General features: G+C 44.5%; 1 protein-coding gene across 3 annotated transcripts; it reads left to right on the top strand.

Annotated features, from left to right (window-relative positions):
• The first annotated feature begins 27,369 nt into the window (after positions 1-27,369).
• Positions 27,370-143,122, top strand: rc3h1a (ring finger and CCCH-type domains 1a). Of its 3 annotated transcripts, none has more exons than XM_060830064.1 (20): positions 27,370-27,457; positions 80,941-81,267; positions 84,367-84,487; positions 88,896-89,135; positions 90,244-90,419; positions 93,071-93,271; positions 94,552-94,684; positions 102,990-103,108; positions 112,305-112,417; positions 116,231-116,530; positions 120,341-120,561; positions 123,354-123,757; positions 127,512-127,685; positions 128,378-128,533; positions 131,115-131,337; positions 132,817-132,913; positions 133,477-133,615; positions 135,011-135,166; positions 141,335-141,447; positions 142,967-143,122. In XM_060830064.1, the coding sequence occupies exons 2-20, from the start codon at positions 81,037-81,039 to the stop codon at positions 143,106-143,108; spliced, it is 3,459 nt and encodes a 1,152-aa protein (XP_060686047.1). In that variant the 5' UTR covers positions 27,370-27,457; positions 80,941-81,036; the 3' UTR covers positions 143,109-143,122. The 3 variants fall into 3 exon arrangements, with proteins under 3 accessions (XP_060686047.1, XP_060686048.1, XP_060686046.1); XM_060830065.1 differs by lacking the exon at positions 27,370-27,457 and adding an exon at positions 42,869-43,001 and having other exon boundaries at positions 123,354-123,718; XM_060830063.1 differs by lacking the exon at positions 27,370-27,457 and adding an exon at positions 42,869-43,001.
• Positions 143,123-144,179: the final 1,057 nt, after the last annotated feature.

The raw sequence follows: 144,179 nt of genomic DNA, 5'->3' as shown, positions 1-144,179 counted from the left end.
TTCCACCTGAAACATATCAGCAGTCCAGGACAAGCCCTACGCATGTACCAGATCTGTTCAATTGACAATAGACAATAGACAATAGGTACAGTAGGCCATACTGCCCTTCGAGCCTGCACCACCATTCATTATGATCATGCCTGATCAACCTTAATCAGTATCCTGTTCCTGCCTTATCTTCATAACCCTTGATTCCACTATCCTTGAGAGCTCTATCCAACTCTTTCTTAAACGAATCCAGAGACTGGGCCTCCACTGCCCTCTGGGGCAGAGCATTCCACACAGCCACCACTCTCTGGGTGAAGAAGTTTCTCCTCATTTCTGTCCTAAATGGCCTACCCCTTATTTTTAAGTTGTGTCCTCTGGTTCGAGACTCACCCATCAGCGGAAACATGTTTCCTGCCTCCAGAGTGTCCAATCCTTTAATAATCTTATACAGATGAGGAGGAATGTGATGGACACCTGGAAGTACTCAAGGATGCCCTCATAAGAACAGGGGACAATGCTCAACTCATTGACTGCCAGTTCCAACGTGCCACAGCAAGAAACTGTAATGACCTCCTCAGGAGACAGACAAGGGCTGTACCCTTCGTTGTTCAGTACTTCCCAGGAGCTGAAAAACTACACCATGTTCTTCGCAACACATTATCAATGAGGATTAGCACCTTGCCAAGACATAGTGTCCCTACAGTGTGGATACAGGCCCTTCGGCCCAAGAAGTCCACACTGACCCTCCAAAGAGTAGCCCACCCAGACCCATTCCCCTATGCTCTACATTTACCCCTGACTAATGCACCTAACCTACACATCCCTGAACACCAAGGGCAATTTAGCATGACCAACTCACCGTATCTTTGGACTGTTTGAGGAAACCAGAACACCAGAGGAAACCCACGCAGACACAGGGAGAATGTGCAAACTCCACACAGACAGTCACCCGAGGCTGGAATCAAACCCAGGCCACTTCTATCCTTTAAACAACCACCAAACCTCAAACAGATCATTGTTCGCAGCAAACTGCCCAGCCTTCAGGATAACATTGACCATGACACTGCACAACTCTGTCATGGCAGCTGCTGCAAAATGTGTCAGAGTGTTGGCACGGATACCACCATCACACATGGGGACGCCTCCCACCATGTACGCACCAGATACTCATGTGAATTGGCCAACATGGTCTTTCTCATACGCTGCAGGCAAAAATGCCCTGAGGCATGGTACATTGGTGAGACTGAACAGCTGTTAGGACAACGGGTGGATGGACACTGTACAATAGATCACCAGATAGGAGTGTTCCCTCCCAGTCGGAGAACATTTCAACAATCCAGGACATTTGGCCTCGATTCTTCAGGTGACCATCCTCCAAGGCGGACGTCGGGATAAGCAATAGCCAAGTTTGGTGCCCATGGGGAGGGCCTCAACTGGGACCTTGGGTTCATGTCACACTACAGGTGACCCCACTGCAACACACACACACACACACACACACACACCTCTCTCATCCACAAGCTCTCTCTCATAAGCACACACATACACTCCCCACTCACACCCACACGCACACCCTCTCACAGGCTTATATCCCATCACACACTCACACATACTTGACCAAGTTTAAACACACTCTTTCACATGCACTCACACCCAAATGCACACATTCACATGCACACGCTCACTCTGTCTCTCCTGCGTGCGCACACATATAAGTTTATGGGGTGAATTTGTGTTTGCAGAATTACATTTTATTTGCTCAAAAACTGCATAAATCCATGCAAGATTCTGTAAGTCCCACATTAGGAAAGAGAACCAGTCTAACTCAACATTGGGATCCAGACAGATGGTAACCTCACACCTTTAATGCGTTGTCTGAGCTGAGGTGGCACCTATTATTCGAAAAGCTGAAGCTATCTTGAGAATATAACTTAAACGGAGTTCTGAGATTTACATATTAAAGAACCCAAACTAACATATCCCATTCTAAAAGATGACTTAATTTAAATTTATTTAATATATCATTATAGCACAATGACACTGTTACCCTTTTGCTATAAATTCTGTCCTGTTCCACAACCACCTGATGAAGAGGCGGCTCCTCAAAAGCTAGTGTGCTTCCAAGTAAACCTGATGGACTACAACCTGGTGTTGTGTGATTTTTAACCCTGTGGTAGAACAAAGAATGGTTTTTGCTGTCTCCCACTTCCCAATGGCAATGGCCCAATGTGATATCTGTATCAACACCTCTTGGCTGAACTCACGACTGGTCCCGTTCACCTATCACCCCCATCGCATGCTCCTTACTGAACGGGGCCTTCATTTTAACAATCTCACCCGTGTTTTCAAATCCCACCACCCTACCAATCCGTTCTCCCCTAACTCTGACCTCCTGAGCTCCTTTGAATATAATCGCTCAGCTATTAGGCCTTCGGCTGCCTCAGTCCCAGACTCTGGAATCCCCTCCTTATGCTTCTCCATCTTTCTCTTTCTCTTCCTTGTAGACTCTCCTTCAAAAACACCTTTCTCTTTGGCCAAGAATGTTTCGGTTGTTTGGACGATACTTTGTGAAACCGAAAATGAGTTTTGGCATCCACATATGTGCAGTTAAATACGGAAATTGGAAGGGAGGAGGGTTCCAATTTTCACCAATGCAGTTAGCTTGGGAACCAATCCTTTGACTGGAACTTCAACCTTTAACATGCTCTACGCACGTTCAGCTGACCCGAGTGCCTGTTTGGTGAGAGGCTATTCCTGAACTCAGTGCTGAACAGCACTGAGCAGTAGGGATTGTTGGTGTGTTGGTAGGAAGGATGTTTAGGTGAGTGAAGCTCTGACCCAATTTGGCCGGGCTGCTGCCTAGTGTATGGGAATGATGGGAAAGCTTATTTGCATTAGCATCTTCCTACAGTATCCCATTGTGCTGCCAACTTCTCTTCTTGCTCCCCACATCAGCTGAGATTGTTAGTGATGACCTTCTGTACAGCTACCTTCCAGCATTCTTTCAACCCTGCCGTCAGCGCCTCTCCCTCCCTCTAAATCTCCCTCCCCCCTCTATCCCAGCAACAACTGGCCCCATCTCCTTCCCCCCTCCAAAGCACTTGGGCATGTTGCCACTTCCTAAGCCTGCACCATCTTTCCTGACAGCTCCAAGCCTGATGGTTTGATCTGTCACCATTTTATTTTCAACCAGCTATGCTCTGAGAAACACTTGCATTCATATTGCGCCATTCACATCCTTGCTCCCACGACCCTCATGAAGCACTTTACTGCCAATCAATTACTATTGGAGGACATCATGGTTGTACATAAGTTATGTGACGGCCAGTTTGCTGGCACAGCAAGCTCCCACAAAGTAAAAACTGAGTAGATAATGGCATTCTCAATGATGCTGACTGGGGGTAAGTATTAACCAGCAATCTGGGGCAAGGGGGTGTGCTGCCCTGCTCTTCATCGAATAGTGCTGAAAATGTGATGCCGTAAAAGCGCAGCAGGTCAGGCAGCATCCAAAGAGCAGGAGAATCGACGTTTCGGGCATGAGCCCTTCTTCAGGAATGAGGAAAGTGTGTCCAGCAGGCTAAGATAAAAGGTAGGGAGGAGGGACTTGGGGGAGGGGCATTGGAAATGCGACAGGTGGAAGGAGGTCAAGGTGAGGGTGATAGGCCGGAGTGGGGGTGGGCGCGGAGAGGTCAGGAAGAAGATTGCAGGTTAGGAAGGTGATGCTGAGTTCGAGGGTTGGGACTGCAGCAAGGTGGGGGGGAGAGGAAATGAGGAAACTGGAGAAATCTAGGTTCATCCCTTGTGGTTGGAGGGTTTCTAGGCAGAAGATGAGGCGCTCTTCCTCCAGCCGTCGTGTTGCTGTGGTCTGGAGACGGAGGAGTCCAAGGACCTGCATGTCCTTGGTGGAGTGGGAGGGGGAGTTGAAGTGTTCAGCCACGGGGCGGTTGGGTTGGTTGGTCCGGGTGTCCCAGAGGTGTTCTCTGAAACGTTCCACAAGTAGGCGGCCTGTCTCCCCAATATAGAGGAGGCCACATCGGGCGCAGCGGATGCAGTAAATGATGTGTGTGGAGGTGCAGGTGAATTTGTGGTGGATATGGAAGGATCCCTTGGGGCCTTGGAGGGAAGTAAGGGAGAAGGTGGGCAGCACGGTGGCACAGTGGTTAGCATTGCTGCCTCACAGCGCCTGAGACCCGGGTTCAATTCCCGACTCAGGCAACTGACTGTGTGGAGTTTGCACGTTCTTCCCCATGTCTGTGTGGGTTTCCTCTGGGTGCTCCAGTTTCCTCCCACAGTCCAAAGATGTGCGGGTCAGATGAATTGGCCATGCTAAATTGCCCGTAGTGTTAGGTAAGGGGTAAATGTAGGGGTATGGGTGGTTTGCGCTTCGGCGGGTCGGTGTGGATGTGTTCCACACTGTAAGTAATCTAATCCCATGCAGGTGTGGGCTCAAGTTTTGTATTTCTTGCGGTTGCAGGAGAAGGTGCCAGGAGTGGAGGTTGGGTTGGTGGCGGGTGTGGACCTGACAAGGGAGTGGTCTTTTCGGAACGCTGATAGGGGAGGGGAGGGAAATATATCCGTGGTGGTGGGGTCCGTTTGGAGGTGGTCCATTGGTGGACCCCACCACCAGGGATATATTTTCCTTCCCTCCCCTATCAGTGTTCCGAAAAGACCACTCCCTCCGTGACTCCCTCGTCAGGTCCACCAACCCAACCTCCACTTCCAGCACCTTCCCCTGCAACCGCCTGTGGCTCAACACTTCAACTCCCTCTCCCACTCCACCCAGGACATGCAGGTCCTTGGACTCCTCCATCGCCAGACCATAGCAACACTACAGCTGGAGGAAGAGCGCCTCATCTTCCGCCTAGGAACCCTCCAACCACAAGGGATGAACTTAGATTTCTCCAGTTTCCTCATTTCTTCTCCCCCCACCTTGTCTCAGTCCCAACCCTCGAACTCAGCACCACCTTCCTAACCTGCAATCTTCTTCCTGACCTCTCCACCCCCACCCCCACTCCGGCCTATCACCCTCACCTTAACCTCCTTCCACCTCTCACAATTCCAACGCCCCTCCCCCAAGTCCCTCCTCCCTACCCTTTATCTTAGCCTGCTTGGCACACTCTCCTCATTCCTGAAGACGGGCTCATGCCCGAAACATCAATCCTCCTGCTCCTTGGATGCTGCCTGACCTGCTGCGCTGTTCCAGCAACACATTTTCTGCTATGATCTCCAGCATCTGCAGTCCTCACTTTCTCCTTCGTCAAATAGTGCCATTGAATCTTTTACAGTCTCCTGAGAGGGCAGATATTAGATCATTTCATCTGAAAGATGGCCCCTAAACAGTGCAGCAATCCTTCAGTACTGACCCTCTGACAATGTGGCACTCCTTCAGTACTGACCCTCTGACAGTGTAGCATTCCCTCTGTACTGACCCTCTGACAGTGCAGCACTCCATCAGTACTGACCCTCTGACAGTACAGCAAAGTCTCAGTACTGCCTCTCTGACAGTGCAGCACTCTTTCAGTACTGAGCTCTGACAATGCAGTACCGACCTGCTGACAGTGCAGCATTCCATCAGTACTGTTGAACTGTAATCTCGATGCTAGCTCCTACTGGCCCACTCCATGAATGCACTTTGAACTCTCATTGTCAGCACCTTACCCCCTCTCCATCTCAGCCAATCTCCGCCCTGTTCTCCAAGGGTCTGTGCCCAAAAAAGAATGTTTGCTCACAGCTTTGAAATGCTGCCCTGATAAACTGATCGCTCTGATAATGTGCCGCTCAGTGACATGCCCCATCTCCTCCAATCTCTGGTAAAAACCTAGCTGCAGAATACCGAACCCCAATCCCAGAAACCCCTGCTCCTGTGTTCACTGCTGGGACTCTCTTACCAATATTTTATACATTTCCCATAGAACATCCCTGCTGTTAAACTCTTATGCTTCAGCTAAGGAAGACAAGTATCCATATACCTTCATAACCACTTCATCCACCAGCTTCAATGCCTTAAGGTACCAGTGGTAAGGACAGGACTTACACGATTAATGGTAGGGCTCTGAGGAGTGTTGTACACAGAGAGATCCAGGAGTTCAGGTCATTACTTCTTTGCAATCTGTGTCACTGGTAGACAGGCTGATTAAGAAGCACCCTTGCCCTATTTGCTCAGACCCCTGTGTATAGGAGTTGGGACAGCATGTCAAAAGTTATACAGAATTTTGGAGAGGCCTCTTCTGGTGAGCTGTGTGCAATTCTGATCCCACTGAAGCATATGAGGTTTAGGGGTGACCTTACAGAGGTCTATAAAATCATGAGGAGTATAGATAAGGTGAATGGCAAGGACCTTTTCCCCCAGGTGGAAGAGTTCAAAACTAGGGGACAGCTTTTTAAAGTGAGAGAAGAAAGATTTAGAAAGGAAATGAGGGGCAACGTTTTTACACAGAGAGTGGTTTGTACGTGGAGTAAACTTCCTGAGCAAGTGGTGGATACAGATACAGTTACAACATTTAAAAGGCATTTGCATACATTCATTAATAGCAAGGGTCTAGAGGAATACGGGCCAAAAGCAGGCAAATGGGACTAGTTTAGTTTGGGAAACTCAGCACAAACAAGTTGGACCGAAGGGTCTGTTTCCATGCTGTATGACTCTATGACCATATGACAATGATCCTCAGTGCGTCCCAGGGTCCTACTGCCTATCATGTAACACGTTACCTTTTTTGTCTTGCCCAAGTGCATCTCCTCATATTTATCTGGATTTAATTTTGTTTTTACAGTATTCCTATTTCTTATGTTCCTTCAACATTGAGAAATGCACCAAAGTCCTTCCCACAATGGATTGATAGATTGAGGCGGGGAGGAATGGTGCCAGAGGAACAGTTTAGGAAACTTGAGGAGTTGCCCTAATATAATGAGCAGTTTAATCCCAAAGGGTGCATGTGGGGGAAGTGTTAAACCACACCGCACAGTGTCCAGAACCCCAGCCCTGGTCCACAGGATGTTAGAATACAATCCTCAGACTGAATGGCTAAACTTCACCTCCAACAAACCCTCCACTGACTAACACCAACGCCCTCATGTGGCTAATCAGCTCAGTGTAATTAATGCAGGTCACTGCAGGGATTTGAATCACTAAGCATTCTTTGCAAAATATATGTGCAGGTAATTAATTCTAGGTCCTTGCACATATTTCTGAGTGCAGATGTTTGAGTGTTTGTTTGAGTTTATGGATCATCCACATCGCTTTGCGTGTATCAATGTGTGCACAGCTCTATAACTCTCTCTTGAGTATCTGTGTATATCCCTGTGTATCTGTGTCTGTATTTGCATGTAGCTACGTTTGTCTTTGCGCATTTTTCTATATGTCTGCAGAACTGTGTGTATCAATCTGTGTCTGTAGCTGTGTGTACTCATGTATCTGTGTACATTTGTGTGTGTGTGTGTACATGTAACTGCATGTATCTGTGTCCATCTCTGGATATACTCATTTATGCAGGCATCTCTGTGTACCTGAGGTGATGGCCTGGGGGCATTATCACTGGGCTGCTAATACTGATGTCCAAGTAATGACCTGTTACTGTAGGTTCAAATCCTGCCATGGTGAAATTTGGATTCCATGCAAATCTAGAATTAAGAGTCTAATGATCATAAAATGATTGTTGGGGGAAAAGTGTATCTGGTTCTGCAAAGCTCTATGGGGAAGGAAATTGTTGTCTGGCTGACATGTGACTCCAGACCCACAGTAACATGGTTAACTCTTTACTATCCTCTGGGTAATAAATGTTGGCCCAGCATTTCATCTTGTTGATGAGTTTTGTAAAAAGTTCCCTTTATTTTCTGCATCTTTGATTGGAAAAGGATTGGTTTGAAACCTATGGAAAGAACTGTGCCCATTTATAAACAAGTTACTGAAACTCATTGTGTGTGGTGTTTGCACTGCTGCACTGTTCAAACAGTGGGGAATGTTGGCTTGTAGATGGCAGCGAGGGACGTATGCAGCAAAGGATGTGTGCAATTGTGACCAGTCATTGATACTAGAGGTCATCAGCCTGACAACTCTTGATCTTTCACAGGGCCTGACTGTTCACCATTCCCTTGCCAAGTTTGTCCTGCCTAAGTGCATTGCTGACTGATTCTTGTTTTGCTGAACAGACTCTGAATGTGGAATGATACAGGGAGAAGGCTGCAGACTGCTGAAAGGGCAGGGTATATCTCACTGTCTCTCTTCCTCTCTGCAGTAAAAATATCTGAAGCATGGAGAAGGCCTGTTATTTTCCATTACTAGTTGCCATGAGCTGTTGCCTTCAGCCAGTAACTAAGGGACTTTGTAATTAGTGTACCAGTGCCTCCTGCCCGCAAACCAAAAGGAACATGTCAATGAACCTGTGGTATGGTGCAATTGAACTTTGTTTCTCTGTATTGTTTTCTCTACCCATGAAAGCAATGTTTCATTTTGTTTTTCTGAGTCTGTATGCGTGATTAGGGGTTTTAAAAAGGGAATTTAAAAGAATTTTAACCTGTAGAGCCATATGTTGCTATGTCATAACTGTTCACTTCTGATAAATTTAGTTATTTGTAGCAAACAGTAGTTCTTTTTTAAGTACAGCAGCCTGCTCTGTGTTTTCTGTTAACTTTATTACATTATCCTGGTAAATCAGGGACTTTGCATGCTTTGACTTTGTTAATAGTTAAATTTTATAGTGACCCTAGGAATAGTGGGGCTTGAGAATCAGTGGATTAGAATAAGAGATCAGGGGTTCATGTGGAATGATTTTGAAATAGAAACAACAATGATTTCGGTATGATATACAGTCAAGACAAAGAAAGCACCAAGTTCTGTACTTGGCTCAGTGGTTAGCACTGCTGCCTCACAGCACCAGGGTCCCAGGTTGGATTCCAGCCCCAGGCAACTGTGTGGAGTTTGCACATTCTTCCAGTGTCTGCATGGGTTTCCTCCGGGTGCTCTGATTTCCTCCCACAATCCAAAGATGTGCAGGTCAGGTGAATTGGCCATGCTAAATTGCCCATAGTGTTCTGAGATGTGCTGGTTAGGTGCCTTAGTCAGGGGCTAATGTAGAGTAATAGGGTAGGGGAATGGGTCTGGGTTGGTTACTCTTCGGAGGGTGGACTTGTTGGGTAACTGTTAGGGATTCTATGAAATAAGAAACCACACTGGAAATTGCAAAGGTCTTCCTGCAGGTGGCAGAGTTGTCCTTAAAGTGGACTCAGAAAACTAAGGGAACTGATTTGCAGTTGAATGCCAATTTAATTGAGGTGGCATTGCCTGCTCAAGTCAAGATGGTGAAGTTATTTCAAATACTAGCATAACATTTGGCAGAAATAAAGGAGAAATCAAAGACTTCAGGTAGTGAAACATCGGAATCGGGTGAAACTCAGTTATGGTTAAAATAGCCTTGAGGAGAATTTAAAGTTATTTGAAATGAAACAGTTCTGGAGGGAGGTTTCAGACCCTGAAAGGGAACTGAATGACTCAAATTCAAATTGTAGTGGGAAAAGGAAGAGAGAGATGGGGGATATATGTTGAGAAAAGACATACAGATGCTGATGCAAGGTCTGATGAGCAGAATCCAAGTCATAGTCTAAAGTCGAGCAAGAAAGTATTAAAGTTTGCAAGGAAGTTTACAAGGTTTAGGAGAAGGAGGTAGAAACATCCTTCATGTCTTTTGTGAAAATGGCAAGTCAGATGAATGGCCAAAGGATATTGCCCATGCAGACTAGGTTGACAGGTAAAGCACAAGACATTTACGCTTCACTATCAGAGGTAGCGTCTAGGGGATTAGGACAATGAAAACAAAAAAAGAACTGTATGGGTTGTGTATAAATTAGTACCTTGGAATTTAAAGAAGTAATCTGGAAAACCTAGATTGAATTTGGAAGGGTTAAGCAAAGTAATTTTGACAGGTCAGAACAGTGACATTAGGAGTTGAAACTACAGATGAATCTATAAAAGATAATCTATTAACGAATTGTATCAGACCATTACTGAAAACGAGAGCGGGACTCCAGAAGCTATTCCTTTAAACATGATTACAGTTTGGGTAACATTACAAGCTTTAATGCATTTTTTTATCATTATGGACTGTCAATTAACTAACAGGTTCATGTCGAGCGTTTTCCAGGAGATTATGAACTGTTAAGGTATAAAACAATTGAAGACAACTGCAAATCAGTAACAAGGAGTTTTGGAGAAATAGCACCAGAAACAAAACCATGGGTAAGGCCAGTATCCATCAGACACAAAACCATGAGTAAGGCCAGTATCCATCAGACACAAAACCATGTGTAAGGCCAGTATCCATCAGACACAAAACCATGTGTAAGGCCAGTATCTATCAGACACAAAACCATGAGTAAGGCCAGTATCCATCAGACACAAAACCATGAGTAAGGCCAGTATCCATCAGACACAAAACCATGTGTAAGGCCAGTATCCATCAGACACAAAACCATGTGTAAGGCCAGTATCTATCAGACACAAAACCATGTGTAAGGCCAGTATCCATCAGACACAAAACCATGAGTAAGGCCAGTATCCATCAGAGACAAAACCATGTGTAAGGCCAGTATCTATCAGACACAAAACCATGTATAAGGCCAGTATCCATCAGACACAAAACCATGGGTAAGGCCAGTATCTATCAGAGACAAAACCATGTGTAAGGCCAGTATCCATCAGACACAAAACCATGAGTAAGGCCAGTATCTATCAGGGACAAAACCATGGGTAAGGCCAGTATCCATCAGACACAAAACCATGTGTAAGGCCAGTATCCATCAGACACAAAACCATGGGTAAGGCCAGTATCCATCAGACACAAAACCATGTGTAAGGCCAGTATCCATCAGACACAAAACCATGGGTAAGGCCAGTATCCATCAGAGACAAAACCATGTGTAAGGCCAGTATCTATCAGACACAAAACCATGGGTAAGGCCAGTATCCATCAGACACAAAACCATGTGTAAGGCCAGTATCTATCAGGGACAAAACCATGAGTAAGGCCAGTATCTATCAGGAACAAAACCATGGGTAAGGCCAGTATCCATCAGAGACAAAACCATGCATAAGGCCAGTATCCATCAGACACAAAACCCTGGGTAAGGCCAGTATCCATCAGAGACAAAAGCATGTGTAAGGCCAGTATCCACCAGACACAAAACGTTGAGTAAGGCTAGTATCCACCAGACACAAAACCATGTGTTCAGCCAGTATCCACAAGATAGCGACAAAGGAGTAGAGTTCGTCCTATGACTACCAAATATTCCCCAAATTAATCCACTGGATTTAGTCCATTTGTTTTGGTTCATGAAAGGAGGTGGAGTTTCTTCAGGCAGCAGATGGTGAATCTGTGGAACTCATTGGCACAGAAATCTGTGGAGGTCATTCCTCAAGTGTGTTTAAGACAGAGATAGATAGGTTCTTCATGAGTAAGGGGAAGGCATGTTACGGGGAGAAAGCAGGAGAATGCAGTTGAGGAACATATCAGCCATGATAAAATAGTGAAGAAACCTCGATGGGCTGAATGGCTTAGTTCTGCTCCTATATCTCAAAGTCTTGTCGTGGTTGTGGGAATGTTGGCCGAGCCAGGAGGTTGATTTGCAGGCGTTCTGTCCCCTGTCTAGGTGACATGTTCAGTGCTCTGGAGCCTCCTGTGAAGCGTCGTCTGGCATTGTGTCTTCGGGAATTGATTTGGTTCCGTTCCTGCTGCTTCCAGTTGACGATTCCGGTTGCTCAACAGAGGACAGCCAGAGAATCCCGAGAAACATGGCACTCACTTACAGGCTCAATCAACATACACATAGACTTAAAGCCAATATACCGGCCACTACAACGAACAACTGGAACCGGCAATCAGAAGCAGCAGGAGTGAAGCCAAATCAATTCCAGAAGGCACAGTACAGCAACATTTCACAGGAGGCTCCAAAGCACTGAAGATGTCACCATAGAAACCATACAGTGTGGAAGTAGGCCATTTGGCCCATCAACTCCACACCGACCCTCTGAAGAGCATTCCACCCAGACCCACTCCATCCCTATTACGCTGCATTTCCTATGGCTAATCTATCTAGCCTGCACAATCTTAGATACTATGGGCAATTTAGCAATCCACCTAACCTGCACATCTTTAGACTGTGGGAGAAAATCACCTTCCCAACTCAGCAAACATACCCACAATTATGGCAACTGGCACCCAAGCTATAAATCTTTACACAAACCTCAAAGTCTGATTTGGTTATTAAAGTGAATAGGTGGGAACCAGTAAATGTGTTATAATTGGGCTTCCAGAAGGCATTTGACAAGGTATCTTACAGAAGATCATGTCTAAGAACCTATGCTGTTGGAGGTAATATATTGGCATGATGGAGAACTGGCGAATGGGCAGGAAACAACTAGTGGGGATAAGGAGTTCTTTTTCAGGTTCGTGATCTGTAACCAATGGGATTTCACAGCAATTAGTGCTGGGACTGCAACTGTTTACAATATATTTCTTATAATCTTATGGTCTCTTGTTCATGAGATTACGGATTCATTAAAATCAATGGGGGAGATGTCCTTAAACCAAAAAGATGGATTCTCAAAGACTCACAGGAACTTGTAGGGTAGCACAGGAGCAATTGCAAGCTTCACAAGTGAAAATGAAAGAATTAGTGGATGAACGTCCAGCAACAAGAATATCTATGCATACTAAGTCCATCAGCACTCCTTTTCTTAGTAACATTCTCAGAAAACACCAAGTTCGTCAAACATAATTTCCCAACAACAAATGCATGCTTAAGCAGATAGTTGTCCAAGTGTCTATCTATTGGAGATGAAGTTTTGGTTTTGGTATCTTCACAAGAGAGCCTTTGAAAAGTGAGGAGGGTTAGTAAAGCAACTTGCCTGATAAAGGCTCCTGAAGCTAGGAAGAAGAATTGGACATTTTACACAAACATGTTGAAGACGTATCATCATAGGGGAATAGGATATGAAGGAATAAGGGTGTCAACTGGTAAGGGTCACTGAGGATGACAGAAACAATAAGAGTAAAGCTGAAGGAGTGATAGACTGTTCTCAAACTATACCTGCTTTAATTTTACTACCTAACATAGAAATACTGAGACAGTCAGGCACCATTCTTGTATTTAGACAGGAAAATAGAAGATCATAACAGCTGTAGGATAGTCAGTCTGTCAAACTCTCCTACAACTGAAGTAAAACTTCACTATTTCTGGATTCAAACTGTCTTTCAATAAAGGGTAACACTCCATTAGCTCTCCTAACAGCTTGCCATACCTGCATGTTAGCCTTCAATAACTTAGCGATAAGGACACACTTTTGTACATCAGCACTCTCACCATTTAAGAAAGACTCTTCACATCTGTTTCTCCTACCAAAGTGGATAACCTCACATCTTTCCACATTATGATCCATCTGCCAAGGTCTTGTCCATTCGCTAAGCCTGTCCAAGTTCTCCTGGAGACACATTACACCTTCCCCAGAACATACATTCACACATGGATTTATATCACCTGTAAATTTAGAAATATTACACTTAGTCCCCACATCCAAATCAATGTTGTATGCTGTAAATAGTTGAGGGCCATTCAGTGCTGATCTTTGTGATTACCAACTCGTCACATCCTGACCAACACTAGAATGACCCATTTATTCCTATTCTCTGCTTTTTATTTGCCAGCCAATCGTTAATCTATGCCAGTATATTACCTCCCATACCATGTGCTTTAGTCTTTCTAAGCAGCCTCCTGTGAGAGACTTTATCAAAAGCCTTCTGAAAATCCGAGCATACTAAGTCCATCAGCACTCCTTTTCTTAGTAACATTCTCAGAAAACACCAAGTTCATCAAACATAATTTCCCAACAACAAATACATGCCCAATCATATAATCATGTCCAAGTATCTATTTATCATGTCCTGAACAACAGATTTGAGTAAAGTCACCACAGCCCCAGAGGGCTGCTCTCTCATTAGAGAGAGGTGATTAATGGTGGTTTAACCTGAGGGTTACCACACCTCAGGCAAGGGACAAAGGTCAAAAAGGAAGGATCTGTGCAGGAATGGGACCCACCTGGTTGGCATCACAAACCAGCAATCCTGCCAACTGAGATAACCAACAGCCCTACTTCAGTTGAAAGGCTTGCTGACGTGCTTTTCCCTGTTTTCTCTCTCACCCACTTCTTAAAGAGTGAGGTGACATTTGCTTCCTTCTAATCTTCAGGAATAATTCTGGAATCTATAGAAGTTTAGAAGGTAATCACCAGTGTATCAATTGTCTCTAAAGCCACTTCCTTTCAACACTCTGGGATGTAGGTCTTATAAAACTATTGAGGTGGTGTAAGGTAAAGGGTAGAGATATACATTAGCTAGAAATGATGTAAATGGAGGAGAATCAGGATTGGTACAATAGTGACTGTGCTAAAGCTGCCTTTTTGAGCAAAGAGTTATGTGTTTGTTTTTAGGCAGTTTCTGGCTCTCTCGATTGGAGATCAGGGGGATTTTGAATGCTCCTGGAAATTATGTCTGCAGGGAGTGTGTTTTGGCAGCAAACTTTATCAGACTGTATGGATTAGTTGGAGCAGCAGTTAGAGGCATTGCGGGGTATGATGGAAGGCAGTTTCAGGAACTTGGAGACACTGCAAATACAGTCAGGTAGATGGTTGACCACGAGGAACAATAGGAAAAGTAGCCAGGTAGTGCAGGTGTCTCCTGTGGTAAAACAAAAAGGTGCAAACGACAAACTGACGCTGTGGGGCGTAAAACAGGAGGAAAACACATCTCTAGGTGGGCTCGTACCACCAACCTTTCAGTTAACAACAAACATGCTAACCGATTGCACCAGAGAGACTGATTCCTTGGATGCTGCCTGAACTGCTATGCTTTACCAGCACCACTCTAATCTAGAATCTGGTTTCCAGCATCTACAGTCCTTGTTTTTAACCCAGGTGTCTCCTGTGGCTATTCCCACCTCAAACAGGAATATCGTTTGGGATGCTGTAGGAAGTGGGGGTCGGGGTGGGTTTCTCGAGGGAGTTTAGCACTGGCAGCCAGCTTTCTGGTACTGAGATTGTAATGAGGGGTATGTCAGCATCCAAGCGATCGATTGCGATAGGGGACTTTCTATTCAAGTTCACAGACAAATGTGATTAGGATGCCTTTGCCTACCTGGTGCCAGGGTTAAGGATGTCTCGGAGAGGGTGCAGAATATTCTGAAAGGGGAGAGTGACCAGCAGGAGGTAGGTGTCCACATTGGTACCAAAGACACAGGTAGGGAAAGGGATGAGATTCTGCAGAGAGAATATGGAAAACCAGGCAGGAAATTAAAACAGTAGGTCCTTGAGGGTCATGGTATCTGGACTACCACAGTCCCATGAGCTAGAGAGAGTAGAAATAGGAGGCTGTAACAGATGAATGTGTAGCTGAGGAGCTTGTGCAAGGGGCAAGGATTCACATTTTTCGATCATTGGGATCTTTTCAGGGATAGAAATGACCTGTATAAGAGGGACGGTTTCAACCTGAATTGGATAGGGAACTAACATCCTTGTGTATAAATTTACTCGTGCTACTTAGAAGCAGTTAAACCAGTAAGGTGAACCAGAAAAGTAACAGTTAGAAAAGAGAAATGGCTGAGGCTGGTACAGAAGATAAGGGGAACAAATAAAATAGTCAAGAAAGTCAAGAGCTTGGCAGAGAATGAGGAAAAATGGATAAATTGAATTGCATCTACTCCAGTGTAAGAGGTCTGAAGTCAGGGCATGGTTGGGAACATGGGACTGAGATACCATAGAGAAACATAGCTTAAGGATGGATATGTCAGCTTAATGTTCCATGGTATAGAAGCTTTAGGAAGGGAGGCAAAAGAGAAGAGGTGGGGTGTGGCTTTTTTGTTTAGGAATAATATTACAGCTTTACTTAGGGCGGATATGCCTGTGGGTTCATCCAGGGAGGTTTTATGGGTGGAATGGAGAAATAAGGAAGGGATGATCCCTTTGTTGGATTGTATTATAGCAACCCCCCCACCTCCCCCCCCCCCAATAGTCTGCGGGAATTTGAAATGCAGATATCTTAAGAATAATAAGGTTGTAATGGTAGGAGATTTTAATTTAGATTAGATTACTTACAGTGTGGAAACAGGCCCTTCGGCCCAACAAGTCCACACCGATCCGCCGAAGCGCAACCCACCCATATCCCTACATTTACCCCTTACCTAACACTACGGGCAATTTAGCTTGGCCAATCCACCTGACCTGCACATCTTTGGACTGTGGGAGGAAACCGGAGCACCCGGAGGAAACCCACACAGACACGGGGAGAACGTGCAAACTCTACACAGTCAGTCGCCTGAGTCGGGAATTGAACCCGGGTCTCAGGCGCTGTGAGGCAGCAGTGCTAACCACTGTGCCACCGTGCCGTCCACATAGAGTCATAGACAATTGTCCCCACATAGAGTGGGATTGTCATAGTGTTAAGGAGTTGGAGGAGGAAGAATTTGTGAAGTGTGTATGGAAAAATTTTTTATTCAATATGTGGATGTACCTACTAGAGAAGGAGCAATACTTGACCTTCTGTTGGGAAATAAGCAGAGCAGGTGACTGAGATGCTATTGAGGGATCATTTTGGGGTGAGTGATCATAATTTTATTACCATAGAATCCCTACAGTGTGGAAGTAGGCCATTTGGCCCATCAAGTCCACACCGACCCTCTGAAGAGCATCCCACCCAGACCAACTCCATCCCTGTTTTCCTGCATTTCCCATTGCTAATCTACCTAGCCTGCACAGCCTTGGATACTATGGGCAATTTAGCAGGGCCAACTAATCCACCTAACCTGCAGATCTTTGGACCGTGGGAGAAAACCCACACAGACGCGGTGAGAATGTGCAAACTCCGCAGAGACAGTTGCCTGAGGCTGGAATCAAACCCGGGTCCCTGTGAGGCAGCAGTGCTAACTAATGAGTCACAGTACCATCCATCTTAGTTTTAAAATATTTATGGAAAAAGATAGAACTGATCAAAAAGTTGAAGTTCTAAATTGGAGTGAAGCTACCTTTGTTGGTATTAGACAGGAACAACCAAAACTTCATCCACACACGCCTCCACCACACACACACCCTTCTCCCCCAACACACACCCTCCTCCCATCCACACACTCCCCTCCTCCCCTACACACACACCCACACACCCACCCCCACACACGCACACCCCTCCCCCTCACACACACCCTATCTCTCACACACAGCCGCACACCCACTATACACACTCTCCCCCCACACATACACCCTCTTCCCCCCACACATACACTCTCTTCCCCCCCCCACACAAACCCTCCCCCTACACACACTCCCCACCACACACTTCCCCCAACACACACACTGCCTTCCCCGCACTACCCAACACACCCTCTTCCCCTACCACACACAGTTTCCCATCCACCAACACACACCCCCCCCCGCCCCACTCCTGCACAACCCTTCCTCCACACACATACAAACCCCTCCCCATCCTCCAAGTGTTTGATGGGGACATTGTAGAGGCAGCTTTTCTCAGTATCTCACCCGGTTCTATCCTGTTCCTTGGAGCGTTTGATGGAGGACAGTGTACAAAGAGCTTTAATTTCCCCTTTAGAAGAGTAGAGGCAGCTTCACTCTGCATCTGACTCAGTGCTGTCCCTGTCTTGGGAATGTGTTTGAAAGGGACAGCATCAAGGGAGCTTTGCTCTCAAGTTAAAACGGTAGAGAGAGCTTTGCATCTTTATCTAATCCCATGCTGCACCTGTCCTGGTATTGTTTTATGGAGTAGTGTAGATAGAGGTTTACTCTGTCTCTAACCATGTGCTGTATCTGTTGTGGATATGTTGATAGAAGAGGATTTTACATATATTCAACCTTCTGTACTGCGACTGTACCAGCTCTCAAAAGTGCCACTCAGCCAGTTCTATTCTTCAGCCCTATCCCCATGGCCTGGTAAATTCATCACCTTCTAATATATATCAAGCTCTCTTTTGAAATCTCCCAAGGAATCCACCTTTACTTTTCCAGGCAGCACATTCCAAATCCTAACAACTCTCTGAGTAAAGATAATTCTCCTTATCCAACTGCTAGCTGTCTTGCTGACAATCTTGAAATTGTAGCCCCCTAGTTACTGACATACCAATCAGTGGAAACAGAATATCTTGTTTAGCCTACCAAAAAACATTTGGGCGGCACGGTCACATAGTGGTTAGCACTGCTGCCTCATAGCACCAGAGACCTGGGTCCATTTCCCTCCTCAGGCAACTGTCTGTGTGGAGTTTGCACATTCTCCCTGTGTCTGCATGGGTTTGCTCCAGTTTCCTCCCACAGTCCAAAAATGTGCAGGTAGGTGAATTGGCCATGCTAAATTGTCTGTAGTGCTAGGTGAAGGGGTAAATGTATGGGGGGGGGAGGTGGATTGCTCTTCGAAGGGTCAGTGTGGACATGTTGGACCGAAGGGCATGTGTCCACACTGTAAGTAATCTAATCTAAAAAGTGTACATAATTTTGAACCCCTCAATAAGGTCACATCTTAATCTTCTCTACTCCAAGGAGAATAAGCCAAATTTTCTTGTGTGTAAAACCTCACATTTCTGGTATCATTTTAGTAAATCTCCCTTTGCACTCCACCAGGTCTTTAATATCCTTCCTTAGATGAGGTGCCCAGAACTGAACATCATACCGCAAATGAGGACCGACCAATGATTTGCAGAAGTGTAGCATTATCAACCCAAGGATCCTTCAAGCCTTCTTAATTCTTTCAACTTGCCACCCTTCAGAGAATCATGGATATGAACCCCGAGGTCCATCTCTTCCTGTACTCCCCTCAAAGTTGTACCATTGAGCCTATATTATCTCTCCACATTTCTTCAACCAACATGTCTCTGCCTTTAAATTCATCGGCCAGATATATGTCAGTGTCACTCTGAAGTCACTCATCGTCACAAAGAAACACTATGGTTGTTGGAAATATCCTATCAGCGAGTAGCATCGTGTGGTTATTGAGAATATTCTTGCACAGAGCAGCACTAACACAGTGTGGTTACTGAGAATATTCTAATGTAGAATAAACACTGGTTATCGGGAATATTCTTCAGGATCTTTGAAGCTGTCGTTGCTTGGCACTTTTGTGGCACAAACATTATTTGCCACTCATCAGCCCAAGCATTTTGATCTTGTGATGGAGGGAAGGTCATTGATGGAGCAGCTGAAGATGCATCGGATACTACCCTGAGAAACTCCTGCATCAAAGTGTTGGAGCTGAGACAATTGACTTGAAATACAACCTAATTTTCCATCATGCTAAGTATGATTCCTAACAGTGGAAAGTTTTCTCCCTGATTTTGCTTTACTTTGATCTTGCTGTTTAATGCTGCTTTGATATAAAATCCAGTAAATCACAACTTATTTCCAGGATTCAATTTCTTATTTGAAACTTCATGTTTGTACGAGGCAATGATAGAATCTGAAGCCAAGCAGTACTGTTAGAACTCAACCTGAGCATAAATGAGAAGGCTGCTGCGTAAAGGCTGGTTGATAATGCTGTCAGTGATGCCCTCCACTTCTTTCCTAATGATTGAGAGTAGACTGATAAGGCAACAATTGGCTGGGTTGGGACTTTCCTGTTTTTGTGCACAGGACATACCTAGGCAATTTTCCACATTACAATACAATACAGCACAGGAACAGGCTCTTCGGCCGACTAAGCCTGTACCAATTCCTACTCCTTATTTAGATCCATGACTTATTGTCCATATTCGGTTTCTATCCCTCCAGTCACCACTTGTTCATGTATCTATCGAGCCTGAAATGTTGCTAACCTATCTGCTTCCACCACCAACACTGGCAGTGCATTCCAGGCAACCACCACTCTCTGTGTGAAAACTTCTCCCCACACTTCTCCCTTAAACTTTTCCCCTCTCACCTTGAACCTGTGCCCTCTTGTAGCTGACATCTCCACCCTGGGAAAAAGCCTCTGACTATCCATCCAATCTATTGTCTCTCATAATTTTATGGAGTCGTAGAGTCATAGAGATGTACAGCACAGAAACAGACCCTTCCGTCCAACTTGTCCATGCCAACCAGATATTTAGTTCCACTTGTCAGCACCCGGCCCATATCACTCCATACCCTACCTATTCATATATCCATCCAAATGCCTCTTAAATGTTGTAATTGCACCAGCCTCCTCCACTTTTTGTGGACAGGTCACCCCTCAGCCTCTGTGTTTCCAGTGAAAACAATCTGAGCTTATCAAATCTCTTCTCATAACTAAAACCCTTCAGACCAGACTGGATAGATGCCTTTTTTTTCTATTTAATCTCCTTTTCTAATCAATCTGTCCAGTGACAGGTTGGACACTGGAGCAGATGGCATCCTGATCCAGGGGGAGGGACACTACCACTGTACCACAGGAGGGCTGCTGTTGTAGCTCTAATTGCAATAGTAGAGATGCAGCAGGTTCTCAAGCAAAGGTTCTTCAGCTCTATTGATGGAATAAATGGATCATCCATTTGGCACCTCTGCCTGAAACTATAATCCAGGGAATTCAAATCCCAAAACGTATCAGTATGTGAATTCGAATTCAGTTGAAATAATTTTAAACTCATTTTCTAGTGATGTCTGTCGCATTTAGATTAGATTAGATTACTTACAGTGTGGAAACAGGCCCTTCGGCCCAACGAGTCCACATCGTCCCGCCGAAGCGTAACCCACCCAGAGCCATTCTCCTACATTTACCCTTCACCTAACACTACGGGCAATGTAGCATGGCCAATTCACCTAACCTGCACACTTTTGGACTGTGGGAGGAAACCGGAGCACCCGGAGGAAACCCACGCAGACAAGGGGAGAATGTGCAAACTCCACACAGAAAGTCGCCTGAGGCGGGAATTGAACCCGGGTCTCTTGCGCTGCGAGGCAGCAGTGCTAACCACTGTACCACCATGCTGCCCCTCCCCTCTCCTTTTTGTGTCCCAAATTTTAATTTGGGAATAACTTCCCCCTCCACCCTCTAGCTCAGAAAACTTGAGCAGCAGACCTCGAACTTGCCCTGTCACTACTGGATAGAGCAGGCACCTGCTTAGTCACCCAGGCTGTCCGCCCACCTCATACAGGCTCCCAGCAAAGCCCTCCCATTTAATCCTTGGTCTCCCTGAGACCAGCCACTGAGCTGCTCCATCAAGAGGCTGTCTGAGCATTCTAGGGGCACAAGGAGAATGCAGAGTGCTCTGTTCTACACCTCCACTGCTGATGGTGACTGCACTCATCATGTGGAGAAACTGGAGTTCACATCCCAGTTCTTCTGTTCAAATAATTTTAGATTATAAGTACTGGAAATATAAAGTTGTCCTGCTGGTCATGAAACTTTGGAATCAAAATGTCAAAAAGAACAGCATTCATTGTGTCAGGCCTGATTAGAGAACACTAAAGGCATCTGGATGGGTATATGAATAGGAAGGGTTTGGAGAGATATAGGCCGGGTGCTGGCAGATGGGAATAGATTGGGTTGGGATATCTGGTTGGCATGGATGGGTTGGACCGAAGGGTCTGTTTCTGTGCTGTACATCTCTATGACTCTATAACTATAAGCCATCAAATAGCCTTTGGAAGTGACAGTAGTTTTATATACATAGATCTGACAGTAATGTGTAGTCTGTATAAGGTTGTGCTCTTCTCCTGATCTGAGTTTGGGTTTGATTTATTGTTGTCACATTTACCGAGATACGGTGAAAATATTGTTTTGCATGCTATGTAGGCAGATCTTGCCATGCAGAGTTCATCAGATAGCAGAACAGAGTGCAGAATACAGTGTCATTGCAGCAGAAAGGTACAGAGAGAGGGAGAGAGATCAGAATTAACATTTGAGGGGCCTGTTCAAAAGTCTGACAACAGCTGTTATTTAATCTGTTTGTATGTGTTTTCAAACTTTTATATCTTCCGTGCGATGGAAGAGGGTGGAGAGAGTATAACCAGGGTGGGAGAGCTTTTTTAAAATTACGTTGGTTGTTTTCCCAGGGCAATATAAATGGAGACAATGGATGGAAGGCTGGCTCCCATGATGGCTGGCTGTGCTTGCGACTGTGTAGTTTCTTGGGAAGAGCAGTTGCCGCATTTCATGGCAATGCACCCTGACAGGATATTTTCTGTGGTGCATCTATAAATGTAGGTAAATTTCCTTCGCCTCCTGAGGAAGTCGAGGTATTATTATGCTTTCTTGACTGGCATTTCCACATGGTGGACCAGGACAGATTGTTGATGATCATCTCTACCAACAATTTGATGCTTTCGACCATCTCCATCTCAGCACTACTGATGCAGATGGGGTGTGCCTTCCACTCTGCTTCCTGACGTCAGTGACCAGCTCCTTCATTTTGCTGAGGCTGTAGGCTAATTGGTGTAACTGAGTTTGGCAGCATTATTCATAAATTCATAAGATAAGAGACCCGGGTTCAATTCCCACCTCAGACGACTGACTGTGTGAAGTTTGCACATTCTCCCTGTGTCTGCGTGGGTTTCCTCCCGGTGCTCCGATTTCCTCCCACAGTCCAAAAATGTTCAGGTTAGGTGAATTGGTCATGTTAAATTGCCCATAGTTTTAGGTGAAGGGGTAAATGTAGGGGAATGGGTCTGGGAGGGTTACTCTTCGGCGGGTCAGTGTGGACTTGTTGGGCCGAAGGGCCTGTTTCCACACTGTAAGTAATCTATAAATATAAGAGCAGAATTAGGCCATTAGATCCATCGTGTCTGTACTGCCATTCGATCACGGCTGATACGCTCCTCACCCTCTATTTTCCTGCCTTCTCGCCACATCCCTCTAACCCATTACCAATTAAAAATCTGTCTCACGCCTCCTTAAAATCACTCAACTGTCCCAGCACCCATCACACTTTTGGGTAGTGAATTTCAAGGATTCATAACACTTAGGGAGAAGTAGTTTCTCCTCAACTCTGTTTTAAATGTGCTCCCCCTTTACCCTAAGACTGTGACCTCTCAGCCTAGAATGCCCAGAAGAGGAAGTGTCCACTCGCTGTCTATCTTATCCACATCTCTTATCATCTTGAATATGTCAATTTTATGTCCCCTCATTCTTCTAAATAACAGAGACTTTACGCCTAAACTATTCAATCACTCTTCATACGACAAACCCCTCATCTCTGGGATCCTCTGAATTGCCTCCAATGCCATTACATCTTTCCTCAATTAAGGGAACCAAAACTGCGCACAATTCTCCAGGTGTGGTCTCACCAATATGATGTAAAGTTGCAACAACACTCCCTTACCTTTATATTCTATTCCGTCAGCTATAAAAGCCAACATTCCTTTCACTTTCTTAATTATCTGCTGTACCTGCATCCTAGTTTTCTGTGATTCATGAACGAGTACAACTAGATCCATCTACACTGGAACACTCTAAAGTCTCTCCCCATGCCTTCAATCCAAACGCATGACCTTGCTCTTATCCACGTTAAACTCCATTTGCCACATTCTGGCCCACTCTCCCAATCTATCTACATTGAACTGAATTGAATTGAATTGAGTTGAATTTATTGCGACGTGTACTGAGGCACAGTGAAAAGCTATGTCTTGCAAGTGATAGAGGCAGATCACAGAGTTAAGTAGCATAGATAAGTAAATAACAGGTAAACAGCAGTAAAAACAAAAATACAGGTACAGGCGAATGTCTAGAGTTTGTGAGTCTATTACAGTAGGGTAGAAACTGTTACAAAACTGGCTGGTGTGTGTGTTCAGGCTTCTGTACCTTCTCCCCGATGGTAGAGGTTGTAGAAAAACATTGCCAGGGTGGGATGGATCTTTGAGAATGCTGGCAGCCTTTCCTTGATAGCAGGCCTGATGGATGGATTCTATAGACAGGAGGTTGGCCTTTGTGATTGTCCGACCAAGTTCACCATTCTCTGTAACCATCTCTAATCTTGAGTGGTACAGTTACATACCAGGTAGTGACACATCCAGACAGAATACTCTCAAGGCGCACCTATAAAAGTTGGCAAAGCTATTCACTGTCATGCCAAATTTCCTCAGCTGAGGAAGAAGAGACATTGTTGGACCTTTGTAACCAGTGTGTCCGCATGAAGATTCCAAGAAAACTTGTTGTGGATAACCACACCCAGGAGCTTAACACTCTCCATTTGTAAGGTTCTTATTTCCTCACTGCAATTTAATATCCCACCTATTTTTGTGCCATCTGCAAATTTGGTTATAGAGCCTTCTATCCCTGTATCCAAGTCATTAATGTAGATTGTAAATAGCTGTAAAACCCTGTGACATCCCACTCATTACATTTTGCCATCTAGAAAAAAAACATTTATCCCAACTTTCGCTTCTGTCCATCAGCCAGTCATCTATCCAGCTAATAAATTCCCCTAATCCCAAAGGATCCAACCTTGGCACCTTATCAAACACCTTCCGGAAATCCAAAGAAATTACACCTACAGAATCCCCATTATCCACTTTGCTTGTTACATCTTTGAAGAACTCTAGCAAATTACTCAAACATGACTTCCCCTTCATAAAGCCATGCTGACTCTAATGGATAGCGTTTTGAATTTGCAAATGTTCTGACTTTCCAAACACCTTCAGTAAGGCGTTTGATAAGGTGGGCTGATGGAGAAAGTGAATTCGCATGGGGTCCAGAGTGTACTAGCTAGAGAGAGAGAGAACAGGCTGGGCAACAGGACACAGAGAGTAGTAGTGGAAGGGAGTCTCTCAAAATGGAGACCTGTGACCAGTGGTGTCCCACAGGGATCCATGCTGGGACCACTCTTGCTTGTGATATACATAAATGATCTGGAGGAAGGTATAGGTGGTCTGATTAGCAAGTTTGCAGGTGACACTAAGATTGGTGGAGTAGCAGATAGTGAAGGGGACTGTCAGAGAATACAGCCGAATGTAGATAGATTGGAGACTTGGAAAGAGAATAGCAGGTGGAGATTAATCCAGGCAAATGCGAGGTGATGCATTTTGGAAGATCCAATTCAAGAGCAAACTATACAGTAAATGGAAAGCCCTGGGTAAAGTTGATGCACAGAGAGATCTGGGTGTTCAGGTCCACTGTACCCTGAAGGTGGCGACGCAGGTCGACAGAGTGGTCAAGAAGGCATACTGCATGCTTTCCTTCATCGGGCGGGGCATTACGTACAAAAGTTGGCACGTCATGTTACAGTTGTATAGGACTGTGGTTCAGCTACATTTGGAATACTGCATACAGTTCTGGTCGCCACATTACCAAAAGGATGTGGATGCTTTGGAGAGGGTGCAGAGGAGGTTCACCAGGATGTTGCCTGGTATGGAGGACACTAGGAGAATATTGTGGGTGGCACAGTGGTTAGCACTGCTGCCTCACAGCACCAGAGACCTGGGTTCAATTCCCGCCTCAGGCAACTGACTGTGTGGAGGTTGCACATTCACCCTGTGTCTGTGTGGGTTTCCTTCGGGTGTTCCGGTTTCCTCCCACAGTCCAAAAATGTGCAGGTTAGGTGAATGTTAAATTGCCCGTAGTGTTAGGTGAAGGGGTAAATGTAGGGGAATGGGTCTGGGTGGGTTGCACTTCAGCGGGTCGGTGTGGACCTGAACGGCCTGTTTCCACACTCTAAGTAAGTAATCTAGCTATGAAGAGAAGTTGAGTAGATTAGGATTATTTTCATTAGAAAGACAGAGGTTGAGGGGGACCTGATTGAAGTCTACAAAATCATGAGAGATATAGACAGGGTGAGTAACAAGAAGCTTTTTCTCAGAGTGGGAGACTCAATTACTAGGGTTTAGAAGTTCAGCATTAGAGAGGATATGTTTAGGGAAGATATGCATGGAAAGTTCTTTACGCAGATGTTGGTGGGTGTTGTTGCCAGCGGAGATAGTAGACACGAGCACAATAGCATAACTTATGGTGTATCTAGACAGATACATGAATGGGCAGGGAGCAGAGGAATACAGATGCTTAGAAAATAGGTGACAGGTTTAGATAGAGGATCTGGATTGGCACAGGCTTGGAGGGCCGAAGGGCCTGTTCCTGTGTTGTAATGTTCTTTGTTCTTAATTCTTTCATATTGCTTCCTTGGTAATTGATTCTAATACTTTCCAACAACAGATTGCTGAGAGTGATTGGGAGTTGAGATTATCCCGGGTTTTCTGTTTTTGCCAAATATTAAGTATATGTTTTGGCGCATTTACCATACATCTAGGAGAAAGTGAGGACTGCAGATGCTGGAGATCAGAGTCGAAAGTATGGTACTGGAAAAGCACACCAGGTCAGGCAGCATCTGAGGAGCAGGAGAATTGGCATTTCGGGCAAAAGCCCTTCACATCAGGAATCATACTGTACATCGCCTTGGACCCTCAGCTCTGTAATTCCCTCTCGCTATCGCTTTACCTTTCTCACTCTCTGCCTTTATATTGCTACCTCAAGACTATCTCTTTGGCTGTTGCTGACCTGATGCATGGAACTCGTTTTTACCGAGTGTTTGAAAAGGCAAGAAAACTGCCAGAACATCAAAATGTTGGGAGAAGATGAGGCCACACTGTATTTTACATCTTAAGACCCTGAGCAGTTTTGAACTGGTAAGCAGTGAAAGATAATCCCCACTAGTTAGAAAATCAGTAAGAAGGGCTCATAGATTATGGTGAAGAGGTGGTTTGGACTTGTACTTGAAGCACAGTCACTACGATTGACTATTTGGGTAAAATAGACTGTTTCTGTGTTGTACTCCATCTGTAGTTCTATGAGAACATGAAGCATATAATAAATAAGGAGCAGTGAAAAGCTAGACAAGCCAGTGGTTGGCAACAGTTTAGGAGCTAGTACCTACAAGCAAAAGCATAAATGATTGAGGGCAGTTGCTTGCAAAGTTTTTTAGGCTGCTATCAAATTAGGGATTTTTCACCCTTTGAGTCAGGTTCACTTAAGTGCCATTACAGCCCGTGTCTGACTTATGCTACAGCCTGGCAGCATTGAGCACCTATGCTCACTGCACTGAGAAAAACTGACGTGGGGCCTGAGAAACTCCTGTTTGTGATAATTCGTTCAGTTTTCAGCTGGTCTCAACTAAACTGGGATTGGATTAATTTACAGGCCAGCCTACTTGCACTGTTCACTTGCTGCTGGTATTTCCTGTTGCACAATCACGAAATGTCTCATCCAAACTCCGTGTTCCTGGCTAAGCAGAATGAGTTGGCGTTTTTTTGAGAAGCAAGTTCCCTGTCACTTTAATTTGCTGCTTCCTTGTTTCAGACCGTCTTTGTTGTCTGCGCTACAGGGAAATGACACAGTGAGGCCTTTTGTGTGCAGTCCACTGAGAGAGCAGAGGTGTGAAAAGTATTCAGTTGTACCACCGTATAAGATTTCAACAGTAGCAAGGAGCTGTGAAAATCTATGAAGTTTGTCTGATTATAGCTGACTGAAGAGGTTGGCCATCATTTACAAGCACACACAAGGTAATCAGGTTGGAGGACAGCCTGAGTTCAAACTCCTTAAACTTCTCTTGTGTGTGTTTTTTTAGGTTTCCTTGTGGTTTTTGTAAAAGACAGTAGACCGCTGTGGTCAGACATACTGCTGGCTTTGACATGTTTGTGTGGCTGACTGTCTCTGTCAAATGTTGACGTGCTGTTTGTTTCCAGTACTGTTTGTGTCAAATGGTGTGGAGGTGCTGGTGTTGGACTGGAGTGGAAATGTTTAAAAATCACACAACACCAAGTTATAGTCCAACAGGTTTATTTGGAGGCACTAGCTTTCAAAGTGCTGCTTCTTCATCAAGTAGCTGGTGGGGCAGGATACAAAGGGCACAAAACTTAATAGAACGTATCTGTAAATTCACCCCATCGGGGTGTGTGTGTGTGTGTGTGTGTATGTTTTTGATCAAAAAGCACACAATTTGTATGCAGTCAGTCAATGTGACATTTCCTAAATTCCTACTTTGGAAGTAAGTCTGACTCCAGGATGGGATACAGACAGACTTCACACCTTTAATGCATTGCCTGAGCTGAGATGTCACTTTATTTATGTACTGATAAAACCTTAAGTTATTAGAATGGATGGCTTTGAGGTATGTAGGGAAGAGGTATTGGAAACTCTGGAAAGGGTGAAAATAGATAAGTCCCCTGGGCCTGATGGCATTTATCCTAGATTCTCCAGGAAGCAAAGAAGGAAATTGCAGAGCCATTGGCCTTGATTTTTATGTCCTTGTTGTCTACAGGAATAGTGCCAGAAGACTGGAGGATAGCAAATGTGGTTCCCTTGTTCAAGAAAGGGAGTAGGGATAACCCTAGTAACTATAGGCCAGTGAGTCTCACTTCTGTTGTGGGCAAAGTCTTAGAGAGAATTGTAAGGGATAGGATTTATGAACATCTGGATAGGAATAATGTGATCAAGGATAGTCAGCATGGTTTTGTGAAGGGCAGGTCGTGCCTCACAACCTTATTGAATTCTTTGAAAAGGTGACTGAGAAGGTGGATGAGGGTAAAGCAGTAGATGTGGTGTATATGGATTTTAGTAAGGCGTTTGATAAGGTTCCCCATGGTAGGCTACTGCAAAAAATACGGAGGTATGGCATTGAGGGTGTGTTAGAGGTTTGGATTAGGAATTGGCTGGCTGGAAGAAGACAGAGGGTAGTAGTTGATGGTAACGATTCATCTTGGGGTGCAGTTACTAGCGGTGTTCCGCAAGGATCTGTTTTGGGACCATTGCTGTTTGTCATTTTTATAAATGACCTGGAGGAGGGGCTGGAAGGTTGGGTGAGCAAGTTTGCGGATGATACAAAGTCGGTGGAGTTGTTGACAGTGAGGAAGGATGTGGCAGGTTACAGCGGGATATAGATAAGCTGCAGAGCTGGGCAGAAAGGTGGCAAATGGAGTTCAATGTAGGTAAGTGTGAAATGATTCACTTTGGTAAGAGTAACAAGAAGATGGGGTACTGGGCTAATGGTCAGATACTTGGTAGTGTGGATGAGCAGAGGGATCTTGGTGTCCATGTACACAGATCTCTGAAAGTTGCCACCCAGGTAAATAGTGCTGTGAAGAAGGCATATGGCGTACTGGCTTTTATTGGTAGAGGAATTGAGTTCTGGAGTCCTGAGGTCATGTTGCAGTTGTATAAGACTCTGGTGCGGCTGCATCTGGAGTATTGTGTGCAATTTTGGTCGCCATACTATAGGAAGGACGTGGAGGCACTGGAACGGGTGCAGAGGAGGTTTACCAGGATGTTGCCTGGTATGGTAGGAAGATCGTATGAGGAAAGGCTGAGGCACTTGGGGCTGTTTTCATTTGAGAAAAGAAGGTTTAGGGGTGACTTGTTAGAGGTGTACAAGATGATTAGGGGTTTAGATAGGGTTGACAATGAGAACCTTTTTCCACGTATGAAGTCAGCTATTACGAGGGGGCATAGCTTTAAATTAAGGGGAGGTAGGTATAGGACAGACGTTAGGGGTAGATTCTTCACTCAGCAAGCTATGAGTTCATGGAATGCCCTGCCAGTAGCAGTGGCGGACTCTCCCTCTTTATGGGCATAAATGGGCATTGGATAGACATATGGAGGATAGTGGGCTAGTGTAGGTTAGGTGGGCTTGGATCGGCGCAACATCGAGGGCCAAAGGGCCTGTACTGCGCTGTATTTTTCTATGTTCTATGTTTATCTCAGGACTGTGACTTAAAAGAAATTCAGGGATTTACATATTAATCAATCAAAACTCAGCCACATTAGGGAGATTTAAACAATCCTTCGGTAAGCTCATGGATGATTTTGGGATAGTGTAGAGGGATGATCTGAGAATAGTTCACAAGTCGGCGCAACGTTGAGGGCCGAAGGGGCTGTACTGCGCTGTATTGTTCTATGTTCTATGAAAGTTGCATCCCCATTCTAAGTGATTAAAGACGTAACAGCCATCTAGATTTGTCTAATACATTGCATGAGTTATATGACACTTTGATCTTTTACTTATAAATTCTATGTCTTATGTATCCTGCCTCACTAGCTACCTGATGAAGGAACAGTGCTCCTAAAGCTTGTACTTTCGAATCCACCTGTTGGACTATAACCTGGTGTTGTGTGATTTTTAACAGTATCCAATGGGACAAAGGTGAACCATGATGATTCCTTTTACAGGGCTTTTCACTGTATTTTACTGTGTTGTTCATTGTAGAGTGCAATTGACAGTAAATCATCATTCATTCACTGGAGTTTGAATTATTGCAGTTTATGGAAATTAATTGAAACTTCAAAAACTGATCATTCCCTATCATTGTCTCATTTACTCATATCTCCTCGACATTATTTTCTTAGCCAATATTTTCCACCATCATATCAACCAATATCTCCCCACCAATATTTCATTAACTAATGTCCCCACACCATTATCTCATAAACTAATATTCTTCCACCATCATCTCATTAACTAATATTGTTCCCGAATAACCTCTAACTAATATCTCCCTATCAACGTGGGGCAGCATGGTGGCTCAGTGGTTAGCACAGCTGCCTCATAGCACCAAGGAGGCAGGTTTGATTTCACCCTCAGGTGACTACCTGTGTGGGTTTCCTCCAGTGTCCTGGTTTCTCCCACAATCCAAGGATGTGCAGCTCAGGTGGATTGGCCAAGCTACATGGCCAGTAGTGTCCAGGAATGTGCAGGCTAGTTGGGTTAGCCATGGTAAATGCACGATTACAGGGATAGAGTAGGGGGGTGGGTCTAGTGGCTTGCTCTTTGGAAGGTCATTGTGAACTTGATGGGTTGAATGACCTGCTTCCACACTGTAGAAATTCTATGATTCTATGAACATCTGAAAAATGGGGAGAGAAGAGGGAGAAGATGGGGAGATGATAATTTGTAGTATTTTGAAAGGAACAGGAAGTAATCAGGAGGGTAGGTATCTGTGCGTACTAGGAGCACAGAAACAGAAATCAACTATTGTTAAGGTAAAAAGCAGTCCTTATAGACTTTGATAAAGAGAACTAGGGATCAATCAGGCAATCAAAAAAAAAGTAATTTTCATATTGATAAGTGATGCATTTTGGTCAGGAGAATACAAAGGTTACATACTCTTTGTGTATTCAATCAAAGGGAAATTGGAGAGCAGATATGCAGTCAAATGACTGAAAAGGGAGATTCAAAATGGTGTTAATAGAAGATTCCAATTACCCAAATAGTAACTGAAATAAACTCTGTGTAAAAGTTGAGAGTGTGGTGCTGGAAAAGCACAGCAGGTCAGGCAGCATCCAAGGAGCAGGAGAATCGGCGTTCTGCATGTAAGCCCTTCATCAGGAATCAGAAAGGGCTGACTGATGAAGGGCTTATGCCCGAAATGTCGATTTTCCTGCTCCTTGGATGCTGCCTGACCTGTTGTGCTTTTCCAGCACCACACTCTCGATTCTAATCTCCAGCATCTGCTGTCTTCACTTCCTCCTCCTCTATGCAAAAGCACAAATTGTTAAAAATGTACATCAGCGAACTTTTTTAGCCAGTACATAACAAGCCCATCAGTATAGAATAACTTCCCAGAGGAAAGGGACTGAGGGTGATTTAGCAGTTTGGATTAGAAACTGGCTTTCTGAAAGAAGGCAGCGAGTGATGGTTGATGAAAAAAATTCAGCCTGTAGTCCAGTTACTAGTGGTGTGCCACAAGGATCTGTTTTGGGACCACTGCTGTTTGTCATTTTTTATAAATGACGTAGACCAGGCATAGGTGAATGGCATATTAAATTTGCAGACGACACTAAAGTCAGTGGAGTTGTGGACAGTTTGGAAGAATGTTACAGGTTGCAGGGGGACTTGGATAAACTGCAGAATTGGGCTGAGAGGTGGCAAATGGAGTTCAATGCAGATAAATGTGAGGTGATTTACTTTGGGAAGAATAACAGGAAGGCAAAGGTCAGTGGAAGGATTCTTGTGAGTGTGGATGTGCAGAGGGATCTTGGAATCCATGTACATAGATCCCTGACAGTTGCCACCCAGGTTAATCATGCCGTTAAGAAGGCATACGGTGTGTTAGGTTTCATTGATAGAGGGATTGAGTTCCGGAGCCGCAATATATAAAACGCTAATGCGGCCACACTTGGAATATTGTGTCCAGTTCGGGTCGCCATATTTTAGGAAGGATGTGGAAGCATTTGAAAAGTGCAGAGAAATTTACCAGGATGTTGCCTTGTCTGGAGGGAAGTCTTATGAGGAAAAGTTGAGAGACTTGGGTCTGTTCTCATTCGAAAGAAAAAGGCTAAGAAGAGATTTGATAGAGACACACAAGATGATCAGAGAATTAGATAGGGTAGACAGTGAAAGTTTTTTTCCTAGGAGGATGACGTCAGCTTGTATGAATGGGCATAACTACAAATTGAGGGGTGATAGATTTAAGACCGATATCAGAGGCAGGTGCTTTACTCAAAGAGTGGTAATGGCATGGAATGCCCTACCTGCCAATGTAGTTAACTCAGCTACATTAGAGAGATTTAAACCATCCCTGGATATGCACATGGATGATAATGGGATACTGTACAGGGATGATCTGAGAATAGGTCACAGGTCGGCGCAACATTGAGGGCCGAAGGGCCTGTTCTGCGCTGTATTGTTCTGTGTTCAGTGATAGTTAACTTTAGCTTAGGAAGGATCAGAATAATAATGGAAATGATTAATGATGGACTAAGAGTCAAAGTTTTAAATTGAGGAAAGGTTAACTTTACAAAGCTGGAATGCAATTTTGCAAAAGTGAACTCAAAACAGCTTAAAACCAAAAGAACTGCAGATGCTGTAAGTCAGAAACAAAAATAGATGTATGCTGAAAAAGCTCAGCATGTCTGGCAGCATCTGTGAAGAGAAATCAAAGTTAACATTTTGGATCCGGTGACCCTTCCTCAACATTGTTCTGAGGAAGGGTTACCAGACCACAAATGTTAACTTTGATTACTCTTCACAGATGCTCCCAGACTTGCTGACGTTTTCCAGCATACACCTGTTTTTGTTTCAAAACAGCTGCTTAAGGGTAAATCAAGTGTTAGAGAAATGGTAGGCATCGAAGGAGGTGATACAGAAGGATTCAGAAAAGGTTGTTCCTGTAAGGAGAGGTGGTTGGGACTCTCTCGACAAATTTTGAAAGATCTACCAGAATAGGTTAAGAATAAATAGATCATAGCATCCCTACAGTATGGAAATAGGCCATTCAGCCCAACAGGTCCGCACCAACCCTCAGAAGAGTAACCCACCTCAACCCATTTACCCCAACTAACGCAGCTAACCTACATACCCCTGAATGCTATGGGCAATTTAGCATGGCCAATTCACCTAATTTGCACATCTTTGGATTGCGGGAGGAAGCCCACACAGATATGGGGAAAGTGTGCAAACTCCACACAAACAATCACCTGAGGCTGGAATTGAACCCTGGTCCTGTAAGGCAGCAGTACTAACCATTGAGCCACTATGCCAGCATGAAATAATGTGGCTATTCCAGATGCTAAGAGCTTAATGCAGATGGGGGTGAAATCACAAAATGAACTGGCTTATTGCTTACAGGAGGTAGGAGGTGTAATGACAAATAAAATGACAGGAAACCCAATGATCTTTAAGTGCATAAAGAGCAAGAGGATAAGTAAGGCCAGAGGAGGGCCAATTAGAGACCAAGAAGGTAACTTGTATGTGAAGGTGGAAAATGGGTCTAGAAGGAAGAATGCAAAATGTTGGATGAAATAAATGTAATCAGGAAAGAAATATTAGTGTCTACTGTCCTTGAAAGTGGTTAAGTCATCAGGGATGAAAAATATCCCAGGCTGGTAAGGAAGGCAGTGGAAGAAACATCAGTCTCCCATCAAGTTTCAATTCTGTCGAGCCAGGTATGTGGTGTTGAAAGACTGGTAATGTTGTATGAAGGAGCGGCACTCCGAAAGCTCATGTGCTTCCAATTAAACCTGTTGGACTATAACCTGGTGTTGTGTGATTTTTAACTTCAAAAAGGGAAGGGTTAGTCTAACTAATGGCAGGCATCAGTCTAATCTTACTGATGAGCTAAGCATTGGAGCAAACTCTCTGAGACACAGTATATGCTGCTGCGTTGAAAGTCACGGAATAATCAACAGCAGTGCGCAAAGATTAGTTAAGGGAAGGTCAAATCTAACCTGATTGAAATTTATACAGTGGTAACAAGGAGAGTTGATAAGGATAGCACACTTGATATTGTCCGTTTTAGCCAGGATTTTGACAAGGTTCCTCATGTAAGATTATTTAGGAAACTGAACAAACGGGTGACTGTCTATGTGGAGTTTGCACATTCTCCCCATGTCTGCATGGGCTTCCTCCCACAATCCAAAGATGTGCAGATTAGGAAACTTAAGGGAGAAGGGCTAGTTTCATCCAAATTGGCAGAATGGAAAGCGTAATATTTGATAGGTATACTTGTGACTAGATGTATGTTTCCAATTATATTCTCCAGGGCTTAGTACTGGGTACCTTGATTTCCCCTCTCACGCTGAACTTCTGAACCCTAGTAATTGAATCTCCCACTCTGGGAAAAACCTTCTTGCTATTCACCCTGTCTATATCTCTCATGATTTTGTAGACTTCAATCAGGTCCCCCCTCAACCTCTGTCTTTCTCATGAAAATAATCCTAATCTACTCAACTTCTCTTCATAGCTAGATTACTTTAGATTACTTACTTAGAGTGTGGAAACAGGCCCTATGGGTCCACACCGACCCGCCGAAGCGCAACTCACCCAGACCCATTCCCCTACATTTACCCCTTCACCTAACACTACGGGCAATTTAACATGGCCAATTCACCTAACCTGCACACTTTTGGACTGTGGGAGGAAACCGGAGCACCCGGAGGAAACCCACGCAGACAAGGGGAGAATGTGCAAACTCCACACAGACAGTTGCCTGAGGTGGGAATTGAACCCGGGCCTTTGGCGCTGTGAGGCAGCAGTGTTAACCACTGTGCCACCCATAAAAGAAGATGCAACAGCAAACTTTTGACATAGCGTGCAGGCACTACTGGGATTTGAACCCACAATTGCCTGTTTACTAGGCAGGTGTGCTTTAACCGTCTAAGCCATGGCACCACAGAGATGTTGCCAGGAATAGGGAGTTTTAATAACGCTATTAAAAATGCCAACAAAGTACTGGGGTTTATTTCAAAAGGAGAAGTACCGTTAACTTCATTTGGAACCTTAGATCATATTTGAAATCTTCTGACCAGTTATGAGCTCCACATTACAAAAAAAGATATAGTGGCAATGAAGAAAAGCCCAGAAAGGTTGACAAGCATGATACCAAACTGAGTGGTTGTAACTTCTAGATTAGGACCAGAAAGCGTAATCTCAGAGTAAGGGGTCTCACATTGGAGACAGAGGTGAGGTGAAATTTTTCTCTCAGAAGGTCATGAATCACTGGAATTCTTCACTGTAGGTGAGTGTCAAGGTTGGGTTGTTATGCATATTCGAGGCTGAGATAAACAGATTTTTAATCAGTAAGGGATTCAAGGGTTCTGGGGATCAGGCAAGAAAATGGAGTTGAGGGTGATCAAATCAGCCATAATTTCATTGAGTGATGCAACAGACTCAATGGATTGAATTGTCTACTTCTGCTCCTACAACTTACAGTCTTAGTAAGCTACAACTCTTTTCCAAAGAAAAGATTGAGGTGAGATATTTAAGGTTTTGAAGATTTTTGATAGGTTTGAGGTGGAAAATTTGTTTCCACTTGTTGAGGGGACCAAGATTATCAGCCATGAATGTGAGATCATTACCACTTAGTTCGTAATACTGCTTCACCACCAAAATTTATCACTTTACACTTCAGTGTTGAGCTTTGCCTGTGACATCTTCCCATTTCATGAATCTCTGTGAAGGCTTTCTCAAGACTTTTACTATGCTTTTCACTGTTTACTACCCTTCCAAATTTTGCATCATCTGCAAACTTCAAAGTGATGCCCTTTACACACAGATGTGTAGTTGAGGTGAATATTTTCACATTAGAGTCTGTTGGAGGTGTGGTATAAGTCAATGATCTCCACAAGGGCATGCTAGCAGACACAATGAATGAACTCAAAAGGAAATTGAATAGACTGGATTGAAAAAAATTAACCTGCATGCGATTGAGTGAGGAGTGTGACTGACTGGATTGCTCTCCTGTGCACTGGCATGGATTTGAGTCAGAGTCATTGAGCTGTACATCATGGATACAACCTCTTCAATCCAATTTGTCCATGCTGACCAGATATCCGAAATTAATCTAGTCCTATTTGCCAGCATTTGGCCCAGATCTCTCTGAACCCTTCCTATTTTACATAACCATCCAGATTCCTTTTAAATGTTGTAATTATACCAGCCTCCACCACTTTCAGTACTAGTCTCTGTGTGAAAATGTTGCCCCCTTTAAATCTTTCCTCTCTCACCTTAAATCTATGACCTCTAGTTTTGGACTCCTCTACCCTGGGCAAAAGACCCTGGCTATTCACCCTATGTATGTCTCTCATCATTTTATAAACTTTTATAAGGTCTTGCTGGGTCAAATGGTCTCCTTCTGTGCTATCAATGACTATGATCCATTCTCAACTTTGTGGATGATTTAACAATCAGTTGCTCAGATACAGCAATACTTGGATAGTATTCTGAAGAGCTGCTAACATCCCATTATTTAAAAAAAGGAAGGAGGGATAAACAGGAAATTACAAGTCTAACTTTGGTGGTGGGGAAATTATTAGAAAGACCTGAGGCACAGAATATCTACACTGGGAGAAACACAGATTAATCAGGGATAGCCTGCACACATTTGTTAAAGGAAGTGCATGGTTGACAAATTTGATTGAATCTTTTGAGGAGGTAACTAGGAGTGTTGATGAAGGTAATACAATTGTCTATGTGGAAGTTAACAAAGCTTTTGATCAGGTTCCTCAAGGCAGATTGATGAAGAAAGTAAGAGCTGATTGGATGCAAGGCAACATGACATATTAGATCAAAAATTGGCTAAGAGGCGCGAAGAGTAGAGCGATGGTAGAGGGATGTTTTTGTGACTGGAAGTGTGTTTCTGTTGACAATCCACATGGCTTGGGATTTGTGTTGTACATTAATGTTCTGGACTTTAATGCAGAGAATATGTTCACAAAGGTTGTGGATAATATGAACATCGGTAGGGTGGTAAATAGGAGAATAGTAGTAAACTGCAAGAGGATAACAACTTATTGGTCAGGTGGGCAGAGCAGAGATTAATGGAAATCAACCCAGAAAAATATGAGATATGCAATTAGCGGAGGGCTAAGAAATCAGGGGATTACACCACGAATAATAAGATCCTGGAGAGAGCCGAAGATCATAGACATAGACATAGACATAGATCAAGGGACCTTGCAGTGAGGTTATGCTGGAACTGTATAAACCGTTAATTAGGCCACAAATAAGGTACTCCATGTAATTCTAATCATAATATAGGTTGGGTGTGATTGTACTTGAGAGGGTGCAGAGGGGATTTACCAGGATGCTGCCTCCCCTGGAGGGTCTAAGCTATGAGGAATGGTTGGAAAGGCTGGGGATGTTTTCTTTGGTTAAGATGTATCCTGATAGAGGGGTATAAGATTATGAGGGGCAAAGATAGGGTGGATAGTAGGGCCCTTTTTCCATTAATAGCGACGTCAATATCCAGGGACAGAGATTTAAGCTGAGATAGAAGGCTAAGAGGAGAGTGGAGCAGGGATTTCTTTCACCCAGATGTTGGTGGGAGGCTGGACGTCACTGCCTGAATGTGTGGTTGAGTCACAAAATCTCATAGCATTGAAAGTATGATATTCACTAGTGTTCCTGTAGCCTCCAGGCTATGGGTCAAAAGCTGGGATTAGTGTCATCAGATCTTTGTTGATTGGTGTGCACATGAGGTGAATGGACAACTCCTGTGTTGTAAATGTCTGAGCCATTCAAATTTGGTCTCCCACGTGGTAAATAACATTTGAACTATATATTCAAGAATGACTTTTTTAAAAGCACACAGTACGAGGAAAATTTGAATTTATTTTGAAAATATTCTTTGAATTGAATTAGGTTCACTGTCACAAGTATTCAAATGAGAACAGTGAAAAGTTTACATGTCACCGCTTACGGTACCATCTTAAGTACAAGGTACCTAGGTACAAATTCTTCAGTACAAGTTCTTAGGGAAAGAAAAATTAGGAAAGGAAAGAAATAAAATATCTGGCTTTACAGATCAGAGGAATAAATTAGAAAAATAAAGAAATTAAAAGGTTCAGAATAGCAGTCCTTCCAATCCTGCCACACCGACACCTTGCCTCCAATCTGCGACAGGACTTGATTCACCTCGAGACTGGAAGTCCGTGCAGAGGATATGGCAGGCTGGGAGGTTGCCAGGTTGCCAAAACAGCACCACCGGCTGCTGAGAGGGTACCTCACTGAGTCAGCACTGAGGTCTAGAGTTTAAATTGACTGGGTGTCCAAGCTTATGTTTTAGAAATTTGCAGAGGCGTATTTCAAACCCAACCTCTCAAACTGGAGTGTGGCCGATCCTAAACTGAAAATCTCCAGTCACTGAATGGTCCAGTTACACTCAACCCTTCATAGTTAGAACATGTACTTTCATCCTTGTTGTGCTGTCCATTCACACCAAGTTCTTATTACCTATCAGACTTGTGCCTGCTCACTGACATTGGTTCCCAGGTAAGCAATACCTCAATTTAAAACTCTGATCATTTGCCCATTGCAGACAGAATACAAAATTCAATTACCTACACTTTCCAGGAGAAAAACAAATTAAGAAACCTTGCAGGGGATGTCAAAAAATTAAAAATTGCTTTAAGAAAATCTGAATCCAAAATAATAATGGCATGATACTGTGCTTCTGGGATTGTTCACAGCAAACTGCTCCTGTGCGCTTGCAGCGTTTTACATGGGCTCACAAGGTTATACAGTGATATGCACATTACTGTTAATTTGTGCGCTAGTCTCACTGAGTTTGGCATTATGCTATTCATTGCACTCTTTCTTCTGTAGAACGTATTTGTATTTATTGAGAACAATGTTTTTATTGAATTTTATTATCTTTAATCTTTGTGTGACATGATGTGACTGTATCCAATCATTTGCTACCAACAATGGGAACATGATTGTGGTTCTTGTACTGTTGGCGATAGCTGTGAATTGATGTCTTCCATTTTCAGCCTCTCCTTTGGAATTAGGATAATGTGTTGTCTATGACTTGACTATAGAAGATGTGCAATCATTTGGGGATAACAAATATAATTGACAAGCACAGTGAGGTGACAAAAATGCTGAATGTTAATAGTGACTGAGGTCATATCAAGAAGACAAAACTAGGATAAAGAGTCCATTTGGAACATTGATGCAGATTGGATTGAGGGCCCTCATGTTCAGTCCTGCAATGGAAATTTATTAAGTTTATCTTCATCTCATTTACAGAGATATCAATTCAGAGTAACTGTGTTTGAAATAAAAACACAGATATGCTGAGATTGAATACAATCAGAATTTGAGGAGAAAGTGAGGACTGCAGATGCTGGAGATCCGAGCTGAAAATGTGTTGCTAGAAAAGCGCAGCAGGTCAGGCAGCATCCAAAGAGCAGGAGAATCGACATTTCGGGCATGAGCCCTTCTTCAGGAATGAGGAAAGTGTGTCCAGCAGGCTAAGATAAAAGGTAGAGAGGAGGGACTTGGGGGAGGGGCATTGGAAATGCGATAGGTGGAAGGAAGTCAAGGTGAGGGTGATAGGCCGGAGTGGGGGTGGGGTCGGAGAGGTCAGGAAGAAGATTGCAGGTTAGGAAGGTGGTGCTGAGTTTGAGGGATTTGACTGAGACAAGATGGGGGGAGGGGAAATGAGAAAACTGGAGAAATCTAGGTTCATCCCTTGTGGTTGGAGGGTTCCTAGGCAGAAGATGAGGCGCTCTTCCTCTAGCAGTCGTGTTGCTATGGTCTGGCGATGGAGGAGTCCAAGGACCTGCATGTCCTTGGCGGAGTGGGAGGGGGAGTTGAAGTGTTGAGCCATGGGGTGGTTGGGTTGGTTGGTCCGGGTGTCCCAGAGGTGTTCCCTGAAACGTTCCGCAAGTAGGGCGGCTTTTCTCCCCAATATAGAGGAGGCCACATCGGGTGTAGCAGATGCAGTAAATGATGTGTGTGGAGGTACAGGTGAACTTGTGGTGGATATGTAGTGTAGCTGCGGAAGATGGACTGTTCCACATATCCTACGAAGAGGCAGGCATAGCTGGGGCCCATGCGGGTGCCCATGGCTACTTCTTTGGTTTGGAGCTATGCCTGCCCCCACCAACCCAACCTCCACTCCCGGCACCTTCCCCTGCAACCGCAATAAATGCAAAACTTGCGCCCAACCCTCCCCCCTTACTTCCCTCCAAGGCCCCAAGGGATCCTTCCATATCCGCCACAAATTCACCTGCACCTCCACACACATCATGTACTGCATCCGCTGCACCCGAAGTGGCCTCCTCTACATAGGGGAGACAAGCCACCTACTTGCGGAATGTTTCAGAGAACACCTCTGGGACACCCGGACCAACCAACCCAACCACACCCCGTGGCTCAACACTTCAACTCCCCCTCCCACTCCGCCAAGGACATGCAGGTCCTTGGACTCCTCCATCACCAGATCATAGCAGCACGACTGCTGGAGGAAGAGTGCCTCATCTTTCGCCTAGGAACCCTCCAACCACAAGGGATGAACCTAGGTTTCTCCAGTTTCCTCATTTCCCCTCCCCCCATCTTGTCTCAGTCAAATCCCTCGAACTCAGCACCGCCTTCCTAACCTGCAATCTTCTTCCTGACCTCTCCGCCCCCACCCCCACTCCGGCCTATCACCCTCACCTTGACCTCCTTCCACCTATCGCATTTCCAACGCCCCTCCCCCAAGTCCCTCCTCCCTACCTTTTATCTTAGCCTGCTTGGCACACTCTCCTCATTCCTGAAGAAGGGCTCATGCCCGAAATGTCGATTCTCCTGCTCTTTGGATGCTGCCTGACCTGCTGCGCTTTTCCAGCAACACATTTTCAGCCCAGAATCAGAATTTGCCTAGTTTAATCTGCTTGTGGACTTTAGCATAATGTAAGCTCTGTATATTTAGAGCAAGCCTGGGAGAAGCAGTGTGTCCTGTGTTCAGTAAGTATCTTCAGCTGGTGCAGGAACACAGAGGAGTGTCCCTGACAGCGTCAGCTATAGTTCAGCTGTCTTGTACTTGCTCTAAAATTCAAAGGTCATTAGTTAAATCTCACTTCAAAGATTAGGCTGATGTTGCAACGCAGTGTTGCAGGAGCTCTGCTTTGTAGAAGGTGTTGTTCATTGATAAAACCTTGATCTGAGGACCCTCTCTTTTGGGCATGTAAGATCCAACATAGGTCTGTAAGAAGAACAAGGTGAAGGTTCTACAGGTCCTGGATTATATTTATCCATAAACTAACACCCAAACAAAGATTGTGTACTCTTTTGCACGTTGTTCCTTGAGGGATCTTGCTGTGCTGAAATTGGTTGCCTCATTTTCTATATTATAACAGTGACTGACTACATAGGTATTGCCTGTCAAGTGCTTTAAGTTGTCTTAGAGGCCACATGCAATGCTCCAAACCAATGCCCCCCCCACCCACACTTTTCCTCCCACCAACTATCCCAGGTGAGATGAGCTGAATACACATCAACGACACACTGAAAGGGATCCATGCAGATTTTTACAGCCCTTTGGAGATAATCTGCCTTTACGTACTGATTGAAGGAATACCAGGCCAGGATACCAAGGATACCACTCTTCCAAACTGCTGATCACCTTTCGGTGCAGGCATGCGGACATTGATTGAAGGATTAGATGTGATGCTTTCTATAACTGAATAGTTACTGGCCCACTTCATGATTAGCTGCAGGGCTGTTGATGCCCAGAGGTAAAGTATATCCCACCAGAGGGAGAGGGCTGATGAGGGGAAAATAAACTAGACACAACCATAATTTTGTACATTCCTGGGGACTGCAATGAAGCTAGAGAAACTCTGCATTTGTTTCTAAATCGTTTCATCCCAAAGTTGTGGGTAGATTGGCAAGGCTGATGTAGAACTGCGGATTCTGGAAATCAGAAACAAAAACAGACATTGCTGGAGAAGCTCAGCACGTCTGGCAGTAACTGTGAATGAAGAAACAGCATTAACTTCTTGAGTCCTTGGACCCGTTTTTGGAACAGTCCCATTCTGTTCTGAAGAAGGGTCAGTGGACTCATTGTTAACTCTGGTGAAGATTGTTAACTCTGGCGAAAGTGTCAACTCTGCTTCTCTCTCTCTCTCTCTCTGTCTCTCTCGCACAGACGTCGCCAGACCTGCTAGAGTTCCTCTAGCAATTTCTGTTTTTGTTCCTTGAATGCTCAGGCAGCCTCTTTTTTTTAAAAAAAAGATTAACAGCCTATCTTTTTCTGACCAGCCTGTTCAGAGATGCCACCGCACGTCTCTGGAGCAGTTGGTGGTCTTTCACCCCAGCCTCCAGGGGGGTAAGGGGGGACTTGCCCTGTGTTTTTTTTTCCAACGGCAGACACTCTCTGAGCCACCAAGTGGGCTCAGAGCTTGGACACTGTCCACCCCCCAAAGTATCTCCACTCCCTTGGGGTGTGGGAGCAGCACAGTGGCTCCCCTGAGGCACACCGAGGGTTAAAGTGGGCGGGCTCTGCTCCATGGGCGCGGACTGGCGGTGGGTGGGGCTTGTGTCGGAGTTGGGCGGATCCAGGCGAGTGCCTGCTTCCACCTGGCAGTGACCGGGAGGGTTCAGTGAGTGGGCGGCGGCGGCGGCGGTGGTGGTGGAGGAGGGTTGGGGGGGGTGGGGGTGTTGCTGCTGCTGCTGCTCCTCAGGCAGCTGCTTCCTGAACCAGAGACACAAGAGAGGAGGAGGAGGGGGGGTAAACATCACCACCCACCCACCCCACCCCCCCCTCCCCTCCAACTCACATAACGACCAGCGATGTTGGAGAGCCCTCGGGAAGCCGGGGCAGGCGGACACGAGCCTCGAGCACGGTAGGACGGAGGAGAGGTTCGAAGATAAAACGTCCTCCGCTGCGCGAGGGCGGCCGTTGGGGAGGGCACGGGCTCGCGGGCAGGGCACGGGGCACAAGGGGGGGGAGAGTGTGTGCGCGCGCACCGTGTCAGAGCAACCCCCCCCCCCGCGCTCAGCCACATTTTTTTAAAAAAAAATATCATTCACTTTTCCACTGTGTGGGTAACGGCGGTGTGGGCAGGGAGCAGAGGCCGGCTGCATTAACCCAACCTACCGAGGCCTGGCAGGATGGAAGACAGCCTCCGAGAGACAAAGAGCAGCAGCGGGGCCTAGGCCTAGGCCTGAGATTGTGCTCGCGCCCGGGGGGTTTGAGTTTGGGCTTCGCGCTTCCACCTGGGCCTGGGTCTGGATGCAGCTGGCAGGCTCCAGGCAGCAGTCACTGCCATTCCCTCTGCCTACCCGCCAACCCCTCCCCCACCTAACCTACCCCTCTCCCTACCCCCCCAACGCCCCTCCTTCTCCCTAGCCCCCCACACCCCCCTCTGCCTACCTGCCAACGCCCCCCTCCTCCCTAACCCCCAATGTCCCCCTCCCTACCCCCAATGCCCCCCTCCCTACCCCCAACGCCCCCCCATCCCCCAATGCCCCCCTCTCCCTACCCCCAACGTCCCCCTCTGCCTACCCGCCAATGTGCCCCTGTCTCCCTACCTGCCAATGAGCCCCCTCCCCCTACTGCCCCAATGCCACCCCCTCCTTTCCCTACCGCCCTGACGCCCACACCCCCCCCCACCCCACCGACGCCCCCCCTCTCCCTACCCCCAAGACGCCCCCTCTCCTGACGCCCACCCCCCCAAGGTAAAAACAAGGACCGCAGATATTGCAAACCAGATTTTGAATTAGAGTGGTGCTGGAAAAGCACAGCCGTTCAGGCAGCATCCGAGGAACAGGAAAATTGACATTTCAGGCAAAAGCCCTTCTTCATCAGGACTACCCTCTCACCCGCCAAACCCCTTTCTCTTTACCCCCTCACCTGCCAATCGCCCTTACCCCCACCACCTACCAATCCACCTCTCTCCTTACCCCCTCACCTGCCAACCCCCCTCTCTCCTTACTCCACACCCTGCCACCCGCCAACCCCCCTCTCCTTACCCCCTCAACCGCCAACCCCCCTCTCTCCTTACTCCACACGCCCCCATCCGCCAACCCCCCTTACCCCCCGCCAACCCCCTCTCCTTACCCCCTCACCTGCCAACCCCCCTCTCTGTCTTTACCCCCCCAGCCTGCCAAAGCCCCTCTGTCCTTACCCCCACTCTCCTTGCCCCCCACCTGCCAGCCCCCCTCTCACCTTGCCCCCCACCAACCCACCCCCTTGCCCCCCACCAACCCACCCCCTTTCCCTGTACCCTGCCAACCCCCTCATCCCTTGCTGACCTGCTGTCTTCCCTATTCCCCCACCAACCCCATCCCCACTAACCCCTCCTCTCCCCTAATCCCCGCCAACTCCTCTCCCTCCTGCTATCCATGCCAACCTCCCCCCCCCCCACCCACTCCTACCTCCCACCTGCCATGCCCCCTCTCTGCTTCTCTTCACCTCCACCCCCCCCCCCCCCTCCCCAATCCAGCTGCAGCAGGGGTTATCATGACAGACAGATGCCCCAGATGTGGGGTGAACTAACTGGGGGGTGGGGTGTTACTAGGATCTTGAGTTGATGGACTATGGGAAGCAAAGAGACGCGGGGGTGCTGGGCAGACAACGAAGCAGTAAGGTCACTGATTGTAGGACATCTGGGTTTCACACAGAACAGCCTTTGTTAACGGGGCCTGTTGAGTGCTCAAAGCGTGCCTTTTCGCCGTGTAAGTGGGGGTATGGCAGTGACTCCTTTAACATGAGCAAGGTTGACTCAAAGTACTATTGAGAGCAAAGTTTGAATTGATGTGTGAAGCCATGTCGGTGTTACTGCAGCAGTTGTGCCATCAGCCTAACTGCGACAGTTTCTCACTGTTAGTTCTCTGTGGGCCTATGCTTTCCCTTATTTCTTTTTGTGTCCTTGTATTTTTCCCCCTCCAGCGATTGAGAGTTGTGCTGCATTTAGTTTGTTCCTGCCTGTGCCAAGTTGTCTTTACATAGTAGTGTTCTTATTTGTTGTGAAAGTTTGGTTTGAAGTTTGCATTTTTAGACATGCTTGTGTGTGATAGCTTGTGCTTTGTGTCTCTATATGTAGAGTCATTCTGTATTCATGTCTCATGCTGTACTCTGGCCCAAGCTTCTGTACTTCAGCCTGAGCTTGGTGTCATATTTCTACTTCATGCCATGCCCAGGCATATATTTCACCCTACAATTACTTGGTCTTGTATTTATGCATTTTACCCTGCACTCAGGCCTGTATTTGTGTTTTATCCCTTACTGCAGCCTGTGTTTATTTGTATCGTCCTGTGCTCGGGCCTGTGTTAGTGAGTTCTGTCCTGTGCTTAGGCCCATGTGAATGTATTCTGTCCTGTGCCAATTCTCATGTTAGTGGTTTGGGCCTTTGTTTTGCTTTGTGAGCAGCTGAGTTGTCTTTATTTAAGCAATGATGGGATCTCCTATACTTGTTGAGGGATAGGTTGACTTGCTTCAAGACAGTGATTTCATTTTATAACCCAGCACATTTTTACGCTGCCAGTTTGCTGGTCTAGATTAGTTTGAAAGAGTCACTGTAGGTTTTGTTACATGTTCTAGTACCAAATCCTTAAATTGTGAGAGTTAGGCTAGTAAGACTTCCATGAAATCAGGAGTTGACAGTATAGTATGAACAGGTCATACACTTTTTAAAATTTTTTGTTGAGATCTTGTGCTCAATTGATGTGAATAAAGAACTGGTTGGCATACTGGGGAAAAAAACGTAGAAATTAAACTTTTTCCAAATGGCAGGTTGGTCTACTAGTAAGTTACATGTCCAGGTGGATGGCAGATGAAGTTATCCACTTTAGTAAAAACAGAAAGACAGATTATTATCTGAATGGTGATACATTGGAAATAGGGAGGTTAAAGGTGACCTGGGTGTCCTTGTACACCAGTCACTGAAAGTAAGCATGCAAATGCAGCAGGCGTTGAAGTCAAATGATGTGTTGGCCTTCATAGCGAGAGGATTCACGTGCTGGAGCAGGGATGTCTTGCTGCAAATGTACAGGGTCTTGGTGATACCACACTTTGATGACTGCGTGCAGTTTTAGGCTCTTTCTGAGGAAGGATGTTCTGCCTAAGGAGGGAGGCAGTGAAGGTTTACCAGATGGACGTATGAAGAGGTACTGAATCAGTTAGGACTTTCTTCACTGCAGTTTAGAAGAATGAGAGGGTTCTCATAGGAAGCAACAAAGTTCTAACAAGGTTAGACAAGGTAAATGCAGGAAGGATATTCCCGATGACCAAGTTGTTCAGAACTAGGGACCGCAGTTTAATAATACAGGTTAGTCCATTTAGGACTTAGATGAGGAGAAAGTTCTTCACCTAAATAATGCTGAACCTGTGAAATTCTCTGCCACAAAGTGGTTGAGGCCAAAACATAGAATATTTTCAAGAAGGTGGTAGATGAAGGGATCAAAGATATAGAGGAAAGGTGTTCAGGGTACTGAGTTGGTTAATCAGTCTTGATCCCATTGAATAGTGGAGCAGGCCCAATGATTTGAATTGCCTATTAATGGCTCCTATTTTCTATGTTTCTGTTACTTATTGGAGTACTGAGAATTTGTGGAAATTGATGGCAACTCCTGCTTTTAAACTGCAGAGATGGCCTGAATAGACTGAGTTTAAATCTATGGAGTGCACCCATGACTTTGTCTCAGGAACAAGCGTACGAACTGCTGAAATATGCGTGGAGAGAAATTTGAGTTAATGTTTTGGCTTTGATGATCCTGCCTCTGAAGGTCTGCTGAGCTTTTCCAGCAATATCTGTTTTTGTTTGTGATTTCCAGCATCTGCAGTTCATCTGGTTTTTAACCACTGAACCATGATGCCTTGAGTCTTTTCACTCTTCCCTCTGAGTCAGAGGGATAAATTCAAGCTCCACTTTGATGTAAACTCATAATCTAGGTGTGACCCTCCCAACGCAGAACTGAGACTTGCAATGTTGAAAGTACTGTCTTTCAGATGGTCCAGCTTTCTCTTTCTTGTGTGATTTTAGAGCACACTTTGAGTCTCAATTGTGGATTTTCCTGGTATCTTGTTTAATATGTACATGTCAAGAAGCATAATTGAAACTGATATTCAATGTGTGGAAAGTTGCTGGGAATAAGTTAGTTATCAATATATTTCCTATTCAGAGTAGAGAAAGTCAAGAGAAGAGGTACAGAATAGGTAGAGTAACTGTTCCCATTGGTGGAAGGATTGCGAACAAAAAGGCAGAGATTTAACTTGATTGGCTAAAGAAGCAATGGGAGTATACAAAGGATTTTTCTTTCCTTAAGCAACCAATAGTTAGGATCTGAAATGCACTGAGTGTGCAATGGAAACTTTTCAAAATGGAATCAGCTAGCTACTTGAAGATTTTTTTAAAAATCTATCAAGGAAAGGATGGGAGAATGAAGTTGTTATCTTGCAGAGAGTCAGTGTCGACACAATGGATTGAATGGCCTTCTCCTGTGCTTTAACTATCTATGATTCCATCGTGAGACATCAATTGGAACAATGGCCTAAGGGAAAACTGGAGAGCTATGAATATAAATACTGGGCAGAGAATGTAGAGATACAGGCAGATGGGATTGAGTTTAGAATGGCATCATGATTGGCACAGACATTGTGGGCTGAAGAGACTTTTCCTGTGCTGTATTGTTCTCTAATATGTTGAAAACAGAAAGTTCTGTAAATATTCTGTCAGTGTCTGTGGACACCGTAAGAGTTGAAGTTTCAGATGAATGATCCCTCATCAGGACTCATGAGCCATTATCTCGCTCGCTCTCTTTTGCCAGATGCTAATTTTTTCAGCACTTCCTGTTTTTGTTTCAGACCTCTAGCAGTATTTTTAGTTTTCCTCATTGTGACTTGGTGCGCAGTACCTCAGTTGATGGGGTATCATTAGCTTCAGCATCTGAAAGACCGGTGGTTCATGGATTGAAAAGCAGAGTTCTGAAAGTCTGAAATGTGATAAATAGATCACCTCCAAAACAGAAAAGGACACAAGTAATTGTGAATTAGGTTGGAGATGATGCATAAATTGAATGTTTACAGCACCTTCCATAACTCGCTAGTATAATTGTAAGGAAGGATACATTTGAGAGTATTAGAACGAACACCAAGTTACTTTGGAGATGTAAAAGCGAATGGAAGTGGTGGAACTAGGTACGAGCCAGTTTTAATATGAATTTGGTAGACCAGCCCAGTTGGCTGGTATGCAGATGGCAGAATTAATTCATAACGCAAGGATATTCAGAAGGAAGTGGTGGAGGTGGGTACAGTTACAATATTCAAAAAGCATCTGGATGAGTATATGAATAGGAATGATTTAGAGGGATAAGGGCCAAATGCTGGCAAATTGAGATGTCTAGTTGGTGTGGACGAGTTGGACCTGAGGGTCTGTTTCAGTGCTGTATGACACTGATTCAGACTCCATGGCAAGGAGCTGACATCAATATTAGATCAGCCAAAATCTCATCCGATGACAGAGCAGTTCACGAGGCTGAATGGTCTCTTCCTGATTCTAACTTGTATGTTCTGAAGATCGAGTGAGATTAATCTGACCTGAAGGAAATGGGTAAATTGTAAGATGGGTATTAGGACAATGTATGTGTATCTGAAGAACAGAAAACAAAGTGTAGTTCTGTATTGAGTGGTATCATTCGAACCTGGTTTGAGAGTGGGGTCCATGCAGATCAGCATAGAGTTGGAGTAGTTGATATCTTTTACTCAATGATTGAGACATTTCTACTGCCTGGCATGTATTTCTGCATCCATGTATTGTTTTATCTGTAAACAAATCTATGTAGTTTAGCCTGGAGATGTTTCCCTTGTTGCAGATTTATTGGGAGCAGCTTGTGTTCTTCTTTACCAAGATTCCTGTTGTCAGTTTAATATGTAAAAACTGGGTTATTTTAATCTGATAGTCCAGTTAAATGGTAAAGCCAGGATATACTAATCCAACAGGTTAATCGGTAAAGCTGGGCTTTGGCAATCTGTCAGCATAATTGGTAAAACTGGGTTACAGTAACCTAACAGTAAGGTTAATCATTACAACTAATCCTCCAGTCAGGTTCATTTATACAACTGAATTACACTAATCCAAAGCCAGGTTATTTTGTAAAATCATGTTATATTAATCTGGCAGTCAGACTAATAGTCATGAGTTCCTCTAGTTATTGTTAATGTTTGAGATTGGCAATAACAGCCAATGATGAGCACTAAAATTGTCAAGAATACTGGGTTCAGCAGAGTGAATTTTGAAGAGATAGCAGTCTTACTGGTGATAAATAGCGGTGGCAGATATCATGTTTTACACTGTGAAGACAACAGATGTCAATGCTTTGCTATATCTGTTCACATTATTTGTCCAGTATCCATTTATGAAGGAGCAGAAATTTCCTCCAAGTGAAAATGAGGATGAACAAAGCTGTTGACTTTGCACCTACCAACAAACGCCGAGCCACTGACTCTATCCCTTTCCTTGCTGAGGCTGAATGAGGCTCTTCACTGTGTTGTTGTATTTAATCTTGCTCACCTATTCATGTCAGCAGTAGGACTACCCATTTTAACCCACTTACCTTTATGACTCATCTGTTTCAGACTATCTGCTGGAGAAACCCTCATCTGTTTGGGAGTCTCACCTGCAGACTTTATTATTGCAATGTCCAGTTTCCATAAATTGGAACTCATGTTCTGCAGCCAAGTCATTAGGTCCCATTTCGTTGATCTTCATTTGCTCCCAGTGAAACAATGCCTTGATTTTAAAAAGTGCATCCTTGTTTTCAAATCCCTCTTGTGGTCTTGCGAGCTCCTGAGATTTCTACATTGCACCAATTCTGGTATTTTGTACTGCCCTGATTTTAATTTTTCCAACATTGGTAGCTGTGCCTCCAGTGCCAAGGATCTAAGGTTTGGTGCTGTCTCCCTACTTTTCTACTTCCCTTTTAACATGCTCATTGAAATGTAGCTCGTTAACTATTTAACATATTTTATGATCTATCTTAATATCTCCTTGTGTGATTCTAAGTCAAACATTGCTTGATAGCTTTCTACTATAGTTAGGCAAGCTGTTGTTGAAGTAAACTTGAGTGGGAAGGTGTGAATTGGAAGGAGGATTAGGCCATTTGGCCCATCAAGCCTGCTTTTCCATTCAGTAAGTTCATGTCTGGTCTAGTTTGAGTGCTCAGCTCCACATTTTTTGCTGTACCCCTTAACTCTAGATTCCCTTATCAAAAGTCTATGTAATCCGCCTCCTATGAAAAGGTGTCAGAAGGATTGGAAGGAAGCCTGAGCAGCAGCAGTCTCAAGGTGAAGGAAAACCTGGTGAAAGGAGGCCAGACAGAAGACCATCACCTTGTCAACAACACCTTGATAGAGCTGTTGAAGAAAAAGCTGACAGGGGTAAATTCTCTTCTGAAAAGTTTGTGCAAAGTGTCCTGAAGGTGGTTCAATATGGTTTGTAGAAGGAAATCATTACTGTTGTAGGTTGACCTTTCTATTAGAGTATTCTAAAATGAATTTAATTAGATATATTTTTGTGTGCCATGGATGGTTAAGAATCATTTTTTTGCATACTAGTAGTATACTTTACCTCATTTGGTGAGACAAAAACTTCAAATTTTTCAACTTACGTTTGGGTATGTGTGAAATGTATAATACAGTTGATGAGATCAGGTAGTTCTTGTGATGTTCTTTTTGTTACCATTTGCTTCCAAAATCTGCTGGAGACCAGAGGAGCACAGTGTCTCAGTGACGAGCACTGCAAGGTCTAAATATTTCTTAAACAACAGGATTGTACACGCTTCTACATTGAGCCTGCACCGTCATACGATATCTGATTTGATCTCCGCTCAATTACCCCTTCCCGCCCATACCTGCCACTGGTGGCACGGTAGCTCAGTGGTTAGCACTATTGCCTCTCAGCGCCAGGGATCCAGGTTCGATTCCAGCCTCTGGTGACTGTCTGCCTGGGGTTTGCACACTCTCCCTGTGTCTGTGTCGGGAATCCTCCGGGTACTCCTGTTACCTCCCGCAATCCACAGATGTGCATGTCAGGTGGATTGGCCGTGCTAAATTGGCCGTTGTGTAAGGTGCATTAGTCAGAGGGAGATGCGTCTGGGTGGGTTGCTCTTTGGAGGGTCGGTGTGGACTTGTTGGGCCGAAGGGCCTGTTTCCAAACTGTAGGGAATCTAGTCTAATTCTTTTTAAAATTATAATTCTTCCATGAATACATTCAGCCTCCACTACTTTCTGGAGAAGAGAATTCCACAGACTAATGACCATCAGAGAGAGAATTTCTTCATTTGTAAGGGAAACTCCTCCTTAAGTTGTGTTCCCGAGTTCTAGTCTTACCCACAATAAAAACTTCCATTTAGTATTTACCCTAACTTTACCTAGGTGTTACTATTTAAAGATAATGGGTTGCCCATTTAAGACTGATATAAGGAGAAGTTGTTTCTTTCAGAGTTGTTAGTCTTTGGAGCTCTGTTTCCCAAAAAGTGCTAGAGGCAGGGGCAGATATGTGCTTGTTAAGCAAGAGATTGAAAGATTCTTAGGGATAGGCAGGATTTGTGGAGCAATTGGCTCAGTTCCAGAACAAGTCTGAAGGTCCGGGTAGCCTACTCCTGCTTCAATAAGATCACTACAATCCGATGGGTATAGGGCCAACCTTGGTTCATCCCAGGGATGAGTTAAATAAACCTTTTGGAAATACCTTAAAGCAATTATAGAATTTTTGTCCCCCCTTCTTCACCCCCCCCCCCCCCCCCCCCCCAACCAAAGTAAGGAGACACACATTGTATACAGTACTCCAGATGTGGCCTTCAATTCTGAGTTTCATGGGCAAGCAGCTTTGAATGATGAGTGAGACGATTGTGGGATCAAGTCCCACTTTGGAGACCTAAACCTATAAACCCAGAGATTCTGGGGAAATTAAATTGTTGGCTGTGGATGGGAAAGATTCTGCTGTATTCTGTTGAACTAGGAGAGGAAGTCCTGGCTAGAACTCTTTTTGCAAATAGCATCATGTACTACACAATTGAATATTACAGCACAACAGGTGACCTTTGACCCGTCATGTCTGTACCAGCTCTTTGAAAGTGTGATTTGGTTTAGAGTCCCACTAACATTTTGTCTCCATAACCCGAGTTAAGAGAGATTGTCTGCTCCTTCTCACGTTGCTGTTTGTAAATGCCTGTTGAGTTTCCCACAACTGTGACATGCTTTCAAAGTACTTCACTAAAAGCAAAGCACTTTGGGACATCCTGCAAATCTGGCTGCAAATCTAAAGTTGGGGAGAAAATGTAAGAGAAGCACTGAGCTGAGTCAACCAGACTGAGAACCTGAGCAAGCTGGAGCTGCAATTGGGCAGAGTAGAGGTGAGGGAGGGTCAATCAGAAAGAGGAAACTATCCACTGTGGCTAGGCTGGCTTTGGTTGCGCATGAGATTTTAGGCTCAGACTTTACGTTCCCACCAGCAATACCTGAAAATTCAAACTCTCTCTAAGGTCTGGGAAAACACTAACAATTACAATCGCCCTGTAAATTTTCTTGATAGAGGCATACAGTGAAAAGGATGATTGTGTGACTATGTTGCACTGCGCTGGGATAGCGACACCGCTTTTGAGACCTGTCACCAGAAGCAGCAATTTGTGAAGTTAATCTGAGGAACTGCTGCAGTCTGGCTAAAACACTACAAAGGTATAGGAGCTGAAGTAGGCCATTCAGCCTGCTCCACCAGTTGAGGTCATGGCTGATGTGGAAATGTTAATTCCCTCTTAACTGTTTTCATTTTCCACATTACCCTTGATTCTTTTACTGATTTAAAAATCCTCAGTCTCAGCCTTGACTATACTAAACACAGACTCAACAACCCTCTGCATTAAAGTATTCTGCAGATTCATTACTCTCAAAGAGAAGACATTCCTCCTCCGTTCTGCCTCAAATGTGCGACTCTTTATTCTGAGATTTTCTTCTGTTTCTAGACTCTTCCATAAAGAGAGCGAGTTTGTCCGTATCTGCCCTGTTAAGTTTCCTAAGAGTCTTGTATGTTTCAATAAGGTCACCTCTCTTTATATTCCAACAAATACAGGTCCACCTATACAACCTCTCCTCGTAAGACAGTCCCTCCATACCTGTGATCAGCCAAGTGAACTTTCTCTGGACTGCTTCCAATGTCTTTCCTTAAATAAAAGGCCCAAAATGGTTCACTGTATTCCAGCTGTGGTCTGACTAATGCCTTTGTAGTGTTTTAGCAAAACCTTCCTACTTTTAATACTCCACTCCCTTTGGGATTAAAACATTCCATTCGACTTCACTATTACCCACTGAACTTGGATTCTAGCTTTTACTGATTCATGAACAAAGTCTCTTAAATATCTCTTCTGTAGTTTTTCTCCATTTAAATAATACTGAGCTTCTCTTCTTTCTGCCAAATTGCATTAACTTACAATTTCCCACATTATATTCCATCTACCAACTTTTTACCCACTTGCTTAACCTGTCTACATCTCACTGCAGACTCTCTGCAACCCTCGTCGTTTGCCTTCCCACCCATTTTCATCTCATCCAAGTTCCTCATTCAAGTTGTGAAGGTATATTGTAAATAATTGTGGCCCTCATCTCTGGTCCCTGTGGCCCACCAGTAGTTATAGATTCCAATCCTGAAAATGCTATCCCAACTCTGCCCCTTATTCGCTCGACAATCCTCTATCCGTGCTGTATCTACTCTCACCACCATGGTCTCTTATCTGAGTAAGTAGTTACCTTAACAAATGCCTTCTGAAACTCCAGATATGTTACATATTCTCCTTTATCTATCCTGCTTGTTATTACTTCAATGAGTTCTAGTAAATTTGTCAGGCATATTTTTCCTTTTATGAAGCCACACTGACTCTGCTAGATCGTGTCTTTCCATTTCTAAACACTCTGCTATTGTGTCTTAAGACTCTAACGTTTTTCTGATAACGGATTTTAAACTAACTCGTAGTTAGTGTTTTCTTTCCCTTTATATTGGTAGTTTTCCAGAATACAAGGATTTCTGGAAATTACCACCAATGCATCCCCAATCTTTGTTGCTACCTGTACGTGGTTCCCTGTTTTGACACGATAAATGTGGTTGATTTTACTACACTGAGTCAATTGCAAATCTCACTTTTAACATTTACAGATTGCAGCTGTTCACCTAGCAGTTACAGTGCCTATAAACATAGCCTTCAGGCTGCATTTGCATTATCCATGACAATGTAAAGAGAAGGGAAAGTAAAAGGGACCATTGTACAGGTAATGAAGGATCACACAAACATTGCGACCTCCAGTAATTCTCTTCACCCCTGTCTTCGCACAGATAACCCCTCCCAAAACACAGTAGGGTCAAAATCTGTTAATTTGCCAGCTATTAATGTCCCATGGCTGGGACTTTCATAGTAAGACTTTGTCAATTGCCCTCCAAGGGAGTCTGCTCCTTGATATCCTTTGCTGTTTTGCTTTTACAGGAATAGCCCTCATTACTCCTCAAGCATTGAACCAGTGAGATGTTAAAACTGTAAACAGTATAGAACAAGAGGTTAGGGAATTCCTGGGTTGAGCGCTCTGTTTAATAAAACTATTAGTGTCTGTGGGGCACAGATTTTTTTGTTAAAAAAAAGAGAGAATCACAACATGTCATCACACACTTCAACATCCATGTGGAGCCTGGATGAACGCAATGAGTTCCTCAGGCTGGAGATTTAAAAGTACTTCTTCGCTAGAACTCTTAACAGCCAAGTCCGTTCTCCCAATCAAATTCTCAGGCAGGTACAGAACATGTTTAGACACAGACTAAAGCTCGTTCTACTCTCTCTTAACCTGAAAGTAAAGCACTCTTTATACTGTTTCCATCAACAGCTCTGAGGACAGGTGCAGCATAAGATTACTCGGTGAAAGTGAGTACTGCTGATGCTGGAGATTAGAGTCTATAGGGGTTGAAGGATTTTGGAGATGGAGTGTGGTACTGTAGGCATTGAGGGAGTTTGCAGAGATGGGGAGGGTTGTAGGAGCTGGATGAAGTCACAAATAGGGAGGGGTATTCCTTGTTTCAAAATCCAGCGTTGAGAATTTTAAAACGGAGGCATTGCAGGTATGTAGGTTAGTTGTGAGCTATACCTACAAAGTGCATTTCCAGTGCTCCTTCATTGTTTGAGGTGAATGGAGTGATGTTTCTGTATGGCTCAGCTCTGCCATTTACAGTTAGGGTGGCACATTAGCTCAGTAGTTAACACTGCTGCCTCTCAGCACCAGGAACTGTGGTTTTGTTCAAGCTTTGGACGACTGTCTGTTTGTATGGAGCTTGCACATTTTACGGATGCTCTGGTTTCCTTCCACTGTCCAAAGATGTGCAGTTTCATGGATTGGCTGTGCTAAATTACCCATAGTGTCCATGGATGTGCAGGTTAGTTGAATTAGTCATGGGAAATGCAGGATTGCAGGGTTGGGGTGAGTCTAGACATGATGGGTAGAATTACCTGTTTCCACGGTGTAGGGATTCAACAATTCTTGAAGTTTCTCAATAATACTGAAGGCCACACTGTAGTTTCATATCCCAGTGATAGTCCTGAATCTGAGGACATTTGCGTATTTGTCATTCTCTGTAAAGCAATAAAGTACTCTGGGGGAGGTGCAACTACATTTCATGTGTGTTTCTGTTTATGCTTCACCATTTCCAATCCACAAAGTGCACATGCCATCTTTGTCCCAGTCTGTCATTATACCATTTTTTGATCCATGAACCCTTTTTATTCTGCAGCTAGAGAAACCAGAACTATGTACAGCCTCTGGGAGAATGGGAGTTAAAGTGATAGATGTGGTGATAGGGGAATGCTAAAATCAAAGCAGTTGTGGGGTTATGTGGGTGTTGAGGATGAGAGTCTGAGGATAGTGTGGTGGTGGCATACTCTGGGTGTTCATGGTAGGGTACAAGAAAGTGAAGAACCTTTGTCCAGATGAGCAGGGTACAGTGGGTGCAAGAATTCTGTTCATGGGAATGTTTGACAAAGATGGGTATTTGTGCCCACCCAGAGTCCAGCAGATGAAGGATATGTGACACTGAGGATGGGGCAGGTGGTGGAGGATATGTGTGCCTGAGGTAGAGGTGGGCATGTGAGTTAACTGTGAGAAGTAACTGATGCTTTTGCAGTTCGATTCTGAGTTGGTCTTTTGTTCAAGTTTCTGATCAATGATGCTGTCTATTGGTTGATGAACTTTAGCCACGCCGAGTGAGTTAGTGTTTGTAGAAAGACATGTCTCTTAAGTGTCAGGATGATTTATTCATACAGTCTCACTTCGAGGATGTGAGATTGCTTGCCACACTCAGGCCCTGTAAAGGAATTCCAAATTGTCATTGATGACAAGCACTTCACTTACAGTATACCCAGTTCTCCCTGGATACTGTTCATAACAGCAGAATTGATACTGTAATGAATTGGAGGTTAGTGCCAAATTGAAAGACAAGGTACCAACTGAAAATGCAGAGAAGTGAGAAACGGAACTGGATCAAAATTAGTAGTTAATATGTTGACTAATTAGCATCTTATAATCTTACTGTTTGGTATTGAGTTTCTGGGATTTTGAATGCAGTGCTAATTTTGTGTTTTTGTCATCTGTATGGAGTTATCTTCAAACTGGTCGGTGTACAGTGGAGTTAAAGGTTGTAAAACGGGTTTCTTTTTTATCTCAAGGGGGAGAAATGAATGTCTCGGACTGACCGAAAGGGATCTTTAAAATTATGAAAGGCTTGATACTCTGGGGGAAATTGTTTTTCCTCTGGTGAGCCAAAAACAATGGGTCATGGGTAGTTTCAAATAAATCTAATGTGAAATTCAGGAGAAACATTCATAGATGCACTTTAGAGGAATCTAAATAATGATATGAGGAAAAATGGCATAGAAAACTGCAGTGTGTTTGGACAGAGACTGGTAGTATGTAGATGTCATAGTGAAACTGTTGAGTCTACTCGTCTATTCATTTGCTGTAAGTTCTGTGGAAATAATGTTTCCCCACTGCTAGTTTGCATAGTAAAATTGAAAATATGGGCAGGAGTAGGCTATCTGGGCCCTTAATGTGCTCCGCTATTCGTTATGATCATGACTGATTGTCCAACTCATTAGCATGTTCCTGCTAATGAGTTTTCCTTGCATCTTTGATCCTTTTAGTCCCAAGTGCTAGATCCAATTCATTCTTGAAATCATATAATGTTTTAATCATGACTGTTTTCTGTGGTAATGAATTCCATAGGCTCACCACTCTCTGGATAAAGAAATTTCTCCTCCTCTTAGTCAATTAAATTTAAGTTTAGGGTGCAAAAGAAATTTACAAAGATGTCACTGATACTGGAGGGTTTGAGCTATAAGGAGAGGCTGGATAGGCTGGGATTTTTTTCCCTGGAATGAAGGAGGCTAAGGAGTGACTGTATGGAGGTTTATAAAATCAAGAGGGGCATAGATAATATGAATCGCCAAGGTATTTTCTCTAGGGTAGGGAGTCCAAAACTAGAAGAGATGGATTTAAGGTGAGAGGGGAAAAGATTTAAAAGGGACCTGAGGGGCAACCTTTTCTCTCTGAGTGGTGTGTGTATATGGAACAAGTTGCCAGAGGAAGTGCTAGAGGTGACTCCAATTACTACCTTTAAAATATTTGAACAGATACCTGGATAGGAAAGGTTTAGAGGGTTATGGGCCAAATGTAGGCAAATGGTACTAGTTATAGAGTCATAGAGATGTACATCATGGCAACAGACCCTTCGGTCCAACCCATCCATGCTGACCAGATATCCCAACCCAATCTAGTCCCACCTGCCAGCACCCAGCCCATATCCCACCAAACCCTTCCTATTCATATACCCATCCAGATGCCTTCTAAATGTTGCAATTGTACCAGCCTCTACTACTTCCTCTGGCAGCTCATTCCATACAAGTACCACCCTCTGCGTGAAAGAGTTGCCCCTTATGTCCCTTTTATCTTTTTCCCCCCCCTCACCCTAAAACTATGCTCTCTAGTTCTGGGACTCCCCTAACCCAGGGAAAAGACTTTGCCTATTTATCCTATCCATGCCCTCATAATTTTGTAAGCCTCTGTAAGGTCACCCCTCAACTTTCGACGCTCTAGGGAAAACAGCCCCAGCCTGTTCAGTCTCTCCCCATTGCTCAAATCCTCCAACCCTGGATCAAATCTTTTTTGAACCCTTTCAAATTTCACAACATCTTTCAGATAGGAAGGAGACCAGAACTGCATGTGATATTCCAACAGTGGCCTAACCAATGTCTTGTACAGCCGCAACATGACCTTCCGACTCTTGTACCCAGTACTCTGACCAATAAAGGAAAGCATACCAAATGCCGCCTTCGCTATCCTATATACCTGCAACTCCACTTTCAAGGAGCTATGAACCTGCACTCCAACACTCTCTGGGACCTTTCCATTAACTGTATAAATCCTGCCAAGCTTCGCTTCCCCAAAATGCACCACTCTGCATCCATATGAACCAAACTCCATCCGCCACCCACTGGCACATCCGACTAAGATCCCACCGCAATCAGTGGCAACCCTCTTCGCTGTCCACCACACCCCCAACCCTGATGTCATCCGCAAACTCACCAACCGCACCTCTCATGCCCGCACCCAAATCATCCATGCAAATGACAAAAAATAGGGGACCCAGCACCAATCCCTGTGGCACTCCACTGGCCACAGGCCTCCAGCCTGAAAACCAACCCTCCTCCACCACCCCCGAGCCAGTTCTGTATCCAAATGGCCAGCTCCACCCCACTTCCACGAGATCTAATCTTGCAACCAGTGTCCCCTGGGGAACCCCGTCGAATGCCCCACCGAAGCCCCCACAGACCACATCCACCGCTCTGCCCAATCAATCCCCCTTGTTAGTGCTTCACAAAACTCAATCAGTTTGGGAATCCTGGTTCGCATGGACAAGTTGGGCCAAAGGGCCTGATTCTTTACTGTATATGATTCTCACCTAGTTCTGGACTCACCCACCATCCAGTAACATCCTGCATCTACCCTGTCTCGTTCTATTAAACTTTATAGACTTCCATGACATCCCCACTCATTCTTCTGAACCCCAATGAATCAATAATCCTAACAACTTCTCCTTGTACTTTGCTGTCATTTTTATCCATTAATTAACAGCTAACACACAAGGAAGTGAGTGGAATGTTTACTTAATAGGTGTTCCCAGAAGTGAGGCAGACATGGGGTATTCAGCCTCAGGAAATCAAGCCTCTAGTACAAGATTGGAAAGTATCAGGCACAAAAACACCTTTTTCCAACTCACATCCTACTTTCCAAGTTAAGGTTAACTATGCAAGCAGCAAGAAAGATATTCTGCTAAAGGGCATTAGGAGGAGCTGAATAAAATCTCTGAACTGTGTTTCCAGTCAGGCCTATGTCTGTGGTCCGTATGCATTCGCCTCTTCTTTCTCGAAAGTATCATTTGTGTATTTTTAAAAGTTCATTCACACGAGTTGAACGTCACTGACTAGACCAACATTTAATTCCGGTCCCTTATTGCCCAGAGGGCAGTTAACAGTCGACCACGTTTGTGGGTCTGGAGTCACATGTAGGCCAGATGGGGTAAAGGTAGTAGTTTCCTTTCCTAAAAGGCGTGAGTGAATCAGATGGGTATTTCTGACAGTCAGTAATGGATTAATGGTCACTGAGACTCTTAATTCCAGATTTTTAAAATAGAATTTAAATTCCACCATCTGCTGTGGCAGGATTCGAACCTGTGTCCTGAGAACGTTACCTGTGTCCCTAGATTAGCAGTCCAGCGATACTATCATGAGGCTGTCGCCTCCACCTGAGAAGTGCTGTCAGGTCCATGTGTATTTACCTGTGTGTCTTGCCCTTTTCTTTAATTCTTCACTTTACCAGCTATGGGAGCCCTGATACCCACACGCAACCTGCTAAGTGGCCATCAAAAGTAGTATTTCAGTAAGTGCGTGCGAAATGTTTGGTACAGGGTCTGGGATTGCAGCAGTCAGTGATTATTTATTCTGGAGCAAAATTCCATCAGGAAACAACGCGATACAACATTGCGTCTCAGATTATCCACATGCTGTCTGTGCTAGGGAGGGCAGGTAACCTTGGACCAGTGTTCCCAATGCTGTCCGGTTGGGGTCCTTTGTCATCTTAGCAACTGGGCCTGTTGTAGACATATAAATACCAAGTTTGAGTTCTGCAATTAATCCACAACTCCATTAGTACCAGCTTTTACAACTACAGGAGTAATACACAATAAGTGAGTTGGATCATGGTTTTGCTTCAATTAGCAGTTCCTGTGGTATTTCTTACCCAACTTTTCAACCAAGCAGGCCCAGAACACAAACTGATGCAGCAGACGAAGGTAGCACAGCAGATGCGCACGTGGATTATCAAAAGGTATTTGGTAAACTGTCACATAATGGTTTTAATTTGGAAAATAGAAAACTCAATTTTAAAGGTTTGGGACTGATTCAGGTGGATAACTGGCGAATGAATAGGAAAAGGAGAGCTGTGTTGATTGGATATCATTTGCTCGACAATTTTGAACTTTTTGGCTAACCAAAACTTGATGATATAGTAGCAAATTTCAGGAAGGTGTATATAGACTAGTGAAATGGACAGGCACGTGCAAGACACAATTTGATGCAGTTAAATATGAAGGAATGCTGGCAGATAAAAAATCTTGGGGAGGTATATACTATGTGTAGTAGTATTATAAGTGTTGCACAAGACCAGAGCAATCTAAGAATATATTTTCCAAAATCTTTTGAAGGTGTCGGTAAGGAAGTAAAAATTCAAGGATCCCTGGCTTAGTAAATAGATTCCAACATGAGCCTGGAAAGCATGCTAAACCTTTACATATCATTGTTTAGGCCTCAGTGTGTTGCAAGTAGGATGTCAGGACTTGGGTGAGATGGTCTGAGGAAGTTTACGGGGGTGAGATCCAAATGAGGAAGCTTGGTTGTGCAAGGACAATGTAGGCAGCTGAGACTGTTCTTCGAGTAGAGCAGTTGACGAGGAGCCATTATATAGAGAGAAAATTATGAAATGCTTTGATATAGCCACTGACAAACTCTTTCCTCTGGCAAGTGAGTTGGTAACCAGATCTCGTTAATTTCTTAAAAATTCTCAAAAGAATGAGAGGGGACAGGAGATACTCCTTCGCATGGAGTGATCTAGAATGCATTACCTAAAAGGGAAGTGAAATCCGAATCTTAATAAACCTTAAAAAAAAAACTTGCTTGTTTGCTGGAAAAGGATTAATTTCCTGGTTATTGGAGAAAAGCTAAGGTGTGGCAATAAAATTAGAAACTGTTTTCCAATTGTAAACTGGCAAAATCAGGTTTTGTTTTGAAAGCTAGATGAGGAATCATTAGATGCTTATGGAACAGTTTCTTAAACCAGCATGTTATGGCAGCAACCTGATAGCAGGCTAGACTATACCTAGTTTTGACCAATGAGATAGGATTAATCAGTGAAACCACCCTGGGTAGCAGTGACTATAATATGTTTAAATTTTATGTATTGGGGAAGTTTAAATGGGGAAGTGAGAGTCTAAGACTAGTTTGAATTTAAAGAAGGACAAGTATGAGGGCATGAAGACAGATCTAGCAAAAGAAGTAGCAATTCAGATTAAGACATAGGTTAGAATAGAGTGTACTGAAGAGGATATTCCAGAAAATGTAGAAATAATACATTCCAACAAAGTTATGATGGATGGACCCCCCCCTCCACAATACTCCACTGTGCGTGTGCAAAATCTGTTAGGTGGATTGGCCGAATTGAATTGCACATCGTGCCCAGGGATGTGCAAGCCAGTTGGATTAGCTGTGTAGGGTCGGCACTGGGTCTGGATGGGATGCTCTTCGGAAGGTCAGTGGGATTCCACACGGGGATTCTATGAAAGCATCAAACACAAAGAAAAGATAGATCATTCTGCAAAGATAGGTGGCAGGTTAGCAGATTGATCTGCAAAGAGTTGCTAAAAGATTAATAAGGATGGAAAATTTAGAGTGCAAGAAAACGGTAGTCAAAAATATAAAAGAAATATTTGAAAAAGAAAGAAATTTAACAAACTTTCTGTAGGCCCAGTACTTAAATAAGTCTGAGGAATTAATAATGGAGGATAAAATGATGTTAGACAAATTGAACAGATACTTTGCATTGATCTTCATTAGAGAGGACACAAGTAACATTAGAAAAATAACTGCAAATCAGGAATTGAAAAAGGAGATTAAGAAAACTACAATTACCAAGGATTCTTTCTGGGGAAGGTGGGACCTCTATAAACATGATGGTCTACACCTGAACCTGAGGGGCACCAGTATCCTTGGGGGGAGGTTTGTTAGTGCTCTTTCGGGGGATTTAAACTAACTCTGCAGGGGCATGGGAACCTAGACTATAGTTTTAGGGTGCAGGACCTGGAGTGTAGGGAGGTTAGGAACCATGCATCAATCTCGAAGGAGGGTGCCTGTAAACGGGAAGGTGGCTTGAAGTGTGTATACTTCAATGCGAGAAGTATACGAAATAAGGTAGGTGAACTTGCAGCGTGGGTTGGTACTTGGGAGTTCGATGTTGTGGCTATTATGGAGACATGGGTAGAACAGGGACAGGATTGGTTGTTGCAGGTTCCAGGGTTTAAATGTTTTAGTAGGGTCAGAGATGGGGTTAAAAGAGGGGGAGGTGTGGCGTTGCTTGTCAAAGATAGTATTACAGCAGTGGAAAGGACGATGGATGAAGACTCTCCATCTGAGGTAGTTTGGGCTGAGCTTAGAAATAGGAAAGGTGAGGTCACCCTGTTAGGAGTTTTCTACAGGCCTCCTAATAGTCCTCGAGATGTAGAAGAAAGGATTACGAGGATGATTCAGGAGAAGAGTGAAAATAATAGGGTGGTTGTTATGGGGGACTTTAACTTTCCAGATATTGACTGGGAAAGCTATAGCTAGAGTACGTTAGATGGGTCGGTGTTTGTCCAATGTGTGCAGGAGGGTTTCCTGACACAACATGTAGACAGGCCAACAAGAGGTGAGGCCATACTGGATTTGGTTCTGGTTAACGAACCAGGCCAGATGTTAGAAGTGGAGGTAGGTGAGCACTTTGGGGACAGTGACCACAATTCGGTGACTTTCACTCTAGTGCTGGAGAGGGATAAGTGTGGGCAAGAGTTATAGCTGGGGGCAGGGTAATTATGATGCGGTGAGGGATGACTTAGGATGCGTGGCTCGGAAAAGTAGGCTTCAAGGGAAGGGTGCAATCGATATGTGGAGCTTGTTCAAGGAACAACTACTGAGTGTCCTTGATAAGTATGTACCTGTCCGGCAGGGAGGAAAGAGTCGTGTGAGGGAGCCGTGGTTTAATAAGGAATTGGAATCACTTGTTAAAGGGAAGAGGGCGGCCTATGTAAAAATGAGGCGTGAACGTTCAATTGCGGCGATTGAGAGTTATAAGGTAGCCAGGAAGGATCTAAAGAGAGAGCTAAGAGCAGCAAGGAGGGGACATGAAAAGTCCTTGGTTGATAGGATTAGGGAAAACCCAAAGGCTTTCTATAGGTATGTCAAGAATAAAAGGATGACTAGGGTAGGAATAGGTCCCGTCAAGGATAGTAGTGGGAAGTTGCATGTGGAGGCTGAAGAAATTGTGGAGACACTGAATGAATACTTTTCGTCAGTATTCACCCGGGAACAGGACATTGTTGCCGATGTGAATATTGAGTCACAATTAATTAGAATGGATGGCTTTGAGATATGTAGGGAAGAGGTGTTGGAAATTCTGGAAAGGGTGAAAATAGATAAGTCCCCTGGGCCTGATGGCATTTATCCTAGATTCTCTGGGAAGCAAGGAAGGAAATTGCAGAGCCATTGGCCTTGATTTTTATGTCCTCGTTGTCTACAGGAATAGTGCCAGAAGACTGGAGGATAGCAAATGTGGTTCCCTTGTTTAAGAAGGGGAGTAGGGATAACCCTAGTAACTATAGGCCAGTGAGTCTTACCTCTGTTGTGGGCAAAGTCTTAGAGAGAATTGTAAGGGATAGGATTTATGAATATCTGGAGAGGAATAATGTGATCAAGGATAGTCAGCATAGTTTTGTGAAGGGCCGGTCATGCCTCACAAACCTTATTGAATTCTTTGAGAAGGGGACTGAGGAGGTGGACGAGGGTAAAGCGGTAGATGTGGTGTATATGGATTATAGTAAGGCGTTTGATAAGGTTCCCCATGGTAGGCTACTGCAAAAAATACGGAGGTATGGCATTGAGGGTGCGTTAGAGGTTTGGATTAAGAATTGGCTGGCTGGAAGAAGACAGAGGGTAGTAGTTGATGGTAAAGGTTCATCTTGGAGTGCAGTTACTAGCGGTGTTCTGCAAGGATCTGTTTTGGGACCATTGCTGTTTGTCATTTTTATAAATGACCTGGAGGAGGGGCTGGAAGGTTGGGTGAGCAAGTTTGCGGATGATACGAAAGTCGGTGGAGTTGTTGACAGTGAGGAAGGATGTGGCAGGTTACAGCGGGATATAGATAAGCTGCAGAGCTGGGCAGAAAGGTAGCAAATGGAGTTCAATGTCGCTAAGTGTGAAGTGATTCACTTTAAGTGTAACAAGAAGATGGAGTACTGGGCTAATGATCGGATACTTGGTAGTGTGGATGAGTAGAGGGATCTTGGTGTCCATGTACACACATCTCTGAAAGTTGCCACCCAGGTAAATAGTGCTGTGAAGGAGGCAAATGGTGTACTGGCTTTTATTGGAAGCGGAATTGAGTTCCGGAGTCCTGAGGTCATGTTGCAGTTGTATAAGACTCTGGTGCGGCCGCATCTGGAGTATTGTGTGCAGTTTTGATCGCCATACTATAGAAAGGATGTGGAGGCACTGGAACGGGTGCAGAGGAGGTTTACCAGGATGTTGCCTGGTATGGTAGGAAGATCGTATGAAGAAAGGCTGAGACACTTGGGGCTGTTTTCATTAGAGAAAAGAAGGTTTAGGGGAGATTTGATAGAGGTGTACAAGATGATTAGGGGTTTAGATAGGGTTGACCATGAGAACCTTTTTCCACGTATGGAGTCAGCTATTACGAGGGCGCATAGCTTTAAATTAAGGGGTGGTAGGTATAGGACAGATGTTAGGGGTAGATTCTTTACTCAGCGAGTCGTAAGTTCATGGAATGCCCTGCCAGTAACAGTGGTGGACTCTCCCTCTTTATGGGCATTTAAATGGGCATTGGATAGGCATATGGAGGAAAGTGGGCTAGTGTAGGTTAGGCGGGCTTGGATCGGAGCAACATCAAGGGCCGAAGGGCCTGTACTGCGCTGTATTTTTCTATGTTCTAAGTAGTACTGAATGAATTTTTGGAACTGCAAGTTGACCAGTCCTGAAGGATTACCTGGGGTCTTAAAAGAAGCAGCTAGTGAGATGGTTGAAGCCTTGCTTTTAATTTAGGTTCAGGGAATGTTCCTTTTAGATTAAAGGATTCCCGTAACTATTTCTAATCAAAAAGGGAAGGGAGACAGAAAGCAAGAAACTTCAGGCCAGTTAGGTTCGCATTAGTCATAGGGAAATGTTAGAAGCTGTTATCAAAAGAAATTTTAACAAGTTCAGGATATTCAGGCAGAGCCAATGTAGTTGACAGAATGTCATGCATGGTGTGCCACAGGGGTCGATGCTGGGGCCTCAACTCTTTTTATATAAACAATTTTAATGAAGGTATGGTAGCTGAATTTGCTGAAACACAAAATGAGTAGCAAAGTGAGCTGTGAGGTAGAAGAAGCTCAAACAATGTAGATAAGTTAAATGAGTGGACAACAATCTGACTGTACAATATGCGAAAATGTGAAATTGTCCATTTTTGCAGAAAGAATGAAAAGTAAATATATTGTCCAAAACGCATGAGGTTGCAGAGAGGTCTGTACATCCTAGTGCGTAATCACAGAATATTAGGATACAGGTTCAGCAAGTAATTAGGAACTTAAATAGAATGTTATGGTTTATTGCGATGGGAAGTAAATGCAAGGTCAGAGTTTGTGATATGGGGCAGTAGAGACCGCTTCTACAGCATTATGTACAGTACTAGTCACTGTACATACAGGAGGATGTTAATGCATTCTTTGCAATTTAGAGAAAGTTTTTGAGATTAACATCTGGAAAGAGTAGATTCTTTTGAGGAAAGTCAAGACAGGCTAGGTTTTTATAATCATGAGTTTAGAGTCAGACATGACTTAACTGAAACTTATAAAATCCTGAGGGAACTTGACTGGCTGCACCTTGAAAGGAATTTTCCTCTTGTGGGAAAAGCTAGAATTACGGGTCATTGTCTGAGATGGGTGATCCATTATTTTTAAACTGAGATGAGGGGACATAGTTTCTGAGGATTGTCTCTCTTTTGGAATGCCCTTCCTCAAAAGGCACTGAATCCTTAAATATCTTTAAGGCAGAGGTAGGTAGATTCTTGTTGGCCGTGGGGATATGCAGGAGTTTGGAGTTTTAAGTTTAAATCAGATCAGCCATGATATTATTGAATGGTGAGTAGGCTCAAATATCAGAATAACCTCCTCTTGTTCCTTGTTTGTATATTTATATATATTCAAAGAATCAGCCCAGTTATAAGTGGAAGAGCAGGTGCCTTTTATTTTGTTGCTTGTGGGTTGTTTGTATCACTGGCTTGCCCAGCATTTGTTGCCTGCCTGTGATTGCCCTTGAGAAGATGGTGGTGCACTGTCTTTTTTAGAATCACTTAAATCTCTGTGGTTTAAAGATGCTCATAGTGCTGTTAGGAAGAGAGTTCCATGATCTTGACCCAGTAAAGGAACAGCTAATATGGCTCCAAATCAAGGTAATGTGGGATTTGGAGGGAACTTGCCCTTATCCCTGTAGGTGGTAGAGATTATGGTGAGTTGATACTGTGCATCTTGTAGATGGCACATGCCTTTCCAACTGTGCATCAATGGTGGAGGGAGTTACTGCTAAAAATTGATGGTATGCCAATCAAGCAAGATTTTTTTTATCTTGTATGGTGTTGAGATTCTTGTGTTGTTGGAGCTGGACCCAACTAGGCAAATGAAAGGTAATCTCTCACTTAACTGATTTGTGCCTTGTAGGTGGCACCAAAGAAGATGGACTGGATTGATTACTGCAGAAAGCCTCCAACCTGTTCTCATTCCATAGTCATGGTTAAACTGGTCCAGTTCAGTTTCTTATCAGTGTTAACCTCCCAGGATGTTGATATTGGGGCAGGGGATTCAGCCATGGTAATGTCAAAGGATGATGGTTAGATTCTGTCCTGTTGCAGACCTTTGCCTTGTTCTTGTGTGGGTCGATATTAATTGCCACTTGTCCAGCTCTGTGGCCTGCTTTAGTAGCTGAGGAGTGATGAGTTGTGCTGAACATTTGTGCAATCATCAGTGAACATCCCACTTCTGACCTTATGACAGAGGAAATGTTGTTGAAGTAGCTGAAGATGGTTAGGCCTAGGACAGTATCCTGAGAAACTCCTGTAGTGTCCTGGGGCTGAGATAACTGATCTCCATCAAACAAGCATCTACCTCTGTGCAATAGTGACTCCAACCCACAGAGTGATAACATTTGACACTAAATCAAATGCTACCTTGGTCTCAAGGGCAGCTGCATTTAGTTCATCTCTGGAGCTTAGTTCTTATAACCATGGTTTAAACATGGGTAAAATGAAAACAGTAGCTGAGTTGCCCTGGTGGAACCTGAAATAAGTGTCAGTGAGTAGATTATTCCTTTTGTAAGTGCTACTCGATAGCACCATTGTTGATAATTTCCACCACTAATGCTAGCACAGAGGAACATGGTTGTTCTTGGGAACCAGTAATCTCAGTTTGGCATCACTGCAGTAAATATTCAGGGATTAGGCTAAGCCATAGACCAGATACTCGACTGGACCAGCCTCAAAAAAAAATAGTGACTACAAGAGTAGATTAGAGGCTGGGAATTCTGTGGTGAGTAACTCACCATTTGCCTGGGTGAGTGCAGTTCCAAAAATGTTAAAGGACCTTCGCACCATCCAGGACACACAAGCCCATTTGTTTGGCACTCCATCCATCATCTTCTAAATTCTCTCCTTCCACCACATGACACACATTTGCAACAGTGTACCCTTTATAAGATGCGCTGTAGCAACTCACCAAACCTCCTTTTGACAGCATCTTTGAGATCGGTGACATTTTGCTACCTTAAAGGACGCATGTAGCTGATGCAAGGAGATATTCCCCTCCAAAGCACACACCATTCTGAGTTCATAGGATCAGAGAATCCCTACACCGTGGAAACGGGCCATCCGGCCCAACAAGTCCACACTGAACCCCAAAGAGCACTCCACCCAGAAACCTCCTTTATCCATGTAAGCCTGCATTTCCTGTGGCCAATGCACCTAACCTACACATCCCTGAACATTATGCGCAATTTAACATGGCCAATCCATGTTTGGACTGTGGGAGGAAACCCCCGCAGACACAGGAAGAATTTGCAAGCCCCACACAGTCGCTTGAGGGTGGAATCGAACCCAGGTCCTTGGTGCTGTGAGGCAGCAGTGCTAATCACTGACCACCATGCTGCCCTGAATAAACTATGTAATCGATTCTTTACTATCACTGGATCATATCCTGGAACTCCCTTCATAACAGTACTTTGGGAGCATTCATAACAAAGAGACTACACTGGCAGCTCACCACCACCCCATCAAGGCCACAAATGTTCACCTTGGCAGCGATGCCCATATCCCATGAAAGAATATTTTAAAAGTTTCTATGATTCGAGAACACTGTAGACTCTTGTTCACTTTCACATTTTCTCCCTCTAGTTCTGTCCTTCACCTAGCTCCTTAAAATTCCACCGTTTGACCAAGTTCTGGTTTCATGTCCTAATGTCTTTGTGACTCCATGTCGGACTTTATTTACTCAAGTATCTTGGTGAGTTTTGCTACTTTAGCTACTGCAACTTGCATCTCATAGCTCCTTTAGTACAGCTAAAACAATCCAATGCATTGGACTGTAGCAGTTGTGTAAGTGAAAGAGTTTTATCAAAGCATCTCCAATGAAGGCAGGTTTTTGGAGAATACAACCCAGAGCTTAGTACTGAGCCAGCAAAAATCAGGCTGCCAGCGTAGGGATGGCCGCAAAAGGTACGTTCAGTTCACTCTGGTATAGTAGGAGATGATGTCAAACAAGAGCCTACCTTTATCAAAGGAGGAAATATCAGAAAAGTGCAAACAGCCAGCCTTGGAAGAGCCCAAAGGTCTCAAGAGTTGTATAACTGGAGGAGATGATCAAGCTTGGGAGGCAAGAACATAGAAGGACTTGACTATAAGGATAGGAACTTGAAAATCTTTTGACAATACTATATAAATACACCATTACATTCTATACCTGAGTGTCTGGCTTTTTTTTCTCTGTTAAAATCTGACTGAGCCCTGGAGCTGGTGAGAAAATAAAGCTTTCTTGGAAAAACCGATGAAGTCTTCCTGAGTTCCTAAAATCATCCACCATGCCTTCCACATTGTGAGCTAGAAAGGTGTGAGAGAAATCAAGGGATCTGTCCAGCAGGAACACTGCGTCCAAGGTTCTGGGTCCTTTTCCACAGTCTGAGTCATAATGCTGAGAGTTGCTGAACTATCTGTGTGTCCTAGTTCCAGTGCTGTGCTGTCACTTGCGTTTATTTATTCTTGAAGCACTGCAGTATGTCCCTATTTAATACTGGGACACTTCCACCAAGATGAGGAAAAGTAATCTAGGGCATTGCTGCCATTTTAAGATATCAATTAGCAGCTAACTGGCCTCCATTGAAACAGGGCCCAGCCTATGTTCTGTCGCTGTGTTGTCTAGAGTTGGTGAAAGGGAAAACAAAATAAAGAAACGATAAGAACTGGTATTTAAACCATGCTTTAAATATAGTGAAATAAATTTTGACATCAGAACATTAGGACTGGTGGCCAAATATTTGTTCCAAGTTAGGAACCTAAGGACCAAAGCAGACCATCCTCCCAGACAGAGGAAACACCCACCCTCTCGTGCCCTGCAAGAATTTTGTACTGTTTTGAGTTCCCTATCATTCTTTGAAACTCTGAAGAATACAGCCCCAGTTTCCTCAATCTTTCTCCATTAGACAAATCATGCCATCCCAGAGAGTAATCTACTGAAACTACATTGTACTCCCTCAGCAAGTATGCCCTTAAGTAAGGATTGATCAAAACAAATAGATTTTAAATAGTTTCCTTAGTCACAAATGAAACAATAAAGAGCTTTTAAGGTGAGAATTTCAGAACGTAGGACTTGGGCAGCTGAAGGTATGGCCATGAATGGTGGAACAGTAAAAAATCAAAAAGCATGAGACAACGACCTGATGAAGGAGCGGTGCTCCAAAAGCTAGTGCTTCCAATTAAATCTGTTGGACGATAACCTGGTGTTGTGTGATTTTTAAAACAGCATGAGAACAGTATTAGAAGAAAGCAGAGATGTTGGAGAGCTGCATGGCAAGAGGAGGAGAGAACTACAGAGAGAAGGGTTGAGGCCAAGGAGGCATTAGAACACGAGGATAATTTAAAAATTGAGGCAGTGTGAGAATGGGACTTTGTGCAAGTTGGGGTATGAGTCACCTCCACTCTACAGACATAACAGTGACATGGTTTACATACTGGCACAATATCCCTTTGATTCACATGGTCTTGTGATCTAGCTTTCTTATTTCAGAGTGGTTTCATTCTTGCGTCAGGATTAAGGAATGAATATGCCATGTTTGGTATGTGGATCAACCAGTTGTTCTTTTATACTTTGTGAATAAAACTATTCAGGTTTCACCTGTCTGTGAGTGCTGATATCTCAACTTTCCTCCAGGGAATGGAGACATCACTCTGTTGACTTGCTCTGAAAATAAGTTGAGGAAACCATTATTGTCAGTGTGGCTAAATGGTAACCACATGTTTTGAGCCAAAAGGTCATGGACGTTGTCTTCCAGCTGCTAGAAGGAAATCTTGCATTAGACTTCATGTGCTGGAGCTTCAAGTATACAGTTCTGTGAGACTAGTGGATATTGTAATTGTTACCTGGTACATGACTACAGTGGGATGATGAACGCGGAACCCTATATATAATTAGTTTCTAATTCTTTGCAAATTATGTAATATAAATAATTTATTGTTACTTGTATGTATGAAAGTACAGTAAAATGTGCATAAGTTGCCCCAAGACAGTGCCATTCAATTATATATGAGAAAAAAAAGAGACAACTTAAGACAAATCTCATTTTCTGGTTGCTCCATGGCTTTGGTTTTATGAATTGTTCCTGTTGCCTATTATGAGCTCAGTCACATTGTAATCTCCCAGGATGTGAATGCTCTAGTTTAGTTGACCCCTAAGATGTGCGTGAAACAACTTGTAAATGCAGACTGTTCTCTACCTTCCTCAATGGCTGTTGACCATTTCAATGGCCGTTTGTATGCCAAGGAGGCCAGGTCCCTCTCGTCTCAAATTTGCATCACTCCACTGATACCCGCACTGCTTCCTGACTGTTGCATCCTCGTTTCAAGGCAGCAGTGTATGGTCAGGCATTTCCACAAAATATTAATACCTTGTCTTGACAGTTTAAGATATCAAGGCTCTCTGTGCCACAGACTGATCCTGGTCATATTTGCGCTGTGCTGGGATCCACCCTGTTTGCACAAAGGTCAGTAGAATTTTTTTTTGAGAATTTTCCTCATTCTTGAAAGGCAGTTGACATTCAAATGGAATGCTCCCACCCAGCATACTTCCTGGTCAGCCCTACCCTGACTAGCACATATTTTGATAGTTTTAGTTATACCACTTGTATCCTCACCATTTCAGAGTGTCATAGAATTCCACAGTGTGGAAACAGGCCATTCGGCCCAACAAGTCCACACTGACGCTCTGAAGAGTAACCCACCCCCTTCCCCTACTGCTCTACATTTAGCCCTGACTAATGCACCTAACCTAACCATCCCTGAACATGGTTTGGAGACGCCGGTGTTGGACTGGAGTATACAAAGTTAAAAATCATGCAACAGTGCTCACCACTGTGCTACAGTGTCTTGACCTTCTAGTTGTAGAGTTCACTAATATGGAGGATGCTGTACAAAAAGAGCCTTGGGAAGTTGTTGTGGTGCATATCATAGATGGCACACACTGCTGCCACTGTGCCTCCATGGTGAAAGGAGTGCATGTTGAAGTTGGTCAACTGGGCTCCATCAAGAAGCTGCTTTATGGAGCTTCTTGGGTGTTAGTGAGTCGCATTCATGTAGGCAAGTCGATGTGTTCCATTACAGCCCTGTTTCATGCCACAGAGATGGTGGACAAAAAGGAGTTGTTTGCTGTACAATTCCAAGCTTCAGGCCTGTTCTTGTAGCCACAATATTTTAAGTGGACAATCCAGTTGAGTTTCTGGTCAATGGTAACTTATGAGGATACTGGTAGTGAGGAATTCAGTGATTGTAACGGCATGAAACATCAAAGGGAGGTGGCTAGATTCTCTCTTGCCTGCAACAGCGAATTTCCTGGCACTTTCACTGTATATTATTTGCACCACACAATCTTGAGATTTGAGGTTACCCAGGCCATGCTGCACATGGACACAGACTGAATCAGCACCTGAGAATCATAGAAGCCCTACAGTGTGGAAGCAAGCCATTCTGCTTGTGTCCACACCGACCCTCTGAAGAGCATCTCACCCAAACCCATCCCATCCCATCCCTGTAATCCTGTAATTTCCAAGGCTGACCCACCTAGACTGCACATCCCTGGACACTATGGGCAAGTTGTAATGGCCAATCCAACTAATCTGCACAACTTTGCACTGTGGGAGGAAACTGGAATACCCAGAGGAAACCTACGTAGGCATGGATAGAATGTGCAAACCCCAAACAGACATTCAGTCAAGACTTCTATTGATTTGTCATCTTCACTCCTGTCTTGAGCTGGTAAAGAGCAGAACGCCACCTAGTTTATGACAAAATTAACAAGGGAGATTTCTTAAGTGCCATATGCTTGGTGGTTTCCTTTTAGTCAGTACCCTGCCAAAGAAACTTTTGGGATGGGTTTATTAATATACCATTCCAAAAAAAAAACCCCTGTTATTTGTAAAACCCCTTCAGGATACCTCACTGTCAAACAGAAAAGCTGCTTTAATGGTTTTATTTAGGTATCCACAGATCAACGTTAGCATCACTTCAGTGCTTTGTATGGTGGGCAGGGTCCTTGCTACTGATGAGCAACATACAACAGCACAGAAATGTGAGCAAATCACAGCCTAATTATAGTCATTCACATTCAAGCAGATGTTATCCTTTTATTTTTCTGGCTTTTCCCTTGCATCCCTCAAAGGAGCTGACCCTCATTGGAGGAAGTTCTATATAAAGGCTCCTGTCCCAGTGACGCTGACTCTCGCTGCGGGACATAGTGCTCACTGCCCTCCTCTCCTGAAGAGACTGAGTGACTGAGGAACAGCAAAGGATTCAGCAGAAACAAGTGTTGTGTGGCTGTCAGTTGATCGGCAGAGAACTGAAGAGAGTTGAGAGAGGAAAGCAACATGCAGGAGGGGGCAAATGGATCAAGTGAGAGGCAGACAGAATAGGGAGTAAACAGGGTCAGGAGAAACACTGCAGATGCTCAATACCTTTTGAAAAGTATTTCTTGGTATATGAGAAGCTACTCAACTAATGTGAAAGTAGAGGCAGCTCCATTTCGCTAAGTTTCATTATTTGCAATTCATCCTGAAATGAAAATGCACTATTAGAATATCTTGTTAACTGAAAAACTTTTCTGTAGGAAAGTTGGTACTGAAGAAGGGTCATTGGACTGCAACGTTAATTTTGTTCTCTCTACACAGATGCAACCAGGCCTACTGAGTTTTTCCAGCAATTTGTTTTTTGTGTCTTTTATACCCCTTTGGGATAGTCCACTTCTCAAACATGTTGCACTGTTTGGTAAAATTCCTATTCTCCTGTTTCTTCCATAACAGAAAAGGAGTTCTTCATTCAGCAAGTGCTACTGAGTGTCATTTAACTGTGTCTAACCATTTTTGGGAGTTCTGTATGCACTTCTGGCTCTGAAGTGGGTTCCCAAAGTGTGTGGACACTTCCCGGGTTTTTTTTTGTTGAACTGATTGGAATTGTTAATTGGGGTTGTGCTGCAGTTATAGGGAGAGAATTTTTTTCATTTGGTTTTCTGAGATGAAGGAATTAAGTTAGCATTGGGAGAACAGCACTCTGCACTTAAAGTACAACATGGGTTAGATAGAAGACTGGATTTTACTGGCTGCATAGTTCCATTTCTAGTCAAAAGGTTGGTCTTTGACCTTCCCACCTGAAACCCAAGTGTCTTGTGTCAATATTATGCTTGGAGCATCTTTTAATTGTTTCAGGACGAGGAGGTATAGTGGCTTAGTGGCTAGCATGACTGGCTCACAGCATCAGGGATCTGGATTCAAACCTACTCTTGGGTGACTGTCTGTCTGTGTGAGAGTTTGCACATTTCCCCCTGTGTCTGCGTAGGTTTCCTCTGGATGTTCCAGTTTCCTACCACAGTTCAAAGATTGCCCATAGTGTTCTCAGCTCTGGGGAAACACAGGGTTACGGGGCTAGGGTTGATGGTGAGTCTAGGTGAGACTCTCTTCGAAGGGTCAGTGTGGACTCAGTGGGCTGAATGGCCTGCTTCCACACTGTAGGGACTCTGATTCTATGAACTCCATCTAGGAGGGTCATGGGCAACTAGGGTTGAGAGATAGGTCGTTGGTTGAGGGAAAGTAACATCTTGGGAGTATATTCATCTTCAGTGGGCACATGATCTCCTCCCCCCACAAAGGAGGTATCTCCTAATCTGCCTTTACATTCCCCTGCTGTATATCCCCTGCAGTGGAGATAAAGAACCCTTCAACTGGCCATGAATTGGGAAGAGGGAAGCTTGGTTGCTTAATGCCTTCCCATGCAGCATAAGATGGGAGCTAGATTGGGAAAGTGTGGCAAGGCCTTTGCTTTATTTTGTGAGCTCTGTCCCCACCTTCACATGTTGCTGGGGTAAGATCTTCCCTGTGATGCTGAAGCTCCACATATGCTGGAGAATGGAGCAGGCAGCTCTTCATGAGTTAACCAAAATGAGGACCCTTCAAGTTAACGCAAAATAAAAAATAGAAACGACAAATAAAAAAGCTGTTCACTGGAAACATCAGCCCAGTTTCCGGCGTGTTCTGTTTTTATTTTTATACTATATTTATAAGATCATCGCCAATAAATCCAAAAGGGAATTCAGAAGATAGATATTTGCCTAGTGGATGCTTTCGAAGCGGAGTCTGAAAACTCCCTTTAAAAGCAAACTTTGACAGAAAGGAGTTGGAAATGTATTGAGATTGTGAAAATGAAGTATGTTGGGAAGTTTATCAAGGACTAGGTGTGTATGTATTCTGTTCTGTGAGCTGTTCAACTCTCCAAATTGCTATGGTGCAGAAGAAAGCCATTCAGCCCATTGAGGCTACACTGGCTTTCTGAGCATTTTGACTTTGTGCCAATTTCCTGCTTTTCTCTCATAACCCTGTAACATAGTCTTTATTGAAATAATCATCTAATGCCTCTTCAAAGTCTCAATTAAGCTTGCCTTCACCTCACTTCTAGGCAGTGCATTACTTTGTGAGACAGGCTTCTTTTCACTTCACTTTTGCTTCTTCTGCAGAACATTTTTAAATCTGTGCCTTCTGGTTGTTGATCCTCAAACATGTTACCCAACTTTAGGCTTGTGTCTTCCATGGCAACGAGATGGCAATTTAATTTTCTCACCAGTTATCTCTGAGCTAACTAAGGAACGGTTCCATCCTGCCATTCCGGTTCTAGATTCCAGGTTCCAAAATTACTGTTAAGCCTTGACTGGATGAGTAATACTCTGTCATCTGAATAAGCAGTTCAAATCCCAGTACAGAGACTTGAAACCGTAATCTAGGCAGACATTCTGCTGCGGGATTGTTACACATTCAGGCTTGATGCCTTTCAGATGCTCTGGTCTTAATCTCATTGCTGCTTGTCAATTTATCAATTGCTCACAGCAATTGTTTACAAAGGCAGTTCATTGGCTATCAAAAATGTTGGCAATTCCTGAGATTGTGAAATATGCCATGAGAATGCAGATTTTGTCTCGGAAACATAAAACTGTGTAGCAAAGGAACAGGCGTTTCAACCCACCATGATGCTGGTCAGGCAGCATCTGAGGAGCAGGAGAGTCGACATTTTGTGCATAAGCCTTTCCTGATGAAGAGCTTATGCTCAAAACGTTGACAGTCCTGCTCCTCAGCTGCTGCCTGATTTGACTGTGCTTTTCCAATATCACACTCTTCAATTCTGATCTCCAGCATTTGTGGTCCTCACTTTCTCCCACCATGATGCTATTCTTAATGAATCTCATCTGCTTGTACATGGTCTGTATCCCTCTTCTCTGCGTGTTCATGGTTTTGTCTAAATGTCTCTCAAACTTTGCTGAGTCCCAACTCTGCTTCTACCATGTCCCCAGTATGTTCTTGGCCCTTGCCTCTGTTTTTAAAAAAAAATTACCTCGCATGTCTCCCGTAAGCTTCTCCTCACTTTCCTTAAACCTATGCCCCATAGTATTTGATATTTCCAACCTGGGAAGAGGTTTTGATTATCCATCTCTCAATTTTATATACTTCCCTCAGCCTGCGACACTCTAGTGAAAATAATCTAAGTTTACCTAAATCCTCCAATCTAGTTAAACCTCTTTTACACCCTCTCTAAAATCTACACATTCTCTGGTGTGGGGATAGGAACTGCATACACTACTCCCAAATGTGGCCTAGCTAAAATTGTTTTTTTTAATACAGCTGCACCATGACTTGCCAGCTTTTACACTTGGTGCCCCAACTGATGATGACCAATATGCCATAACACCTTCTTTACCACCATATTCACTTTCAGGGAGCTATGGACTTGGACCCCAAGATCCCTCTGTAAATCAGTGCTCCTAAGGGTCCTGCCACTTGCTGTGTACTTTTCTGTTGCATTTGACCTCACAAAGTGCACCACTAAACTCCATCTGCTGTTTCATTACCCAACGTTCCAACTGATGTATCCTGCTGCATCCTTTGATAACCTTCCTCACTGTCCACAAATGCGCCAATTCTTGTCCTCTGCAAACTTGCTAATTAGACCACCTACATTTTCATCTACATACACATCAAACAACAGAGGTCCCATCACTGATCCTTGTGGACCATAACTAGTCCCAGGCTTCGTCAGAAAAATACTCCTCCACAGCTACCCTTTGACTCCTATTACCAAGCCAATTATGTATGCAAATTGCCAAGTTACCATGACTTCGTCTTCTGGTACAGTCCACCATGAGTGACTTTGTCAAATGTTTTTGTAAAGCCCATGTAGACAGCATCCACTGCCCTAACCTCATCAAGCATCTTTGTCATTTCCTCAAAAAGTGGAATCAAGTTGGTGATACAAGATCTTTCCCCCCCCCCCCCCTCACAGCCATGCTGACTATCCCTAATAAGTCATCTTTTCCAAGTGTGAGTGAATCCTGCCCTGAAGTATCTTATATAATTTCCCTACCACTGCTGTAAAATTCACCAGCCTATAATCTCCTGGATTATCCTGGTTACCCTTTTTAAACAAAAGAGCAACATTAGCTATTTTCCAGTGGCTGAGAACACTTCAAACATTTGTCCATACCCCAACAATCTCCCCACTTGCCGCCTCCAGTATCCTGGGGTAGATCCCTTCAGGGCCTGGTCCCTTATCAACCTTTTATTGTTTTTCAAAATCCCCAACGCCGCCACCACCTTAATGTTGACATGCTGTAGAATATCAACATGCCCTTCCATAATCTTAATATCATCCATATATTTTTATCATCAATAATCACAGGTGAGGTGCCTGAAGACTGGAGGCTGGCTAAAGTGCCACTACTTAAGGAAGGTGGTAAGGAAAAGCTGGGAGGTATAGACCACTGAGCCTGACATCGGTGGTGGGCCAGTTGTTGCAGGGAGTCCTGAGGGACAGGATAGAAATGTATTTGGAAAGGCAAGGACTGATTTAGAATTAGTCAACATGAGTTTGTGCCTGGGACATCACATCTCACTAACTTGATTGAGGTTTTTTGAAGCAATACCAAAAGGGATCGGGGAGGGTAGAGCGGTGGACGTGATCTTTCTGGACTTCAGTAAAGATGTTTGGCAAGGTTCCACACGGTAGACTGGTTAGCAAGGTTAGATCTCATGGAATGCAGGCAGAACCTAGCCATTTGGATACAGTACTGACTCAAAAGTCGAAGACATAGGGTGGTGGTGGAGGATTGCTTTTCAGACTGGAGGCCTGTGACCAGTGGTGTGCTGAAAATGTGTTGCTGGTTAAAGCACAGCAGGTTAGGCAGCATCCAAGGGACAGGAAATTCGACGTTTCGGGCCAGAGCCCTTCCTCAGGAATGGTGTGCCACAAGGTGCTGGGTCCACTGGTTTCGTCATTTATATAAATGATTTGGATGTGAACATAGGAGGAATGATTAGTAAGTTTGCAGATGACACCAAACTTGGAGGTGCAATTATCTCAGATTACAATGGGATCTTGATCAGATGGGCCAATGGGCTGAGGAGTGGCAGATGGAGTTCAATTTAGATAAATGTAAGGTGCTGTGTTTTGGAAAGGCAAATCATGGTAAGACTTAATGGGAACGTACTGGGGAGTCTTGCTGAACAAAGTGATCTTGGAGTGTAGGTTCATAGTTCCAGCTGGACAGGATAGTGGAAAAGACATTTAGTATGCTTGTTTTTATTGTTCAGTGTATTGAGTGTAGGAGTTGGGAGGTCGTGATGCAGGATATTGGATAGGAGACTTGGAGTAGTGTTCGCAATTCTGGTGTCTCTCCTGTTGGAAGAATTTTGTGAAACTTGGAAGGATTCAGAAAAGGTTTACAAGGATGCTGCCAGGGTTGGAGGATTTGTGCTATAGAGAGAGATTGAATAGGCTGTTTTCCCTGGAGCATCAGAGGCTAAGGGGTCACCTAATAGAGGTTTATAAAATAATGAGGGGCACGGATAGGGTAAATAGATATGGCATCTTTTCCCCAGCTGCGTGAGTCTAAAATTAGAGGGCACAGGTTGAAGGTGAGACTGGAAAGATTTACAAAGGACCTAAGTGGTAGCGTTTTCATGCAGAGGGTGGTGTGTGGATGGAATGATCTGCCAGAGGAATTGGTGAAGGCTGGTGCAATAACAACATTTAAAAGGCACCTGGATGAGTATATAAACAGGAAGGGTTTAGAGGGATATGAGCCAAATGCTGGCAAATGGGACTAGATTAATTTAGGATGTCTAGTCAGCATTGACACGTTAGTCAGAAGGGTCTGTTTCTATGCTGTACATCTCTATGAAATTGTCCTTCTCAGTGATGTAACCATTGAGCACCTCACCCCCTTTCTCTGGCTCCATGCATAAATTTGTCCTTTTCTGCTTCCTTTACATTCCTCAATGGCTTTGTTTGATTTAAGTTTCCAAAACCTTAAATATACTTCCTTCTTTTTGACTAAACCTTCAATTCCTCTTGTTTTCCAAGGCTCCCATACCTTTCATCTTCACAGGAATGTTGTAGTGGTTCTGTTCACCGAGCTGGAAGTTTTTGTTGCAAACGTTTCGTCCCCTGGCTAGGAGACATCATCAGTGCTCTGGAGCCTCCTGCGAAGCGCTTCTTTGATGTTTCTTCCGGTATTTATAGTGGTCTGTCCTTGCCGCTTCCGGGTGTCAGTTTCAGCTGTCCGCTGTAGTGATTGGTATATTGGGTCCAGGTCGATGTGTTTGTTAATGGAGTTTGTGGATGAATGCCATGCCTCTAGGAATTCCCTGGCTGTTCTCTGTCTGGCTTACCCTATGATAGTAGTGTTTTCCCAGTCAACTGGGAAAACACTACTATCATAGGGCAAGCCAGGCAGAGAACAGCCAGGGAATTCCTAGAGGCATGGCATTCATCCACAAACTCCATTAACAAACACATCGACCTGGACCCAATATACCAATCACTACAGCGGACAGCTGAAACTGACACCCGGAAGCGGCAAGGACAGACCACTATAAATACCGGAAGAAACATCAAAGAAGCGCTTCGCAGGAGGCTCCAGAGCACTGATGATGTCTCCTAGCCCGGGGTCGAAACGTTTGCAACAAAAACTTCCAGCTCGGCGAACAGAACCACTACAACAAGCACCCGAGCTACAAATCTTCACACAAACTTTGATCACAGGAATGTGTCGGTCCTGAACTCTGAGCAAACTGTTCTTTAAGAGATTCCTGCAGATTGTCATCAAACTGCAGCCCCCAATCTGGTTTCTCCAGTTCCTGTCTCATAATGCTGTAATTATTTTTCCCTCAATTTTGCACTTCCACCAGAGGACCACTCTTACCTTTATCGATCTTAAAAACTTAATGACTATGATTAGTGTTCCCAAATGCTCCCCAATGAAATATATGGCAATGTTACTTGTGCTGACCTGCATGAGTGAGAGGCTGACAGCATGTGAAAACACAATGTTATCATTGCCTAGACAGGTGGCTGGGTTTAACATGACAATCTAGAAATCTGTGTAAATACAATGTTTTGAGACAGATTCGGGGCAATAAGCCCCATGTCCTTAGTTAAAATGGCAGACATGCCTTTCTTTCAGCAATGCTTAGCTGGGTGAGTGCATGATGTGCCCTTTTTGAACTGTCAAATGATTCCACCAGCAACTTTGGATTAACCTTTGACCTGTTTACCTTTTTTGATTACAGATGATGTATTGTACAATGAGCTCTGAGACAATGTCAACGCAACCCTGTTACTGACAGTTTGATTCCAGAGGAATCTCTCCATTTTTCACCGCCACAATGCCTGTGCAGGCTCCACAATGGACAGACTTCCTCTCCTGCCCAATCTGCTGCCAGACATTCGATGAGAACATACGCAAGCCCATCAGCTTAGGCTGTGGACACACAGTCTGTAAGATGTGTCTCAACAAACTTCATCGCAAAGCCTGTCCTTTTGACCAAACCACTATCAACACAGATATAGATATGTTACCTGTGAACTCTGCACTGTTACAACTGGTGGGAGCCCAGGTAAGAGTTTCTTACGTTACTTTTTCAAGTATGTTTTCCTGCCTTTACTTGCCAAATGAGGTAAGAGTTTTTCAATATATGGCCTTAACCCTTGTAGCCCATGCTGCTGCCATTGCTGTCTTATACAGAAGTGCACACGTAGCACTGCAGTCATGTACGTATTGGATGGATCCTTATTCAATAAGCAGCCCTCTTTAAAACTTGTCTAAAGCTCTTCGAATTAGTAGTGTTGAATGAAAATTTAACCTCAATGTATTATTGTCCCTATGATTTTTTTTCTCCATTTTTACATGCTACTGTGCCTGGGAGAGTATTGTTTATTTCCTGGAGTTGCTAGAAAAATCTGAGCAAGTCCCACCTCCTAAGGTGCAAGCAATGTCTTCACACCCAAAATCATCATTATTCCTTCCAGTCTTACTGTCATTAAAGCTTCTTATAGTATCCAAGAAGGACAGCATTTACTTGTTTCCTATATAAAGCTTTAGTCAGTACACAAGTACTCTGTGTGCTAGACTGTGGTCAGTGTATTCTGCTCTCCTTGTGTGATACCACACTTGGTGCTTCTTCCTAATGAAGAACAGGACTGTTGTTGTGGAAAGATCTGATGAACTATTTCTCTCCCTGTATTAGAAGATGTTGTCAGTTACTCTCTCCCTAGATAGTAGCCCTGTGGTGTCAGTAAGCTAAATTGAGCTGGAAACTGCAAGCTAAGATCACTGTGGATGAGAGAGTGAAACAACTTGATGGTGATTATACGTTCTGTGAATGGTCCTGTTGCGTGTAGTGTCACAGCAGTGTTTGGCAAGAGTTTCGGTTTCAGTGCCTATGACAAATGTTTGTCTGAAGGAGTTGTTGTTTTCAGAGTTGCAATTGCTGAGTCATTGCAACACTGTATACGAGATTGTTTTCTCCTCTTCATGCGGCCTGTTCAGTGACCACTTCGCTGGTTTCTGTGGAACTCGACCTTTCCAATTCCTACTGCACTATAGACAGAAACTTTTTAATTAACCAGCACATGCTAACTTTATCTCGTGGCCCCTTCATCGCAACCTGCCATTCAACCCCTCTAGTCTCTTTCACTCTGTTGCAGGCTGTCCTGTATCTGAATTCCATTTGCCAATCTTAGTTCTGTAACCCTTGATAGTCATACTGAACAAAAGTCTTAGCCAATCACAGTTTTAAAAATTTCTCCTTGGCCCCTGTGTAATGACAGCTTTTTTTGAGGAGAGATTTGAAAATTGTTGCCTTTGTCTGTAGAATATTTCTTAATGTCCCCTTGGAGTGGCTTGGTTCAATTTTAAGTTAGCACCCTTTGTTGTAGACCTATCCCTCTCTGTGATCAGAGGAAATGGTATCTTTCTGTCTGCCCTGTTGATTAACTTAATCAGCTTAAACATTGCAATTAGTTCACATCTTAAATTATCCTGAAAACTACAGAACTTGCTAAGACCATTTGGCTGCTATGAGCATGTAACTCAGTGCACAAGTTGACCACACTGTCTCAAACTCGCGTTCAAAAAAATCTTTCAGGATGAAGTTTTTAATAACAATGCACCTCCTCAAAAAGCTTTTCGACATCCAGCTGTGCTGCATCCTGTGCTCCCTTTGACAAATTTGTCAAATATGATTTCCCTTTCTTAAAACAGTGTTGACTCTGATTATACTATTAAGATTTCATAACACTGAATTATTGAGTTTTCCTAATGACAGATTAAACTGATTTATAGATTAGATTAGATTCCCTACGGTGTGGAAACAGGCCCTCCAACCCAACAAGTCTACACCAACCCTCCGAAGAGCACCCACTCAGACCCACCTCCCTCTGACTAATGTCCCTGGTGCTGTGAGGCAGCAGTGCTAACCATTGAGCCATGGTGCCTCCCTGTTTACACACTTCCCTTCTTTCTTGAATAACCAGTGTGGCATTTGCAAGTTTCTAATGTGCAGGGACAGTTTTAAAATCTAGGACTTCTGGAAAGTTATAGCCAGTGCTGGGAAGTAGGCCATCAGCTCTTATTCCTTAAGCTTTTGTAATACATTTTCTTTGCTAATACTAATTACCTTAAGTACATTTGTTTTCCTTTGTTTCTGGTATGTAATTTGTAGCAGCTTCAGCTGTGAAATCACAAAGTATTTATCTGTCATTTGCTTATTCCCCACAATGATTTCTCTCGTCACTGCCTGTAAGGGATGCTTTATTGTTTCTATACTGGAGAAAGCTCTTCTAGCCTGACTTTAGATTTCTAGCTACTTTTTTCATCCTATTTTGTTATCTTTTTTGACAACTTTCTGGTCACCACCTCTGATACTAAAACTCTCCTTTGCTTGTGATTATTCTTTGAAATATTATAAGCTACCTTTAGTCTAGTGGTAACCTTTATATTCCCTTGTAAGCCACAGATCTTTGTTGCTGAGTATTTGTTTTTGAATGGAATGGATACTGTCTGATTCTACAACTCTGTACTTAGAATCTGATTATGAACCAAAAATTCTTCTGGTACTAGGGCTTGCACACCTCAATTCAGGCCACGGTGCCCCTGTGGGTTGATTCCACAGGCCATTGAGTCATGACTGAATGTGTCAAAACAAGTGCAAACTCCAATTAACGCAATCACATCTACACTTCCTCATTTCACTCTATCCCTTTATATTTAGACGATGAACCTTTTCCCTGGGGGCACATTGGTATGTATCTGGAGAGACTAGGGTCACATCATCTGGCATTCTGCAGCTCAGTGCTGTGTTTGGGTACTTGTCCTATTTACTGTGGATATAACCATCTCAACACAACAGTATTTCACACAGTGCAACAGTGACTGCACTTCTGAAGTGCTTCAGTGGGTATAAGTGAGTGTTTGGAGTCATGAAAGACACTATACATTTAGGCTATCGTTGTAAATTACAATTTAAGTGGAAGCCTCAATCAAGTGAAATGTGTTAATTTGTTACTGTATTACAATAAACTTGTGTTCTCCTCTTGTGAATGCTGCTAAAGCTCTATAATATCTTACGTTAATTTAAAATTTTATTACAGTATGATTTCACTATTAATTATATACAGTGAACAACATTTTGTAAAATTATTCTAATTATGTGCAGATTCCAGAGCCACAGTCTGTCACCTTGTGTACAGGAGCAGAAAATACCAAACACTATGAAGAGGCAAAGAAATGTGTGGAGGAATTGGCACTGTACCTCAAACCACTCAGCAGTACCAGAGGTACTTGAATTTATTGAGACATTCCTACTGACAGATTTATTTTTTGGGAGGTTTATTGAGTATTTATTTTAAACATTTGCTTCAGGCACTTTACATATAGTAGTAGGTACCTCAGTGAGTTACAGGCTAGAATCTAAACCAAGGTTTTGGACAACAGGGGCAGTCCTGAAGAAAGCTCCAAATGGACTCAAAATACTGACTGTTTCTCTCTCAGATGCCGAACGTCTGCAGTATTTTCTGCTTTTATTTAAAATCTCCAACTTCGGCAAATATTTTGCTTTTGAGGGATTTGAAGAGCTTATATATAGAATGACCAATATCCAGAAGTGAGTTACAGACTGAAATCTACTCGGAGGCTCAAAGGGTTTTACATATATAGATTAACATCTGCAGAAGTGAGTTACAGGCTGGAATGTAATTGGCTTTAAGGAGGGTATATATAAGCATCAGATACCTGGTTATGTGTTACAGACTGCCTAATCTAATAGTTTGGGTGTTTTTTATGCAGGCAGAAGTGAGGGCTACAGATGCTAGAAACCAGAGTCTAGATTAGAGTGGTCCTGGAAAAGCACAACAGGTCAGGCAGCATCCACGGAGCAGGAAAATCGACATTTCGGGCAAAAACCCTTCATCAGGAATGGAAGCAGGGATCCTCCTAGGGCCGAGAGATAAATTTGGGGGGTGGAGCAGATAGGTGGAAACGAAGATTGGCAGGTAGGACAGGTCATGGGGACGGTGCTGGGCTGGAAGTTTAGAACTGGGGTAAGGTTAGGGGAGGGGAAATGAGGAAACTGATGAAGTCCACATAGATGCCCTGGGGTTGAAGTGTTACGAGGCGGAAGGTAAGGCGTTCTTCCTCCAGGCGTGGTTTTTATGCAGACTGCTAAGATATTCAGGAGTGAGTTGCAGGCTGAAATCTAGTTGAGGATTTCAGGGTTGTTTATATGTAGAATAATTGCACTTGGGAGTGAGTTACAGGCTGCAAAATAATTGAGAGGTTCGAGTGGTTCATGTGCAAAATAACAGATCCAGTGAGCTGCAGGTTGGAATCTAATCAAAGGTTTTGGTGTAGATGCATCCTAATAAAGCTGTTATTACATACAACTGGAACAGGTGGGACTTTAGCCTGGGCCTCTTGTTTCAGGGGTGGGGAGAGTACTTATACCACAAGAGCCCCCAGGTTTTAGCATAGGGATGGAAGACTGGGTGGGCGGGAGTTAAAGTCGAGAACCTAACCAACGGGTTTAAATATTTTAAATATGGAATAATTGATATGCGGACATGTGTTACAAACTGAAATCTAATCAAAAATGTTTGAATGGTGTATGTATAGGATTAGATCTGAGTTTCAGACTGGAGTCTAATCTAAAACGTTAGGGTGGTTTATATATAACAGATACCTGGGAGTGATTTACAGAATGGAATATAATAGAGGGGTTTGGATGTTTTATATATAGAATTACAGATATCCAGGAGCATGTTACAGACTAAATTATAATAAAGGGTCTGAATGGTTTATTATAACCTAACAGATACCCGGGAGCAAGTTACAGACTGAAATCTAATTATGGGGATGGGTGAAGTTCCACTCCCAGTGATTTAGTAGAACAATAATTTGCATCAGGCATCATTCTGTCATGACTGGCTGCTTTATAAGGAGCTAGGCTGCAAGCAGCAGTTGGGAGCCTGTGTACAGTATACCATGTGTCTGACAAAATGGAATAATAATAACCTATTCTGTCATCTGAAATTCTGTGTGAGTCATGCCTTTTATGGGAGACCGTCTGATGCTAGAGATGTGGGAAATCACTGCCTGCAGTGTTTAGGCCTTCTCCCCAATACCTTTCCTTACGTTGCTGATTAAATTAGTTTTTGTTTGCAGTTCAAGTGTTTTGCATACAACTGTAAGTGTCTTCCCGCTCAGCCTCAGGTGTTACTTTACTGAGATTTAGCTGTTAACCCTGTATCCATGACATGATGCGGGTGGTCACCACATTATCTTCTCCAGTTAAACGTTTTAAAATTCCGTGCTACTGGAGCCCTGTACACTGACCTCTTGCTTCAAATGAATTTGCAGTTCAAATTATTGGCAATCTCAGAATCTCTAGACTGTGGAAGAGGCCATTAGGCCCATTAGTTTGTACAAACCCTCCAAAGAGCGCCCCCCTGAAGACCCAACCCTTCCTCCCATAGCTCCACATGGCTAATCCACCAAACCTGCAAATCCATGGATACTGCAGGGCCATTTTTAGTTTGGTCAGACCTACACATCTTTGTGATTATGGGAAGAAACCAGAGCACCTGGAGGAAGCCCACATAAGCATTGGGAAAATGCCCAAGTCTGGAATCGAACCAGCTCACTGGTGTTGTGAGGCAGCGGTGTTAACCACTGAGCCCCTGTGCCATCCCAAACTTTCGTGTTTGAAGGTGAGTAACTTCTTGAGCTGGAAAATCCTAATTGGAAAATCCATTGGGAATAATTGTCAATGAAGAAAGATGTTGATTGGAAGGCTTCTGTGAAGGCCAGCAGAAAGCAATGATTAGTAAAACAGCAGAAATGTGTTTGCCCTGGCTTTATTCTGTTGTCCAAGCTATCTCTGCTTGCTTACAAGTGCCGAGTGATCTAGGTACCTGATTCACAGAGCATAGCCTGGAATCTCGTCTGATGCTCCTGCCACACTCCCAGGAGTGATCTTTGCTAGCATCGTCTCTGCTGCATTCTGATAGGAGATTCCCAGTCACCTGGAAAGTATCCAGCCCTTGATTTTCCTCCACCCCACGTCCTGCTCTGTACCTGGGATAGCAGGAGAAAGAGGGCAGAGTTTGTCTGGAGTATTTAGAGTGGGCAAAGAAACTTAGGCCTTGACCCTGTGCCATAGCCGTTACAGCTTTATGATGTCCCTTTGCTTCAACTCATAGCACAAAGTGTTGTCCGTGTGGAACACAGCACTCACAGGCAGCTACTGACCCGTGGTGCCTTCCATTCAGCAAGATGATGCCTGGAGCTAGCTGCTCAATTTCAGGCCTATGAGATGATTCTTGGTACCTCTCATTGTCATGTATTTAAACAATTATTTCTTGGGATGTTGGTGGCAGTGTTTGGGCCACCATGCATTGTCCAATATCTGAGTGGCTGGTGAGATGTCATTGTGAGTTGCTGCAGTCTGTGTGGTGTACCTACAGACACAGTGCTATTAGGATCAGCAAGGTCACTTCTTATAGAACCTTTACTGCTTCTGAAAACAAATAAAAGATGAGAAGTCTGCTGGTTATCAGAGCTATGCTGGCAAAACGCAGCTGGTCAGGCAGCATCCGCGGAGCAGGAAAATTGACATTTCGGGCAAAAGCCCTTCATCAGGAAATGTGGCCCCCTTCCTGATGAAGGGCTCCTGCCCAAAACATCGATTTTCCTGCTCCGCAGATGCTGCCTGACCTGCTGTGCTTTTCCAGCACCACACTCTTGACTTTAATCTCCAGCATCTGCAGTACTCACTTTTGCTTGGTTATCTGAGCTATATATTTGAAGATTGTCCTTCTACTAAGCAGGCTCATGTTCTGTGAGTCACGATGTCTTATCCTGTTGCTGTTCAGTCCCTCCATGTTTGATGTTCCACATCAGGATTCCAATTCTGACCTCTTATCCAACCCCTGCTCCTTTCAGTCCACCATTGGCGTGCCCACAGTTGCTAGGCCTTCCCCCAGTTCTAGAATTCATGCCCTTTTAATTTGATCTCCTTAAGATGTCTTTTAAAATTTACCACTTTCATAGTGCGCTGGGACATGTTACAATGTTAGAGATACAAATGCAAATTGTTGTTCAGACAAACCCACAATCTCATTATTTCATAACACCAAGTAGCCTTGGGAATGACATGGACTGTTACTGAAGTGAATTGACAAAGGGCATGAGAAACAGACTAAATCCAACCTGAAACCTCAAAGGTCAGTTTAGAGCAGGAATTCCAGCTCTCAAAGTGATGACGAGGTGGCAAAACTGAGAAGGGAAATCCTACACAATAACTGGCTGACTGGTATCATTTGTAATTTCAATTTAATTACAGTTTGTCAAAAATTATGTCATGAGAGCAGACTCTTCTTTTGACAGCTGATGCGGTCAGTGACTGCTGGGTCTTGCAGCATATGTGATTCCCTTTTCTCAAGTGCTCTCGGGTTGTAAGCTTGGCACTAGCGTAATAGAATGCTGAGAAATTGGACAGTGTAGAAACACAGGATGTTGGACTTATGCCTATGGAAGATGGTCTTCCTTGGCCTGCACAAGTTTGGCTGTATCCCTGATGGTCAGTGATTTTGGTGTTGGAACTGTGGACCTGGCTCCAGTCTATGCCAGCTGCTCAGATCTGGCCCTGCCCACTTGCGTCCTGCTGAGCTCTGCTGTTTTGTATTGCAGGTGTGGTGCTCAGCAGTGCTGCACAGAGCGTGCTGAGCAGGCCCATGCAGAGGAAGCTGGTTACACTGGTCCACTGTCAGCTAGTGGAAGAGGAAGGTCGGATCCGGGCAATGAGAGCTGCTCGTTCGCTGGGGGAACGCACAGTCACTGAGCTCATCCTTCAGCATCAAAACCCACAGCAACTCTCATCCAATCTCTGGGCAGCTGTCCGAGCCCGGGGCTGTCAGTTTCTTGGACCAGGTAGGGTTACTGAATGGCTCAGCAAATTGACATTTCATACGCCCTAGATGTGTTAACCTGTCAGGATTTTAGACTCTCTTCAAATAGATGTTTTCCTTTTGCAATTTTTGGATCAACATTTAATGATGTAGAGTGCTGGGGAATGGAAAAGTTTGAAGGCAAGGGTTAGATATAGAGTAAACTTCCCATTTCAATGTTAAAGGGCTGAATGGCTTAATTCTACTTCCGGAATTTGGTCTTCTTTGTCCCTTGAAGTGTGCACAGGACAGACAGCATGAGGTCAGATACACAGTAAAGTTATAGAGACACTCTTAAAGTGTCAGGCTTCACTGTCTTCCATCAAACATTCCCAGGACAGAGACCATATGGAGTTAGATAGAGTAAAGCTCCTCTACACTGTCCCCATTTCTCACTTAGGACAAGGATAGCATGGGGTGTGGTTCAAACCCCCCCCCAAAAAGAACTGAAAGTAAAGCCTCCTTTATCTATTTTACTAAAAGTAAAGCTAGCTCTACTTTTCTAAGTAGAAAATAAAGCTAATTATGCTCTTTCAAACCAAAAAGTGAAGCTCTATCAATACTCTGCCCATCAATCTTTCATGTCAGGGACAGCACTGGGTTAGAGATACAATTGCGACAGTTTTACTTTGTATGCTTTCCTCTCAAAACCGAAAGAACATTAGAGTTAGAACTATTATTTGAAAGCACTATTATTTGAAAGCACTATTCTCCCCTTCCTCTGTATCATATGAATGTTTCATTTATGTTAAATCTTACTCTTTATATCTGAATATCCTAATGAAGACATTATTGGAATTGCACAGAGTCAAAAACTGCATAATAGAAAACAAATTAAAATAATTGGACCTGGATTGGGAGGAGCAGGGGCCCGGTCCAGTCTCGAATTGGGGTGAGCAAGAGTGGCTCTGATCTGGGGTTGGGAGGAGCCAGAGATCATACCAGACTGGAAATAGGAAGGTACTGGGCTGGAATTGGAGCACAGTGTTGAACAGGTGTAACTATTTGTTCAGGACTGAATCTAAAATGGTGTGTTGTCAATCAGATTGCAAGTGTTTGATTTCCTGAATAATAACCTTTCTGGCTCCCAGCTATGCAGGAAGAAGCCCTCAAACTGGTCCTGCTTGCACTGGAAGATGGCTCTGCACTCTCTAGAAAGGTCTTGGTGTTGTTTGTTGTCCAGAGGTTGGAGCCTCGATTTCCTCAAGCCTCAAAGACCAGCATTGGACACGTGGTGCAGCTGCTGTACAGAGCCTCCTGTTTCAAAGTAGGTTTGGAGTGGGATGTACAGACTGAAGGTTACTGATTTTAGGGCAACGACTGGTTACATAATTAATTTGTATTCTTGACTATGAAGTACATCGTTTCAAAGGTTTGCTGATGACGTCGGGCTCATTCATGTTGCATCTCACGTAAAGTCATAGAATCATGCAGCACAGAAACAGATGCTTTAGCCCAACCAGTTCAGGCCAAACATAATGCCAAACTGAACTAGTCCCACCTGAGTGGTCCTGGCCCTCTTCACTTCAAACCATTCCTATTCATGTACACATCCAAATGTCTTTTAAATATTGTAATTGTACCAACATCCCCCACTTCCTCAGGAAGTTCATTCCACACATGAGCCATCCTCTGTACAAAAGCATTTTCCTTTCCTGCCTTTTTTAAACCTCTCTCCTCTCACCTTAAAAATGTCCCCCCCCATCTTGAAATTCTCCATCCTAGGGAAAAGACAATTACCATTAACTCTATCTATACCCTTTATAAACTTCAACCTCCTACCCTGCAGGTGAAAATGTCCCAGCCAGTCAGCTTTTCCTTATAGCTCAAACCTTCCCTATCCAGCAACATCTTGATCAATTTCTTCTGGACCCTCTCTGGTTTAATATCCTTTCTATAACTGGACGACCAGAAATATACACAATATTCCAGAAGAGGCCTCATCAATGTTCTGACAGCCTCAATATGACTTCCCAATTCCTACACTCAACAGACTAGCCAATGAAGGCAAGCACGCCAAATGCCTTTTTAACCACCCTGTCTACATGTCATGCAAGCTTTAAAAAATTATGCACCTGAACCCTAGGTCCCTCTTCTACAACACTACCCAACATGTACATAGATGACTCGCCACCATCCCCATGCAACGTCTCCAATAGCCTGGATTTATCGCCCTGTGTGTCTTTTGTCCAATATTGGTGGGGTAGAAATTTCCTGAGTTAACAATGGCAAGAACATAGCATTTGCCTTTGATTCTAGTCACCCTGACTACCTCTACTCCCCAGACCAATGTGTGATGATGGTCCACACTGTTGCCAACCTTGAGATCCTATGTTTCACAAGGTGAGCTTCAGACCTTGCATCCAGTCCATCATTAAAACCATCAAGTTGCACTTCCATAGCATCTCTCCTCCTCTCAGTCCTTCTGCTGCTGAAAAGATCATGTATTTCATTACCTTTGGAATCAGTGTTTCGATACATATCTGCAGAGCTTCCTGGCTTCTATCCTTCATAAACTTGAGCTCATCAAAACTCTTCTGCCTGTATCCTAACTCTTAGCCCATTTATTTATCTTGGATCTTCCTCACTAGACCATATTTATCCTGCTCCAGAAACACTGCATGTTTTGAAGTAATCATCTGTGTTTTAGTTCTCATCCTTGTTTCAAATCTATGCATGGCCTCACCCCTAAATATGTCTGAAACTTCTTTCCACCCTCTAAGATCTCTGTGCTCTTCCAGTTTTGACCTCCGTTATTATCCCTCCAACAGTGGTGACCCCGCCCTAAGTTCTGGAATTCCTTCATTGATAAGCCTCTGCATCTATCTCCCCTTTCCACCTTTTTAAGATGCTGTCTAATATCTACCTCTTCAACCAAGCTATTGTCATTCCTCTAATGTTATCCTTGGGCTCGATAGCAGCATTCAAAATGGAATTGGACTAATATTTGGGAAAAAAGACAAGGCGAGGGAAAAGCATTTTAATAAAATCTTTATTTGATATCATGCAGACATGATGGGCAGAACAGCCTTACTCCCTTCATTGTAATGCTTCTGTGGTCAGTGGCCTGATTAATATTTGACTGCTAATGCTCCTGCCAAATGTTTGGGGTTGTCCTACCATATCCCTGCCACTACATAATGTAAATTAGTGTATTAAACAATGAGAAGGATAGTGGCTGACTACAGGAGGGTACCAAAAGACTGGTGAAACGGCCAAGTACATGGCAGTTGGAGGTACATGGAAGAATTAATCGAGGTTTCAAATGAGGCATTCAGTGTATATAAAGAAAGACAGTTTCCAGTGGCAAGAGAGCTGGTGACCTGTGGGACATGGATTAACCAAAATTTGCAAAAGACCAGCGGCAGGATGAGGATTTATTTTACATAGTTTGTTGTGATCTAGAATGCTCTGCTTGAAAGGGTAATCCAAGCAGATTCTTTATCAACTTCCATGAATTAATTAGACAAACACAGTCACAAAGATGTGCGGGTCAGGTGAATTGGCCATGCTAAATTGCCCGTAGTGTTAGGTAAGGGGTAAATGTAGGGGTATGGGTGGGTTGCGCTTCGGCGGCTTGGTGTGGACTTGTTGGGCCGAAGGGCCTGTTTCCACACTGTAAGTAATCTAATTAATCTAATCTAATCTAATTAAAAATAGATTAAAAGAAAACATTTCAGGGGCCATTCGGAGGGAGGGATTTTACTAAAGGCACGGGCACAATTGACCTCTATATGCTGTACGATTTTGTTAGAGCCAAACAAATTTCCTCACCATTTCTGGTCTATTTTTTATTGTTAAGTTATTCCTGGTACTGTGTTCAACAGTTAGATATTGATTTATTTCAGTCTGTTTAACGGTTACTTAGTTCCTGAGCCTGCGTCTGATGCTTGCTTAGTTCCCAAGTCTATGTTGCAGGTCACAAAGCGAGATGAAGATTCCTCTCTGATGCAACTGAAAGAGGAGTTTCGGACATATGAAGCACTACGGCGGGAGCATGACTCTCAGATTGTGCAGATCGCCATGGAAGCTGGCCTTCGCATTGCTCCTGACCAGTGGTCTTCCCTCCTTTATGGAGACCTGTCACACAAATCTCACATGCAGTCCATTATTGACAAGGTACAGCAGCTTAAGCTTTATGTTTTATCCAGACAATTGAAGGAAATGCATAGCAAACTGCTACAGCAACTATCCCCTCTGAAAGAAAAGTCTGTGTTAGGGGAGAGTGTATATGGAGTGAGAAAGGGGATTAAATGGATGGGTAGTGTGTGAGATCGGGGAGGGTGTACATAAGGCTGTTCCTGCAAATGCAGGACCTTTCTTGTTGCTTGTGGCATGTGGAGTAGAGTCCCGGAAGCTCTGTTGATGAGAAAACCGGCCTGAAGGTGGGCAGGTGTGACTGCATGTATAAAACTCTATAAAATTCACTTCAGTCTATGTATATTGTTAGGCTGCAAGTATCTAATGGGTTCTTTAAGGTCTGATCAAAATGAATTCGTGACATGCACTTGAATGTGCATCAGTTATTAGCTTTAGTTAATAGAAATATGTACATATAAAAGACTACTGAGCGAATCTATTCGCTCAAACTGCTTATACAGATCCAAACTAATGCAATCACTACCTTTCTACTCATCAGGGACTGGTGATGGTGGCACTTGGGCCTCTATCTAGGATTCTACGGCACCAGTCTCATGAGCCCCAGTCCATTGGTGAAGATCCATGGACTGGGTTCGAGTGTCCTGGGCCAGTGATAACAGTCCAATGAGCGGGGCAAAGCCCCTGCTATTGATGCTGGGCTGAATCTAATGTTTTGTGCTCTATCACGATTTCATACAGTACATTCCCAGGTGTTCCATTGTCCAAATAATTACAGACATCTTTGTGTTAGATGTACAATAGCCTGATTTCCCAGTTCCCAGCCCACATCAGTGCAGTGACCTTCCAGCCAAAACCGGCTGCTTTAGCACTAGGCCTGCTTTCTGTGTAATTTTCTACTTCCGCCATTACGCATTGACATGTCCAATTAACCTTTAATGATATGGCTTGGAGTTTTTTTTAAGCTCAACACTACGCCATGTGGAGTGGTCCCAAATCAGGATTGAATTTCGAACAGTATATTAACTCCTCAGTAGTTTGCAGGGCTTTTTCTGCTAAATGCCTGCCTCTGGATGTAGTATTGATGGAGAGTTAGTTATGTTCATTCAAAAGAGACGGGCCTATCAGGTATCTGTCAGATTCTGTACTGTGCTCTTTAACTGCTACTCGTGCTCTGCTGATCGAGCAGGTTTGCTCAAGACTTGGCTGTCTTGTGATGTCAGCTGGATGCTGTGGAGCTGTGGGGGAATTTTGTGAAGGTCGGTTATGATTGCGCTTCCCTGTGTGTTCTTTACTTACAGCTGCAGACGCCTGCCTCCTTCGCACAGAGTGTTCAGGAGCTGACAATTGCCCTTCAACGAACTGGAGACCCCGCCAATCTGAACCGGCTTCGTCCACACCTCGAGTTACTGGCCAACATTGACCCCAGTCCAGGTACTGGAAACAACTGTTCATTTGTCAAATGTCTTAAAAACTAGTCACCTCTAGCATTGTCCCAGCTCTCGGGAATTAACGCATACCCATCAGTATCATCATTCTCATAACCAACAAGAGCAACATACATTGATGTAGTGCCTTTAATATAAGAAAATGCTCCAGGTACATCTCATGTTAACAAACAAATGTTGACACTGAGTCACAAGGCAGTTATCAGGAAATAAGTAGCGAGGTGGAGAGTTTTATCGAGTAATACAATATGGAAACAGGCCCTTCAGCCCAAACGAGTCCATACTGACCATGGTGCCCATTCAGCTAGTTCCGATTGCCTCAAGAACCTTCCATTCGTGTACCTATCCAAATGTTTTTTTTAATGTATCTGTTATACCTGCCACTTTGTCTGGCAGCCCACTCCATATACGCACCACTCTCTGAATGGCGAAGTTGCCCCTTGGGTCCTCCTCAAATCTTGCCCCTCTCTCCTTTAAACCTATGCCCTCTAGTTTTCAATTCCCCTGGGAAAAGAATATTAGCATTCATCCTATCTGTGCCCCTCATGATTTTATACAGTTCAGTAAGTCACCCCTCATTCTCCTACATTCCAAGGAATAAAGTTCTTTTCTCACCAACCTCTCCTTATAGCTCACGCCAAGTTCTGGCAACATCCTCGTAAATCATCTTTGCACTCTTTTCAGTTTAACTACAACTACGGGGCAAACAAAGCTGCACACGATACTCCGAAGTTCAGCCTCATCAATGACTTACACGACTCTAACATAATATCTCAACTCCTATACTTGATGCCTCCACTAATGAAGGCTAGCATGCTAAATGCTGCCTTCACCACCCTATCTACCTGTAGTGAGCTTTCAAAGAACCATGTACTTGTACTCCTAGGTCCCTCTGTTCCACAACACTCCTCAGGAACTTACTATTTACTGTATAAGTCATACTTAGTTTGACTTTCCAAAGTGCCACACTTCACACTTACCTGTGTTGAATTGCATTTGCCAGTCCTCAGCCCACTTTCCCATCTGATCAAGATCCACCTGTAATTTTTGATAACCTTCCTCACTCTCAATGATTTTGTATCATCTGCAAACATAGAACGTTACAGTGCAGTACTGGCCCTTCGACTCTCAATGTTGTGCTGACCTGAGAAACCAATATGAAGCCCATCTAACCTACACTATTTCATTTTAATCCATATGTCTATCCAATGACCACTTAAATGCCTTTAGTTGGCGAGTCTACTACTGTTGCAGACAGGTCGTTCCACGCTCCTACGACTGAGTAAAGCAACTACCTCTGACATCTGTCTGTATCCATCACCCCTCAATTTAAAACTATATCTTCTCATGCTAGCCATCACTATCTGATGAAAAAGGCTCTCTCTGACCACTCCATCAAACCCTCTAGTTTACTTATATATCTCAACTAAGTCACCTCTCAACCTCCTTCTGTCTAACGAAAACAGCCCCAAGCCCCTCAGCCTTTCCTCAAAGGACCCTCCCTCCATACTAGGCAACATCCTGGTAAATCTCCGCTGAACCCTTTCCAATGCTTCCACATCCTTCCTATAATGCGGTGACTAGAACTGTACACAGTATTCCAAGTGCGGTTGCACTAGAGTTTTGTACAGCTGCAACATTACCTCATGGCTCTGAAACTCAATCCCTCTACCAATAAGATAGGGTTGTTCATAACAACCCTATCAACCTGGGTGACAACTTTCAGGGGTCCACGCACATGGACACAGAGATCTCTCTGTTTATCTATACCACCAAGAATCTTACCATTAGCCCCATACTCTTTATTCCTGTTACTCCTTCCAAAGTGAATCACCTCACACTTTGCTGCATTAAACTCCATTTGCCACCTCTAAGCCCAACTTACTAATACTTGTACATTTGCATCCAGACTATTTATGTAAATAACAAATAGCAAAGGTCCCAGCACCAATCCCTGTGGCACACCACTAGTCACAGATCTCCAGATTGAGAAACAACTTTTAGCTATCACCCTCTGCTTCCTACTGTCAAGCCAATTTTGAATCCAATTAGCTAGAATCCAATCTCATGCAACCTAACCTTCATAACTAGTCTGTCGTGTGGGACTTTGTCACAGGCCGTACTGAAGTCCATGTAGACAACATCCACTGCCCTACCCTCATCCATCCTCTTGGTTATCTCTTTGAAAAACTCTAAAAGATTTGTCAGACGTGACTTCACATGCACAAATACAATACTGACTATCCCTAATCAAACTTGATTATCTAAATGTTGGTCAATCCTGTTCCTCAGTATCCCCCTCCAACAACTTGCCTACCACTGATGTCAGGTTCTCTAGCCTGCAGTTTCCTGGCTTGTCTTTGCTACCTTTCTTAAACAATAAAAGAACATTAGCAACACTCCAGTCTTCTGGAACTTCACCAGTGGCTAAAGATGAAGTAAAACTCTTTGCAGAGAGATATGCATGCATTGGTTCATTTGGATAGGTATGTGGGTGGGAAGGGTCTGGAGGGATACAGACCAAATGTGGGCAATTGGAACTAGCTAAGTGGGCACCATGGTTGCATGGACTAGTTTGGGCCGAAGGGCCTTTTTCCATACAGGGAATTCCAGAGTTTGCAGCCTGGACAGCCGAAGATTGTCACCAATGGTGGAGCAATTAAATGAAGGTTGCTTGAGGCTAGATTTAGCAGAGAGCTGAGATACCAGAGTATTGAATGTTGAACAAGACTACAGCAACTTGAGGTTTGGGGGTGGGGGGAATAAGATGGAAGTGGGTCTGTTGAGTCCACTGAAAAGAAAGTGAAGTTGCAAGTGGATAAGGTAGGAAGAACGTGTTTGGTATGCTTTCCTTTATTGGTCAGAGTATTGATTACAGGAGTTGGGAGGTCATGTTGCGGTTGTACAGGACATGGGTTAGGCCACTGTTGGAATATTGCGTGCAATTCTGGTCTCCTTCCTATTGGAAAGATGTTGTGAAACTTGAAAGGGTCAGAAAGGATTTACAAGAATGTTGCCAGGGTTGGAGAACTTGAGCTATAGGGAGAGGCTGAACAGGCTGGGGCTTTTCCCCGGAGCATCAGAGGCTAAGGGGTGACCTTTTTGGAGGTTTATGAAATCATGAGGTACATGGATAGGTAAATAGACAAAGTCTTTTCCCTGGAGTGGGGGAGTCCAGAGCTAGAGGGCATAGGTTTAGGGAGAGAGGGGGAAAAACAGTTGCTCCTTAGGTCCCTTTGCATTCAGAGGGTGGTGCGCAGTTGGAATGAGCTGTCAAAGGAAGTGATGGAGGCTGGTACGATTACAACACTTAAAAAGTGTCCAGATGGGTATATGAATAGGCAGGGTTTAGAGAGATATGGGCCAATTGCTGGCAAATAGGACGAGATTAGGTGAGGATATCTGATCTACATGAATGAGTAGGGGCTGAAGGGTCTGTTTCCGTGCTGTACATCTCAGAGATTTGGAGGGGACTGCTTCACTGGAGGAATGCACAGCCTGGGAGGGTAGTAGAGGTGGAAACACTCATCCTTTTAAAAAGTCAAGAATGTGTTGCTGGGAAAGCACAACAGGTCAGGCAGCATCCGAGGAGCAAGAGAATCGACGTTTTTGGCATAAGCCCTTCCTAAGGATTCATTTTCTAACTAAGGGCCTATGTCTGAAACGTCAATTCTCCCGCTCCACGGATGCTGCCTGACCTGCTGTGCCTTCCCAGCAATGCACACTCAACTCTAATCTCCAGCATCCTCAGTCTCACTTTCTCCGAACCCTTTTAAAAAGTATTTGGATGATCACTTAAAGTGTCATAGCGTACAAGGCTATGGGCCTAGTATGGGAAAGTGGGACTCAAGTAGATGGGCCAAAGAGCCTCCTTGGTACTACATGATTCTGTGAGCTTCAGAATAGCTCAGCAAGTGCAAGAGTGATGAGTGAAAAGAACTCCGTTCCATTTAAGATATAGGTTGCAGATAAGACCTTAAGACACAGGAGTGGAAGTAAGATACGGCCAGCCTGAGACGGGTTGGATGAGCTTTGGCAGTTGGAAGCTGCACCTTATTGTACCCAGTTATCAATCTTGGCATTTTCTCGAGGACTTTACAGCGAAACCTCGACGTGATCATTTTGTGCCATAAATGTGGCCGTGATGCAGTGACCTCCGTACTGCCTGAGTTCCTAACAGCTGCAGATGATAACTAATGGTGAAGGATGGCTGGCAGGAATTGTACCATCCTCAGCCCACAGCAGCTGTCAGTTCATATTTAGACCCTCTCTTTACCTTCGCTTACACACACAGCCTTCATTAAAGCCTACTTAGTATTTTGGTCACTTGACCTAAGTGACCTTTGGCTTGCTATGTTTTGTTTGATAGTCAGTTCAGTGAAACACCTTGGAAATATTTTGGTCTGCTGCAAGGAGCTGTCCCATAAGAACTAGTAGCAGAAGCAGGCAGTTCAGCTCCTTGAGCCTGCTCTACCATTTCACACAATCATGACTGATCTCATCTCGGCCTCAACTCCACTTTCCCATCCGTTCCCTATAACCCTTTAACCCAATAAGGATTAAAAGTCTATTTCCTCCTTACATTTATTCAGTATGCCAGCATTCTCTGGTAGGGAATTCCATAGATTCCTGTCCCTTTGAGAGAAATGATTCCTCCTCATCTCTGTTTTAAACCTGCTACCCTATATCCTGAAATTATGACCTCTCGCTCTAAATTTCCCCACATAGGGGAGTCATCCTCTGTCCACTTTGTCATTCCCCTTTAGCATCACCCTGCCGAAGGAAGGATGCTGTGAAACTTGAAAGGGTTCAGAAAAGATTTACACGGATATTGCTGCGATTGGAGGGTTTAAGCTATGGGGAGAGGTTGAATAGGCTGAGGCTATTTTCCCTGCAGTGTCTGAGGCTGAGGGGTGACCTTATAGAGATTTATAAAATCATGAGGGGCATGGATAAGGTAAAAAGCCAAGGTCTTTTCCCCAGAGCAGGGGAGTCCAGAAATAGAGAGATCTCGGCGACGTTTTCACGCAGAGGGTGGTGCATGTATGGAATGAGCTGCCAGAGGAAGTGGTGAAGGCTGGTACACTTACAGCATTTAAAAAAGCATCTGGATGTCTGCATGAATAGGAAGAGTTATGGGCCAAATACTGGCAAACAGGCCCAGATTAACTTAGCATATCTGTTCGACATGGGCACATTGGAACAAAGCATCTGTTTCCGTGCTGTACAATTCTACGACTCTAACTTAAATACCTCCATTATATGTGTGATCTTTGAGAAGATTTGTAGCTCAGGTTAAGGTTCTGGATGCAAGTTTGCTCACTGAACTGGAAGGGTTTTCAGGCATTTCATCACCTTACAAGGTAACATCATCAGTGAGCCTCCGGTGAACCGCTGATGGTATGTCCCACTTTCTATTTGTGTGTTCAGGTTTCTTTGGGTGGGTGATGTCATTTCCGGTTCTTTTTCTCAGAGAATGTTAGATGGGATCCAAATTGACGTGTAGAGTTCTAGTTGGAATGCCATGCTTCAAGGAATTCTCATCCGTGTCTGTTTGGCTCGTTCTTGGATGGATGTGTTGTCCCAGTCGATATAGTGTCCTTTGTCTGTTTGTAAGGATATTAGTGACAGTGAGTCATGTCTTTTTGTGGCTAGTTGATGTTCATGTATCCTAGTCTAGTTGTCTGCCTGTTTGTCCAATGTAGTGTTTGTTACAGTCGTTGCAAGGTATTTTGTAAACGGCATTCGTTTTGCTTGTTGTCTATATGGGGTCTTTTAAATTCATTAGCCGCGTCAGTGTGTTGGTAGGTTTGTGGGCTACCATGATGCCAAGAGATCTGAGTAGTCTGGAAGTCATTTCAGAGATGTCTTTGTAGGGTAAAGTGGCGAGGGATTTTGGGCACGTTATGTCTGCTTGTTTGAGTTTGTTGCTGAGGAATCGGCAGACTGTTTATATTAGGTATCTATTCGAATTGAATACGCTGCATAGGTATTTCTGTTGTTAATAGCTCCTCGGTGCTACAGTGTGTGGTAGCTCATTGAAATGTCCTAATGCAGCTCTGTTTGTGGATGTTGGGATGATTGCATCTGTAGTTAAGTATTTGGTCTGTGTGTGTTGTTTTCCTGTAGGCACAGGTTTGAAGTTCCCCGTTGAACATTTGCTCTGCTGTGAAACACCTTGGGAACACCAGGAATGGCAATTTGTTGTTCTCTTTCGTGAATTTTATGCCAGTGAGGATATTTTTGACGGTGTTGTAGGTTTCCTCTAATTTGCTTCGTTGGTGGTGACAGAGGTGTCATCCATGTAGCGGATCCAAAGTTTGGTTTGGATAGTTAGGAGAGCTGTTTTTTTCGAGTCTCTGCATTACCAACGTCTGCTAGGAACCCTGATATTGGTGATCCCATGGATGTTCCAAAGAAACACTGACACTACAAGAGCAACCAAAGATACAAACACCAGACAGCGCCAATGTCATCTGCAAAGATAACATTGTCAAGCTAGTGGACCTGTGCCTAACCACCCACTTCACATTCAAGACCTACAAACAAATCAATGGAATACCCATGGGATCGCCAGTATCAGAGTTCCTGGCAGACGTGGTAATGCAGAGACTGCAAAGCAGCTCGCCCAACCATCCATTTCAAACTTTGGATCTGCTATGTGATTGATACCTTTGTCATCACAAAACAAAGCAAATTAGAGGAAACCTACAACACCATCAATAATGTCCTCACTGGCATAAAATTCACAAAAGAGGAGGAGAACAACAACAAACTGCCATTCCTACATGTCACAGTAGAGCGAACAATCAACAGGGAACTTCAAACCTGTGTCTACAGGAAACCAACACACACGGATCAAGTACTTAACGACCGAAGCAATCATCCCAACACCCACAAAAGGAGCTGCATCAGGACATTATTTCAATGAGCTACTACACACTGCAGCACCAAGGAACTATGAAGAGCAGAAGAGAAATGCCTATACGGCATATTCAAGAAGATACCCAATAAACACAGTCCACCAATTGCTCAGCAACAAACCCAAACAAGCAGACACAACACGCCCAAATACTGTAGCCACTTTACCCTATATCAAAGGCATTTCTGAAATGACTTCCAGACTACTCAGACCTCTTGGCATCACGGTAGCCCACAAACCTACTAAAATAGTGGCTAATGAACTTGGAAGATCTTATACAGACAACAAGCAAAACTAATGTCATTATATGGTACCTTGCAAGGACTGTAATAAACACTACACTGGACAAACAGGCAGAAAACTAGCCACCAGGATACATGAACATCAACTAGCCACAAAAAGACATGGCCCACTGTCACTAATATCCTTACAAACAGACAAAGAAGGACAACACATCCATCCTAGGATGAGCCAAACAGACACGGACGAGAATTCCTTGAAGCATGGCATTCCAACCAGAACTCTATCAATAAACACATCAATTTGGATTCAATCTACCATCCTCTGAGAAAAAGAGCCGGAAATGACATCACCCACCCAAACAAACCTAAATACACAAATAGAAAGTGGGACTTATCACCAGCACTTCACCAGAGGCTGACTGTTGAGGTTACCCAGTAAGGTGCCAAAATATCTGAAAACAACCCTTGCAGCTCAATGAGCAAACTTACGGTCAGAACTTCATTCTTCTCCAATGTGGAGAGTGTAGGCCATAAATACTCAAACTTTTCCCCGTAAGGTGAGTTTTTCATCTCTGGAGCTAGTTTAGAGAACCTCCTCTGAACTGCCTCCAATACAATTGCAGTCAATCCTCCCCACCCGTGAGGATCCCATTCCTGAGAGCCTCAGCAAATGATGACATTTTGAGAATGCGGAGCTCATTTTACAATAAATGTTAAAGATAAGTTAGAAATCATGAATACGTGAGTTTTGCAGCAGATGTTGAATTTTGTTGCCACTTACGTTTGGCGTGTTCAGCAAATTCGCGAATCATGAATTTGAGATACTGAGGATTTACTGCACATCCTTCCTCGAGAGATCAGAACTGTACACTGTGCTCCAGATACGGTCTCCCCAATATCTGGCACAATTTCGACAACGCTTATATGCTCCATTCCTTCAGTAAAAATATGCCAAAATCCCATTTGTCCTCATTATGACCTGCATGAGTGCTTTCAGCCCAGGTTCCTGTCCTGTCAGTGAGAGGATTCTGGGCGTTCCTCTTGCTAAGTGAGAGTTCAATTTGCTAATTGCAATGTTCTCTATTGTTCTCTTTGTATAACTTCCTGATCTTCTGTTATTCCTGCAGATGCCCCTCCTCCAACATGGGAGCAGCTGGAATGTGGCCTGGTGGCAGTAAAGACTGTAGTGCATGGCCTGGTGGATTTTATACAGAACCACAGCAAGAAAGGCACTGACCAACAACAGGTAAGGAAACTGTGGCCAACACTGAATTTGGACTTGACACACAGTTAAAAAGCTGAATACCATAAATGCAAATACTTCTGATGATAGGTCATTGACCTGAAATGTTAATTCTCTTTCTCAACAAATGTTGGCTGATCTGAATATTTAAAGCTTTTCTTGTTTTCACAATTTGACAAGACTCCATTTTCTGGACTGGAATCATTCTCCACATTCTGTACATGGGTCAGTGGAAACGCACTTGCTTTCAGGTCTGTGCAATGATCTTTCAGCTTCACAGATCAATGTCGCATTGCTGTCGGTCAGAACTCGCTGTGCACAAATAGTCTGCTGCACACCCAACTTCAAACGGGCGCAGACCAAGCTCTTTCTGAACTCTGTCTGTGCACAGTGTTGCCTCCTTCACGGTTAAAAATCGCACAGCACCAGGTTATAGTCCAACAGGTTTATTTGGTAGCACTAGCTTTCAGAGCGCTGCTCCTTTTATCAGGTGATTGTGGAGTGTAAGGTCATAAGACACAATTTTCAGCAAAAGATTACAGCGTCATGCAACTGAAATGATACATTGAACAAATCTGGATTGTTGAGTCTTTCTTGTTTTAGAATGGGTTGCAAGTTTTGGTTCATTAATATGTAAATCCCAGAACTACTTTTAAGTCGTCATTTTTTAGATTCCCTACAGTGTGGAAACAGGCCCTTCGGCCCAACAAGTCCACACCGACCCTCCAAAGACCAACCCAGCCAGACCCATTCCCTTACATTTACCCCTGACAAAATGCACCTAACACTACAGGCAGTTTAGCACAGCCAATTCACCTAACCTGCACATCTTTGGACTGAGGGGGGAAACCGGAGCACCTGGAGGAAACCTAGGCTTCTCACCCAAACATCACCCAATCACAACACACTGCCATCCGTGCTCTCAAAACCAATCGCAACATTGTCATCAAGCCAGCAGATAAAGGAGGAGCAATCGCCATTCAAAATAACACAAATTACTGCAAATAAGTATACCAACAACTGAACAACCAGGAACACTACAGGCAACTACTGGCTGATCTGATGGAAGAACATACCTGTGAATTAAACACATTGATCAAGACTTTTGATCCAGTCCTTCAGGATTCCCTATTTGCTGTCATCCCGTGCAATATGCGTATAGGGGACTTCTCTTATCTCCTGAAGATATGCAGCGCCAACACACCTGGAGGCCTCAACGTGTCAGGCAATGTGTGAGAACCTCACTGGCTATGTTGAAGGCATCTTGAAACCCATTGTACAAGGGACCTCCAGCTTCTGTCGCAACACTACAGATTTCTCACAGAAACTCAGCACCCCCAGACTAGTCAAACCGGGAACCTTCCTCGTCACAGTGGGCGTTTCCGCTCTCTACACCAGCATCCCCCACAATGACAACACTCTGCAACCCTGTCATGTCGAACACTGTAAAACGTGTCAGTGTCAACATGGATGCCACCATTACCCTTGGGGGCACCACCCACCGTGTACGCAGCAGGTACTCATGTGACTCTGCCAACATTATCTATCTCGTGCGCTCCAGGCAAGGATGCCCTGAGGCATGGTACCTTGGCGAGACCAAACAGACGCTATGACATGGATGAATGGACTTCGCTTAACAATCAACAGACAGGGATGTTCCCTCCCAGTCGGAGAGCACTTCAGCGGTCAGGAACATTCGGCCTCGGAACTTTGGGTGTCTGTCCTCCAAGGCAAACTTCGGGATAGGCAACAGGCTGATAGCCAAGTTGAGTACCCATAAGGGTGGTCTCAACTGGGATTTTGGGTTCGTGTCACACTACAGGTGATCCCACTACTCTACACTCTCTCTCTCTTTCACACGCACGTGAGTGCATATTGACACATTCCTACATACGCACACAGACACGCTCTCTCAATTGTCCCCCTCATTCGACACCCTCCCCATCCCGACAGGCTGATACTCCATCACATCCACATACGCTGTACCAAGCTTTCACTCTCACAAACGTGCACCCTTTCACACACATGCACACTTGCTCTATGTCTCTCTCATGCTTGTGCGCACACAGAAATCTATGGGTTGAGTTTGTATTTACAGAATTATATTTGCAGATATATTCTATTTTGCTCAAAAAGTGCATAATCTGCAGGTTGTCAATATATCTAAATTCCACTAGAAAATAGAATCAGTTTGACTCAAGATTGGGTTACAGACAGACTCTAACTTCACCTTGAATGCATTGTCTGAGCTGAGATGTCACCTTATGTTACAAAACCTAAAGTTATCTTGAGAAGGTGACTTAAAGGAAGTTCTGGGATTTACATATTAATGAACCAAAACTTGCAACCCATTCTAAAGGACCAAAAACTTAACAATTCAGGTTTGCTCAATATCTCATTTCAGTTGCATGACACTAATCTTTTACTGTACGTTCTGTGTGCTATGATCTTCCACCTGATGAAAAAGTAGCGCTCCAAAAGCTAGTGCTTCCAAATAAACCTGTTGGACTATAATCCGGTGTTGTGCGGTTTTTAACTTTGTACACCCGAGTCCAACACCGACTTCTTCACATCATGTCTCCTTCACAACTTACTCAGTACCTGTTTGCAGTGATGCAGCAGAGGTGTGGAGCTCACAAGAGTGAAGTAGAAACTATATCTCACTGCTCCCTGATGTAATAACTATATTGCGTTGCTTTTATACAATGCCATCAAATAGTTGATTTTATCTTTTCAGAACCGAAGAAAATCCTACATAAGTAACTGGAGTAGGAGTAAACCATATGACCCCTGTCATTCACTTCAACCACGGCTGATTAGCAACTTTAACTTCATTTCCCTCCCACCCACCCCTCAAATCTCTTCATTTTACCCGGTTCTCCAAAATTCTCACCATCCCTGCCTTGACGTAACCTTCTGGGCTCAAGGAAATCTAAAGATTCTCAACCCTTTAAGTGTGGATGTACCTACTAGAAAAGTTGACTTACTCTTGGGAAATAAGGCGGGGCAGGTGACTGAGGTGTCAGTGGGGAGCACTTTGGGGCCAGTGACCATAATTGTATTTGTTTTAAAATAATGATGGATAAGGATAGACCAGATCTAAAAGTTGAAGTTCTAATTTGGAGAAAGGCCAATTTTGACAGTAACAGGCAAGAACTTTTGAAAGCTGATTGGGGGCAGATGTTCGCAGGTAATGGGATGGCTGGACAATGGGAAGCCTTCAGAAATGAGATAACGAGAATCCAGAGAAAGTACATGCCTGTTTTGGTGAAAGGAAAGGCTGGTAGGTATAGGGAGTGCTGGATGACTGAAGAAATTGAGGGTTTAGTTAAGAAAAGAAGGAAGCATATGTCAGGTATTGACAGGATAGATCGAGTGAATCTTTAGAAGAGTATAAAGGCAGTAGGAGTATACTTAAGAGGGAAATCAGGAGGGCAAAAAGGGGACATGAGATAGCTTTGGCAAATAGAATTAAGGAGAATCCAAAGGGTGTTTACAAATACATTAAGGACAAAGAGTAACTAGGGAGAGAATAGGGCCCCTCAAAGATCAGAAAGGCGGCCTTTGTGTGGAGTTGCAGAAAGTGGGGGAGGTACTAAATGAGTATTTTGCATCAGTATTTACTGTGGAAAGGGATATGGAAGATATAGACTGTAGGGAAATAGATGGTGATATCTTGCAAAATGTCCATATTACAGAGGAGGAAGTGCTGGATGTCTTAAAACGGTTAAAGATGGATTAATCCCCAGGACCTGATCAGGTGTACCCTAGAATTCTGTGGAATGCTAGAGAAGTGATTGCTGGGCCCCTTGCTTAGATATTTGTATCATCGATAATCACAGGTGAGGTGCCAGAAGACCAGAGGTTGACTAATGTGGTGCCACTGTTTAAGAAGGGCAGTAAAAACAAACCAGGGAAGTATAGACCAGTGAGCCTGACCTCGGTGGTGGGCAAGTTGTTGGAGGGAATCCTGAGGGACAGGATGTACATGTATTTAGAAAGGCAAGGACTGATTAGGGATAGTCAACATGGCTTTGTGCATGGGAAGTCATGTCTCACAAACTTGATTGAGTTTTTTTGAAGAAGTAATAAAGAGAATTGATAAAGGCAGAACGGTAATGTGATTTATATGGACTTCAGTAAGGCATTTGACAAGGTTCCCCTTGGGAGACTAATTAGCAAGGTTTAGATCTCACGGAATACAAGGAGAATTGGCCAATTGTATACAGAACTGCCTCAAAAGTAGATGACAGGGTGGTGGTGGGGGGTTGTTTTTCAGACTGGAGGCCTGTGACCAGTGGAATGCCACAAGGATCGGTGCTGGATCCTCTACTTTTTGTCATTTACATAAATGATTTGGATGCGAGCATAAGAGGTACAGTAGTAAATTTTCAGATGACACCAAAATTGAGGGTGTAGTGGACCGCAAAAAGGGTTACCTCAGATTGCAACAGGCTCTTGACCAGATGGGCCAATGGGCTGAGAAGTGGCAGATGGAGTTTAATTCAGACAAATGCGAGGTGCTGCATTTTAGGAAAGCAAATCTTAGCAGGACTTATACACTTAATGGTAAGGTCCTAGGGAGGTTTGCTGAACAGAGAGACATTGGCGTGCAGGTTTGTAGCTCCTTGAAAGTGGAGTCACAGGTAGACAGGGTAGTGAAAAAGGCGTTTAGTATGCTTTCCTTTATTGATCAGAGTATTGAAAACAGGAGTTGGGAGGTCATGTTGCAGACATAGTTGAGGCCACTGTTGGAATATTGCATGCAATTCTGGTCTCCTTCCTATCGGAAAGATGTTATGAAACCTGAAAGGATTCATAAAAGATTTACAAAGATGTTGCCAGGCTTGGAGGATTTGAGCTATAGGAAGAGGCTGAACAGACTGGGGCTGTTTTCTCTGGAGGGTGACCTTAAGAGGTTTACAAAATTATGAGGGGCATGGACAGGGTAAATAGACAAAGTCTTTTCCCTGGGGTCAGGGAGTCCAGAACTAGAGGGCATAGGTTTAGGCTGAGAGGGGATAGACCTATGGGGCAACTTTTTCACGCAGAAGGTGGTAGGTGTATGGAATAAGCTGCCAGAGGAAGTGGTGGAGGCTGGTACAATTGCAACATTTAAAAAGCATCTGGATGGGTATATAAATAGGAACGGTTTGGAGGGATATGGACTGGGTGTTGTCAGGTGGAAGTAGATTGAGTTGGGATATCTGGTCGGCAAGGTCGGATTGGACCGAAGGGTCTGTTTCTGTGCTGTACATCTCTATGACTCCAAGTGAAGAAGCGACTCTCATCAGTCCTGTCCCCCTTAACCTTAGGCTGTTAGCCTGTGTTCTGGATTCCCGCCAGCAGACGAAACCGTTTCTATGTCAAGCTCCTTCAGGAATCTCGCATGTTTCAAGGAGACCCCTCTCATTTAGTTCTCATCTCTGGTTAATCCAGTGAACCTTTTTGTTTTACCACCAGCAAGAAGTATAAGACTAACTGCTCACAGAATCCCAAGTGTGGCTCCACCTATGAAATTGTGCAGTCAATCTGATCCAAATATTGAGTGATTGGTTTTAGTTCCTATATATGAAGAAAGAATGTTCCTTTTATAGAATTCCTTTCACGTCATTGGGATGATCCAAAGCATTAGAACTTAGTTTTGTAATGTAGGAAATTGCAAAAAATCAAATTGCGCACATATATTACGAGCATAATTATAAATCGTTTGTGGTGTGTTGATTGAAGGAATAAATATTGACCAAGCTGGCTCATTCATAAAGTCAGGAAGTGTGGGATACAGGGAGATTTGGCTATCTAGATTCAGAATTGGTTGGCTGACAGAAGGCAGAGTGGTTGTAGATGGAAAGTATCCTGCCTGGAAGACTGTGTTGAGTGGGGTCCCACAGGGCTCTTGTTCTTGGGCCTCTGCTGTTTGTAGTTTTTATAAATGACTTGGATGAGGAGGTTGAGGGTGGATTAGTAAAGTTGCAGATGACACCATGGTTGGAGGTGTCATCGATAGTATCGAGGGCTACTGCAGGCTGCAGTGCGACATGGACAGAATGCAGAGCTGGGCTGAGAAATGGCAGATGGAGTTCAACCTGGATAAATGCGAAGTGATGCATTTTGGAAGGTTGAATTTGAATGCTGAATATAGGATTAAAGACAGGATTCTTGGCTGTGTGGATGAACAGAGGGATCTGGGTGTGCAAGTACATCCTTCAAAGTTGCCACCCAAGTGGATAGGGTTGTTAAGAACACATATAGTAGTTTTGGCTTTCATTAACAGGGAGACTGAGTTTAAGAGCCATGACATTTTGCTGCAGCTCTACAAGTCCCTGGTGTGACCACACTTGGAATACTGTGTCCAGTTCTGGTCGCCCTACTTTCAAAAAGATACAGGGGCTTTGGAGAGGGTGCAAAGAAGGTTTCCCAGGATGCTGCTTGGACTGGAGGGCTTGCTTTATGAAGAAAGGTTGAATAAGCTCAGACTTTTCTCTCTGGAGAGGAGGAGGAAGAGAGGAGACTTGATCGAGGTGTACAAAATAATGAGAGGAATAGATAGATTCAATAGCCAGAGACTTTCCCCAGGGCAGGATTGACTCGTATGAGGGGTCATAGTTTGAAGATATTAGGACGAAGGTATAAAGGAGACCATCAGAGGTAGGTTCTTTACACAGAGAGTTCTGAATGCGTGGAATGCGTTGCCAGCGGTGGTGGGGAAGCAGAGTCATTAGGGACATTTAAGTGACTGATGGACATGCACATGGATAGCAGAGAGTTGAGGGATGCGTAGGTTAAGTTACTATATTTTACATTAGGATTAAATCTCGACACAGCATCGTGGGCCAAGGGCCTGTTCTGTGCTTTACTTTTCTATATTCTATGACCATGTGATTTGCTCATATGGAACTGAGGGCAGGTGGGAAGCTCTGTTTAACATCTCATCCAACAATACAGCACTCCCTCTGGACTGCGTGGGAGCATCAGCCCATGTTGAGCATCTCAAATTACACTCCTACCACTGGCAATGCCTGCCTCAAAAAATGAGCTGAGGCTAGCTCAGTTGATGGCTTGCAGAAATCCCACTCTGTTACTGCCATGGTTAAACCAGGGTGGCACAGTGGTTAGCATTGCTGCTGCACAGCACCAGGAACCAGCTTCGATTCCAGTCTCGGGTGACTCTGTGGAGTTTGCACATTCTCCCTGTGTGTGTGGGTTTCCTCTGGGTGCTCCTGTTACCTCCTACAATCAAAAGAGATGCAGCTTAGTTGAATTGGCCATGATAAATTGCCCATAGTGTAAATTAGGGGTAAACGTAGAGTCATAGGGTTGGGGAATGGGTTTGTGTAGGATACTCTGCAGATGTTCAGTGTGGACTTGATGGGCCAAAGGGCCTTTTTCCATGCTGTTAGGGATTCCATGAAACCATCAGTACCAGAATGCTTCTATAGTTTGAGCGGCTATGTGATAAAATGAAGAAGCTGGGAAAATTTGCCTTTAAGCAGAGAAGGCCAAGAGGAATTTAATGGGAATCTTGACCTTTTTGGTGGATTAAATTTTCTTTTAAAAATCTCTGAAGACTGGATGACAAGGCAGAGGCAATGGCCTAACGGTATAATTGCTGGACTGTTAATCCGGAGACCGAGGTCCTGTTCTGGGGGCCTGGGTTCAAATCCTATTGGTTCAATAAAAAGAAAATCTGGAATTAAGAGTCTAATGATGACCGTGAAACCATTGTTGATTGTTGGAAAAATCCTCTGGTTCACTTATTCCCTTGTAGGAAAGGAAAGTGCTGTCTGACAAAGAAGTGACTCTAGACCCACAGCAATGTGTTTGAGTCTTAACTACTCTCTGGGGTGAGCACCAATTGTTGGCCTAAGTAGCAATGCCCTCATCCCGTGAATGAATGCATTTTTTAAAAAAAATCAGAGGGTGTAGATTTAAGGCTTGAAACAATAAATGGTTCGGAATTGAAGTGAATTTCCCTGATACGTTGCGGATACGAATTACTTCAAAAGGGAATTGGCTAATGCTTGGAGGGGAAAGCCAGTCTCTGGTACGTAAAAAGAGCATCTCTGGATTTTCTTTGAAAAAGCCATCGCAGACTCAATCAGAATAGTCTACTCGTGTACTGTTTTGAGAGTCTGTGAGATGTGAACCACCTCGGAGGCGATGGCGGTGTAACCAAGCCATGGCTGGCATTCTGTTCTTGGGCATCCCCTCCAAGTACTCCACTCATTATTTACATGAGAGTCCTTACATGGTGGTCTCTGGTCTGCTGTTTTACCATGAATGTTTGTGACAGCCAAGCCAGGCCCCCCCCCCCTCTACTGTATCCCAATGCAATCTCCTCTACATTGGGGCAACTGGATGCCTACTCGCAGAGCGCATGAGACAGCATCTCTGGGACACCTGCACCAAACATCCCCACCGCCCTGTGGCTGGGCACTTCAACTCTCCCTCCCACTCTGCCAAGGACATGCAGGTCCTGGGCTGCCTCCATTGCCACTCTTTTACCACCTGATGCCTGAAGGAAGAATGCCTTATCTTCCACCTCGGGAGCCCCCAACCATCAGTGTGGATTTCACCAGTTTCCTCATTTTCCCTCTCCCCACCTTATCCCACTTCCAACTCAGCACCACCCTCATGACCTGTTCCACCCGTCCATCTTCCTTCCCACCTATCCACTCCGCCTTCCTCTCCGACCTATTGCCTTTACCCCCACCTCCATCCAGCTATTGCACTCTCAGCTACCTTCCCCCTCCACACCTCCCCCCGCAGCCCCACACTCCCCTCCCATTTATCTCTCCACCTCCAGGCACCCAGCCTCATTCTTGACAAAGGGCTCATGCCTGAAACGTCGATTTTCCTGCTGCTCAGATGCTGCCTGACCTGCTGTGCTTTCCCAGTGCCACACTCTAATCTCCAGCATCTGCAGTCCTCACTTTCACCTAGGCCCTCCTCTTATACAAGTATCCAGAAGCATTAATCCAGTCAGGGCCCCCTTTGGGGGATTTGGTATCTCTCTAACCCTTTAACAACCCAGAAATGTCGTGTTTGTGTGCGCGTGTGCAGGAGAGAGATTCACTCACCTAAGGGAATGCTAAGGCTGCTTTCTGCGATGCCTGGTTCTCTGAACAAAGACATATTAGTGCTACAGGCTCTGTACCTCCAAGTCAAGCTTTCTCTTTTTGTTTTGTTCACAACGCAGTCAGCACAGAGCAGCAAATACAAAACGAGCATGTGCCGGGACCTGAGACAGCGGGGAGGCTGTCCTCGAGGAGCCAGCTGCACCTTCGCCCATTCCCAGGATGAACTTGAAAAGTAAGTGGCCTCCCAGTTCCTACTTTACCCCTACCACGATGCTGGGGGTGGGCTGCTCACTGAGGGTGCAGCATCGGCACTTCATCAAGGAGCATTTGATGCTGATTGTTCCCCACAGCTCCCAGACATAATCCAAAGTTACAACATCAGAAACAGTCAGTGTTTGCCCCATTAGGAACTAATCGTGTATCCCTTCAGAATAGATATGTAAGGAATCATTACTCCCTCATATTTCATTCCCCCACCGGTGTCTGTCATATCACTCCCCATATTTCACTCCTCGGTAAGTGCTCATCATGTCACTCCACTTCCACTTCATCCCCTCCCCTGTCAATCCCAGTTATCCAGTGCTTGTCATGACATGCTCTTCCACTTCATTCTCCCACTGCATCCCACCATATCATTCCCCACCGATCTTTGCCAAGCCATTGTACCATTTCATTTCTCAGTCAGTGTCCAGGTATATTTATAAAGCGTTTGTGAGATCATCAAAAAGGCTTGTCTGTTTTTTTCACACATGGCTTTTCCCGTATTTGCTGCCCATCCCTGATCCCTCCCCACATCTTCTGTGCTACCTGTCTCTCTACAATCTTTGTATCATCCTTCATCTAGATACACATGCGCGCGCGTGCACACACACGCACTCTCTCTCTCACACCCACCCTCCACACACATTTCCCCCCCTCTCCACCCACACACACACACACACACACACACACACACACACACACACACACACACACACACACACACACTCTCGCTCCCCCTCTCCCCACACACACACACACATTCCCCCTCTCTCCACAGACACACTCCCCCTCTTCCCCCCCCCCCCCCCCAACAAACGCGCACACACACACACACTATCTCACTCTCTCACTCTCTCAACACACGTGTGCGCACATGTGCACTCTCTCAACACATCCACACCCACATGCACACATACGTTTGTCGGATGAATTTGTACTTGCAGATTTACATTGTACTTGGCTGAAAAACTACATGAATCCATGCAAGACTCTGTTAACTCACTTTTTAGATTAGAATCAGTCTAAACATTATGGCACAGACAGGGAACACGCGGTTCACACTTTCAATATATTATCTGGCTGACACCAATTGTTACATTTAACTTGAGAATGTAACTTTAAAAAGCATTTGGTGACTTACATATGAAATAAGTGAAGCTATCAACAAACAATCAAGGTATTGTTCAATGTATAATTTCAGTTACACTGTAAACTTTTGCTATAAATTCTGTCTTACACTTGTGTACTCCACACCACTTGATGAAGGAGCAGTGTTCCGAAAGCTAGTGCTTCCAATTAAACTTATTGGACTATAACCTGGTATTGTGTGATTTTTAACTTTTTCCACCCCAGTCCAACACTAGCATGGGGCGGCACGGTGGCTCAGTGATTAGCACTGCTGCCTCACAGCACCAGGGTCATAGGTTCGATTCCCACCTATCTGTGTGGAGTTTGCACATTCTCCGTGTGTCTGCGTTAGTTGTCTCCGGGTGCTCCGGTTTCCTCCCACAATCCAAAGATGTGCAGGTCAAGTGAATTGGCCATGCTGTATTGCCCACAGTGTTAGATGTGTTAGTCGGGGTAAATATAGGGTTGGGGAATGGGTTTGGGTGGGTTTCTCTTCGGAGGGACAGTGAGGACTTGTTGGGCCGAAGGGCCTGTTTCCGCACTGTAGAGAATCTAATCTAATCTCCAGTTCATCTAGATCATTAGTGTATAAAGTGAAAATTTGTGGTGGTAATACTGAACCTTGTGGAACACACCGGCTGCCATCCCAAGAAAGACCATTTTATCCCCACCCTCTGCTTTCTGCCAGACAGCCAAGCTTCTATCCATGCTAGCACCTTGCCTCTAACACCATGGGTCCTTCTCTTACTCAGTGGCCACCTGTGTGGCATTCTTGAAGTCTATGTAGATAATAACATCCATTGGCTCTCCTTGGTCTAACCTGCTTGTTACTTTCTCAAAGAATTCTAACGGATTTGTCTGACATGACCTACCCTTGATGAAACCATGCTGACTTTGCCGTATTTTACCATGCACTTCCAAGTATTCAGAAATCTCATCCTTCGCAAAGGATATCAGGATCTTATCCATGACCAAGGTTAAGCTAATCAGCCTGTAGTTTTCCATCTTTTGCCTTAACTCCTTTTTTTTAAACAGGGATGACATGCTAGCGATTTTCCAGTCTTCCGGGATCCCGATTCCTGAAAGATCACCACCTAATGGCTCTGCTATCCCTTTAGCTAATTCCTTGGAACGTTGGGGTGTAGTCCATCTGGTCCAGGTGATTTAACCACCTTCGGGCCTTTCAGTTTTTCTCGCACCACCATACTCAGCTTTGCCCCTTTACTCTCTTGAATTTTTGGGATATTATTCGTATCTTCCACCATGAAAACCGATGCGAAGTAATTCACCATTTTCTTGTTTCCCCACTATTATCTCTCCAGCATCATTTTCCAGCGGCCCAGTGTCCACTCTTGCCAGTCTCTTTTGCCCTGTACGTAGCTAAAGAAGCTCTTAGATTTTTATATTACTGGCTAGCTTACCCTCCTATTTAATCTTCTTCCTTATTTCTTTTCTAGTTGCCCTCTGTTAGTCTTTGTAACCCACCCCCCAGTGCTCTGGTTTCCCACTGCCCTTCGCCACATTTAAATGCTTTCTCTTTTACCTTTATGCTGACACTGACTTCCCTAGTCCGCCATGGTTGCCTCATCCTCCCTATACCGAGTTGCTTTTTCATCGGGATGGATCTCTGCTGTGTCTCCCAAATTACTCTCAGAAACTCCTGCCATTGCTGTTCCACTATCTTTTTCTGTTCTCATCTCCAAGTCGGTTCTACCCAGCTCCTCCCTCCCTCCCTCATGCCTCTGTAGTTGCCTTAATTCTATCTTCTCCCTCTCAGATTGCAGAGTAAATTCAATCATGTTATGATCACTGTTTCCTAAGAGTTCCTTCACCTTAGCCAGTCAGATCACAGGCATCTTAGAGGTCACTTTTCAGTTTCCCCTCAAAGCCTCTTGCTTTCCCAGACTGCTCCCTGTTTGCTCTCACTCAGCTCCTGTTCCGAAGTGCACTGATCCTTGTCTGTCAATCAGATGACAGATGCTTGCAATAGTATGGTGTTTAAATATAACTTTTGTTACCATGACCCGTACATTTTTTCGCCCCACTTAGATTTCACTCACTGCACCTGGTGAGAGTTTTGGATTTAGGACCGACTGCAAGGCACTGATTTCTGGTCAGAACCCCAATTTAACTCCAAATGTGAGAAACCCAAGTCTGCAGAACATCAGCAAACAGACAGTTTATAATGAAATATGAGAATGATGGAGACTTACCCTGAAATAGCAGGGGATCTTCTTCCTTTTCATCTTCTGAATCCCCGTTAAACCTGATGCTTCATGCTGCATGATAAATTTTCAGGGCCAGAAATGTTCCCTATTGTCACCTTATGTGCTGTCTCTTGCATCCCTCACTCTCTATCTCGCTCTCTGACTGCATCTCTCTGGCACTGCCCCTCTCCCTGGCACTGATTTGAATTGGTCTGATTGAGTGGGTCAGGCTAGTTGCTGACTGTACTGAGTTACATCATTTAACTTCTCTGATGTGTCTGTCTCTCTCTCCCCCTCTCTGTCTGTCTCTCTCTCTCCCTCTCTGTCTGTCTGTGTCTCTGTCTGTCTCTCTGTCTCCTCACCCCATCTCTCTCTGTCTGTCTCTCTCTCTCTCTCTCTCCGTCTCTCTCCTGCCGCCCCCCCGGTCTGTCTGTGTCTTTGCCCACCAGGTTTCGCATGCGGAACAAGAGGTTAGCAGCCGGTCGGCCCCTCAGCCAGTCCCTAACCCAGCTCAGCAAGGTCGGAGGGGTGCTGTCAGTCACGTCCAACACTTTATCAGACGAGGGTTCCTTGGAAACTGGCACGAAGCCTGTGTCCATTCAGAACGGCATGGTGGCAGCGAGCAGCAGCATTGCACAGCTGATCTCCCGTGGCACCGACTGTGCCTACGACCTCACCATGAAGTCTGGCAAGATGAGTGACATGAGCATGAGTGCACCGGGATCGGTGTCGGGGTCGCCACCTGACTCGTAAGGAAACCCTTTTAAAAAATCTTCACTGTAAAATGCTCTTAACATGGCCGCGGGCTCCATCACCTGTTATAGCCATCAGGACTCTCTGTGCCACCTCTGGAGGTTGTCCTACAATCCCGGCCGGGACACTGATCCCAGGTCCTGGTGGTGCTCCTGGCAAGGGCTTCGAGCCCGCCACCTGGAAGTCGGTTTATGAGCCCTGATGGACCCTTTTTTTGTCCTGGGCTTTGCCTGCAACACCGTACCGTTCCCCACCTGTTCCATTCACTCTGTCCCAGAGCCTGGGTGGAGGGAGTTGATCTGCCTCTGTGGTTTAATCATTGAATTATTACAGCATGGAAGGAAGCCGTTCAGTCTGTTCTGTCCACGCTAGTTCCCTGTGAGAGTTATTTATCTCGTAGCTCTGTGAACCTTTTCAAATAATTATTTGATTCTGGTTTTGAAGCTCATGATTTAACCTGCCTGTGTGACGGGGTATTCCAGATTCTGAGCGCTCCCCACGTCCAAGTGTTTTCCTCTTACTAAAGAATTTCATATGAGGATTAGTCATTCACATTGCAATTTTACAGGAGGTTTTCAAGCTGAGAAAACCATCAAAAGAGGGAGATTGCATTTATAGAGTACCTTTCACAACCTCAAGCCTCCCAAATACGATCTGCAGTTTAATGAATTGTCACCACTGCAGCAACTGCTCTTTACACAACAGGTTCCCACAAACAGCCACAGGAAAACCAGATGCTGTAATCTTGGCAGTTTTGGTTGAGGTCGAGGTATTTGTTCAGGTCACCAGGGAGACCTCTTGCCACCACTCGTTAGGAACTAGTATCATGGCATGTTTGATATCAACCTGAGAGGTCAGAAATGGCATCCAGGCTTTCGCTGGACTGTCTCCGTCTAGTTTGGGAGCTGTGCTCACAACATCATGATTCAGAAACTGGAGAGAGTGCTCCACCAAGCCGCAGGTTGCATTTGCTGGATGAGAGAAAATAGTAAATTACACAAGAGCTGTGTGCTGAGGATTTTGAGGGGTAACTCTGAGCTTGGAGTAATCACTGAACCCGCGTCTGTGCACATTCAGATGGGCTGAGAATGTAAATGAGAGTCAGCTAGCAGACATAGTTAATGAATTAGTAACCCAGGCCTGTGTGGGATGATAAGATGGATGGGGTTGGGGTGGCGTTGTGAAGGTGTCAGCATCAATAGCTGGTGAACTGAGGGACTAAAAACCTTGATGTTCTGACAAGATGAGGGAGAGAGACATGGTTCACAGTTAACTAATGATGGAATTATTTCTCCCCCACATATGTTGATTAACCTTCTTTCAGATTTCAAGGTAATCAAAATTGTCTCACAGCACCAGGGTCCCAGGTTCAATTCCATCCTTGGGTGACATTCTCCCCGTGTCTGTGTGGGTTTCCTCCAGGTGCTCTGGTTTCCTCCCACAGTCCAAAGATGTGCCGGTCAGGTGAATTGGCCATGCTAAATTGTCCCGTAGTGTTTTTTTTTAGATTAGATTACTTACAGTGTGGAAACAGGCCCTTCAGCCCAACAAGTCCACACCGACCCGCCGAAGCGACAACCCACCCATACCCCTACATATACCCCTTACCTGACACTACGGACAATTTAGCATGGCCAATTCACCTGACCCGCACATCTTTGGACTGTGGGAGGAAACCGGAGCACCCGGAGGAAACCCACGCAGACACGGGGAGAACGTGCAAACTCCACACAGTCAGTCACCCGAGTCGGGAATTGAACCCAGGTCCCTGGCGCTGTGAGGCAGCAGTGCTAACCACTGTGCCACCGTGCCGCCCTGTGTTAGGTGCATTAGTCAGAGGGAAATGGGTCTGGGTGGGCTATTCTTCGGGGAGGGTTAGTATGGACTGGTTGGGCCGAAAGGTCTGTTTCCACACTGTAGGAATCTAATCTTAAAAAAAAGACTGAATGTAAGCATGAGTGGTTGAATCAGTCCGCAATGTCAGACTGGAGCTGCTGGGCTTGTTGGAGGTGGGGAGTGCTGACCAAGGGCAAGTGAGAATTGTTGAGAGTCAGGTTACCAGGGACATAGTGCTGTAGTTTCTTATGGAAGCCAGGTTCCTTGCCTGCATTCTTTTTGTTTCTTTGTCTGATGACAATCACATTCTTCTCAAACCAAAATGTCATAAGTGGTATTTCAACAAGTTTCTTTGGATTATTAGCCCCAACTTCCAGCATCTGCAGTCCTCACTTTCTCCAAACTTCCAGATTGCCAATAGCAAACCTACTGTGCTTTCAATCCCCAGTATAATATTATAAGCAGTGAGCTTTATCACTAATGACTGTAATGTCTTGAGCTGAGGACTCGCCATCCCAGTCTTGGGTCAATCTCTTGGCATTGTTTAGCATGAGAACAGGATAGTTCTCTCTGATGTCCTCATCAGCATTTATCCAGCAGTCGACATAACCGAAGTATTATCAGCGCATGATACAAACAAGGATTTGGAGGCCACTCAGCCTTTCAAACTTGCTCTGCTGTTCACTAAGATCATGGCTGACCTGATTTTGACTTCAGCTCCCAATTCCTACATATCCTTCATCATCTATCATCCCTTTGGTTCTACAGAATCTCCCCACTTCTGCCTTTAAATATTTTAAGATTCTACAGTCACTACCTTTTGAGGAAGGGAATTCTAAAGACTCAGCCGGCTGAGAGAGGGTATGATTCCTCATCCCTGTTGTAAATGGGTGACCCTTCATTTTTAATGACCCCTGATTCTAGTTAAAGAATTATTATTTGAATTCATTACTTTACTTTACCAAGGCACAGTGAAAAGTTTTATTACCTCTTCCAGGCTTATAGTCTTGCTGTAGCATATTGCTTCATGCAAAATGGCAATGCACTGCCTACTTTTCAAGGGTGATCACACTTTATTGGTGGACAGGTACTTAGGCACTAAATTGACAAAAGCTGCTTTAGAACTGCAGGGGTCTTCCTTTATCTTGTAGCTAACGATGGGCTGTAATGAGTGTCCCTGCTAGCAATCACCCATATCCCAAAAGCAAAGAAATGCTTTCAAGAGCAGGATAAGTGTCAGTCAAACCTCCAACACTGTTCAAGTCCCAGACTGTACCTAAGGTTTCCTGATGAAAGGCTTATGCTCGAAACGTCGAATTCTCTATTCCTGAGATGCTGCCTGGCCTGCTGTGCTTTGACCAGCAACACATTTGCACCTAAGGTTTTAATGTCCGTGTTTAGTTACCACAGGAGTGGTGAGGAGCAGTTTCTCTGCAACATGATGCTAGCTGCATAGATCCTGCACAAACAGTCCCTATATCTCCAAAACAGAAACACACTAAAGCTGTCTGCTGTGCCATTTTCCAATCCCTGCTATACCCTGACAAGATCACGCTCATGCATTGACTCCTAATGTTAGTCAATCCACGGTATCCAATGGGTCCACAAGACCCATTGAGGTACTAGTTTCAATCTTGAGGTGAGTCATTGTCACCTTCTCCCAGTGAGCTGTGAGCCACTCACTGCCTTATCGACTGATTGTTGTCAAAAGCATTAAAATGACCCCGAGGCAGTTTTGTGACCTGAGAAGGCGGTTGCGTACGAGGTTCTGACTGCGACGGCTCTAACTGACAAGTTGATCACTAGTTTTGTGTGAGAATGCTGCAGGATGTGGAGCAGAGGAGGAGAAATGGGAGTGGAATGTGGACTGGACTCCCCCTGCACCCCTGATTTGCTCTTCCTCTACTGTCAAAAGTGAATCTCTCCCAGTCAGCTCAAGCTCATCCTCTGTCTTCCCTTTCCCTCAGCAGGATGGAAATGTCCCAGAAGAATACTCTTGGTGCCTTGCCCATCAATACCCTGTCTGTGCCACCCCGGATCAGTGCAGAGATGCCACCCATGCCAGTCTCCAAGCCAATTCAGATGGTACCGCGGGGTTCGCAAATGTACCCACCTGCTCAGCAACCGGACGTATACTACCAGGACCCGCGGAGCTCTGCAACTTCGTATGAGGCTGCGCAGTATCCACCAAGTGAGTAGTCTCCCCTTGTGAAAATATTCACGAGATCCAGAGAATGGTGAGGGAGGGAAAGGTCAGTCACAGGTTTTCAAGAGAGTGGATCAACCAATCCTGGACGTGACTGAGATTACTGGATTTTCGCAGAACCAGCACATTGCAGGTGCATAAAAATGGCGCCTACATCAGAAGGGCGGTAGCCATGGGTGACTGGTGCACAATTTGGAGAGTGGGTATTGGGGAGAGGCACTAATCCTTGTTACTTGTCAGATTAATGGGAAAAGATGTCTTCCGTTCTGAGGTTTTTGAGAAGCAGTATCACTCCCTTGTGTTCCACGCTGCGACCACAAGGTGGTGCTGTTGTTGCAGTTGGCTCCTTTACAAAGCCACAACAGCTCTGAGTCACAGAACTGAACAGCATGGAAACAGACCCCTCGGTCAAACTCGTCCATGCTGAACAGGTATCCTCAACTAATCTAGCCCCATTTGTCAGCATTTGGCCCATATCTGTCCCTGTTCACCTACCCATCCAGATGCCTTTTAAATGTTGCAATTGTATTAGCCTCCACCACTTCCTCTGGCAGCTCATTCCATACATGCACCACCCTCTGTGTGAAAAAGTTGCTCCTTGGGTCCCTTTTTAAATCTTATCCATCTCACCCTCAACCGTGCCGTCTTGTTTTGGACTCCCCTACCCCATGGAAAAAATATTGGCTATTCACCCTATCTATGCCCCTCATGGTTTTATAAACTTCTATAAGGTCACCCCTCAGCTTCCGAATGCTCAATAGCCCCAGCCTAATCAGCCTCTCCCTATAGTTCAAAGCCTTCAACCCTGGCAATATCCTTGTAAATTTTGTCCAAACTCTTTCCAGTTTCACAACATCCTTCCAATAGCAGGGAGACCAGAATTGAATGCAGTATGCCAAAACTGCCCTAACCAGTGTCCTGTACATTGATGAAAAGCAGTGGGCCTAGCACTGATCCATATGGCCTCTGGTCACAGGTCTCCATCTTTATGCGTTTTAAGATGTCCATACCTTCTCACCACCACCATCTGTGTAATATGGAAATTTTTCAAGATGTCATTATTTATTTCCCCCAGTTTTCTTGCTTCCATATTCTTCTCCACAGTAAACACTGATGTAAAATAAATGTTTAGTATCTCCCCCATCTCCTGCAATTACACACACAGTCGGCCTTGCTGATCCTTAAGGGGTCCTGTTCTCTCCCTAGTTACCCTTTTCTCCTTAATGTATTTGTAAAAACCTTTCAGATTCTCCTTGACCCTATTTGCCAAAGCTATCCTGTGTCCCCTAAAACCTCAATTTCTCTAGTCTTCCAGCCTTCCCTATACTTACCAGCCTTACCCTTCACCCTAATAGGAACATATTGCCTCTGGATCTCGTGATCTCATTTCTAAAGGCTTTCCACTTTCCAGCTATCCCTTTTACCTGTGAATGTACACCCCCAATTGACTTTTTGAAGTTCTTGCCTAATACTGTCAAAATTGTCCTTCCTTCGATTTAGAACTTTAACTTTTTAGGGCTGGTCTATCTTTTCCATTACTATTTTGAAGCTAGAATTATGATCAGTGGCCTCAAATGACATCACCGTCACCTGTCCTGCCTTATTTCCCTAGAGTAGGCCAAGTTTTGCTCCTCCTCTGGTAGGTATGCACTTAAATTCCTCTCCATCCAACCCTTTTCCCAGACTCAGACTGATCTCTTTCCTTATTATTTCCCTGGGTCTTCCCCCCCCCCCCCCCCCAGAAAACCTAGTTTACGTTCTCCCGAGCAAATTTCCGAGCAAGTTGTAGCAAATTTCCCCGTCAGTATATTTGTCCCCTTCCACTTCCAGTATAATCTGTCCTTGTTATACAGGTCAATTCTACCCCAGAATAAATCCAAAAATATGAACCCTTCTCCCTTGCACCAACTCCTCAGCTACACATTCATCTGCTCTATCCTTCTATTTCTATTCACTAGCTCATGACACAGGAAATAATCCAGATGTAACTGCCCTCGAGGACCTACTTTTTAAATTCCTGCCTAATTTCCTAAATTCTCTCCTCAGAATCTCATACTTTTCCCTTCCTCTGTCATTAATCCAATGTGTACAACAACTTGCTGCTGGTCCCTTTTTCCCTTTGAGAATATTCTGCAACCTATCAGGATATCCTTGATCCTTGCACCAGGGAGGCAACGCAACATTCTGATATCTCGTTGGCCACAAAAACGCCTGTGTTTAAAGAGAATGGATGCACTTACCTCCCAATGGGCACCAAGTCTCCGAGGGCGACCTCTGTCCAAAAACATTGCCCTGCCCTTTGCAGTGTTCTCCTCTTGCCCCTGAGCTGTGTGAGATGATTCCATGAAACCGTTTGAGGCAGACCCATGTTCCATTTCAAAGCATTTGTGAATGTATACAAACATCTCTGGTAAATTTCAGATTTAAACTGAAATCCTGTCCACCCTGTCAGGTGGATATAAGAGATCCGATGGCACCATGTTGAAGAGGTGCCCTGGCCAAAATGTGCCCCTCAATCAACCACTGCATGAGGTTATCCAGTCATGACCATGTCACTGTTGTGGGAGTTCTGTGTTTCTTGTATTAAAACAATAACAGCAGTTACTAATATGTAATTTGTGCTATCCTGATGTGTCCATTTATGTGCGTAAACCATAAACCATAGTGCGTAGACTCCAGCCACTCTTCAGTATCATCACTACTGAGAGTATCGACATGCTTTGTTGTTAACTGTTGCCAGGTTTTTTTTCGCTGAAATCTCCTTTTGTTTTTACCAGACCTTTACTATCCTCACCATTCTTCAGGAACTGTGACTCCATACCTGCCACCATATCGACGGACAAGCAACGTGCCAGAACCTCCAATGCCCCCTTCCACCCTCCAGTACCAGGACCATTACCCAGCCTACATTTCAGAGAGGATGGGAAGCTCTCAGTACTCCAGCCCTCAACAGTACCCACTGGCACAGCCAGTGTCGGGAATGTACCCGGCACATTACGATGGGCGACGAGTGTATCATCCTCCACAGTCCTACACGAGGGAGGAAATGCGAAGCAGCCCTATACCAGTCGATGTGCCATCTGCTGTCACCAACTATATCACAGAGCCCAGGGACCGCTATGCCCCTGAAAACTACTACACTGTGAGTCCTCACCCCAACCAGATCAGACCACCATACAGGGTAAGCGTTGAGTCTGACTTGGGCCTGTTGTTTCTGTGTTTTGTACGATCATGTCGTCGATGCTGTCTGTTGTTGTCCGTCTGTGCTACGCTGCCAGAGACTGTCAGGGTGAATCCTCTAGAGCCCAATTCCTCGCCACCACTCCACGCAGTCATCAAACGCAGCCCAACACGTGTGGATAAGCATAGGGCTGGCGTTTAATCCCAGCATCTCCATCAGGCAATGGGGAAGAGTTGGTCTACCATATGAAACTAATCCCTCAATTCCACCGACCTCCACCCTGACAGAGAGAGGGGAGAAACGATGTAGGCCATGGGCTAATCCAGTGGTGGAACACAGGATTGACCCGTTAAAATGCTGAAGCACGTGCCGCTTTTCCTTTATTGTTCAAAATTGTGTCTGAGTTCTGTTTTGGTCGTGCTGCTCTGTTCTACCCCAGTCTAGCATCACCACACTTCTCAGGTGGTGCTGTCCAGCTTTGAACCACACGAGGAACCACATTTTACCACTGGTCCCTGCTGACTATTTGGGGATAGCCTGGAATTTCATGAGCTGTAAAAAGTACAAAAGATGGGGAAGGGAAGGACTGATTTGAAGCAGAGGAAATCTTGGAGCATGAAGATATGGAGGACAAACTAATGAGGACACTTTCCATTTGAAAATTACAGTAGTGAGAATGGAAGAGTTCAAGGGGCAAGAGCAGAGCAATTTGATTGTCTTTGCCATTTAAAAAGTTACTCATTCTTAAAAACAGAATGGGAACTAAGTGGAGAAGTCAGAGTGGTAATGGCTGCGTCATCACTAACGAGAGAGGTTTTGAATGTAAACCTTACAAATATCCTTGGAGGGAATGCTGGGTGATGAGAGACGTTGAGGGTTTGGTTAAGGAAAAGAAGGAAGCATATGTCAGGTACAGACAGGAGAGAGAGAGAGAGAGTGAATTCTTATAGTGTAAAGGCAGAAGGAGTATACTTCAGAGGGTTATCAGGAGGGCAAAAGGGGGACATGAGATAGCTTTGGCAATTAGGGTTAAGGAGAATCCAAAGGGTTTTTACAAATACATTCAGGACAAAAGAGTAACTAGGGAGAGAATAAGGCCCTTCAGAGATCCGGAAGGCAGCCTTTGTGTGGAACCGCAGGAAATGGGGGAGATACTAAATGAGTATTTTGTATCGGTGTTTACTGTGGAAAAGGACATGGAAGATATAGAATGTGGGGAAATAGATGGTGACATCGTGAAAAATGTCCAAATTACAGAGGAGGAAGTGCTGGATGTCTTGACACTGATAAAGGTGGATAAATCCCCAGGACCTGATCAGGTGTACCCTAGAGGTCTGGGAAGCTGGGAAAGTGATTGCTGGGCCTCTTGCTGAAATGTAGTCACAGGTGAGACGCCCAAAGATTAGAGGTTGGCTAACATGGTGCCACAATTTAAGAAAGTTGGTAAGGACAAGCCAGGGAACTATAGACCAGTGAGCTTGATGGTGGTGGTGGACAAGTTGTTAGAGGGAATCCTGAGGGACAGGATGTACATGTATTTGGAAAGGCAAGGACTGATTCGGGATAGTCAACATGGCTTTGTGCATGGGAAGTCATGTCTCACAAACTTGATTGAGTTTTTTTGAAAGAAGTAATGAAAAAGATTGATGAGGGCAGAGAAGTAGATATGATCTATATGGACGTCAGTAAGGCGTCCGACAAGGTTCCCCATTGGAGACTGATTAGCAGGTTTGGATATTATGGAATACAGGGCAAACTAGCCATTTGGATACAGAACTGGCTCAAAGGTAGAAGACAGAGGGTAGTGGTGGAGGGTTGTTTTTCAGACTAGAGACCTGTGACCAGTGGAGTGCCACAGGAATCTGTGCTTTTCATTATTTATATAAATGATTTGGATGTGAGCATAAGAGGTATAGTTAGTAAGTTTGCAGATGATGCCAAAATTGGAGGTGTAGTGGACAGTGAAGAATTACTGATCTCAGATTACAACAGGATCTTGATCAGATGGGCCAATGGGCTGAGGAGTGGCAGATCGAGTTTAATTTCGATAAATGCGAGATGCTGCATTTTGGAAAGGCACATCAGGCCAGGACTTATACACTTAATGGTAAGGTCCTAGGGAGTGTTGCTGAACAAAGAGACCTTGGAGTGCAGGTTCAAAGCTCCTTGAAAGTGGAGTCACAGGTAGATAGGATAGTGAGGAAGACGTTTGGTATGCTTTCCTTTATTGGTCAGCGTATTGAGTACAGGAGTTGGGAGGTCATGTTGCGGCTATGCAGGACATTGGTTAGGCCACTGTTGGAATATTGCATGCAATTCTGGTCTCCTTCCTATCAGAAGGATGTTGTGAAATATGAAAGGATTCAGAAAAGACTTACAAGGACGTTGCCATGGTTGGAGGATTTGAGCTATAGGGGGAGGTTGAATAGGCTGGGGCTGTTTTCCCTGGAGGGTTGGAGGCTGAGGGGTGACCTTATAGAGGTGTATTAAATTATGAGGGGCATGGATAGGATAAATAGACAAAATCTTTTCCCTGGGGTGGGGGAGTCCAGAACTAAAGGGCATAGGTTTAGGGTGAGAGAGGAAAGATATAAAAGAGACCTAAGGGGCAATTTTTCAGGCAGAAGGTGGTATGTGTATGGAATGAGCTGCCAGAGGATGTGGTGGAGGCTGGTACAATTGCAACATTTAAGAGGCATTTGGATGGGTATATGAATAGGAAGGGTTTGGAGGGATATGGGCCGGGTGCTGACAGTTGAGACTTGATTGGGTTGGGATATCTGGTCAACATGGACGGGTTGGACCGAAGGGTCCGTTTCCATGCTGTACATCTCTATGACTTTATCACAAGCCTGAGCAGGACCAGCTTAACTGAGCAGAGTTGCTTCTTCACTGCACAACCTAACAGGCCACACGGCCCAGCAAGCTCATGCTAGTGTTCATGTTCCAAAGGCAGCTGTTCTCATCATACTTCATCTGAACATGTGTCTGACTTTTGTATTCCCTCCTTATTGTGGTTGTGTTCACCGAGCTGGGAATTTGTGTTGCAGACGTTTCGTCCCCTGTCTAGGTGACATCCTCAGTGCTTGGGAGCCTCCTGTGAAGCACTTCTGTGATCTTTCCTCTGGCATTTATAGATGCACGATAAATGCCAGAGGAAAGATCACAGAAGTGCTTCACAGGAGGCTCCCAAGCACTGAGGATGTCACCTAGACAGGGGACGAAACGTCTGCAACACAAATTCCCAGCTCGGCGAACAGAACCACAATAACGAGCTCCCGAGCTACAAATCTTCGCACAAACTTTGTATTCCCTTCTCCCTTGCATAACTTATCTAGCATTTTCATTAATTTGTTCGCAGTATTTGTGTATTACCCATCCCTAATTGCCTTAGAAACAGTAGTGGTGAGCTTCCATCTTGAACCACTGCAATCCATGTGATATATGAACATCATTATGCTGTCAGGATTTTAATCCTGCCACATTTAAGGAATGGTGATATATTTCCAAGTCGGAACAGTGAGAGACTTGGAGGGGAGCTTGAAGATGGTGATGTTCCCAAGTATCTGCTGTCCCTATCCTCCTCGGTGCATAGTTTTGGAAAGTGCTGTTATAAATCCTAAAAACTCCTTAAATACATCTGTGCTAGTTGTATCAATGTCTACTTGTAACAGCAAGTTCCAGTTCTGACAAATCTCAGGGTAAAAGTTTCTCTTAGCTTGTAACAGAATGTTGTTGTACTGTTTGCTTCTAGGATCCTCATGTCAGGGTGCCACAGCACCAGCCTCAACCTCAGCCAAGCCTGGACTATCTTCACCGGCGCAGGAAAGAGTTAATGGCCCAGCTGGAGGAGAGGAAGACCATTTCCCCACCTCCCTTCCCCCCGACCGCAGCAATGCCATCTTCCTTTGTCGATGTTTCACCAGAGGTACTTGGAACTTTCTCAGTTTTCTCTGATCAAGAATGCATGACCACTGCATGGGGAAAGAAAGCCTGTATACTGCAATTGCATTAAAGTCTACCAGTGACTGGCTCATTCAGTCCACTGACTTTCCTCCCACCTGTGATCCAGTCCAAACATTGGTTCTCCCCTAGTTAGTGTTGCAGTTCAATCACTGACTCCTTTGAATCATGAATCCAATCCAATTCTTGGCTCCCTCAACCCCAGAATCTCGCTGTCTCTCAGTAAAACATGCAGGTCGATCATAACCTCTGCAAGTTCAGTTTCCTCTAATATTTTCCAGGTTTCCTTCCACAATCCAAAGATGTGCAGGTTAGGTGAGTTGGCGATGCTAAATTGCCCATAGTGTTCAGGGATGTGTAGATTAGATGCATTAGTCAGGGGTAAATGCCAAATAATAAGGGAGGGGAATGGGTCTGGGTGGGTTACTTTTCGGAGGGTCATTGTGGAATTGTTGGGCCGAATGACCTGTTTCCACACTGCAGGGATTCTATGATTTCTAACTAACCTGTTCAGAAATGCCATTTTCATGGGGCTTCTGACTCAGAGGCAGGGGCACTACCTGCATCACAAGGGCCCTGTTTTGTATAGTGGCTAGTCTTTCAGCTGTTGGTTTCAGTGTAGCTGTTAACTGTGTGCTTATATATTTCTATGCTCAGTATTCCGAAGAGGACCTGAAAGCAGTCAAGAAGTACAAGGATCATGAATATACTGCTCAGTACTCACCCTGGTCTTGCGATACTATTGGTTCCTACATAGGCAGCCAAAATGCACAACCTAAAGACGTTATGCCTTCCAGTGGAATGGAGATGAACGTAAGGCATACTCTTGCATTGGTTTACTAAGATACATAGTGAATAATGGCATTAATTCACCTCAGTGGAGGTGGGCCCAGTGAAATACCCATAGAAGTACCTCTGAAATCCGTGGTCCATGCACATACCCCATTCAGGACAGCAGCACACTCCTGACATGCTTGAGCTAGGGAGGGAATCAAATCCACCAGGACTCATGGGAATAGAAGGCCTTGAATTAGCCAATGATACTCATTGTACTGCTTACAAAGGGTAAAGCTACCTCTGCACTGTTCCTATCAAACACTCCTGGGGATAGGTATGGCACAGGGTCAGATACAGACCAAAGTTTTCTTTGTGATGCACCTTAACCTCAGAAAAGTTAAGTTTTGTGGCTGACAGCACTTAACCATAATGTTCTTTTGATTTGAGGGTTTCGTATTGAGTTGCAGTGCCAAGTATCAAAGATGTGTGTCCTGGAAGAAGCTGGGTCAGTTCCAGTGTTGTCTTACACAAGTCCTTTACCGCACTCAGACAATGAGCGAGGACTTGTTCATCCCACCAGTCAGGTGCTCGTCAGTCACAAACCTAGCAGTGAAAGTCTTGACTAACCGCATTGTCTAGTCGTAACTGTTTACAAAGCATTAAACCCAAGGACACTGGGAAGGACAGTAATAGGATCATGTGGTTGGAACAGGTGGGTGTGTATGTTGACTCTGTGCTTGGTTTGTTTCAAATGCCCTTAGAGATGGTGAATCATTGACAGGCAGCAGTGATTGTACAATTGCTTTTCTTGGAACTGAAGAGTACAGGATGTCAGTGATAATCGGGCATTTTGGTACAAATGTGTCATAATGAGTGGAGTCCTTCCTCTTCTGTTTTAACGCATGAACAGGATGTGCTTTGGGTTAAAAAAGGGCCCCCTTCCTCCTAAAGTTGTAGCGGTATTTCAGTGCATCCAAGGTTGAGCTGGGTTTGCCATGGTGTGTAATGGTGGAGATGGGGCCAGTGTTCCAGTAATGATGATCATGGTAAAATCATGTGTTTTCATGTTCAGCCTTAATCAATTAGTTTTGCTGTTTCTGCTTGTGCAAATGGTGATAATTATAACGCCACCATAATAACAGTCACTCTGCATCTTATCAGGAATCAAGGTTAGAGTAGCGCTGGGGAAGCACAGCAGGTCAGGCAGCTCCCATGGAGCAGGGAAAATCAACGTTTCAAACAAAAGCCCATCAGGAATGAGGTTGGAAGCCTTGGGTGGAGGAATAAATGTGAGGGGGGTTGGGGCTGAGGGGGAAGGTAGCTAAGAGTGCATGGAGATGGATGGAGGAGGGGATGAAGGTGATAGGTCGGAGAAGAGGTTGGGAAGGAAGTTGACAGGTGTGACAGGTCATGAGGACAGTGCTGAGCTGGCAGGTTGGAACTGGGGTAAGATTGGGGGAGGGGAAATGAGGAAACTGGTGAATGTCCACATTGATGCTCTGGGGTTGAAGTGTTCTGAGGTGGAAGATGAGGTGTTCTTCCTCCAGGTGTCGAGTGTTGAGGGAGTGACAGTGGAGGTGGTCCAGGACCTGCACGTCCTCCGCAGAATGGCAGGGGGAGTTGAAATGTTCAGCCATGTAGTTGTGAGGTTGATTGGTGTGGGTGTCCCAGAGATGTTCTCTGAAGCACTCTGCGAGTAGTGTCCTGTCTTCCCAGTGTAGAAGAGACTGCATCGGGAGCAACCAAGCAGCAAATGACGTGCGGAAGACTCCTTTGGGGCCTTGGATGAAGGTGAGGGAGGAGGTGTGGGCGCAGGTTTTGCAATTCCTGCGGTGGCAGGGGAGGGTGGACTGTCAGGGGTCATGAACCTGACCAGCTCGTTGCAGAGGCAAATATCTCTCTGGTGGGGTCCATTTGTAGGTGGAGTTCAAGAGAAACCTCTTTCCATAAGTGGTTAAACTGTGGAACTTGCTGCTGGAAATTGCAGTGGTATCATCCTAAATGAATGTATGGTAGGTAGGTTCATATAGCAGAAGGGTATGCTGATGATGAGCACAGATCATGTGCAGCATTAACATTGGCATAGATCAGTTGGGCTGCGTGAGCCTGTGTGTAATTTTGGTGTCTTTCTTGCCGTCTGCTCAATTGTGTTTCTTTTTCAGTATTTTAGGTTTTGATTTCAGGGTTGGTTTTGAGTGTGTGGAGGGCAGGTGTGCTGGTAATGGATGGACTTTTGTAGCTTTTAAAGCAACCCAGTGTGATGTGACTGAGTTGAACCCCTTTGGGGGAAGATTTGTAAATCATTACCAAAATCAAAATATCTGCCAGTGCAAAAGTCTCCAAGTGCAACCACCCCCTGATGGAATCAGGCACTTCTGCCTGCTGTAGGGAATAATCCCCACCACTACCCCCAACCTGGATTTACGCAGAAACACCTGAGTGAGCGATGGAGCAGAATGGCAAGGGCTTTACATGCACTTAGCTGAAGGACCACAGTGGTTCACCACTTGAGGCGATTGAGGCAATGCTGCAACAAGGCCGGCCGACCGACCGGTAATGTTTTACAGCAGTATTTGTGTGAACTAAGGTAACTCACAGCTTCCTTGTCGTTTCACAGAACGTTGACAGTAAAGGCCTGAGGGAGCAGCTGATGAATCTGGACCTTCAGAGGAGAACAGCCGAGAGCAAGGAGGAGGATCCCATCATACCCTTTGGAGAGTTGCCAACTGTTTCCAAATTCGGTGCTATTTCTCGCACCTCTAAAACCAGCTATCAGACCACAGGGCCGGTGCAGGCTGTGGCCTCTCAAGGCATTGCCACGAAGCCCATCAGTGTTTCAGGTAATGGCAACTCCAGGCAAACATTGTGCCACTGCACTCACTGATAGCCATTAAACCCAATGCGAACGAAGAGTGACTGCATTCTAAATATTCAGGACAATGCTGGTTATACCTCCTTCTGAAATATTACAATCAGTGTCAGTTCTAATACCGTCCCGATATTCCCATCATAGACATTGTAATCACATTCTGATCGTCCCATCACTGACGAAATTCCATTCTGATATTCCCATCACTGACGTCGGAACCCCATCCTGACATTCCCATTACTTAATTTCCGAAAAAAAGTATACTTCATATTCATCACATAATTAATCATCAAAATAAGAGTTCATTGACTTGGCGGCACATTGTCATGGATAGAGGATTAGTTAACTGAACAGGAATCACAGTGGGTATATAGTGGAATACTTTTAAATTGGCAGTCTGTCTCTCTTGGAATACTGCAAGGTTCAGTGCTGAGGCCTCAGCTATGAATAGATTATATGAGTGATCAAGGTGGCTGTCTTCACCTCATATTGCTGGACAGCAAGATATCAAAGTAAGGTGTAGAGGACAGAGAGAGAGACAAGTTAAAGGAATGGGCGACATGGCGGCAGACAGATTATAATGCTGTAAAGTTTGAGATTATTTACCTGCCCCAAAAAAATAGAAAAGCAGAATTTTTTTTGTAAAAGCTGTGGAACCTCTAATTGTTTAGATAAACCTGGGTGTGTAAGGACCACAAGTTAACATATCAGAAGACAAGTTGTATGTTGACCTTCATTGTTATGGAATCTCAGTAGAAATTAATTCTTGCTAGATATCAATGCCATGTGGAAGTGTTCTGTATCTGAACCCTGGTCACCCACCAAGATCTGTTAGAGAATAATATGATGAAGATGCTGTCTTTTATTTCTCCCTGACCCATTGGTGTAACTCTCCCGTCACAATGAGTATGAATGCGAGCAGTATTTACTTTAACCTGGTCCTGACGATCTGCCATTTTTGGGGTTGCTTAGCTCAGTTGGTTGGATGTCCAGTTTATGATGCAGAGTGACATCGAGAGCATGGGTTCAATCCCCACGCCAACTGAGATTACCTTTAAAGGATTCTCCTTCTCACTCTCGAGAGAGAGAGTACCCCTGTGGTCCTCTGAGACTTATTTTACCTATCTGTTGCTTTGAGGTAATTAAAACAAAAACAAACGCAGAAATTGCAGAAAAGCTCAACAGATTTCTGGTGAGAGTTAATGTTTCTAGCACAGTGACCCTTCTTTAGAACAGTTATACCTAATGGGGATGTTCCGAGGGTCAGCAAAAGTAATACAGCACTGTGGAACTGTATGGCCTTTGAGCTGAAAGCAGTCTGTGGATAATGTCCACACAGGACAGAATTGCTCATGTACCTGAAATTTCACGCTTCATGTCAAGAACACAGCCTGCTTTCTCCTGCTGGTGAAAGCTTCTCTAACCATGTCTTTTTTTTTATCTTCTGTAGATTACAATCCATATGGAAGCCACAATAGTTGGGCAAGCTCGTCAGTCTCTTACTCGTCACACCAAACCATGCCTACTCAGGGACATTTCATTGACAGGTAAGATCTACCTAACCCTATCGCACCTATCATTGACCACCTTTGACTCCATCTTCCCCAAATGGTCTCTGTATGTATCAGTGTGTAGCACTCTCACTGAGTATGGTTAGACAGTGGGGCAAATATCAAACTGCCCCCAGTAAGGAGAGGCTGAACTGAAATAAGTATAAGCATGTGAAGGAATATGGAGCTAAATTGATCCGGTAAGATGAAGGATGGAGTGTAAAGGCCAGTTTAGAGTGCCTGTTTGTGTGGTCTGTTATGTAATTGTGTGAGACTTGCGGTGAAGCTACCTGTAGGTAGTCACCTCTGAGGCAGAAGGAACAATTTGTTGGACGCTGTCTCATTCAGTGTGTGGAACTCAGAGAGAGAGAGAGAGAGAGAGAGAGAGAGAGAAGGCAAACTTCACAATCCAGCACGTCCATCACCGTCAGCAGAGAAAAGTGAAGCTTGTGGACCTGTCCCCAGTGAGGGTCAGCACCTTCAGGAGAGAAGGGGCAAAATTGGATTGTTTTTTTTTAAGTGCACGCATGTTTATTGACCAATGAATTACTACATTCCAGAGAGAGACTGAACATTCAAGAAGTGTCTGGAAAACACACTGTGGCTCAAATGCCTCCAACAGATAGGGAGCAACTGAGGCTGGAGTTGCAGCAAGTGAACCAGCAGATCAGCCAGCAGAACCAGCTCCGAGGAATGGAGGCAAGTAACTAAACCCCGTGTTCTGCCTGTCTGCCTACCACCTGTTGATGAACACCCGGACAGAGGAGAGTATGCAGAAGCACAGGGTGGGGTTAACATGGAAGACAGTGGAACAGGTTAACAGAGGATATGCATGACAAAAGGCAAAAACCATCGAGTAATAGGAAACAGGAAACAGACCCTTCAGTCCCTCTAGACAATGCCATCAGATTACAACAGGATCTTGATCAGTTAGGGCAATGGGCTTAAAGAGTGGCCGATGGAGTTTATTTTAGATCAATGCGAGGTGCTGCATTTTGGAAAGGCAAATCAGGGCAGGGCTTATGCACTTAAAGGTAAGGAGTGTTACTGAACAAAAAGACTTTTGGAGTGCAGGTTCATAGCTGCTTGAAGGTGGAGTTGCAGGTAGGTAGGATAGGGAAGAACTCGTTGGTCAGACCATTGAGTAGAGAAGTTGGAAGGTTGTGTTACGGCTGTACAGGACATTGGTTAGACCACCTTTGGAATACTGCATGCAATTCTGGTCTCCTTCCTATTGGAAGCATGTTGTGAAACTTGAAAGGATTCAGCAAAGATTTCTAAGGAACTTGCCAGGATTGGAGGATTTGAGCTATAGGGAGAGGTTGAATAGGCTGGGGCTGTTTCCCTGGAGCGTCAGAGGCTGAGGGGGGTGACCTTATAGAGGTTTATAAAATCATGAGGGGCATGGATAGAATAAATAGACAAAGTCTTTCCCTGGTTGGGGGAGTCCAGAACTAGAGGGAATAGGTTTAGGGTGCGAGAGGAAAGATATAAAAGAGACCTAAGGGGCAACTTTTTCAGGCAGAGGACGGCCCGTGTGTGGAATGAACTGCCAGAGAAAGTGGTGGAGGCTGGTACAATTGCAACACTTTAAAAAGCATCTGGATGGGTATTTGAATAGGAAGGGTTTAGAAGGATATGGGCCTGGTGCTGGCAGGTGGGACTAGTTTGGGTTGGGATATCTGGTTGACGTGGACAAGTTGGACCAGCGGGTCTGATTCCGTACATCATTGTGACTGTAACCATGTTCCCCAAACTAAACTAGTCCTTTGATTGCATTTGGCCCATATCCCTCTAATCCTTTCCTATTCATGTATCTGTCCAAATGTCTCTTAAATGTTGTAACTGTACCTGTACTTAGCACTTCCTCTGGCAGTTTATTTCACACATGCACCAACCTCTGTGAAAGCATTGCCTCTCAGTCCTATGTGGAAAGATTAAAAAGACTGGACCTATCCCCTCGAGAACAGTGAACAGCACTTGGTGTGAGTTAGTGAGGCAGTGAGTGCAGTCAGACTAGTTTTGGACTGGAGAGATTTGAAAGTGCCCACTGATTCTCTTTGACCTGTCCTTGTTTGGCCTTGCGTGTTTCAGCCTGCTAATAGCCCAGTGCTGTTGCAGCGAGAGGTCTCCAGCCAGCCACCTCCACAGCACACTTCATGGCCCAGCCTGATGTCCAGTGAGCAGCTGAGCTTGGAGCTGCATCAGGTCGAGAGGGAGATTGGCAAGCGAAAGCATGAGCTGGAAACGGTGAGTGAGAACATTTCAACCCAATCACTGCTTATTCTAATCCTCAGACTAACAGAGTTCTGTTACCATAGAGCAACACATTCCTGCCTAAAGCAGGATTAATTCTCCTGTGAGACCAGTGCGTAACCCCTCGACTGTCCCATTGAAGAAGCTGATCCAGGGATGGCAACGCTCTTTACTGTACATCTTTCTCCTGGCCATTATTTGTCCTTTGGGGTTCAAATTCCCCTGGGTCCAGTAATGGATGTATATGACCCCCAACTACTAGTACAAACTACACATTTAAAAGTTACTGGATTAATAGCCAATTCCTTAAGCATGCCTGCTCTTGGTTTTCATCAGTGGATCGTTGTTGTAATTTGGCTCCCAAGCTCTTGTTTGAAGCTCAAAATGACCCTTGCACCTCTTCCCCCACCCCCTCCAATGTTGTTGTTAGCATGAGTGAGCGAACAGGCAGCAGTAGGCAATTTCTTTTTTGTTTGCAAGATTTTAAAAATGTGGAAGGAGCAGGTCTTGTTTGGGTCAGAGGGTGGTCTTGTGTGCACTGGACACAAACCCTCCCACATATTATACTTTGCCTTGCAGAAATGCACCAAGCTTTTCAGACAACACCTTCCAAATGCATGATCACCACTATATCTACAAGGACAAGGGCAGCAAATGTTTGGGGATGCCATCACCACCACCACCTCCTGCGAGTTCCCCTCCAAGCTGCACACCATCCTGACTTAGAAATATAGCACCGTTCCTTCACTGGGAAATGCCCTTTCTAACAGCATTGTGGATATTCTTACACCATATGGACTGCAGCAGTTCAACAAGGCAGCTGTGCACCACCTTCAAAAGCAACTAGGGATGGGCAATAAATGACAGTGATGCCTGTGTTTCCTGAATGAAGTTTTAGAATTGCCCCTTTCCTTTCCTTCTGTGCTGATTTTAAAAGCCCGACTACCTCCTTTTGAGCAACACGCTCCCTAAGATGGCCAACTCTACCACCTTATCCCTACTGACCTGGATGCAACCTTTGGGACTGGTAGTTATCTTGGTAGCACTACTTACCGACCTCTGGCGTTGCTGGGGATGCTGGATAATCAGACTGTACAGCCCTAGGGGGTGGGGCCTTCTCCTAATGAAGAGCAAGAGTCCTATGGAGCAACACCCTGTATTCTGGCTGTGGGACAGGCTTGATGTGAATCTAGGAGAAAGTGAGAACTGCAGATGCTGGAGATCAGAGCTGAAAATGTTTTGCTGGAAAAGCACAGCAGGTCAGGCAGCATCCAAGGAGCAGGAGATTCGACGTTTCGGGCATGAGTGTTCGTTGGATGCTGCCTGAACTGCTGTGCTCTTCCAGCACCACTGATCCAGAATCTGGTTTCCAGCATCTGCAGTCATTGTTTTTACCTAATAAGGAAAGTGTGCCAAGCAAGCTAAGATAAAAGATAGGGAGGAGGGGCGTTGGGAATGCAATAGGTGGAAGGAGGTTAAGGTGAGGGTGATAGGCCAGAGTAGGGGGTGGGCGCGGAGAGGTCAGGAAGAAGATTGCAAGTTACGAAGGTGGGGGGGGATGGGAAATGAGGAAACTGGAGAAATCTGAGTTCATCCCTTGTGGTTGGAGGGTTCCTAGGCAGAAGATGAGGCGCTCTTCCTCCAGCCGTCGTGTTGCTATGGTCTGGCGATGGAGGAGTCCAAGGACCTGCATGTCCTTGGTGGAGTGGGAGGGGGAGTTGCGCCCAGGACTGGACTGGACTGGACTGAGTTGAATTCCCCATTCCTTCTGGATCTAATGGTTATCTCCACCTCACCCTTTTTTCCAGAATTGACTATGCCCACAATTAGAGTCTACATTATCAAGGAATGCAAAACTTGCGCCCACACCTCCCCCCTTACTTCCCTCCAAGGCCCCAAGGGATCCTTCCATATCCGCCACAAATTCACCTGCACTTCCACACACATCGTTTACTGCATCCGCTGCACCCGATGTGGCCGCCTCTATATTGGGGAGACAGGCCGCCTACTTGCGGAACGTTTCAGGGAACACCTCTGGGACACCCACATCAACCAACCCAACTGCCCTGTGGCTGAACACTTCAACTCCCCCTCCCACTCCACCAAGGACATGCAGGTCCTTGGACTCCTCCATCACCAGACCATAGCAACACGACGGCTGGAGGAAGAGCGCCTCATCTTCCGCCTAGGAACCCTCCAACCACAAGGGATGAACTCAGATTTCTCCAGTTTCCTCATTTCCCCTCCCCCCACCTTGTCTCAGTCCCAACCCTCAAACTCAGCACCACCTTCCTAACCTGCAATCATCTTCCTGACCTCTCCACCGCCACCCCCACTCCGGCCTATCACCCTCACCTTGTCACCCTCACCTTAACCTCCTTCCACCTATCGCATTTCCACCGACCCTCCTCCCTACCTTTTATCTTAGCCTGCTGGGCACACTTTCCTCATTCCTGAAGAAGGGCTCATGCCCGAAACGTTGATTCTCCTGCTCCTTGGATGCTTGATGTGAATCTTTTAGGTTGCTGCCGACTTTCCTCCCAAAGGGGTAAGCTCCTGGCTCCAAGCCCCTCACCCCCCCCCCCCCCCCCCCAAAAAAAACCGTTGCCCAAAGTCATGCATCTGATATTCGGTTAGGTTTGATGGTAACTTGGTCTCTCAGTCTGTCTCCCACTTGTTGACAGTTTATGACTGGTCTTACTTGCTTTTTAGCTTTAGCTTGTGACTGTGTGTTTCCTGGCTGACAGATCATTTTCATGGGCTCACAGAGAATCACAGAATGGTTATGCCAGACAAGTAGGCTGCTCTATTTGTCATGTCTTTGATGAGCCTTTTGAAGGAGCAATTCATCAAGTGCCAATTCCCCCCTGAAAGCCTCAATTGAATTGGCCTCTGCCACACTCACAGGCAGCACATTCATATTCTAACCACTCGCTGGATGTAAGAAAATGTCCTCTCTGTGGCTTTTTTTCCCCGCTCTCTAAATCGGTGCCTTCTGGTTCTAATCCGCCCACCGGTGGGAACTGTTTCTCCCTGTCCACTCTGTCCTCATGATTTTGAACAACTTGATCACTTTTTCTCTCAACAATCTCTGCCAAGGAGATCATTCTCCAATCTACCTACATAACTGAAGCTTATCATCCCGAGGAACATATTCTGCCCCCTGAATAATCACATCTACCTCTAGTGTTGCGCCCAGGGCTGGACTGAACTGAACTGAGTTGAATTCCCCATTCCTTGTGGATCTAATGGTTATCTCCACCTCGCCCTTTTTTCCAGAATTGACTATGCCCACAATTAGAGTCTACATTACCAAGGAAATACTTCCAGGAATACACTCTTTGATAGTCTGTCCTTCAAAGAATTCAGATTTCACTCATTGTTCACATCTTCAGGGATTCAAGAGGGCTTTGGTTGATTATTTGGATAGTAATGGCATGTCGGGATATGGGGTAAAGGAATACTTTCAGATTTTTCTGATGTTGTGATCTTTGGTGGAATCGAGACAACATGATGCTCCATGTTGTGTGTCTCGCTCATATCAACGTTATCCCATCCCAGCCTCATGATTTGTAACTGGAACTCCCTTCTAATTTCCCCTTTATAGTTTCTGAAGGGACTTGACAGGGTAGATGCTAAATGCATGTACCCTGTTGTGGGGCAATCTAAAACTCCAGGCCATATCAAAAAAGTAGGGGATTTCTCATTTGAGGGAGACAAATGTCTTCTCCCAGGGTCATTCATCTTCTACGGTGGTTAGTCTTTTGTTTGCCTTTTCTTAGTTTCTCTACTCCCATTCTTCCATTTCTTCCAATTTTCTCTTTACCTTGCCTAGACTGCTCTCTCCTTCTCATCATGTTTCATTTCTGAGCATCTTTGATGTAATCACAAACCCCTATCCCAAACTTCCTATTCTGCCAATGAACCAGATTGGCACCTTTTAAGAAAGTCAATATCTTCCCTCTTGGCATCCCTTGAGGAATCCTGGTAGCTCCACCCCAACCTGCACTCTCACCAAACTCTTCCCTGCCCCCCCCCCCCCCCAATGTCCAATGGGTGCCCATGTTTTCCACCTTTCCACTTCCCATCCTTACCCAGTCCTGGATCAGTTGTTATTGTCCATCTGTCCATTAGGGCAGCACAGTGGTTAGCACTGCTGCCTCACAGCGCTAGAGACCCGGGTTCAATTCTCACCTCAGTCTGTGTGGAGTTTGCACATTCTCGCCGTGTCTGCGTGGATTTCCTCCGGGTGCTCTGGTTTCCTCCCACAGTCCACATGCTAAATTGCCCGTAGTGTTAGGTGAAGGGGTAAATGTAAAGGAATGGGTCTGGGTGGGTTACCCTTCGGAGGGTTGGTGTGGATTTGTTGGGCCGAAGGGGCTGTTTTCACACTAAATAGTCTAAATCTAAGTAATCTAAATCTCTTGTGACCAAGGCCCATGTCATTACAGGAACATCATACACTGGCATGGCTTTTACAGATTGCTGGTTGAGGACTGAATTATGTTGCAGATTGTGAAAAATGGACAGGAGCCTATCTACATAGTTTTATAGCCAGTTATTTACAAATGTGCACATAACAAGCACGCTCATGGACAACGTTTTAATTTGGCAAAAGTGAGGACTGCAGATGCTGGAAATCAGAGTTTAGATCAGAATGATGCTGGAAAAGCACAGCAGGTCAGGCAGCATCCGAGGAGCAGGAAAATTGACGTTTTGGGCAAAAGCCCTTCAGTTTGTCTATTTATAAGGGTGCAGGTGAATTCCCATTTAATGTGTATTACCTGCATGTAACTGAACAATTAAAATGCAATTCAAAACATTTTCCCCTTTAGTATTTCCTTTCTGGCTGGCTGCCCTTTGTCCAAACCACTGTGGTGGCAACCATCCCCAAAATCGCAGTCTGTCCCAACCTCGTGCTGTTCCGGCACTTTCTCATCTCTTGGTTTACACACCTTCCTCCACCCGTCTCACCACCTGCAGAAATTCCTCATCCTGTACCACCCACACATGTTACCACACCAGATTACTCACTGAAATTTCTTCATTGCTTTCATCCCTCATCCTTTCAGCCTCTGTACTGTGAACGTTCATCCTCCGTGATTGCAACATTCATCTCACTTCTGAATTCACTGTCCTCTCATCCTCCCAAAGTGTCTCTTGCCCCATGATCTCCACAACTTGTGTTCTAAAACTGTAGTCCCATGTTGTAGACTTCCCGTTGAGGGGAAACATTCTTTCAGCATTCCTCCTGTCAAGCCTCCTCAGAATGTTAATCAATCCTCTATCCATGTTAACACAGAACCCTGGACACCATGAGCTGTTGCTTTGTGATTCCGTTTATTTATTTATATATTATCACTTTTGTTTATTTACAAAATGCAACAAAAAGGATTATATAGTGTTGCCACTCTCTGGTGTCCCCTTAAAACACAGAAACATTAATCAAAACATAGAATATAAAGGTAGAAGAATAAACAAATGATGAAAAAGTGCAGTAACCTTTTCTTTGGCACCTATTGGAAATCCAAATACAGCACATCTTCTCATTCCACCTCATTGACCCTACTTATTACATCCTCCAAGAGCTCTAAGTTTGACAAACATGATTTGTCTTTCACTAATTCCTGTTGACTGTGATTGTCTTCTGATTTTCCTCATGTCCTACTCCTAGTAATGGCATTTTCCCAATGGCAGATGTTAGATTATCTGGCCCATAGTTTCCCGTCTCCCTCCATTTTCCAACGGTGGTGTTATATGCGCATTTTTCCAATCTGCTGGAGCCATGACAGATTCTGTGGAATTTTGGACGATTACCATCCATGCATCCACTATCCCTCTGGCCCCTTCTTTCAAGTGTCTGAGGCACGCCAACAAGTCCAGAGGACCTGGAGAAAGGTCACCGTTTGCCTAACACTTTGTCCTCCAGTGATAAGGATTGTTTGACATTGCTCCTCTCTTCCCCTTGATATTATACTGTTATTGAGATGCTCGTGGGCTTTCCACTGTGAAGGCTAATAAATGTTTGCTTGCAAGTCTTTGCCATTTCCTTGTTTTGCCTGATGTAATTCCCCGTAACATCCTCCAGCTCTAACTGTCTGTAATAATGTTGTGACAGCATTCCTAGCTGATGGATCATAATTCTTTATATTTAATATGCAGGAAAGTCGTCCCTCGCTTGATATCCAGTATAAACTGGCACCTAACAATCAGACTGAGAATGGGCAGTCTGAGCAGCAGCATAAGGCCCCTGAGGACCTGCAGCCTTCCCTCAGGTAACAACTCTGAGCCTAGTGTTTTATCACCGTGGTTCAATCAGAGCGCGTCCACAGTTAGCGAGCTTTGACACCCTCTCTGAGTAAGGACCATGTCCCATTCTGATGAGTTTCTTGGCATGTGTTTCCATGAGCCAAGAGGTTGTGCCATTGACAAAGTGTAGGCTTTCGGTAGAGATACAGGGAGACACGACATCCAATGTCTGCAAGTGAGTGTCACTGACTGTAGTAACTCAGGTATGCAGGCCCGGTTCCAAGTTCTGTTTGGCCAAGCTAGCTGCTGTCACACTTGTAAATGCAGTATGCATTGAGCTAATCTTCCAATGCAGATCATGGCATCTGGTGAATCTAATAGCCTGCAGTCTCACAGACTGACCATTTTGACAAAGTAGCACCGGAGGTGAACAGTTCTCTTGTTTTAAAATCCTGAGAGAGACTGGATTGAAGAGGGTTAGAATATTCTGACTGCACAAGGTCGGAAGGTTCAGTTGTGAACACGGCAGTGAAAGAACTGACTGTATTCCAAATTTGATGATCAACACAACTTTGGCTGTGGTGTAAAGGATAGGTCGTATTCTAACTCCTGTCAAGATGGGCACTGTTTTTGCCACAGTTGCATTCTACAGTAATCCGGGGGCATTGGAGTTTGGGATGGCACTCCCTAAATTCCACAATTGGAGTCCCTTATTCTCCTGGATGTCCTGTTGCAGCTTTAAAGGGTCGACCGTCTCGATCACAGATGTTTTCAATTGTACTCTGATCAACTTAATTCCCTCCCAGTCAGAGTGCGCGTGGTGCTCTAGAGGCACATCTTGACACTGCCGAGTGTTTTGTGTTGCCTATTGTATTTTTGTGAGGCACTTTAGATAGCTCTAGTCTTGAGGGTTGCCTTGTCATGTTATTTCCAATGAAAATCTACTTTAGGTTGGGTGTTTGTGTCAATGAGTGTACGTTTAACACTGTCCTGTTGTAGTCCTCATTCAGCCAGAGAGTCATATCCAGTGGCAGCTCAGTAGTTAGCACAGCTGCTTTGCAGCAGCAGGGAGCTGGGTTCGATTTCAACCTCCGACGACTGTGTGTGTGTGTGTGTGTGTGTGTGTGTGTGTGTGTGTATAGAGCTTGCACTTCCCCCTCGTGGTTCTGCGTGGGTTTCCTCCGGGTGCTCGGTTTTCCTCCCCGAATCCAAAGATGTACAGGTCAGGTGGATTGACTATGCTGAATTGTCCCATATTGTTTGGTGATGTGCAGGCTTAGGTAGGCTTGCCATGGTAAATGCAGGGTAACAGGGGTAGGGTGGGGGTGGGTCTGGGTGGGATGTTTTTCAGAGAATCGGTGCAGATTCGCTGGGCCAAATGGCCAGCTTCCACACTGTAGGGATTCCATGATTCTAGTAGTTAGAGGCTAAGAAATACAGGGCTGAAGAGAGTGAATTTTCTGTGTCCACAGAATCATTAAAAGCAAAGGCCAGTCATGTCTGTGCACCAGGCTGAAGCCCTTATCTGTTCTTCTCTTCGTGTAGTGAGGGATCAAAGGTCGGGGCCGCCAGCTTTATGACAGAAAGCTCTATCAACACTCTAACCAGCAAGAGCAACTCTCTCAACCTGGCCGCTGACACTGAGGGAGCGGGGGACCGCTGCGACAACAAGCAGAATGGGATTTAAACGAGTAAGCTGGTCTGGGCAAGCTGCCCAAACGTCTCCTCGGAAGTAAAACAAACGCAGCACTGCAACCCGACAAACTTGACATGCCACTCATCTAGATGCAATGCGTCAAAGTAGCATCAAATTTATTTTTTTGTTGTTGTTGTTGTTGTTATGTGTGAATTAACTTTGTTTTATTAGCATGCATGCCTTGGCTCGCAAGGCATGGGACATATCTTTATGATTACCTGGTTAATCTTAGTGAAGTAATCTCACCCTATTGTATACCCCTACTTCAGAACTGTGCCTGCAACAGCGCAAGTTGATGAAGTCACATTCCCATGGGATTCTGAGATGATGTGACGAAGGACAACGTCACAGATGGAACCTTTTTAGTTCCACCGCAGTGAGGAGAAAATCCTTCCACTAACATACTTACTGAAAGGTTGTTACTTCCCTGGAGGGAGAGCGCTCTGGCATCTCTCCCTTACTCAGGACCTTCGCCTGAAGGTTTTACAGCCACGAGGAGGAAAAGTCAGGAATCCTCTCAACCAGAAAAGTAACACTCTTAAATATTGTCATTTTGCTTTCCACAGGGTGGAAATTAACTAACCCAAGAGCAGCCTTACTGGAAAAGGTTTTATTGCTTTTTGAACACATTCTCTGTTGAAGACATTGCATCCTTTTGCTTCACCTGGCTCCAGAGAGTCTCATGGAAGCTGATGCCTCACTCAGACTGGAGAGATGGTGATTTGGTCATGAGGTCCCCAGTGTGGAGGAGTTTGGCCACAGGGTCTTAAATGTGGGGCAGTGAGGGTGGAGAATCCATTTCCTCAACTGTGACTGCATGTGTTTGCACCCGTTGGAAGTGTGCCATGCAGAGGACAGACTGGCTATTTAAGATGCTCTCTTTAAGGTATACCCTTACACCGCTATCTTCAAAGCATTGAACAGTGTGTCAAGCAATTCCCATGCAGGGGAGCGGGGAAATCAGGAGCATTGGTAGACTCAGTGTGGGAAGGAGCTGGGACACTGGGGTCCCCCAATGGGAGGGACTAAGACCCAGAGCCTTCGCTCTGGGAGGGCCTGGAG

The sequence above is a fragment of the Hemiscyllium ocellatum genome, chromosome 9 (assembly GCF_020745735.1).
Source record: "Hemiscyllium ocellatum isolate sHemOce1 chromosome 9, sHemOce1.pat.X.cur, whole genome shotgun sequence".
In the NCBI taxonomy this organism is placed as follows: Eukaryota; Metazoa; Chordata; class Chondrichthyes; order Orectolobiformes; family Hemiscylliidae; genus Hemiscyllium; species Hemiscyllium ocellatum.
Note: the sequence above shows the minus strand (reverse complement) of the source record. Positions and strands in the feature narration are given on the sequence as shown.

Coding starts and splice junctions, on each gene's coding strand:
- rc3h1a (XM_060830064.1), top strand. CDS start 81,037: ATGCCTGTGCAGGCTCCACAATGGACAGACTTCCTCTCCTGCCCAATC. Junction 94,685..102,989: donor CAACATTGACCCCAGTCCAG/GTACTGGAAACA, acceptor TTATTCCTGCAG/ATGCCCCTCCTCCAACATGG. Junction 128,534..131,114: donor CCAGTGGAATGGAGATGAAC/GTAAGGCATACT, acceptor GTCGTTTCACAG/AACGTTGACAGTAAAGGCCT.